This window comes from Pituophis catenifer, unplaced genomic scaffold, assembly GCF_029215685.1.
Source record: "Pituophis catenifer annectens isolate HBS135680 unplaced genomic scaffold, rPitCat1.0.hap2 SCAF_1, whole genome shotgun sequence".
NCBI lineage: Eukaryota > Metazoa > Chordata > Lepidosauria > Squamata > Colubridae > Pituophis > Pituophis catenifer.
In genome coordinates, this window is record NW_027256881.1 from 333,942,278 (window position 1) to 334,054,738 (window position 112,461).

General features: G+C 42.9%; 3 protein-coding genes across 3 annotated transcripts; 2 read left to right on the forward strand and 1 right to left on the reverse strand.

Moving 5' to 3' along the window:
* Positions 1 to 3,972: 3,972 nt before the first annotated feature.
* FZR1 (fizzy and cell division cycle 20 related 1) lies at positions 3,973 to 26,454 on the forward strand. The gene is made up of 14 exons (XM_070931784.1): positions 3,973 to 4,030; positions 7,159 to 7,326; positions 9,623 to 9,748; positions 10,958 to 11,021; positions 11,707 to 11,834; positions 13,056 to 13,138; positions 14,893 to 15,076; positions 15,884 to 15,949; positions 16,851 to 16,953; positions 18,495 to 18,679; positions 20,492 to 20,725; positions 22,660 to 22,764; positions 24,287 to 24,379; positions 26,342 to 26,454. The coding sequence occupies exons 2-14, from the start codon at positions 7,258 to 7,260 to the stop codon at positions 26,381 to 26,383; spliced, it is 1,482 nt and encodes a 493-aa protein (XP_070787885.1). The 5' UTR covers positions 3,973 to 4,030; positions 7,159 to 7,257; the 3' UTR covers positions 26,384 to 26,454.
* Positions 26,455 to 34,104: 7,650 nt separating this feature from the next.
* On the forward strand, positions 34,105 to 47,211 carry TEKTIP1 (tektin bundle interacting protein 1). Its single transcript, XM_070931785.1, has 4 exons — positions 34,105 to 34,202; positions 41,379 to 41,608; positions 44,595 to 44,720; positions 47,066 to 47,211. The coding sequence occupies exons 1-4, from the start codon at positions 34,105 to 34,107 to the stop codon at positions 47,209 to 47,211; spliced, it is 600 nt and encodes a 199-aa protein (XP_070787886.1).
* Positions 47,212 to 49,804: 2,593 nt separating this feature from the next.
* On the reverse strand, positions 49,805 to 95,233 carry LOC139311900 (GRAM domain-containing protein 2A-like). The gene is made up of 14 exons (XM_070936425.1): positions 95,114 to 95,233; positions 93,017 to 93,294; positions 84,086 to 84,214; positions 79,035 to 79,116; positions 76,170 to 76,239; positions 72,629 to 72,732; positions 70,811 to 70,909; positions 70,226 to 70,297; positions 69,281 to 69,349; positions 67,772 to 67,817; positions 65,479 to 65,550; positions 62,837 to 62,921; positions 61,727 to 61,834; positions 49,805 to 50,289 (listed from the first exon to the last, which is right to left on the reverse strand). The coding sequence occupies exons 1-14, from the start codon at positions 95,231 to 95,233 to the stop codon at positions 50,274 to 50,276; spliced, it is 1,350 nt and encodes a 449-aa protein (XP_070792526.1). The 3' UTR covers positions 49,805 to 50,273.
* Positions 95,234 to 112,461: the final 17,228 nt, after the last annotated feature.

Here is a 112,461-nt window from a genome sequence, read left to right on the forward strand (position 1 = left end):
GCTGTAAGTGGCATATGAGCAAGACTTTTAGTAAAGTGTTAGTATTTATAATTTTTTCCTTATAAGAATGTTCTTCACAAATCTTTTTCTTTAGAGGCATTTTAGACTCCAGATTGGATTGCCCTTTTTTCCTCCAATTTTAACACGCTCTTTTTGCAACATGTAGTGCCCAGTGTTGTCTAAGCATTGTCTATAGAGCTTCTAGACCTTAGCTACAAAAATCCAGCAAGATGGCAGCAAAAAGAGAAACTCCTTTTTTATGCTGCCATCTTACAGTCATCTAGATTTCTGCAGCCCATATAAGACAGGCCTTCTGTGTGCAGGATTCCAAGTATGATGGTTGTTGTCTATAAAGGCATAATGTGTTAATGGTAGAGGAGAATGACTTTGGGAGACAGGAAGGAAAGCTGCACACAGGACAATCAGTAGATGTCCCAGCCCACAGAAAGTGTGGGAAATGTTTAAGAAGGGATTTTTCCTAAATTCCTACCTCCTATTCTCCCCACAACAATTATGCTGTAAGATAGGTTGCGCTGAGAGAATGACTGGTGCAAAGTCACTCAGCTAGTTTTTGTGCCTAAAGGAGGACTAGAATTCCTGGTTTGTAGGCCAGCACCTTAACCACTACACAAAACTGGTTCTCTTTATGTTGCTTAGAATGGTCGCTATTTCCCACTTTTAAAACTTTTATTTTCAACAAAGGAAATGACATTTGGAGGGTTTTTTGCATTCCAAATCGCTTATAAATAAGTTGAAAGCACTGATTCCATGGAATGCCACTGTTCATAGCTCTACTAAATTGTCAAAATACTTCCTATTGTCATCTGTTATCCCATGATTACAAAAGTTTCCGCTGGATCCTAGATCGGCTTTTGCTTCTACGTCTTATCAAATCACTTTTGGCCATTCTCAAAAGAATACTGGAAATAAGTGCAACTGGCCTTACATTTCCTGAAACTGAATTCTGTTCAAACCAGACTTGCTCTTCTACATATTTCCTGTGATAACTTGCATCTAGATGACAAGAAAACTGGATGTAGAAAAGAGGCGAAAAACAAATTAGTGATTTTATTATTTCTATTTCTAGCCACTGACCTCTACCAACTACTTTGGGCAAAGAATGGTTGATAGGGAGGAATAATCTTAATTCAGATGGTGGATTCACAGTGTCATAGCCCAGTGCCTGCTGAAACAGTTATGAACCTGGGTGAGGGGGGATTCAAGTTCAAGTTCAAAGCCTTTATTGTCATTGTACATCATGTATACAACAAAATTGGTTTAGCCTCTACTGGTGCAGTCCATACAAGAATACAAGACAGCATGAATAATATAAAGAATAATCCTTATACAAGTAGTTAGGGAAAAAACTAATCATATGTTTCCATATGTACGTCGTATTCTGTGCAACATCTATGTTACTCTGGTGTATGATCTTATATCATGGTATATACATATTACACACTACACTGGCACCAGTGAAATTCATCATATTAATCTGTTTGTGGTGCTATATTGTGTTTAGGAGTCTGACAGCCCATGGGTAGAAGCTATTTTTAAACCTGTTTGTCCAGCTGGCTATACCTCTGTGTTCTACCAGATGGTAAAAGTGAAAAGAGACACTGGCCAGGGTGTGAATCATCCCTAAGTGTCTTCCTTACTCTGCTGAAACAGCGATACCTGGCGATGTCATCCAGTGGTGTTAGGGGACAACCAGTTGTTTTTTGTGCCGAATTAATCATTCTGTTCCAAAGCACAGGAATAATGATGGAAAAGGCATGTCTCCTAAGTTCATTAAGACGAATTACCTGAATTGCACCTGGAAGACCATTAGTATAGAACTCACATAGCAGAAGTATTTCAGGGGCATATCAAGGCCATTTACTTTAACAATAGTTAACTGATCCCAGAACAATTATTAATCTAACCAATTTATAATTTATCTAGATAACCTCAATTTCTTCTCTCCCCCTCTCCCCTCCCCATCTTTCTCCTCTCGTCTCCTGGCATTATGTGGGTCACTTTCCAGTTCAAACTGAAACAACTAAGATGAAAAATATGCGACCAACTTCAACAAGAATAGTTTTGCCTGTGCCTTCTAGTGGATTTATTCAGAAATAAATATTTTAGTGTTCAGTGGGATTTATTCCCAGATTAATGTTGCAATAGCTTGGTTGCAAAACAGTACAATGTACACCAAGAGAGTACACTAAAAAGAAATATGTAATAAGCAAATATGCCTACTTATACACAATTCAAATAAACATTCTTGTTGTTTACTCTGTCTCAACTCTTCCCTTCACTGTTATCTCCTTATTGATTGCTTTTGTACAATCAAGTACAGAACGTTTTCAACTCCTAGTGACATCAATAGATTTCCTCCATGATGGGCAGTCCCTAACCCACTCTTTTAGGCCTCCCAACAGTGCTCCCACCACCATTGTAACTAAGCCATTCCCCATGTTGCTGGTCATCCTCTTCATTTTTCTTTCCACTTTTCTCAACACTGCAGCCTTTTCCAGAGAGTGGGATCTGTCCAAAGTAGAATATTTGAGCCTGGCCATTTCTGCCTGAAAATGAGATCTCTATAGATTGATTTATTCAATGATCCATCAGATTGTTTCTTAGTTGTACACATTCAGGGTCTCCTGCAACATTAATGATCAAAAGCATCAATATTCTTTATATCCGGCATTTTAAAGTCCAACTTTCCCTTCTATAAAGCATCACAGGGAATTATAGTTTGCACAATTCTGATTTTTTGTAGATATACACACATCCAGCATCTTGTTACCTGGAATTTTAAACTGATTATCCTTTTCAAGACTTTCATGGCTGTTCTACCCAGTGTTAGCCTGTTTCCTTATGGCAGGATATTATACTGTATTACCGTAGTTGTTATGTTCTTTATAGCAGGGGTGAAATCCAGCAGGTTCTGACAGGTTCTGGAGAACCGGTAGCGGAAATTTTGAGCAGTTCAGAGAACCGGTAGCGGAAATTTTGAGTAGTTTGGAGAACCGGCAAATACCACCTCTGGCTGGCCCCAGAGTAGGCTGGGAATGGGGATTTTGCAGTATCCTTCCCTGCCACGCCCACCATGCCACGCCCACAGAATCGGTAGTAAAACAATTTGAATTTCACCACTGCTTTATAGTAGTTATTGTTTTTAATCTTATCCTTTCTGTAGTGAACTACACGTTTGTAAATCCCATCCATTATACAGGTCATGCCTTATTAATAAACTTGTCAATGGCTGAGCCTGCATCTATCTAGAGGCTTAATGGTCAACATTAAAAATCTTTTCGTACCTGTACCTCAAAAAGTGTTATTATAAACCCCCGTCATCCTCCCCCAATTTCCCCTTCTCAATTTTCTCCTCCCAGTCTTTGCGGTAAAATTAGACTGAGAAACAGGCAAACACCCAGAGGTTTTACAAAAGGACATTTAAAGCCCTGATATTTACTGCAACATCAGATTCTCTCCAATTTCGTTCTATTTTTATTTGATGATTTTTTCAGTGCAACATACAAATGAACAAACTGTTCGGTAATCGGACACTTTTTCAGAGCCGCTCGTCCCTCCCCATTTCCTTTAAAAACCATCCCAATGTTAGAAACCCCCCTCCTTTCTCCCCTCCATTTTTTTTTTTTTTTTGGTTATTCCTCGGCTTTCTATATGGAGGAAGAAGGGCAAAAGCCAGTTCCGTGATCCAATTTGCTACTCCCCCCGCCCGCCTTTCCTCCCGTACTTCTGTGCTTCGGTTACCTCACGCAAAGCAGGCTCGCTGGGTCTCAGCTAGGCCTCGGGACCGTTGCTAGGGCTACGCTCCCCTCTGCGTTGTATTGATTCGAACGGGACGAATCAGCGAGCGAGGCCGAGAAGGAGGCGGTGGATTGGAGGGTGGGGGGGGGGAGAGAGGGCTTCTCTTCCCGTGATGCCTTGCGCGCCTGTGATGAGGGAAGAGTGGGCGGGGAAAAGGGGAGGGCAAGAGAGTCGGATCGGCGCCATATTGGATGGCTCTCGCTGAGGGCAGGTGAGAGGGAGGAGGGTTTATATTTTCCTTACCTGAGGGTCCAATTCTTTTCTCTTTTTGCGCCCAGGTGAAAGTGGGCGCGGGGCTTCTGGAGACAGGCTCTGTTGCATCCCCCGTGTGATGTTGGGACGGGGCTGCCTGGGCTTGGATGCGGTGGGCGGGCTGTCTTGTTACGGGAGCGTTCAGGCTGACAGGCATTTAAGGCGGAGGATGAATATGGAGGAGAGGGAGGCAGCTCGGGGGACACTCCCCCCCCCCACTTACAGGCCTCTTCTGCAGCCTCTCTTGTTCTCTAATAAAAGCGATTTGCAGCGCGGAGGGTTCCTCATGGGAGGCTGGAGGTGAATTCCCAAATGCTGGTTATCTCCATCCTTAGTCCGCTGATAGATGCTAAGCGCAGCTCCTCCCCCCCCAACCTATGTATAGCATAGACTAGTATATATATCTATATCTATATCTATCTATCTATCTATCTATCTATCTATCTATCTATCTATATATATATATATATATATATATATATATATATTTGATTATTCGGGTTTTCTCCCGCGTAAAATTGGAAGTGTCTTGGTGACATTTCAATGAAGTCTCATTCGTCATCTTCAGGCTGGTGTTTTCGGCTTCGTGCTTCTAGGAGCAATGTGTGATCGCAGCTGTTTCTTCCTATTCCTATAGACTAGACTATAGTAGTCTAGACTGAACAAAGTCTAGACTAGACTAGACTATAGTCTAGTCTAGTCTAGATATATATATCTAGACTAGAGTAGACTAGACTAGACTAGACTAAAGGAAACCTGGGAGAGGAAATCATATTTACCTGTATTTGTTTAAACACTGCCCACTTGTGCATTGCATTTTGTTTATTTGTTTTTTTAAAAAAAACATTTTGTGTTAAAATGTGGAAATGTCTTAATTTCATCTGAAATGGGTTTGAACCCGATCAGCTGGCTAAGGGGATGGGGAGGCATTGGGGTCCACTGAAGAAGTTGGGAATTGGGGTGCTGTAAAGGAAGCTTGAGGGCTTTAAGCAAGGGTGTATTTGTTGGATGATAATTAGGGTTGTGATTTTTTATTTATTTATGTATTTATTTATTTATTGGGAGTTTTTGAAGCCATAGGAGAAAAATACCCATTTTTCCCCTTTTCTTTTTTCATCAGGAAAAATTATAGAGAAGATGCCCAGCGTGCATTTTTTTTTTCGGGGGGGGGGGGGGTCAGTTCACTGCTGTGGTAATGTAAAATATACTGCTCAAAAAAATAAAGGGAACACAAGCAGAAGACATCCGAGATCTGAATAAATGAAATAGCCTTATTAAATACTTTGTTCTTTACATACAGTAGTTTGTACACTGCTCAAACACCTAAAGGGAACACAAAACTACTGTATGTAACGAACAAAGTATTTACTAAGGCTATTTCATTCATTCAGATCTCGGATGTCTTCTGCTTGTGTTCCCTTTATTTTTTTGAGCAGTGTATATAGTTGTAATTTATTTTGGCTTTTTGTATTATCGTTGCCTAGAACTAATACTATTAGGCAAATATTACCTGTTAGGAATGTTAGAGCAACACCCTTTGAGGACAACAGATGTTGCTAATTTAAATGTCAGGTAATAGAATAATAATTATTACAGTGCTTGTTGGCAGCACTTACAAAATCTCTGCATTGACAACATTTCCATCTTCCAATCATTTCCATCTTTCAATCACAAAAGGGCACTTTTTTTGGAACTGCACATACACTTTGATAATACATTACATCCTGGGTTCTATTTTGGGAGGAACTGTTTATGAAGGCCAACACCAACTAAAGAACTAGCAACTATGATTTCACACTGTTATGTATATAATATTTTTATCCCACTTTTTAGTCAGTTCAGGGTGACAAACATACTTGATACTCCTGCGTCCCATTTTCCCCATAACAAATCTGTGTGGTGGGTTGGTTTGAGAGACAGTGACCCAAAGTCACCCAGGTGGCTTTCATGCCTAAGGAAGGCCCAGAATTGGCACATTTGTAGAATTTAGAGAAAGTCTTGAATAAATTTTCTCAGAAGCCACTTGCTGGTTGATGGAGCTGATAGATAACTTCAAGCTGTGTGTCAGATAAACCAGACAGGAGAGACAGATTGAAATGAAAATTTAATAAAAGTTAATCAGCATACAAATGATCATAGCTCATTCAGAGGGGCAAGGAAGACCTTGTGTTGCAACTCTCTGAGGTGCAGAAATATATTTTAAGGAGTACATATTTTGAATGGAAAATAAAAATTAAGAGTATTTTCTATGACTTTCACAAATGTTTAGTATTTTAGGTGAGGAAAGAAGAGAATATGACTTTTCACATTTCTACACATAAATGAGATTTATGCTTCATTTTCTTATGCCATAAGTATTGGATTAATGTTTTTGCAAACAAAATGTTGGTTATGCGTTCCTCAGAGTCAAAACTGACTTCGGGTAATGTAAGGTTTCATTGATAGGTAGGTATGCACAGGCATTGAAGGATCTTGAGTGTATCTGCCACTGCTTTGTAGAGAAACATTGCAGAATTTGGTAAAAACTTTGTAAACTTTAGTTCTCAAGGTTTTTTAAGACCCAGCTTTCAAATTTAAATAGCAGTAAGGAAATTTTGAATTGTTTGTGTTTCTGTAGTACTGTCACTACCCATAATGCTTTATCACATGTAAACAGGTGAGCACTGAGGAGTTTACTGTCTATAATAGATCATGAGAATGGAGATCTCACAGAAGAAATGTATGATTGTTTAAATTACAAGTTGATAAGTTTAATTGTATGGTGAACAATGAATTCTTAGTCCCAGCCAATCCCCTCAGTTAATAAAAGAATGATGTCAATCATTCTGATTTTAACACATAAGACTTTGTCTACACAACTTTTTTGCTTGTAGGCTGGAGAAAACATTTCTAATTTCTACATAGGATGGTCTGGGCTTGATCATATCTATAAATGAACAATTTGCCCAGTGTGTAAATCCATTGTAATTAAGTGAAAATAGGTGTCATCTCATACTAAAAGAGGAATTAGAACTCACAATTATAACATTTGATGGTTTTAACATTTCAACTGCTTGGAGTTTGATGGTCCTGCCTTTTTCTTTGCAGCCTATTGGTCACTCCCTGGTCTCCATGCACAAAAAAATTGTGTGAGACTATTATAAGACACCTTGGCTCTTTCCCTCCCCTGTCCTGCACCTGTCCATCATGGATCAAGACTATGAAAGGCGCCTTCTCCGTCAGATCAACATCCAGAATGAAAACATGATGCCTTCTGTAAATATTATTAAGCATTTAAAATTTTCCTGCATATGGTACAAAAAATAAAATCCTTCTATTGTGGCATACATCTCTAAAAACGATTCATGTTGTGCAAGAGCTATTGAGCAAACAGATGCTGGGTTGTTTACATGATTAAGTTACAAATGATTACCTAGTTTTGCATTGTTGTATTTGTAATCATAAAGTGTATCTTAGAGAGGAAGGTACTTCAAAAAGAGGGAATGGTAGAAAAATGCATTTAATTTAAACTTAATTAAAATTGAAACGACCTTTCAATTTTAATTTAACCCTAACTGTAAAGTAATAATTTGGTGGCAACTTCTTAAGAGTTAGGAAACTTCAGGATCTCTCAGGGTTGCATCCCTGTTTTGAGAGACTATGTATGGTACCTAAGGAAAGTGATGAAAGAGGCAACAGAAGCAATTTGAACTCATATTAGAAGAAACTTGTGAATTTTCAAATGTTCAATTTGTCAGATTCAGAACGTTCCTATTGCTTTGGAGAAATATAAAAGATCTCATTAAAATTATATAATGCATATTTATATGTAATGTTAGTAGCCGAATATTGTAATTGCCCATTGATATTCGCCACAGAAGAGTGAAAATGAAATGAATGGGGAAGCATTCCAATTCATATATTTTTAGTGGTTTTTTTCAGTAATTCAGTATTATTATTATTATTTTGTTTTAAAAAATTGAGTGATAACAGGCAATTGAAATTTAGTGCTCATTTTTTATCTTTCTGCAATATGATGAAAATATAAAAATATAGATACACGCTAAATATAACAAGACAATTTTGCAAGATTATGTATCGTTAGTGTGGTCATAAGTAAACTTGCATTAAACTCTGCACCGAATGCCCTGTCCCAAATAAACTGTTCCAAGCCATTCAGAATACTCTGTAAGTGGTTCTAAATGTCCAGAAAGGATTCAGCCATGATTTACAAAACTCTCAGAATGACAGTTCTGGAAGTGACAGGTTGAATCCTATTTGGAGTATTCAGAGTGGGCCTTCCTAAATTGGAATGGGTGATTATTTAAAGACAGAACATTCTGTACTCCCCTGCTTAATACACTGACTGTACTTATTCATTAATAAATTTTGGCTCTGAAAATTTAAAAAAGCAAAACAGCCCAAACAGATAAAAATAAGGTTTTTGTGCCATTGAAATAGCTTTTAAATGTGAAGATTTTGTTGTCCTTTCCTGCAATTCTGTGGGTAGATTGCATTAGCCTAGCAAATGCTACAAATGAGGTACCCTTATTTCACTCTTATAATGTTAGAATGCTAGAAATGTTAAATGGTTTCTAATGGAAAAAGTAGTATTATATTAAAAAGTGATTGGTAGGCACTGAATGATACACAACTAAAATATATATATCAGCAATATTCATACAGTAAAAAATGTTGATAAACAGGTTAATTAATGGACACAATCAGTATGTCTAGAAATCATATTTGGACTTTTGGTTTGACATGTTGGAGAGTTACTGTTTTATCTCTTCTAATGATGTTCAGATTATAATATATTACTCAAATGTTGCTCAGTTGTACTTGCTGAAATATAATTCCCTCTTGGGTTGGTTGGTTTGTTTATTGATCAATGGTCTTTACTTCTAATTAGGTATATGTAAGGTTATTTCTTTGCACAGAAAGACTTTGTGTTGGTAGTGGTCCTAAATTAACTTAGTTTGGAATCAAATGTTAAAAAAATATAAACATAACAGTGCAAAATGAGGTAAACTATACAAAGGTGCCAAGCTCATATAATATACAGGTAGTCCTTGACGTATGACCACAATTGAGCCCAAAATTTCTATTAGATAAGATAAGTGTTAGGTGAATTTTGCCCCATTTTATGACTTTTCTTGCCACAGATGTTAGTGAATCTGGTTTTCCCATTGACTTTGCTTGTAAGAAGTTCGCAAAAGGTGATCACATGACCCCGGGATACTTCAACTGTCATAAATATGAGTCAACTGCCAGGCATCCAAATTTTGATCACCTGATCATGGAGATGCTGCAACATTCGTAAATGTAGAAAACAGTCATAAATCACTTTTTTCAGTATCATCATAACTTTGAACGGTCACTAAATGAACTGTTGTAAGTCAAGGACAACCTGTATAAAAATTCTGAAATCTTGTTTTTCTGTAATAGCTGAATTTCATTTTTAATGCAGTTGTATTCTGTTTTGTCACTGGTCTTTGTTGTGGATTTCCAATGGCTGCTTTCCTGACCTTTCCTTTCCTTCCCTCCCATTCTCGTTCTTTCAAAATTCCAGGTTACAGATATGAGGAGGACCTTGACACCTTCTAATTCACCCGTTTCCTCCCCTAGTAAACATGGTGACCGATTCATTCCTTCCCGAGCTGGAGCAAATTGGAGCATCAGCTTTCATAGAATAAATGTGAGCTTTGCAGAAAGGCCATTTAGTTGGTTGACTGGTTGTGGGTGACCAGATGTTCCCAAATACTTGACATGATGTTTTCTTTCTTCCTGTTGGTCATTCCATTTGTGTGTTTTGTTTTGTTTTGTTTTGTTTTAAATATATATTTTACAGTCATGGTTTCCCTTAAACATTTGATGGTATCCAAAAGAAAATAACATGTTCAGTGATGGAAATTGTGATCTTAAACCATATGGAGGGTACCATATGACCAAGATTGTCAGGAATCAGGTCATCCAGCCTACCATGTCTAGTTAGGCTAGCAATCCTCTCCAGGTATTTAGAAAGAAATCTGATAATCTGAGCTACTTACCTGGAGTTGGAGGTTTTCGTCAAATTTGGGGATTTTTTTATGTGTGAAGCAGGAGTTTGTCCAGATGTTCTGAGTGTCAGAAGTTATGATGCAAGACTTTTGGGTCTTAAAAATGCTGAGGAACTTCAAGCGACTGCTTGAAGATGGGTTTAGTTATTTAAAAATATCCAGTTTACACAAGAAAGATTTTTTTTCTTAAAATTGGTTATAAATATATACCAGCAAGACAAACTCTAAAATCAATGGAAAACAATAGATGCAAAGATTGTTTGATAGGTATGGAAAGACTAAATTTTAAAAAAAGCTGGTTTGAATGAAAAAGGGATGGGGGCCGGTTGATCACAGCTTTTAGAATAACTGAATAGTCTCCTCCCTGATGCAGCCTATTTAACCTTTGAAAGCAGAGGGGGGGGCTGCAGAAGTGGAACTGCAAAGCAAATTGTAAAACTCCCAAGCTGAGTGAATGGATAGCAATGTTTATTGAAGAGGTATTTTGAAAACCTTTGGCATTTAAAAAAATACCAGAATTTCTGGGTGAAAAGATCAGCTGTAATAGATAATGTTCCTTGAACTCCATATTCCTCTAAAATGTCTTAAGCACTGAAGAGGAGAAGATAAGATTCTGGAACAGTTTTTAAATTTAGGGAAATAAGGGAGTATAAATAGTGCCAAATTTGGCAAGCAGTCGAAGTAGAGCCTCTGATATGTGACTCAGAATCTTCTGCAGTGAGGCTGCTTAGAAAGCTTTACAACAATTATATTGCCTTTTGAAAGCAAAAAAAAAAAAAAAAGATCCACTATGACGTTTGGAAATTGTCAAAATGGGTGCATGCTAATTGTTTTATCTGCATTTTTAGGAAAATGAAAAGTCTCCAAGTCAAAATAGAAAAGCAAAAGATGCCACTTCAGACAATGGCAAAGGTAGAGACCAAATCTTGCCTATTGCTTGCATGCCTTAGGCCCTCTGAAGAGATTGGGGTAGGCTGGTTTATGCTAGACTGCAGTACCCTGGTTTGCTGTTTGTCTTTGCCATCTTGACCTGGATGACTGAGAGTCCCCATAGACATTGGGGGAGAACAGTACATAATAGCCATGTGGAAGGTATTTAGCAGAGTCGTAAGCTTTTGCCAAAATGAATGTAAGTTTTATGGAAGAATAAGGGATCCTTAACTAATATTAGTAAGATCTCAGCATTACTTATACTCATCTTTCATGTTTGTAACTAAGTATATTAGTGCTTTGTAATAAGCAGATTTAACTAATTTTGAAATGTAATCTCCAACCACTTGGTTACTAATATCTTGTGGAAATAATATTTTTTAAAAATTCTATGTCCTTTTTTCTGTTAGTTAATTAAATATAATAATAGTAACTGTTTGTTAATTTTAGTACATTGCCAATAAGACAGATTTGGCTGACTTTGAAATTCAGTCTCCAACTTTCTGATTACTAATTAATATCTTTGGTAAAATGTCTCTTATTTTTCAAAAAAAATGTTTTGAAAAAATATTTTTTGTATTTTTTTCTTGTAAGTTGCTACATGCTTCCAGTTAACCTATTTTTTAAGAAATGGCCAATCAGTTTGACAAGGTTTTTGTTTGTGCAGATGGCCTTGCCTACTCCGCCTTGCTAAAAAATGAACTCCTTGGAGCTGGGATTGAGAAAGTCCAAGATCCACAGACTGAGGACAGGAGGCTGCAGCCCTCCACGCCTGAGAAGAAGAGCCTTTTCACGGTATTCTTCTCTGAAAATGATATTGCCTTTTTGTAAAATAGTCAGGTGGTGACCTACAATAAAAAGGAGGTAGTATTATTCATTTAGGAGTTAGGAATTAAATTATTCATTTAGGAATCAGTATTCATTTAAACTCAGGGTGTGAATCTATTTAGCTGAGCATCCTGTTTTCTAAAGTGGTCAATTTAATAGCTGAAATTTAGACTGTTTCTGGATTTGGAAATCCCAGTTAAGACATTGTGGGTAAAAAACCCTTGATCTGTTATATTTCATTAACTATTTAAAAACAAAGAACTTACGATTGTTAGATCACATGGTGGCATGGTACAGCTATTAATTTAAATGCAAATTCATTAAAAAACCAAAGTTTTGTGTATCAGGCGAAAGTGGAATCTAATTCAGCTTCCTGTTCTCAAATTAATCTGATGGTTATTGGAATACCAATAGTGCAGTAATATTCTCCCACATTTTTAGAAATGCGTATTCAGATATCGTGTCTTAAGTATGCAAAACATTTGAAAAGGATACCTCACGAAGCAACTTAGCCAGAGCAAAACAGCTGTCCTTGAACAGAGTCGTGATACATTCCCCAACATGTTTATAAAGTAGTTATTTTGAATTCTTTGCATAGTTCTAATATCTGACCCTTTTTAAAGTTGCTGAGTCGCCTCCCACTAAAATTTAAAAAGAACTTTAAAGTACAACAAAAGAAGCATTGGGATAATGGTAAAAAAACATTGAAACAAATTGAAAAGAATTACATCATAAAATAATGTGAAGTTATTTATTGTCTTTCTAATATGTTGCTTGTCAGAAAGCAAGCAAGCATAAGCCATTCTGGGGAGGCTATTTCAGGTTTATTTTTTTTAATTACAGCTGAAAAGGATGTGGTTGGAGCAGACTCTTGAGACACTCTCTGTTTCTTATCTTGTTGGCTGTTGAAGGAAAGCTGTAGACAAAGAAAACTAAACAGGCTGTTTGTAAGCATTTGGCAGATAGGAAGGCAAGACTGACTATACATACATTGCACTAAGCTAGGTTCTTGTTGAATAGTCACAATGACTGGGGTTCAGAGAGCATGTTAAGCCAAAATTAAACAAATATGATAGCTTAGTGCAATATGGGAAGTCTGAATGGATTGTGAAATCAAGTGCTTGTTCTTTGGCAGAAAACTCAAGTTTGCTAATTTGGGGGTAATTGTTTTTTCCTTGTTAAATGTAGTATTCCCTCACCACAAAACGTTCCAGTCCTGATGATGGCAACGAGGTTTCTCCATACTCCCTCTCCCCTGTCAGCAACAAAAGGTTGGCTACCATTTGAAATGGGATGGTGGTTATCCATGCAGAATAATAATCCTGGAACTAATGCCACCTTGTGATTTGGGAACTAGAAGTTGCATTGAAATTCGTTGTGGTTTCTATTATTAAAAGAGCCATAGTGGCGCAGTGGTCAGAATGAAGTACTGCAGGCTAACTCACTGCTTACTCCAGGAGTTCGATTCTGAGCAGCTCAAGGTTGACTCAGCCTTCCATCCTTCTGAGGTTGGTAAAATGAGGACCCAGATTGTTGGGGGCAGTAGGCTGACTCTGTAAAACCACTTAGAGAGGGCTGTAAAGCACTATGAAGCGGCATTATGTCTTATTGCTATTATGGGTGGAATACAGTGGGGGGGGGAGGGTGTTAGGATAAAGCTCCCTTAAAATAAGCTGCAAATCCCCTTTCCTCATGGTTCAGCTTTTCTCTTGCACTGATTTTAGAAACGGGAAGGGGAAATTGTCTTGAATTGTGTTGGATTTGGGGTGGGTAGGAGTTTCCATATGTCTTGAAATGACACTGAAATGGTATAGGGTTTCCTGCCTGAGCAGGGGCTTGGACTAGAAGACCTCCAAGGTCCCTTCCAACTCTTGTTCTGTTCTATTTGATTTGATTCGATTCGATTCTATAGGCATCTGAATCACATAAACTGTGTGGTGCATTTGATAGAATAGCTTAATCTGATCTAGCCTTCTCTTCTTTTTAATGTTGCTTCCTGGACCATTAATCAATGAATATATTATTTCTAGGAATTTTACAGGGCAACCCTCTACAGCAGTGTTTCTCAACCATATCAACATAAAAATGTGTGGACTTTAACTCCCAGAATTCCCCAGCCAGCCAGCCATGGAACAATGTCAGTGTGTGAATAAACAAGGAGGAAATGTGGTGTGGAATTTAGAACATTCGGTCTCCGCCATTGCTCAAAACACAACTCTCAGTGAAAGCATCCCCAGCACTTGAATAACCAGCCCCTGCTTGATCCCTAGCTGTTTATAATATAGAGAAAGAATATAAAAATATATATTTTTCAGAACACAAGAAGAGCAGTGCTGGATTAAACAAAAATTAATTTGTCTAGCACTCATTTCTCAAAATGTGAAAAGCCTTAAATAGGTGAAGAAGGGCAATGCCATCACCCAACTTGCATGCTGTTTCCAGTTCTGCCAGAAGAATGTAACTCTAATAGCTGCTGATGGTTATTTATATGGCTGTCCAGCTCCCATACAGGTGACCCCAGGCATTAAAAAGTCTACAACATAAAAACCCATACCTTCTCCCCATGATAGCAGCAACATAATCAAATCAACCATTCTCCATTCATGGTCCCCAGGCACACTGACAAAACCACGTCTTCAGGGCCTTTCAGAAAAGCAACACAGTGGAGGGTTAATCATACCTTGGGGGGGAATGACATTCCAGGTCCCACCACCACTCCCTTTTCATGGTTCCACTAAATATACATCCCTAGCAGACGGGATTTGCAACGTGCCCTGCCTTCCCATCCTGGTAGGCTGGGTGGATGTAATAGGAGAGAGGTTGTCCTTTAAATGGTCTGGAATTCCTGAAATGACTTCATGAAATAATAGAACAGCCAGATTCTTTTGACATTTTAAAAATATTTTATTTTTTGTGTGTATTTGTAGGAGGTAGGTCACCAAACTAGGGTGTATCTGGGGAGAATGGCTATTCCTTCTCTTTGGTACTTTCCGCAACTTTTTTTTTTTCTTCCTCCTTCCAATAGTCAAAAATTACTTCGATCACCTCGAAAACCCACAAGGAAGATATCCAAGATTCCATTCAAGGTTTTGGATGCTCCAGAACTTCAGGATGACTTCTACTTGAACCTAGTTGATTGGTCATCCCTCAACGTCCTTAGTGTTGGTCTTGGGACGTGTGTCTACCTTTGGAGTGCTTGCACTAGCCAGGTAAAGCCTGTTGTTTGGGACAAGAGTTTACATCCTGCCCTTGGACATCTCCCCCAATAGAGAGTCAGAATATTATTTGCCCCTTGAAGAAGTCTTTAGAGATTTTCAGTCATCCAGGTCATGGTTGTCCCAAAGGTGCTTTTTCAGGAGACAACTGGACTTTCTTGTTTTTTTCTTTTGAAGACGTTTTGCTTCTCATCCAAGAAGCTTCTTCAGCTCTGACAGGATGGTGAGGAATGGAAGGATTTATATTCCTTGCAGACAGCTGGTAATCTGCATCCTTTTAGTGGGTTGTTGAAGCACTTAGAGGTTTATCTGTGTCCTCAAGGTCACCTGAGTAGTGCTCCTGGTTCTTGTAGTCTGCAATTTTTTTCTCTGGAAATCCATTCTTACTCCCACACCATTCAAAGGGTGTTCAATCCAAATTGTATAGCTAAAAGTCTGTAGAGATTCTCAGTCATCCAGGTCATGGTTGTCCCAAAGGTGCTTTTTTATCCAGTTTCCTCCTGAAAAAGCACCTTTGGCGCCCCTTGAAGAAGTGTCTCTTTTGACTAGGTTTGTGGTTTTCTGCTCTGGTAGCCTGCTCTGAACATGCACCACATTTAAATTTGAAAAACAGTATCTTTCAGATGCTGCGAGTTTGAAAATCCCTGGCTTGAAATTTTTGTTGAGGACAGGATTTTCCTACTGCTTGGATTTCTGAAGCCAAAAGTACAAGAGAGGTTTCTGAAACCCAAGTTTATGAATTCCCTTTTTCCCCCATTGCCTTTACAGAGATTTCTGATTCTTGACTTTTTCCCCCTCAAGGTGACGCGGCTGTGTGATCTATCTGTGGAAGGCGATTCTGTTACCTCTGTAGGATGGTCAGAACGGGTCAGTATGTGGTCACTGCAGGTCTGAGACAAAGATTGAGAGCCAGTTTGCTATAGTGGCTAAGGTGCTGGCCTAGAAATCAGAGTGTGGGTTCTAGGCCTCCATTGGGCCTGAAAGCTGGCCGGGTAACTTTGGGTCAGTCACTTTCTCTCAGTCAATCCACCTCAAAGGGTGAGAAAAATTGGAGGAGGCACAAGTATTAAATGTGTTCACCAACTTGAGTTAGTTATATATAAAAAAGGTGGGATAAAATAAAGAGGAGGAGACCAGAAAAATGGATAATGCAGTGAAAGCTTTAGAATTAAAACTCCTTAAACTGAAACTGTATAACAGGGCTAAAGGGCTAAAAACCAAGTCAGATGCGCTACTGTTTAAACCTTTATACTATGTTGCCACCAGCCGTAGCTCAGCAGTGCTTTGTAAACAGAAGATTCTTGATTATATCTCTGAAATAGCCTGTTAAAGGATGTTAATTGATGGAGAAATTTTGCAGAGATGTCCCTACCATAGAGCATACTGTGGGCGATTCCAGATCAGGTGATCCAGTAATTGCCTATACTGATACAAAATCATGACTTTCATCTACTTATACATATTACATGTTTGCACAACCACATGTTATCCTACACAACTTTATTTTGCAAAACCAAACAAAGCCCCTTTACCATAAAAAGTGCAATTCAGCGTCCTGCAGAAATGTTGTGCGAGTGAATCTGCATACATATGCCTGCGAAATAAATAACAGCAGATGTTTAGGTGTTCAGTTGCTAACGAGAGAGAGAAAGAATACATTCTTCAACATTGCTCTAAAACTGGGACCGTATTTGGAGCAGGGTTTTCCCTGGAGAGTGATAGTTCCTGCAGCCGTATGTTTGATGTCTTTTTTTTTTTTCCTGCTTAGGGCAATTTGGTGGCAGTTGGGACCCACAAAGGTTTTGTACAGATCTGGGATGCTGCAGCAGGGAAGAAACTCTCAATGTTGGAAGGTCACACGGCCAGAGTGGGTAAGGAAAGCTGACTGATGTCGCCTATAGGGACATCCCATCCCATCTTGAATGTTAATTTTTCCTTGCTCAGTAATGAATTCGTGTTATACTTAGCATTGTAGACAACTCTTGGTTATTGTGAGAACATTCCAGTGGATGATATAGCCCCATTCTTCCATAATCCTAGGTTAAATTATCTGGGACTTGAATCGGGGGTGGGTTCTACTTACCTTTACTACCGGTTCGCAACGGGATCACGCGCACGCACTCGCTTCGCTCTCACACGCGCCTTGCTTCTGCGCATGTGCAGATCGCTGATGGCGACATCCGGGGTGGTGGGTGGGGTCTCCCACCGGTTTTACTACTGGTTCCTTGCGAACCGGTCCGAACCGGGGGCAACCCACCAGTGACTTGAATGCTTCACAAACCATCTTCTACCTGTCTGTGAACCTATCCATGTGCTGAGATCCTCTTTGGTAACCCTACTTCATGTTCTGTTGGAAAGCTAGAATATTGTAACCTGACAAGGGACATCGCTGGTTGCTGCAAGTTTTTGGATGTATTTGCCATGTGTTCTCCCTTAATTTTCAAATGCTAAGTGAAAATGGTTTTGTTCCAAAGAGGTTAGGATTTGAAAGTCCTTTGTATTTAGCTGCTTTCTGTGGAGAGACTCATGCTTTGACTGTGGCTGTTTTTATTGTTAAGATGCTTTTTAATTTGATAAACAGGGTAGATGCTCTTTACTTTTTAGGAGAAATGTTAAAATTTCAAGGATTTAGATAATTTTTAATCTGGATGTTGAGCATGCAGAAGATTGTTTATAATTTTGTGTTATTTTGGTTAGCCATAATTCTTTTTTACAAAAGAGAAATAATATATCGTACTGCATAGCGATCTGGTTTTATTCTCCATGAGCAATTAGCTAATGTTGTATCTAATCCAGTGGCTAGAAACACACCTAGTAACTAAATGGAAAAGGGCTCCTCATGCAGCAATTGGGGGGAAAAACCTTCCTGAGACCTGTAGAGTTGCTGTTGCTAATCAAAACAAGTATTGGAATAGGTGAGCAATAGCTTTCTAGATAACTAGTTATCTAGAAAGCACTAGTTATTGGAAGATGCTTCAGAAGAGGTGACCTATACAAAATTTAATCACTTCTTAGCTTTAAACTACAGGGATATTCAGTTTTCTTTCAAGACTAATTCCTTCATCATTTCAGGGCAGTTCTGTTTTTCAGCTTTCTTTCATTATTAAAGATGAAATTATGAAATCTGGCATCCTATGCTGGATGTTGCACTGGAAGAGAATTGCTTTAGAAAACCCAAACGTAGTTCTTATCTTAAAAATAGTATTAATTCCAACCATTTCTGACATTACTTTCCTCTGGCAACTGGCTGGTTTTTTCGGTGATTAGAATGGCTCTGAGCGTGACATTTCACAGGCGCTCCCCCAACAGGGGCAGGAGTGCTCTAGAAGTGATACACAGAATTTCTTTTCATAAAGGATTTTTTCCCAACTACACCATTTTTCGTGGTTTTCACAACACTCCTCTGTTCTAGGTGCTCTGGCATGGAATGCAGACCAGCTATCTTCTGGCAGTCGGGACCGGATGATCCTCCAGAGAGACATCCGGACGCCTCCCTTGCAGTCCGAACGGCGCCTTCAGGGCCATAGGCAGGAAGTGTGTGGGCTGAAATGGTCCACAGATCACCAGCTCCTAGCATCTGGTGGGAATGACAACAAGGTGAGGTGACCAGCTTGGCCTTAACCTCTGCTGATCCAGGGTGGCCGAGGTTACACAATCTGTGATTGCTGCAGTTCTGTGATACTCTGTAACAGAGCAGAAGATGGACCTTGAATTAAGAGATTGCTAGAAGCACACGAGAGAAGTTGACCTTGACACAGAATATGTCAACTGTTTTTTATTTTGAATTTAAATAGGCCTGAACAGTATGTTCATAATATGGTATCTGAGATGACAAAGAGATTGTCGAGCCCGAATTTGACATATGTCTAGCCATTTTATCTAGCTCTCTATTATACTCATTTATTTCTTTTCTTTCTCTTTACTATGTAAGGGGGGTTTTGGGGCTCTCCACATTCTTAAGGTGGGGGGAAGGAGCGAATAGATAGGATTGTTTTGGCTAGGTGACTTTCTTTCCCGTGGGAACAGAGGCTGCTCCTGGTGAGAATGGAAGATGGAGTTTGAAGACACCGGGAAAAGGGGATTGAGTGTTCATTGGAGAATGTGACTTTTGAGGGATGTTTCTAACTTACAATATTATGTGGTGTAATTCCGGTTTGTGTCAGATCCGGAATTAACAACAGACTTTGCCAATTTGATGCCTTCGTAAATAAAAGAAATTTGTTTTGGAAGATAGACTTTGCCTATTTCTTTTTGAATGGGTTTCATCATTTGGAAACCTGACATTATTCCAGATCTAACACAATTCCCTAAAACACCACATAAGATTTTAAATTTCATCTGTTCTCTTACTGAGACTGGGGAGACATTTTAGCCCTCAGCCTCTCACTGGCTGGTACATTAGTAGGAAGATCCATCTGGTTCCATTTTAACTTGATAAAGGTGTGCTTTTCTATATAGGTTGGCATTGATTCTAATTTAATCTTTTCCCATTCCTTTCTGAAAATAATGTGCAGTTTTTAATGTTTATTTCTAGTTTATCTTTATTATTGGATATTGCTTTGATGACCCTTTTGAGGGATGCAATATAACATACACTTAAGCTTAGCTGCCGTTTGAAGTTCTGAGGGACCTTCCCAGAGCCATTTACAACCCATTTTTAAGGTTCTGATGGACACACACCACTTACATGATGGCATTTTGGGTGCTTTGCAAGCGGCTCGTACTTACAACTGTTTGTAGTGCCCCATGATCACGTGTCCATGATTTTCAGCTTATTTTTGCCAGCTTCTGACAAAAACCTCCCATTGGTGAAAATGGGTTTTCTTAACGACTGCTGTAAAAAAGCTTGTAAAATCAGGCAGAGTGAAGAGGTGACACAATCAAGAGGCAATTAACGACTGTCACGCCCATAATTCCAGGCTCAATTACAATCATAAGACGAGGACTACCTGTACATGGTTTAATTTTAAAAAAATAAAAATAAACAGCTATGGAAAATGTAAAAAATGTGGAAAGGCAAGAATAGAAATGTTCAAATTCAAAACAAAGTCTATAGAAATAGCAAATTTCTCTTAAGCCTGAGGCCTAATTCCAAATATGTCACTGTATTCTAATAGTGAGTAGAACAGTTCAATCCACAAACCAGTTAAAGCTGTTTGATTATTGATGGTATTGATTTTTCCATTTAAAAATACAGTCTAGAACTCAGTGGACTGCTATAATCAAAACTGGGCAATGAAAGAAAGTCCTTTTTTCCAGTTGCTATTCCTCCTCCCTCCCATTGTGCAAAACATAGTCTTGGAGGCAAGAATACAAGTGGTAACTCCTTTGAGCCTCTGCCTCAAGTGTTAGCAGAGTCCCTCTGCTCTGAAAGCACGATACTCATGAACTTCTTTCCTTCCTTTCCAGCTCCTTGTCTGGAACCATTCCAGCCTCAGCCCCGTCCAGCAGTATACAGAGCACCTCGCGGCAGTCAAAGCTATTGCTTGGTCCCCTCATCAGCATGGGCTCCTCGCTTCAGGAGGTGGGACTGCTGACCGCTGTATACGTTTCTGGAATACCTTAACTGGACAGCCTTTGCAGTGCATTGACACAGGGTCACAAGTGTGCAACCTTGCTTGGTCCAAGCATGCCAACGAACTGGTAAGGACCACGGGATGGGATGGGAATGGCAAAGTGGCATCCCTTCCTTGGTTGAGGCATAGGAGAAGGATTCCCAGTTTGGCTACTGGTTTTATTTTAACAGAATTCAATGTGACACAGGGAATATCATGTTGAACTTGGAAGCTTTGAGAAATAATTCTCTTCAGGTGGGCTTTATGTCTACTGTGTTTCCCCAAAAATAAGATCCAACTGGAAAATAAGACCTAGCATGATTTTTCAGGATGCTCATAATATAAGCCCGACCCCAAAAATAAGCCCCAGTTAAGATTGTCAGCAAGATGGACACACTTATTTATTTATTTATTTATTTACTTACTTACTTACTTACTTACTTACTTACTTACTTACTTACTTACTTACTAAATTTTTATACCGCCCTTCTCCTGAAGGACTCAGGGCGGTGTACAGCCATATTAAAACAACATATACCCATTTAGTACCGTATTTCGTACCGTATTTCTCTGAAAATAAGATATAACCCATGGGTGTCAAACTTGCCATGTCACATTGGCGTCACGTGAAGTATCACAATGTTTTTTTGTGGAGCTGGGGTGGGTGTGGCCTGCACGTGACCCATCTAGCCCGTAGGCCGCCAGTTTAACCCTCTTGATCTAACCAGAAAATAAGCCCTAATGCGTCTTTTGGAGCAAAAATTGGGGGGGGAAACACGGTATGAATATTTAACCATGTAGTATGAATGTAGCATCACTATATCCTTATTATTATCTTCTTTACTACCCCCTTTTATTGGGATGATGATGATGATTCTGTTGCTTTGCACATACACTAAGAGCTTCTACATCGGAAGTTAGACATTGTGTGTCTAATCACTCTTGGCCAAATAACGTATTCCATGTTTTTCTTTAGCTGTCACCAGTGCAGAAGATACTGGATGCTAGAATAGCAATCATTCTGCTAGAGTAGGGCTGTTCCTCTCTTCAAAAGCAGTCAGGGGCCCTTAGCTGCTGTTAGTGGGCTTAGGGCAGAGTGTACGTATTTTAATAAAAGCCTGCCTATGTTCTGCTATGCCCCTTAATAATTTGAACACTGTCCTCTCATTCCAAGCTACCTTGCAGGGCTATTGTGAATAATGCATCAGTTTATGGGAGTAGTGACATAGTTAGAGGGAATCTGAACTAAAAATGGAACTGAATGAAAACATCGTTTTTTGCTTTTATTTTGGGTCTTCAAAGTTCCCACTTTTATAAACTTTTCCTTCAGCAGCTTTTTTTTTTTTTTTTAACTTGATTTATATGCCGCCCTTCTCCGGAGACTCAGGGCGGCTTACAATGCGTTAAGCAATAGCCTTCATACTTTTGTATATACTTTTGTATATACTTTTGTATATTTATACAAAGTCAGCTTATTGCCCCCACAAACTGGGTCCTCATTTAACCTACCTTAGAAAGGATGGAAGGCTGAGTCAACCTTGAGCCTGGTAAGATTCGAACCTGCAGAAATTGCAGGCAGCTGTGTTAATAACAGGGTGCATTAAACCACTGTACTACCAAGGCTCTGGTATGAGGAATGTTTTCTATCTCTTGATCTCGCTCCCATCATGAAACAGACCAAATCATTCCGTGGCTGAAACAATTGAAGGCAAAAGGAGGAGGGGATAGCATAGAATGGAAATAGTTAGATAGGGTCATTGGCATGGTGAACATGGGTTTGGGGAGACAGTGAAGGACGGGGGGTCCATATGGTCACAGAGAGTCGAGCATGACTTGGCAACCAAACAACGAGTCAATTCATACTTCTTAACCACCTTAACTGAAAAGGATTTCTATGGAAAACCTATTTAGAGGCTACCATCAACACCCTCAAAAGTCCGATTATAATTGGGATCCCTTCCTCGGCCTTTGTGCTTGCTTTTTGTTTATAGCTAAGACCTGAAGATTGTGTTCTTTCTGTAGGTGAGCACCCATGGATACTCACAGAACCAGATCCTAGTTTGGAAGTACCCATCCTTGACTCAGGTTGCAAAGCTAACTGGGCATTCCTACAGAGTCCTTTACTTGGTGAGTATGGGGGTAGTGCAGTCATCCTTGCTCTTCCTGACCTTTTGATTGCCTTCAGTATCATCAACCATGATATCTTCTGCTCTGGTTCCAGAAGTTGGTGTTGACGGTGTCTTGTGCTGGTACCCCTGGAGGACCACACTGTCTTGTGTTGATTCTCCTCCTTCTTCTGGAGTCAGTTCCAGTCTATGTTGATAAGGAGCATGTGATCCCCCCACCTCCTCAGTCCCTGCTTTGTGAAGTTCTGAAGGATTTGATATTCTCCCCACTCTCATTTAATATCTACACAAAACTGCTGCATGAGGTCATCTACTGGAGATATCATCACTGTGTTTATGATTCCCAGTGGAGATACCCAGATATCTTTCCACCCTTGGCAAATTAAGTGATGTTGTTCTCTGAAATCTGGAACAATAAGTCTGAATGGGAACAATAGGCTTTGGCTCCACTAGCAAGACTGAATGGCACTGGATTTCGCTGGTTCCAAGAACCTACAACCTTTGGGTCTGGATGGGGTTGACCCTGCTCCAAACAGACCTACTGTGCAATCTGAGGCTTCTCCTGGACTCATGGTCCTGCTTGAAGAGCAGGTGATAGCTGTGGCCAACTCCTTGTTATTTGCCAGTTGTGCCCATTCCTGGACCAGGAGGCTCTGCTCACAGTTACTCATGCCCTGGTCATCTCTCGACTGGATTACTATCATGTGCTCTACATGGGGCTGCCCTTGAAGAACATCCAGAAGCTGCAACTGGTACAGAACGTAGCAGCGTGTGCAATTAGGTGCACCTCAATCAGCACATCATTATACTCTGCTCTGTTGGTTCAGCTGCACTGGTTCCCCATGTGCTTCTGAGTTCAATTCAGAGTGCTTGTTGTGACATACAAAGTCCTATATAGCATAGGACCAGGTTATTTGAACACCTCTCTCCAGTTACATCTACCCATTCCATCATGAGAGGCATGTTACGAGTCCTGTCTGCAAAAGAATTTCATCTGGTGAGACCCAGAAAGAGAGCCTTTATTTCCATGGCAGCCACCCCATGGAAGATCATCCCTTCTGACTTAAATTTTATTTATTTATTTATTTATTTTTCATATTTGTATACCGCCCTACTCCCGAAGGACTCAGGGCGGTGAACAGCCATAATAAATACAAATACATATAGAAGTTAAAAACTATTAAGAAACAGATTAAGTAATTTAGGCTCATTGGCCCTCATCTTTCTGCCTTTCAGGAAGGCCCTGAAAACATGGCACTGCCACCATGCCTATGGGTCAGTAATGGTGCTGAGCTCTTACGGTGACAGCGTTGAACTGATGTAGGATGAATTCTGCTGCTGATCATGATTTTCTGAGTTTTTTTTTAATTGATTATGAATACTTTTTATATGTGCATCTATTGTTTTTAACCTGTTTTTATTGAATTATTGTTGTGAGCTGCCCGAAGTCACATAAATGAGATGGGTTGCCATATAAATGGAATAAACAGTAACAATCATTTTCCTCAACTCTCTTTTTATAGGCAATGTCACCAGATGGAGAAGCCATTGTGACAGGAGCCGGGGATGAGACACTGAGGTTTTGGAATGTTTTCAGCAAAACTCGCTCTACCAAGGTAAAATCTTTTTCATGTACTTGAGCAATCATCTTGGAAGCTAATGCTGAGTTCCAGTGGTACATAATAAGATGAGGCTTACAAGCAATGTGCCATCTTAATGAATGAAGACAAAGCCTCAACCTAAGCCTTCAGCCTCAAACTGAGTTGCTGTCTGTCTTTAAAAAATCTTCTATCTTCTGCCATGTAAGTGGCTAGATATGTATCTCTGGGGATTTATGAATTCCATTCCAATGTAGTGTCAGTTCAGAAGTTCGAATAAGTGACTCATCCTCACTGTTGTATTCTGCACATAATTGAAGGCTGTCTTAGAAGAACTCACACATTTTGAAAAGTAGGCTGTGAAGAAATCATGCTTCTCTTCCAAGAAGAACAGTGAGTGGATTGTACTGGAGAATTTCCTCCTTAATGTCTGATGCCTCTGTCAGAAGGGTGCTAGAGACTTCTCATAGGCGTATAGCTAGTTCTCAAGGGCGGGTGGGAACCATAGAGTGAGATGTCCCCTATGACCCAAGACAGCTATTTTTCTGTTTTGATTTTAACTGGCAGCTTCTGTGGAGTTAAGACATGAAAGGCAGAGCTGAGCAGTCAGTAACTTGTTCATTTGTTTTAAAGATTATGTAGCTGCCCATCTTATGCAGCATAACCTCGGGTGGCTCACAAGTGACAGTAAAAACAATGATTTTTTTAAAAAAAAAACATAAAATCCTACACAGAAATTACCAGTGCCCTGAAACATTCCCACACATCCATAAAGAACTTTATTAGGCTCCAGCCTTTGTTGTTGTTGTTAGTTGCGAAGTCGTGTCTGACCCATCGCAACCCCGTGGACAATGTTCCTCCAGGCCTTCCTGTCCTCTACCATCTTCTGGAGTCCATTTAAGCTCACGCCGACTGCTTCAGTGACTCCAGCCAGCCACCTCATTCTCTCTCGTCCCCTTCTCCTTTTGCCCTCCATCTTTCCCAGCATTAGGTTCTTCTCCAGTGAGTCCATCCTTCTCATTTGGTGGCCAAAGTATTAGCGTTTCATCTTCAGGATCTGGCCTTCTAAAGAGCAGTCAGGGTTGATCTCCTCTAGGACTGACCCAATGCTTGTGGGAAAAGCCAGGCCTTCAAGGCCATTCAGAAGGCTATGGGAATAGAGCCCTGGAAGGATATTCCAAAGGGCAGGGGACCACCACTGAGAAGACATGCTGCCTATCTCCCACTCTATGGCAACATTTAGGGAAGGGACCTGGAGCATGCCCATCCTTTCAGATCTAGTGGCACAGTCAGATACCCTGAGAAAGAGGATACTATTACTATTAGTCCTGATGGCTAGGTAGAGGCTTCAGGTTCAAATTCAGGATACCTCTGGATACTAAAATTTGGGACTGGTAGTAGACAAGGGCTGATTTTCCCATCGTTTGCTGTCTGGCTTCTTGGAGACTTCCAGACACCAATGTTAGAAATTCAGTGCTGGATTGTTCTGGATTAGGAGAGAGATTGTTGTTGTGTTACAGCTCTTTGTGCCTGCATGAATCAGCTGATGGGAATACAGGTAGCCCTTGCTTGATGTTGCTAATTGGGACCAGAGACTTGTCATTAAGCGAGGTGGTCGTAAGTTGAAAAACCGCATGAAGTGTGCTGCTGAACGGTAGCAATTTCAACAGTTCTGGTTGCCATAATTAAGGGGGAACTGTGCAAGTCATTAAGCAAGGACCTCACGTGACTGCAACTTCCTGCCAGCTTCCGCTTTGACTTTGCTTGTGGGAAGCTGGTAAGGAAGGTCACGAATGACTAATGACTGCAGGGTGGTTGTGATATCCCATATTCTTTATTTCATTTTATTTTACTGCTTTTCTCAGTGTTAGAATATGTTTACATTTCTAGGTGATATTACATCCCATTTGGAGATCTTCTGTTAAAACATTTCTAAGTAATGCAATGCTAATGGTTCCTTCTCTTTCCCTTCAATCCTAGGAGTCTGTTTCAGTTCTTAACCTCTTCACCAGGATACGGTAAAATCAACCCACGGACTATATTTTGGGGTCAAGACCACTAACCGGCGTGCATGGAGCCAGAAGCCTGGATTTGGGGAGAGGGGGTGGGTGGGAACCGGGGGGCAAGGTGTCAATCTGTTTAGAGGGGACTCAGAGATGCTTATTAAATACCTGAGTATGAATGCTATTGAGCATTATTTAGGGGGGAGGGATGGGTGGGAAGGGAAGGGAAGCTGGCAAAAAAAAGAAGAAGAAATATTTTCTTGTCCTCCAGGACAGGGGACAAGTGGGAGAAGGGCTTCAGAGAGAGGAGAATCTTGAAGTGTGTGTCTGTGTGTAGTGTATGTGAGTGAGAGAAAAAGAGAGCAAGTGCCCAAGTGTGCCTGCCTGTTGGATGAATTTAAAAAAAAAAGGAAAAGGAGCAGGGGTCATTTTAGGTCCTGGCCATGAAGATGAATAAAAGAAAACAAATTTTGTGTATCTGTAGAAAGTAAGCCAGCTCTGATGGAAGTCTCGCCAATGTGGTAAGTGGCAAAAGAGGAAAGACAAGTTTGCAGGATTTATTTCCCAAGACGTACAGAGTTTGGCGATGTCCGTTCAGTGGCATTTGGATGGACCCCTGAGTGCATGGTGGCTTGGTTTGTGGGAGCGGTACTGAAAAGGGGAAGAGAAGAGTACTTTTATTTAAGCCTTAATCCTTCTGTCCTCTAGTTGTGCTGAGCGCAAACATGTTGTCAGTCTCAGCACGGCTGGGATAGGGCCTGAAAAACAGGAGGCCAAACTGGCTGCTCAGACAGCAGGGATGAGTGTTATTCTTTGGGTGTATTCAACTTAGGGAAGGCAGTATTTTTGCAGGCCACATACGGCCCCCTGCATCCTTTTTTATTGCCCTCAGAACACCTCCGCAGTGGGCAAAGCCAAATTTTTAGCCCATTATTTGTGCTTTTTTTTTTTTTAAACAGTTGGAGAAACAATCGTTGAATATACTTAAGGAACAAAATGGAGGTGGGGGAAATTTTGCCATCTTGCTTTCTAAAGCTGGGGTCTCCAACCTTGGCAACTTTACAATATGTGGACTTCAACTCCCAGAATTCCTCAGCCAGCGCATGGGAGTTGACGTCCACAAGTCGTAAAGTTGCCAAGGTTGGAGACCCCTGTCCTAAAGGGCTGCTTTTCCCCTTCTGCTGATGGGAAAACAAGGCTTATAAGAGCCATCCAATGCCTCAACTCCTCCTCCCCTTTTCCAGGCAGAAAAAAGGGGCTAAACGTGTTGAGTTCACCTTCTTAGCGATGGCATTTCACCAGCCATAACCCCACAGTCCCTGGACCAAACATCTCTTTTAGAAGAAAGAACAGTCGTTGGCTGAAAAAAAATTACTCATCCCTGCCTTAGGTACACCAAAATAAAGCGACTTGTCCCCAAAAAGCACAGCAATGTTTTTATGCTGAACATTTCATAGGCTCAGAATGAAGAGTTGATTTTGAAGAGTTTCCAATGAGCAAATAAGCACAAGTTGCCCGGCAAGAGCCGAGAGAACAGAAGTGTTGGCTTTTAAGCTTGACTTGGGAGCAAATGTAAAGAGATTCCAGAGATTTGAAAGCTAAGGCTCGGCAGCTTCTGTTTTGGTGTGTTGGGGGGGAAAAATGTTGCTTTTCAAAAGGAGAAAAACATACAAGTTGAGTTCATCCTGTACTTAAAAAAGACAATTTGTAATTTCGGCTCTTAGGATTGAATGTTAGACCGATGCACTCCTTTCTTTGTCTCCCAATATTAAAAATCGGATAACTTATGGCTCGTCCAGAATGAAAAATAAGAGACCAAATTGAGAATGCAAGAAGGGAATCAAGAGTTTAGATCTAATAAGTCATGATTCACCCTGAAGGAGCCATAGGTTTGATGGATTTATGTTTAGTGTTAGGAAGAAGTAAATAAATGGAACGTTTTTGGTTATATGAAGTCCTGTAATTCAGTCCAAAGTGAATTTTTAATTTTAATTTTTAAATTTGGTTGAGTAGGACAGAATGATGTTGTTTATTTGAAGCCCAGTCAGAAATGCCATGAAGGTCTGAGATATGAAGACTACAGCACTTGAGTTCTACGTGTTGCTTTTAAAATCAGTGTATTTTGTATTTTAGCAGCCCTTACTCCTCTTTGTGAAGAACTACCCCAGCTGTACAAACTGTTGCTTGTTTGAGGTGTCTTTGCACTTAATAGAATATTTGCAGAAGTCCAGTTCTCTTTGTGAGCATGTAGGAATCAACCTGTGGCCCTTCATGCATCGTGTGTATGTTCTGGTCTTGCTCCAGCTTTGTGTTCTGTTGATGTGGGAACTCCAGTTGCTATCATCTTTGAGCCCTTTTGACCAAGAGGGTTTAGGATTACACTGATTGTAGTCACATAGCACCAGACTGGGGGAAATACTGGAGTTGAGGCAAAATGTTCTGCTTCTTAGACTATGCAAGAAGTGCTATGTACAAATATCACATAACCAACTGGAGTATTCTTGAAAGGAAGTACTGAATAGAGCTCTCCTGTTTCCACACAGAAGGCAGAGCGTTCTCCTGGGTGGCTAAGAATGCGAATCTTGGAAAGATTCTTTCGAGTCCCTGCCACCTTTTTGATGCCCACCTGGTCTATACGGTGGCACCCCTTTTGTTTTGGTGTTTGAACAACCGGTTTTGCCTCCGTGTAGTATCTAACATGACAAACCCAGCAGTTATTTTTTTTTTAGAAAAGAAAATGCCCATGGACTGCCAGCATCTGAAGGAGGGTCCCTCTTGTTTACTTCCATTCACAACGTGCCATCTTGAAATCATGTTCCTAGAGAAGAGAATGATTTGAATCTCCCAACTCTTGCTTTCCATCTGGAGCAGATGCTGCAAATGGGGAGTTTGTGGTGGGTTTAGCTGCCTCCAAATAAGTATTTTGTGTGTGTGTGTGTGTTGTCTCAGTTCTCATATGGGTTGCAAGAGTTGATTATACTGATGCATGTTGACTAGTCATGTGTAAGAAAAACAAAAATCCACGCAAGAGGATTAAAAAAAATACAAGTTCCACGATTTGTATTTCTCTATGTATTATTTTTTGGCCAGAAGTATCTGAAAATTCTTTTTGGAATGGGGTGTTTCTGTTTTCTGTTTTGTATGAATGTCTGGCATTCTTATGTATGCAGTGCGTCACATAAGGGGCCATAGGATGTGTGGGGTATGGTACAAAAAAAAAAAAAAGCATATAGCTTCATATGTAAAGTTAATGTATCTGGCATTAAAGACTTATGAATGGAACAATTTACTTTGTCAAGTGTCTGGTATTTTTCAAAACCGGGTTACATTTTAAAATGCAGTGTCCTTCATTGGGTCGTACATTTATATTAATGATAAGCAAAATGGCATAAAAGTGGGGAAGTTTTTAAATTCTCCAGAATTGATTTGGTATCAGACCTGGAAGCCATCGTTTACATTTGGGCCTTCAGGCCTGCCACATTTTCTACTGTGGGAAAATGGGAGGGGGGATTGCATAAGAGTATGGGTGATATATAGTCAAAATAACATTCTTTTCTCAGAAAGTCAAGGCCACCTTGCCCTGCAGCTGTGATGAGGTGACTGGGAGGCATCTCCAGTGTTGGATGGTGCCTGATTAGATCATGTGATGGACATGTGGGTGCTGGGCAGGGATTTGAACTTCCTTGGCAACTTGCAGGTTTTTCCGGATGTGCCAATATGACATACTAATAAATATGATGTGCTAATAAAATGGAACTTTGAGGAAACTCAAGCCTCAGAGTCTTCTTTTGTTGAGGGTTTTGTTGGAACCCTGATATCTGGCAGATGATACCAAAAATCAGGCATGCTAAAATCCAAGGGCAACTGATACGGGAGTCTCTTCCAGTAGGAAGGAACCATGACAAATGCTGAAAATTTTGAAAAAGCATTTTTGGGATAACCATGACCTACCTGGACAATGACAATAGACACTTGCTATACAATAAAAAGAAACAAGGTAGAAAGAAGAAGTCTGGTATTTCATTCCATTCATATCCTGAAATTTGCATGCTTGTCGTTACTTAGAGAAGAGTCACTTTTCTGCCTTTATCATGATGGATAGTGTTCAACTAGTGTAGTGTTTCTCAATCTTGGCCCTTGGGAAGATCACAAATGGCAATCACATAACCCCCAGGATACTGTAACCATCATAAATATATATGCCAATTGTCAAGTACCTGAATTTTGATCATGTGACGGGGGATGCTGTGATGGTTGTAGCTGCAGGGACCCATCAGTCACTTTTTTCGGTGCTATTGTAACTTTGAATGGTCACTAAATGAAAGGTAAGTCAAGGGCTGCCTGTATTACAATTTCATTTTCAATTTCACTTCACTGTTTAGATTTCTCGCCAAGTGATATGATTCACAACTGCTGGGACATTTCTAGGGTTTAGCCTTAAGCTGATTAATGAATGTGTGACATGGAAGTGTTTTCATTGAATTCCCCCCTCCCATTTCTTATTAGGGAACTGGAGACTAAAACACATGCAGAAGAGTTTCAGGAATTGGGTATGTCTAGTTTAATGAAGAGAAGGACTAGGGGAGACATGATAGCAGTCTTCCAATATCTTGGGGGCTGCCACAAAGAAGAAGGGATCAACCTATTCTCCAAAGCACCTGAGGGCAGGACAAGAAGCAAAGGATGGAAACTAATCAAGTAGAGACCCAACCTAGAACTAAGGAGAAATTTCCTGATAGTAAGAGCAATTAATCAGTGGAAGGACTTGATTCTAGAAGTTGTGGGTGCTCCATCACTGAAGGTTTCTAAGAAGAGATCTAACAACCATTTGTCTGGAATTGTGTAGGGTTTCCTGCTTGAACAGGGTTGGACTAGAAGGCCTCTAAGGACCTTCCAACAAAATAATAACATTCTTTTATTCTGTCCTTGGTGCTGAGGAGCATAATCCCAAAGAATTTCCTTTTTTAAAAGACACCCTACAGTTTTAGATTTAGGTCAGGCTTTCTGATCTTTAGTTATGGTGCCTCTGTTCACACAAAACATGTTTAAGCCCAAGCCAAACTCTGCTATATCCTCATACAATATCTCTGCCTTTGAACAGTAGCTTACAATCCATAGTTTAAGGCTTACTGTATTGTGAGTATTCAGCCATTGAGATTTAGCAAATTATAGTTTTAAAAAATAATTTAAAATTGACAAAAACGCGGTTGAAAATAATCGATGGAATAATAATGACAGATGATTCTATTAAACTTAACGTGGAAAATGAAAAATTCTTCATCTGTTGTAATCATCCCAAAATGTTAAAGGTACAGCAGATTGCTTTTAGTTGCTATAGGAACCATTTCCAGCTTCCATTAATAGAAGCAAGCAATCTGTCATTGAATCTTTGGCTAGCCTGAGACACTGATTTCACACGTTGCATTCATACCATAATATCATCTGTTTGCTGCTGGTTTTTCATGCTGTATTTGACTTTAGCATTGTTGTTTAATCATAGTTAACTCATTTAGCTCAATGTGTTAACCAGGCTGGATATCAAAACATCCACAAATGCTTAAACCATAAGTTGTTGAACAAACTTTAAAATATCTGGGTTTCTCCTACAATAAATCATAAACCATAGCATGCATGCAGCTATGACCAGGCTCATAACATATTATGCAAAACATGTAGATGTATTGCTAATCATCATCAATTGTTGGTTTTCAGCCACCACATAAGATAGATTTCCTCCAGAAACATGTGTCCCCAACCAATGCTTCAATCTTCCAATGATGTATCCATTGCCACTGTTAACTATCCCAAAATTAAAACTCTATTAGAATTTAGGATGATCTGTGTACTAACTTCAAGTGTGCATCTCAGTGTTACTTCATGCTCAAACTTCTTTCACCAAGCAATTTTGGTTGTCTGCAGCAAAAGTGCTTAAATCTTTCTTGGTTTGTTTTTGATGCCTTGGAGTCCCGGGAACTTTGAGTTCCTGGGAACTAATCTCTGCAGTTTTCTTGATAGGAACATAGGATTGTATGTTAATTTAAAAACAAGGATTGTTTTTAAATTGTGGAAAATTGCAAAATCTGCAGTATTGCTAAAATAACAAATGGAGTCACAAGGGAAGGATATGCTGTTAATTGCTTACCTGTGGCTTACTGCATAAGCCACAATTATCTATACTTGCACAACACAGAAAGCTAGATGCCATGGTTTATAAACTGCACATTGGGATTCAGAGATCTGTCAAGCCCAATGGATCTGAGCAACATCAAAGAAGCAAGAACAAAACAGATTGCAGTAAGTACTTTTAATGTTTGGGGTAAATGCAAAATCTTGAAAAATGTAAGGCAACTTCAAGCTTTTGGGCAACTTTTTTTAGATGTTTTGTGGACTTGAATCCCGTGCTAAAGAATTCCCTTCTTTAAAAAGTTGGAAAGCTTCGGAATCCACTGGGGTTAGATGGCCAATAAATTTAAATAATTTAATGAGGGGTTCTTGGTGCTCTCTGAGCTTGCTTGCTTTCTTGAAGACATTTTGTTACCCTAACCAGGTAACATCATCAGTGCTAGTAAAGAGTGCTGTTTGCTGTCAGTTTATATTCTGGTGTCTTGCCTGTTTGTGTGTGGATGGGAGCGGTCTTAGGCAGGGGTGAAATCTACTTACCTTCCCTACAGGTTCGGAAGTGCGCACGCCGTGCCATCTTCATGTCTGATTTTGGACCCTCTGCGCATGCGCAAAGCCTTCTGGTTAAAACCAGAGAAGTGACGTCTGGGCAGATGGGTGGAGCCTTGTGCTGCCACCACTACCAGTTTGCCGAACCATACTCCGCCACCGCTACCAATTTGCCCGAACCAGAGCGAACCGGTAGCATTTCACCCCTGGTCTTAGGGATTCTTTGGTTGGGCTGTTTACTAATGGCTCTTTGGCAGTTTTTTGATTGGGGTGTTGCTTACTTGATTCTTGGTCTGAAGTTGACCTTGGATTTAATCTATGCTGATCTGAGAGCTGATTACTGGTGAAGGGATGCTGCAGTCTTTAATTTAATTTGATAATTTAATTTTGAGCAACATTTGTTTCATTGGCAGAGAATGGGATTGGAAAGGGATCCTCCCTCCATTTGAACCCCTTGACCAGTGTTTCTCAATCTTGGCAACCTTTTTAAGATATGTAGACCAACTTCCAGAATTGCCCAGCCAGCCTTCTGGCTGGGGAATTCTGGGAGATGAATTCCTTGTATCTTAAAAGTGCCAAAGTTAAAAAAAAACACTGATGTAAGAGGAATTTCCGTCCCATATTGATGGGTGGTTAATTGAGCAGAGTCTCTTAGAATGATTCCATGTTTCTTGGTACCTGTGCTCTCTACCCTTCCTTTCCCAGTTTCCACCATTTCTCATAATATCACTCCAAGACCCCAAAAGATGTATGAATACAGCCAACCCAATTGCAAGCAACGCCAGGAGGGAGAAAGGGAGGGGGGGAAGGACACTGTCCCTTCTTCTCTTCTGTAAAAATTGGGGATTTTTCCTGATCAGGACCTTCTTTTACTCCCCCTTCCGCTCCTTTGGACCTAACACACTCCATCGTTCATTGTCTCCCTGTTGCTGCATTGGTTGCTAAGGGGATGGTTGCCAGGAGGTGTGTAAGTCAAACAATGACTGACTCATCTTGCTCTTCCCCTCCCCAGCCAAAGGAAAACTCTCTTAAGCTGGCCTGGGCTGCAGGAGGGAACATCACAGGCTTGCAATGGATTTCCGTGACCTGTCATACCGGGATTTGGTACTAAATCGTCCATATGTCCCTCTTAACACCTTAGAAACTAACTTCCCCACTCCGCTCTACAGGTGAGTGCCTTCAAAAGAGTGCAAGCTACTATCACATCCTGGGCTTTATTTGACAGGAAGAAGCGGCTTCCTTACTGTACATGGTTTATGGCAATGTTTTCCAACTTTGGCAACTTGAAGATATGTAGACGTCAATTCCCAGAATCCATCCTTCCTTCCTTCCTTCCTTCCTTCCTTCCTTCCTTCCTTCCTTCCTTCCTTCCTTCCTTCCTGTCAAAATGGTGGCGGCAAAAGCGATCAAAACTCCACCTCTTTATTATGTGCATCCAGCAAAGATTCGATCCAACTGGGGCAGCCACCATTTCTGACCACGCCCTTTAGAGTGACGCTCCTGATTCCTACAGTTTGGTCTTTGGATCTTGCAAATTTTACAAACAATCTACTGTGCCTTTGCCCTCTGCCCAATGCTTTCCCTCCTACTTTCAAAAAGGTGGTTTCGACTTTGGGGTACAGCTTCCTACAGACATATTCCCCTCCTCCAGAGGGATCTTGGAGTCCTAGTGGACAACCATTCAAATATTAGCCAGCAGTGGGCAGTAGCTGCCAAAAAAGCTAACACAGCTCTAGGCTGCATAAACAGAGGGATAGAATCAAGATCATGTGAAGTGTTAATACCACTTTATAATGCCTTGGTAAGGCCACACTTGGAATACTGCATCCAGTTTTTGGTCGCCACAATGTAAAAAAAATGTGGAGACTCTAGAAAGAATGCAGAGAACTAAGATGATTAGGGGACTGGAGGCTAAAACATATGAAGAACTGTTTCAGGAACTGGGTATGAAAAGAAGGACTAGGGGAGACATGATAGCAGTGTTCCAATATCTCAGGGGTTGCCACAAAGAAGAAGGAGTCAAGCTATTCTCCAAAGCACCTGAGGGTAGGACAAGAAGCAATGGGTGGAAACTAATCAAGGAGAGAAGCAACTTAGAACTAAGAAGAAATTTCCTGACAGTTAGAACAATTAATCCATGGAACTACTTGCCTCCAGAAGTTGTGAATGTTCCAACACTGGACGTTTTCAAGAAAACATTGGATAACCATTTGTCTGAAGTGGTGTAGGGTTTCCTGCCTAAGCAGGGGGTTGGACTAGAAGACCTCCAAGGTCCCTTCCAACTCTGTTATTCTATTTTAGGGCAGGGGTGTCAAACTCAAAGGCGGGGTCAACTCAAGAGTGTCAAATTCAAGGCGGGGTGCTTAGATCTGGCCCATGGGGCTGCCCAGGAAACAGCAAAGGACCAGCCCACGGTACCTCTGCCAGTGAAAATAGATCTCAGGAGCCCATTTTCGCTGGCAGAGTGCTTGGGCCAACACAGGCACCCCCAACACGAGTGATGTCAAGATGGTCATGCCTCCTGGCCACATCCACCCCGGCCCCTGAGGTCAAACACACCCCTGATGCAGTCCTCAATGAAATCAATGAGACAGCCCTGTTTTAAGGGCTCAGATAGTGTGTCAGGTCAGTAAAGTCATGTGCAAATCTCTTACCAGATGCAGAACAACATTTTAATTCCAGATAGTGGATTAAATGAGCTCATTTCCCCTTCCAAAGTCCCATCCTTTGAAATAAGCGGGCCTGGAGACGTGTAGGAGATGAATGGGGATCTATAAATTTATTTCATTTTTGTCACAATTATTGCTCAGAACTGTTGATTTGGCTATTCAGATTTGAAAAGGCCAGATGAATCATTATTTTCAAAGAATAAATAACAGGTGGAACAAAAAGGAAAAAAAGTTGGCTCATTCACTTTTCAGCACAATTTTTTTCTCTTTTATGCAACTCTTTAGAGAATTCTGGATTATAAACCATTCACTCCAGGGGTGAAATCAAGCAGGTTCTGACAGGTTCTGGAGAACCGGTAGTGGAAATTTTGAGTAGTTCGGAGAACCGGCAAATACCACCTCTGGCTGGCCCCAAAATGAGGTGGGAATGGGGATTTTGCAGTATCCATCCTCTGCCACGCCCACCAAGCCACACTCACCAAGCCACATCATATCCACCAAGCCACGCCCACATAACCGCTAGTAAAAAAAATTGAATTTCACCACTGATTCACTCGTGCTCATGACGGAAGCACCTATCATGCTTTTGGGTTGAAAGTCTTAGCTGATGACATCCCCATCGCCCTGGGAACATCTGGTTGGGGGCTCCTTTCATGTCCCTGTTAATGTACCCACCAAAGTGGTAACTATTTATCTACTTGTGATCGCTCATTTGTACTACTATGTTAGCAGGAGCTGGAGCAAATGACGGGAACTCACTCTTCCACATAGCAGCGCTCGGGTCTCAAACGCCGGCTTGCTAATCATCAACCCAGCGTCCTAAACTTGTGAGCTTACCATGGTCCCATTATAAGCCATTAAATTACTCCCACAACAAGCTTGAGGAGAGAAGCTAAGAGAAGCCCTTCTGAGTCAGAGTAGCCCTTTTGGTGCTTGGTGTCCCACAGTGGCCAACTAGATGCCTTTGGGATGCTCACAGGAGATGGAAACCTCTCCCTCTCCTAACATTATTTTCCTTCAGAGACTGCTGTCCTGAAACCCAGAAGGAAGACTAGCTAACTACTGCAATGCTTTCTACCTAGGGTAAGGTGACCAGATTTTAACATTGATAAAGAGGGACATTGTGGGCGTGGCTTATTTTGTGGGCGTGGCTAGCTGGTCATGTGACTGGGTGGGCGTGGCTAGCTGGTCATGTGACCGGGTGGCCATGGCTATGTCTATAGGGTAAGGTGAACAGATTTTAACATTGGTAAGAAGGACACCATTGTGGGCGTGGCTTATTGTGTGGGCGTGGCTTGGAGGCCATGTGACTGGGTGGGCGTGGCTACCTGGTCATGTGACCGGGTGGCCATGGCTATGTGTATAGGGACTACTCAGAGGGCTGAAAAGTCATTTCTGACAGGTCCTCACACTTTTGACTGGTCCTCACACTTATGACCATCCTCACATTTATGCCCGTGCAGCATTCTTAACAACCATGTCACTCATTTCACAACTGCTTCTCTTCAACAAGGTGACAAGATAGGGCAAAAATGTAAAATGTGAGGACAGTCGTAAGTTCGAGGACTGGTCAAAAGTGTGAGGACCAGTCAAAAATAACTTTTTCAGCCCTCTGAGTAGTCCATATGCACAAAAGGACTAACCAGAGAGCTGAAAAAAGTCATTTCTGACAGGTCCTCACACTTTTGACTGGTCCTCACACTTATGACCATCCTCACATTTATGCCCGTGCAGCATTCTTAACAACCATGTCACTCATTTCACAACTGCTTCTCTTCACCATGATGACAAGATAGGGCAAAAATGTAAAATGTGAGGACAGTCGTAAGTTCGAGGACTGGTCAAAAGTGTGAGGACCAGTCAAAAATAACTTTTTCAGCCCTCTGAGTAGTCCATATGCATTAAAGGATTACAGCAATAGAGAGGGATGAAGGAATGGAAATTAGAGTAGGAGTGAGGGTAAGAGAGGGAGGAAGAGAGGAGGAGAAGGAGAAAGAAAGAGGAAGTAGGGAGGAGAAAAAGAGGGTGGGGGGAAGAGAAAGTAAGAAGGAAATAAAAGAGAGAGGTGGTAGGTTTGAGGAGAAAGATTGCTGTACAATAAAAAAGATGAAAGGGAAGAAAGCCAACCCCAAGCAAATATAAAGATATTAAGATAAAGAATGAATTGTTAAACTTTAAAGAATAAAAGAGAACAAATATGAATAAATAGCAATAATTAGAAACACACATACAAACATACAATGTATTTTCTTTGAACAGAATATTTGGCTGGTTCACAAATTTAAACAGCGTTTAGTCATTTCAATTAAATTTACAATTTCTATATTTCCTTTTTGCCATATTTATTCCTCATCTATTTTTTAAAAAAACCAATATTACCCTTCATCCTCATCTCTAATCTTAATCAAATTCAATTTTTCCCTTCTATTCTATATTATACCCCTTCCCATTGTCATCTATTTTTATATCCATCCTCACATTGTTTAATTATGTAATTATGTAATACAGTTGTTTAATACAAATTCAACATTTTAATATAAATCAATTAGTTATAAAACTATCTTTTTTGTATATTAATCAATATGAACATGAATATTCCAATTATTTCCATGCAATCCAATTTCTTACAAATCAATTAATTATATTTACCAATAATAATAAACCAAATAATTTCTCCCATATATTCCTCCGAACCACAACTTAACCATTTCTGCTTTCAACACAATATACAATTAATAGTATCTCAATTATTACAATTCCCTAGTTAAATACAGCTTTTTTTCCTTTGTGTTTTAAAATCTTGAACTCTCCTCCTAAATTTCCCATTGTTTGCAGTTTTTCACCTACCTTTTTTGGGGAGGAAAAATAAAAATAAAAATAAATCTCTCTCTGCCTCATTTTGTCACGCTGCACCAAAGACCCTGGTTTCGGTTTCGTTTCTGAAGCTTAGCTAGGGGGAAAAAAAACTGCTTTACACTGATTGCCTGTAGGGCGGCCCTTTGAAGCCCCGGGCAAGAGTTTAAACAGTTTTTTTTTCTTCTAGCCATCAGCTGGGGCTCAAGAAAAATCGGGACTTTTTTGAAACACCGCGGGACGCGGGACCAATTGCTCAAAAGCGGGACTGTCCCGCCAAAAGCGGGACGTCTGGTCACCTTAACCTAGGCCTTCCCTTGAGAGCCTTGGTAGTACAGTGGTCTAAAGCACCCTGTTATTAAGACCAGCTGCCTGCAATTACTGCAGGTTCGAATCTCGCCAGGCTCAAGGTTGACTCAGCCTTCCATCCTTTCTAAGGTAGGTAAATTGAGGACCCAGTTGTGGGGCAATAAGCTGACTTTGTATAAATATACAAAAGGATGAAGGCTATTGCTTAGCACATTGTAAGCCGCCCTGAGTCTCCGGAGAAGGGCGGCATATAAATCAAATTAAAAAAAAACCACTCGAAGGCTTCAGCTGGTGCAGAATGCGGCCTCGCGGGTTGTGATGGGAGCGTCCCGACACTCCCATGTTACACCCCTCCTGCGCAACTTGCATTGGTTACCGGTTGCCCTTCGGGTGAGGTTCAAGGTGCTGGTTATCACCTACAAAGCCCTTCATGGCCTAGGCCTGGGATATTTGTCGGACCCCCTGCAGCCAGCGACAATCCCCAATTGCCTGGTATGTTCCCACAGACAGGGCCTCCTCAGGGTGCCGTCGGCCAGACAGTGTCAGCTGGCGACCCCCAGGGGGAGAGCTTTCTCTGTGGGCGCTCCCACCCTCTGGAACCAACTTCCTTTGGAACTCTGAATGGCCCCTGACCTTCGCTCGTTCTGCCGCGATTTGAAGACCTGGTTGTTCTGCAGTGGGGGGGGGGTTAATGAATTTTAAATTTTAAATTGTTTTAAATTGGAACTTTAATTTTATATCGCTTTTAATGAGGAATTATGCATTTTTACTGTTGTGAGCCGCCCTGAGTCCTCGGAGATAGGGCGGCATATAAATTGCATAAAATAAATAAACAAATAAATAAATAATTCTCAATAGACCTGTTATTTGTGGATTCATAAATCACTTTAGTTTTTGCCCATCTCAGCATCTTTTGGTGCTGAATTTCATAGATGTCATCGTGGGAAAGGTTTTATTTTGTCTGTTTTACCTCTTGCTGTCGCATTCAGGAACTGACCCCTGGTTTTAAGAGAATGAGGAAAACTTCCTATTCAGGGGATCAGGGGAAGTCAAAAAAGGCAAGATGGCAACCCCAACCAAGTTGTGACCAAAGTCATAAAAAGGGGTGGATCTTCAATTGCATGGTCGTGGCATCCACCTTGACTTTTGGGGACCTGTTTCCTATGGAACCCCCCTTTCTTTATGCCATAAATGATTGTGTATGTCTCAATTATGAACCTTTTTTTTTAGTTTAAAGCACGTTCAGTGAAAGGAAGCCACTGAAGTGCCCTGAACTTCTTAATTCATGATAATTTAATTGATTATGCACTTACGCACTTTTCCAATTTAATTTATTTAATTTAATTTAATTTAATTTAATTTAATTATTTATTTATATCACACTTGTATGCTGCCCATCTCACTGAAAGTGACTGTAGGTGGCTTTTCTAAATGTTTGTCTAAATTTTTCTAAATGTTTTGATCAGAACAGTTTGCAGTATTCCTGATATCAACATAGTATAGTATAGATTTGTCTAGGTGAGCAGTGTGTTGGCCCAGAGGTGGAGCTCTCACATCACTATCAGGAGGATGTGAGTTCAGTCCTGGGTAGGGCAGATATTTCTCTCTCTGGGCATAATGAGCAATTGTCTGCTGTGAACTTTGTATAGGTGTCAGGAAGGGCATCCAGCCAGTAAACTTTAGCTCTGTTCAGTCACCCTGATTCTATCTCCATGTAGGGGATTATTACCAGGTTGTTAAAAGAAAAAAAAATTATCTAGGTGATGGTGATGGTGAACCTATGGCATAAGTGTCAGAAGTGGCACACAGAGCCCTCTCTGCTGGCACGCGTGTCGTCGCCCCAGGTCAGATCACTGTGGTGTTTCTTTCATGAGCTTTTGTTTCCCTGCAAACGACGAAACAGAAGCTCATGAAAGAAAAAGATCTTATCTCTTGCTGTGTTGCCGGTGTTGGGATGCCCCGCCTTCCACCGGCCAGCTGGTCTTCGGGTCTCTGCTGCGTATGTGAGCATGTCCACGTATGTGCGTGCACATGTTGCCGCATGCATGCATTCGCACGCACACACATCTTTCTGTTTGGGCATGCGTGCGCACACAGTTTTGGCACTCGGTGTCTAAAAGGTTCGCCATCACTGTTCTAGCCTTTTCCAATTCAACAAATCCACTCCTTTCTCCACTCTATCTGAACATTTCCAATCTAATTATGTATTGATAGTTCTGACCCCATCAACATGTATGGAAAGTCAAGATCTCTTTATATTTACTTCATCTGAATCACAGTTTGGTTCAACCACTGCTCCAATTTGATTGGCAATTTGATTACAGTGATAATAATTTAATAGAGATCCTTTCTTCTGAGAGCGCATTTAATGTAAGTTTAAACTAAACTGAACTTGATATTTCAATTTACTCCTGGGCATGCTGGTCACTCCAAATTCATATCCCTCTCTGTGTTTTCTTGGCCAGCCATGATGGCATTTGAGTAATAGGGTTTTTTTTCTTCCCCCTTTGACAGTGATCAATACCTTTCTCTGAGAGGACCCCGGAATGCCCCTGTTATAAAAGAGAGCGTCCGCTGGAAATTCACCCCTATGGGGTGGGATGCCATCCCTCAAACCTGGTATACCGGTCTGACAAACAGCCACAACCGCGATGCCTGGTACACCATCACTGAGCCCCTGGGCCGAGAGACCTACCATCGCTGGCAGAAGTCCAGTGCCAAACAGGAGAAGGCTCTACCGCCTGGTAAGTGTTTGAGGCCGGAGTGGGCAACTATGGCAATTTTAGGAGCTGTTGGACTTCAACTCCCAGAATTCCTGAGTCAGCATGGCCGGCTCTGGAATTCTGGGAGTTGAAATCCACAGGTCGTAAAGTTGCCATAGTTACTCACTCCTGCCCCCCCCCAATCTTTTACTTCACTCTGACCAAATTGTATTATTTATTTTATTTTTTATTTTTTTTAAATTTGATTTATATGCCGCCCTTCTCCGGAGACTCAGGGCGGCTTACAATGCATTAAGCAATAGCCTTCATACTTTTGTATATTTTATACAAAGTCAGCTTATTGCCCCCACAAACTGGATCCTCATTTCACCTACCTTAGAAAGATGGAAGGCTGAGTCAACCTTGAGCCTGGCGAGATTTGAACTTACAGTAATTGCAGACAGTTGGTATTAATCACAATGCTTTTTTAGTCTGCTGAGCCACCAGGCCCGTATTGTTAGAATTGTTATATATTATTTTTATTTTACTACATCTGCAAATAACTCAAGGCGGCAAACATACCCAACACACCTTCCTCCTCCTTTTTTCCCCCACAACAACAACAAGGTGGGTTGTGAGGTGTGTTGAGCTAAGAGAGAGTGATTGGCCCAAAGGCTCCCAGCTGTATTTCATGGCTGAAATGGGACTTGAACTCACGCTCTACTGCTTTCTAACTTTAGCCGTAGCCTTAAGCACTAGACCAAACCGGCTATTACTTAATTAATAATAGTAATTAGTTAAATATTAATTAATATTTTCTGATCATCATAAATTATTATTTAATTAATAGTTGCTTACAGTATATTTAGCAGGAGCCCTGGTGGCACAGTGGTTAGAATGCAATATTCTAAGCAAACTCTGCCCGCAGCTGGGAGTTCGATTCTGACCAGCTCAAAGTTGACTCAGCCTTCCATCCTTCTGAGGACCCAGATTGTTGGGGGCAATATGCTGACTCTGTAAACCACTTAGAGGGGGCTATAAAGCAGAGTTCCCCAACCTTTCTGGGTTGTCGGCCCGGGGGTGGTGGTGGAGGAGCAGGTGCCTTTATGCACAAACGGGATCACACACATGCCGTAAATGGGTCCATGAGTGCCTGTGTGACTCACGCAGTAAAGCCAGCACCCGCGTGATGCTCAAGGTGACACTAGCGCTCATGCGATGCTTGTGCACACGCACACACGCATGCGCACTGGCCAGCCACTCACACAGCCCGGTGGCCAAAGGCCACAGTCCAGTAGTGGCCCACGGGTTGGGGACCCCTGGTGTAGGGTCTCCTGCTTGAGCAGGGAGTTGGACTAGAACAAAGTTTACATGCACATGTGCACACATGAATGGGCCTGTGCGCAAGTGCCCCACACAAATGAGGCCACATGCGCAAATCAGGATGTGAGTACCCGTGCGACACTCGTGGTGACACTAACGACCGTGTGATGCTCGTGGTGATGGTAGCGCAAGTGGGGGTGCATGCACACACACACTGGCCAGCCACTCATGCGGCCCGGTGGCCAAGAGGCCACAGCCCAATAGTGGACCCCAGCCTACAGGTTGGGGACCCATGCTGTAAAAGGCTATGAAGTGGTATATAAGTCTAAGTGCTATTATATCGCTAATTAAGAGTAGTGCAATATCTATTTTTGCCCATAATAACCCCTGGGGACAATTCGCCCAAAAGCTCCCAGGCAGCTTCCTTAGCTGAAGGATTAGAACCAGAGTCTCTCTATCCAGAGAACTCCTGTGGTCGATGACCAGAAGTTGCACCCTCTTCTCCTCCTTCTCCTCCTCCTCCAGCACCTTCACCCTTACACCAAAGGGTCTTTCATCCAGACCATACAAGTTGACCCCACAGTTATTTTGTGCTGCCTGCTAACCAGGGGTGAAATGCTCCCAGTTTGGACCGGATCCCCTGATCCGGTAGTGATGGAGCCGGGTGGTTCGGAGAACCAGTAGCAAAAATCCCTGCCCCCCCCTCACATGCCCAGCTGAGCCGCACAATCATCAGAGGCTTTTTTTTTTACTTTTAAAAGCATTTTTTCTACAACCTCTTCGGCTGAAAAAATGCTTTTAAAAGTAAAAAAAAAGCCTCTGATGATCACGCGGCTCAGCTGGGATCATCAAAGGCTTTTAATTGAAAAAAAACCCTTTTTTCCTTTTAAATGCCTCTGATGATCCAAGCTGAGTTTTTTAAAAAGCCTCTGACGATCAGGCAACTCAGCTGGGATCATCAGAGCCTTTTGAAAGCATTTTTTTACAACCTCTTCGCCGAAGAGATTGTAGAAAAAATGGTTTTAAAAGTAAAAAAAAGAAAATGGCCATGCCCACCTAGTCACATTACCCACCACCACCAAGCCACACCCACAGAACCGGTAGTAACAAATTTTAGATTTCACCACTGAGCTAAACAAACTGACATAACCAATTAAAGTAGGGGTGGGGAGCCATGGCCCTTTTTTGAGTTGTGGACTTCAACTCCCAGAATTCCTGAGTCAGCCATGCTGTGAGTTTAAGTCCACAAGTCATAAAAGGGCCATGGTTCCCCACCAATAGTGGGATTCAGCTGGTTCAGGCCGGTTCGGGCGAACCAGTAGTTAAATTGCAAGATGGCTCTGCCCCTTCCCATCCCGCCCCTTCCAGGCGTGCTGGGAGGCCTCCTAGGCCCAAAATGGGCTGCGGGGGTGCAGTACGCCCCCCCCCACGGCCTGTTTTCGCTCCCAGGAGGCTTCAGGGAGGCCTCCTAGGCCCAAAATGGGCCACGGAGGGGTGGCGCCTTCCCTCCTGCAGCCCGTTTTTGCTCCTAGGTGTGTGCAGGAGGCCAAGTGCTGTGCCCAGCCAGCCGGTCATTAGGGCAGAGAACCGGTTGTTAAAATTATTTGAATCCCACCACTGTTCCCCACCTCTGAAATAAAATATTTTCAGCTGTAGCAACACAATGCGAGCTCATGTCTGTCCTTCTGCACTCTTTTATCCTCAGGTTACGCCCAGCGTTTGCGAGAGAGCAGCTGGTACGATCCAATCATCCCTCCTCAGTATTCGGATCCTAACACACGATGGGGTGCTTTCCTATGGAAGGATAAGAGTATTCCTGGCAAAGAATATGGTAAGAAGCAGGATGGGGACAAAGGAGTGTGGGGAAAAACTCAGGCAGGTGTGGTTTCATCAGAGAACATGTAATCTAGTTCTTTTTTTTTTTTGAAAAAAGTTTTTTATTTTTATTTCTTATACACATATTGTAAATGTACATTCTCTTATCCATAATTGATCATATATATATATATACATATTTTTTCTAACAAAAGCATAAAAATAAGACATTTTAATCACATTTGGGGTTGCTCTTCTACCCTCTCTTTTCCTTTTTTTCACAACAAACCACTTTCTCCTTCTTTCTTTCCCCTCCCTCCCTCCCTCCTCTCCTCTTCTACTTTCTTCCTCCTCCTCTCCTCCCCTACTTCCCCTTCCTCTCCCCCACTCCTCCCCTTTTCCCCCTTCCTCCCCTTCTCTCCTGCTCTTCTCCTCTATCCTTTCTTCCTCTCCTTCCCCTTTTTTCCATTCCTCTCTCTCCCTCTCCTCCTCTATCCCACTAATCCTCTCTCCTTTTTTTCTCCTTTGTTGTGCAATATTTCCCCCGCTCCCCCATCCCCCTTTTCCATTTACTCTGGTGTCATCTGAGTTTCTATTTCTTTTCTATTTTCTTTTCTATTTCTAGTGTAATCTAGTTCTAGAGTGTACAAGGGGAGATCTCAATCGCCCCATCCTACATGCCTTTTTCCCAATTCTAGAAAAATGGATCATCCAGTGAAATTGATCTGGATTAAAAAAAAAATTATCACACTACAGATAGGCCTTGATGTACGACCACAATGGAGTCCAAAACTTCTGTAAGTCGAGGACGACCTAATACCTTCACAGGTTAAGAATGGCCCCTTTTCCTATCACCTGCCATCTTGATGGTTTTTCTTTGAATTGCTGGTCTTGAACCTTGCGTGCAATAGGTGGGCGCCTTCCAGTGGTGAAATCCTCAGCGGAAAGCCACCAGTTTGCTGCCTGCACATGCGTGCCAAATGCGCACTCTGTGTGCACATGTGCAGTGCACACCAAAAGCACACTGCGGACAAATGTGCAGTACCCATCAAATGCGCGCTTTGTGCCGAAAAAGGACGCTTGGAAAGAACAGCGAGGGAGGGAACAGCTGTGCTGCGCAATTTAACTTTGTTATAAAGCAGGATTTCCTGCTTTCTAGTGAATATAAACTGTGCGCAGGGGTGGGTTCTACTTACCTTTACTACCGGTTCGCAGCGGGGCTGCACATGCGCAGAAGCGTTTTGATGACGTCGGGGTCGGTGGGTGGAGCCTCCTGCCGGTTTTACTACCAGTTCTATAGAACCGGTGCGAACCGGGGGCAACCCACCACTGACCATGCGGCACAGCTTATCATCAGAAATATGAACCGGTAGCTTTTTTAAACTACCAGTTCACCCGAACCAGTAGCTTCTTTTTTACTATTGGTTCACCCAAACCGGTAGCTTTTTTTTACTACTGGTTCGCCCGAACTGGTAGTTTTTATCACTACCAGTTCACCCGAAGCAGTGTGAATCATAGCATTTCACCCCTGGTGCTTTCTTTGACTCCCCCAAGAGACACTTCCAGGTGTCTCTTGGATGCTTTGAGATAACAGCTCCAATTCCCAGGCCTTGAAGAGGTGTATGCAGAATATAGAATAACAGAGTTGGAAGGGACTGTTGGAGGTCTTCTAGCCCAACCCCCTGCTCAAGCAGGAGACCATATACCAGTGAGGCTAACCTTTTTTGATTGGAGTGCCCAATGTGTGTGCCCAAAACCCCAAAATGCAATGTGGACATCCACCCGCGTATGTACTCTGACCCCTCCATGTGCCCCGAGCCTGCACACACGACCCCCCACATGCACCCCACCCCCTGCACAAGCACGTGGAATACCCCCCCATATTCTCCCGTGCCCCCCACATGCATGCAGGACCCCACATATACGCCCCACGCATGCACATACGACCCCCCACACAATTCCCACCCCGTGCATGCATGCGTGGCCCCCCGCACATGCCCTACCCCCATGCATGCGCACGCACCCTGCCTCCCTGTGCATGCGTGTGTAACCCCCACCCCACCCCTATCCTGCGCATGTGTGGCAGAGATCTAAAGACCACCTGGTCAGCAGGAGGCACACACGCATGTGTGGCGGAGCTGAACTGGGGTGATGTCTCACATGCCATCAGAGAGGGCACTGCATGCCACCTCTGGTACGCGTGCCATAGGTTCGCCATCACGGCCATATACCATTCCAGACAAATGGCTGTCCAACTTCTTCTTAAAAACCTCCAGTGATGCACATGAAAACAAGGAAATCCACCTTAATTTTTCCCGGGCTTCTTTTTAATCACAACCTCCATTCTTCTTTTTTTCCCAGTCGTCAACCGCAATCGCTGTGCTGAGGAGCTGAAGGGAAAACCAGGCTACGTACCCCGCCTTTCTCTCCACACGCCGGTCTTCACAGCAAAGGACTATCGCACCTGGAGGATGTTCGGCCACCAGCCTTCGACCAACAACCAGTAAAGCTTCTTCAGCTGCTTGACGCGATGTGATAATCCTCCTTCGTGGTGCAAGGTGGGGATAGCATCTCCCCTTTGTGCTCAGGGCCCATATGTCCTAGGCCCAGAGCCTTGGAGTGATGTGGCATGGCAGCGTAACCCCGCAGCCTGGAACACGTGGACGTGGCCAATTTGTTGCGACAGTGCTGTAAAAGGAGGGAGCCGAGAATGCTTCGCCCTTTTACCTATGTGTTTTGTTTTCTAATGAAATTGTTGGGCAGACAATTCTTCATGTACTTCTTTATACAGTGCAGAAACAACCGGTGGGACTCCCTGCCGTGGAATAGCAATAGCAGTAGCATTTAGATTTAATATACAGCTTCGCGGTGCTTTACAGCCATCTCTAAAAACAGTTTACAGAGTCAGCTTATTGCCCCCAACAACCTGGGTTCTCATTTTACTGACCTTGGAAGGATGGAAGGCTGAATCAACCTTGAAACGGTGAGAGTCAAACTGCTGGCAGTCAGCAGAATTAGCCTACAATACTGCATTCTAACCACTGTGCCACCATGGCCCTTTAGGATAACCCCCTACTTCAATGTTTTTTTTAAAAAAGAAAGAACTAAGGAAAGATAGAAGAAATGAAGGCAAATGACACCTGATAATTGTGGTCGAAAAATGCCAAATAGAAGGCCTTTACAACTCCCTTTTGAGAAAATCATGGGAAGTAAGCCTGTGCATAAAATGAATGCAGGTTGGGATAATTAAGATATTTTCAATAACTCACCTTAACTGGTAGTGTTCTTAATGACGGCCTGGGAGCCATATGTTGGGGAAGCGTTAATTAATATTCTTGTGCGGAGCGTGGGCTGGCAGTTGGACTTTCTAGGACATCAACTCTATGATTCAGTGACTCTTGGCTACATTCCCTTACCTTTTAGAGAAGAGCTCAACATACTGTACAATGCCAAGAGAGATAATTATGCACCTTCCCCCACACTAATAGACATATAAAATAGCTAAAATCTCAGTCAACGCTCATAATGTTTGCATTGGGATCCCCAGAGAATGCCGAACTCTGTGTCCGGTGACAGCTTAAAATCTAGTAATAGTTTGGTATTAGTAATTGGTATGAAAATAATGCAAAGTTGGTGACCCATTTTAAGGCTGGTTTGGTGTTTTGAATGGATTGAGATGGGTTTTACCAACCTTTCCATCCCATTGTGGTTCTTTTAAGCATCTTAATCTACCCATTTTACCAATCCTAATATTCCCAATGGAACTGATTTTTTTCCACTTTTGGCAGTTTTTAGGAGGAAAATAGTTTGACACCATTTATATTTTTTTGGTTGTTTAAGGGTTCTTTAAAACTTAAGCAAGAATGAGGGCTGAAAATCACTAGCAAGAATCATGGTATTTACAGTTTGCAGTAGATTCGCAAAGGAAGCCGTGGTCTGCTCTAAACCTTTTAATGCTCGCTAATTAATATTACACTTTTCACACATCTGACTCGACTTTCTTCAGCAAGTTTTTTTCAGATTAAGGATTGCAATCCTGATTAAAACTGTACCAAGAGCTATTCTTTGTTAAGTGGATGGAGCCAGATAAAGAAGGACAAAATAAGAAATGGATAATGATCAACACTAAAATGATCACTCCTCTTTTGTCGTGGTCCTTACTACAAGGTTATATGCACACTTCCACTTGATCTATAACAGGGTTTTTCAAATTTGGTAACTTAAGATGTGTGGACTTCAACTCCCAGAATTCTCCAGCCAAGCTGGGGAATTCTGGGAGTTGGAAGTCCACACACTTTAAAGTTACAAAAGTTTAAAAAATACTGATCCATTCGTATTTCATATTTATTATTTTATATGTTAAAATGATTGGCACTTTATCTCTCTGCCTGAAAATGTATGTGTCTTAAGAGTAATTCTAAGCCACATTGAGATTTAAAGGGGAAAAAAAAAAAAGAAATATACCAGTATTGACTTCGGCTGCACAATATAGACATTGATGTAAAATGAAAGAAATAACATGCATTAAGGGTGTCGATCTAGTTTGTTTAACATAATGCTATTCACACAATGTATTCCAGCAAGTTTAATAAAAGAGAAATGCTACTTTGCATTATAAATAACTGGATTTAATTTATGCCCAAACGGCTGATATTTTAAAAATAAGATATATGTCATGAGTCAAAGTCCAATTTGTCCCTGAAAATGCTGGTTTTGGGTGTGGGGGAAGGGCAGACAGAGAAGGGGAGAGGGGATAATCCTTGATATTTTAAAACAATCTTTAACAGATTTTCAACTGAACGTAGAACTCAAGAGGGCCACATGAGGAACACAGCCATTCTTCTCCATCTGAAATGCCAGCGGGTTACCTCAAGCAGGATTTGAAGGGCCAGCCCTTTCCCTGCTCAGCTCTTAACAGTTTCTACTTTGTGGTAGATCATGTTTGAACATAGAGACTTCACAGTTGCTTTCTTTAAACATTAATAACACCCCAACATTCTGAACTTTGGAGGTAGAGTCAACAGTAAAGGTGTCGGTGAAAGCATAAGCCTCTTAAACCACCCACTTATGCTAAATTACAAAAATATTACGTGGGTGCAAGATGGTAAAACATACCTTCCCTGGCCTTTAAAAAAGAGAGGAAGGGGGAAAGGTAGAGTTTTTTTCCACACAAAAACTAAAAGAGAGGTGCTTCACTTTCCCCATCGTCTTTTACATGGAAATGTTAGGAGTAAAAAAGTTACTAAATTTTGACTTCTCAAGGCACACGATAGATCCATGGCGAGTCAGTCTCCAAATTTTGCATGGTGCACAGGCACCCTTTAAAAGTTATCTTTCTATATTCTCTACTTCTTGGGGGAGACCTCCCCCCTCTACGTCCAGAGAAGCTGGGGGGAAAAATAACCTCGGACAAATTCAATGTTGTAAGATCTTGCGTGGTTGATCTTGACGATTGAGGACTGAGGAAAATTCTGTTTCTCCTTTAAGTTGTGATCAGCAAAAAAACAACCGTCACAGAAATGTCAGTTTCAGCATCACCTAGCATAAATGCCTGGAACAGGATTATTCCTCAGCTTTGCTTATATCTAAATGGAAGAAAAAAATAAAAATATAAGAAGAGCAGATACTAAAGGCCAGCTCAAGAGGTGTGATGAGATCTTTTAGACCAAGGGTAACATATTGCGTCAAGTGATAAGACTTTTTAAAAATTCTTATTTTCGTAGGACAGACATCCAGGATAGGACGGCGATATCAAATATTATGCATGGAAAAATATTACATAGGTGGAAGCAGTGATGGGATTCAGCCAGTTCGCACCACTTCGGGAGAACCGGTTATTAACTTTCTGAGCAGTTTGGTGAACTGGTTGTTGGAAGAAATCATTAGGGCAGAGAACCGGTTGTTAAATTATTTGAACCCCACCACTGGGTGGAAGGTGATAAAAAGAAGTCCCTGGCCTTTAAAAAGAAGTCAAAGGAAGAAGAAAAGCTAGGTGTCCTCCCCACCACAATCTCCTTTCGCTTTTATCGTCATCTTTTACAGGGAAATGTTGGGAGTAAAAATGCATGGAAAAAAAGAGAAAGCTCTTTTTTGGCATACATTTTTTAAAAAACATTTCAGACTTAGCATCTTTTTGTCTGGCTGTATATCAGGATGGGATTCAAGCAACGGGAAAAGGCAGCTACTCTACAGCCTGCCTGTGTGTGTTTGTGTGTACAGGTAATCCTCAACTTACAACAGTTCATTTAAGGACCTTTCAAAGTTTCAACGGCACTGAAAAATGTGACTTATGATCGTTTTTCACATTTATGACCTTTGCAGCGTTCTCATGATCATTTGTTCATAATTCAGATGGTTGGCAACTGGTTCATACTTATGACCGTTGCGATGTCCCGGGGTCAAGTGATCCCCTTTTGCAACCTTCGGACAAGCAAAAGTCAACAGGGAAGCCAGATTCACTTAACAACCGGGTTACTGACTTAGTGATTCACTTAACAACTGTGGCAAGAAAAATCGTAAAATGGGGCAAAACTCACTTAACAAAGGTTTCACTGAACAACAGAAATTTTGGGCTCAATTATCATTGTAAGATGAGGTCCGCCTGTATATCTGAAATTTTTGTTTGCTGAGCTCAAATAGTTTAGTCCCAGATATTTGGGTCTAAATGAAGCTATCTCAGACTAGTTGCCAAGGTTAATTAACTGGGTTAGGAGATTTGCGCAATGCAATAATCACATTTGACTCATTTAAATATATTGTGTAAATAAATTCAGGTCAGTTCTAACACAGGTAAGCACAGAATGAAATGAACTCTCAGTCATTAAATGCATAATGCAAGCCATTTTTCCCACTGTCCAAAACCAGATTGAAGTTACGCTTTTAGCCCTCCATCGCAAACCATCATCAACGGCACTAAATGAATCTTCACACTTTGTTGTTGTTGTTTTTTATTTTGGGGGTATGTGATTAAGGGAGGAAAAGAAGTAGCCGCATCCTTTGAATATTGCAATTATTGCCCCAAGGAACCAGGAGAGCGTGTCTAGACACACTCGGGCATCGGGCATTAAGGAAAGAAACACAGCTACTGAGTCACTGAGAGATTGAGCCAACAGTTGGCACTGTTCAACTTGAAGCAAGAGCAACAGCATTCAAACAACCAGAAGCAACATGGAGTTTGTAAGCTCTTTGTTTACCAACCCTAATATATATAAATAAATATTTTCCCCCCCTTCTAAGCCACTATGTGAAATCGACTTCCCCAAGAAGCAGCAAGACATTTCTACATGGAAAGGTTCTTCCTTGTGGTGCCACTCAAAAGTCACCGTTGGATGTATTTGCTACATCTGCTTCGTAGAAGTGCCCATAGATTATTCCATTGGTCCTTTTTCACCTCTCTGAAGATTTCATCAACTCCATCCAACCACAAGTTACTCGATGTTCTCCCTTGTCCCTACCCACATTCCTTTTCTTCATGTAATTGGTTTGCAACCTAATTATCATTCATTATCTCTAGATGACCTAACCCTCTCAACATATTTCTTTAATGCTGGTCATTCCCTTTGGTATATAGTCTATATTAATTGAGCAGCCACTTATTCTTATCTCTTGTTTTCATCTCATATGTACTTAACCTCTTTATTTCCACAGCATTCAACTTCCTCCCTGCCACCCAAACATAAACAGTACTCAAAAGTGAATTATGGAGTCCTTAAATGTCTATGGAGATTCTCAGTCATCCAGGTCATGGTTGTCCCAAAGGTGCTTTTTTCAGGACGCAATTGGACTTTCTGTTTTTTCTTTGAAGACGTTTCACTTCTCATCCAAGAAGCTTCTTCAGCTCTGACTGGATGGTGGGGAATGGAAGGATTTATACTCCTTGCAGACAGCTCTAACGACATTTAACCACTCGCTAAAAGAATGCAAATGTCCAGCTGTCTGCAAGGAGTATAAATCCTTCCATTCCCCACCATCCAGTCAGAGTTTAACTAGGTAACTTGATCAATGCCCTGCAAGCAAAACAACCAAGCTCCGAGAGCACCAAGAACTCCATGGTTCAACCCTGAGCTACAAATATTCTCTGCTAAAATGAGCTTCAGGTAGTCCTCGACTTACAAACATTGGTTTAGTGACTATTCGAAGTTACAATGCACTGAAAAAAGTCACTCATGACTGCTTTTCACACTTATATCCATTGCAACATCCCCATGGTCACGTGATCAAAATTTGGGCCCTTGACAACTGCATGTATTTATGATGGTGACAGTATCTTGGGGTCACTTGATCACTTTTTGCGACCTTCTGACAAGTAAAGTCAATGGGGGAAACCAGATTCACTTAACAACCGTGTTAGTAACTTAACACCTGCAGTGATACACTTAACAACTGTGGAAAGAAAGTGGGTATGACCAGTGGTGGGATTCAACCAGTTCACACCTATTCGGGCGAACCGGTTGTTAACTTTCTAAGCAGTTCGGAGAACCAGTTGTTGGAAGAAATCTTATTTTGTTTTTTTCCACTTTACAGGGCTAATCCTGTAGGGAAGGCAGGAAGGAAACATTCTGGTGGTGTTTCTAACCTAATCTTTATTGCCCTGCTTACAGAAACTGCCTCTCTGGTTTATTTATTTATTTATTGCTTCAATTTATATGCTGCCCTTCTCTGGAGACTCAGGGCAGCTTACAATGCGTTAAGCAATAGCCTTCATACTTTTGTATATACCTGCTTAGTAGGGCTTTCGGGCCCCCCCCCCAAGCGGTGTTCTTTTTTATACAAAGTCAGCTTATTGCCCCCACAAACCGGGTCCTCATTTTACCTACCTCGAAAGGATGGAAGGCTGAGTCAACCTTGAGCCTGGTGAGATTTAAACTTGCAGTAATTGCAGGCAGCTGGTGTTACTTAACAGCACTTTAGTCTGCTGCGCCACCAAGGCTCTTTTGGTTAATCCTTATTACATTGTAACAGCTAAGGCGAAGCACCCATCGACTTGAGTGATGTTGAGTTGGCCACGCCCACACGGTCACATGACCACCGAGCTACACCCACCCAGCTGGTCTTTAAGGCAGAGACCCGGTTGTTAAATTATTTGAATCCCACCAGTGGGTATGACCCATACAAATGGGTCAAAACTCACTTAACAACTGTCTTGCTAAGCAATGAAAATTGGGGGTTTAATTATGGTCGTAAGCCAAGGACTACCTGTATATAACTGTTCTCCCTCCTCAGTCTCAGTACCCATCCCACCCTGCCCCTAGCCCAGTGTTTTATTATTTCTGCAAGACAGACTGCGGTAGAAAAGGGAGGCTCTTCTACATTCAGGAGAGAAGCCTCTACACGACCAGGTAAGCTCACTTCCCAAGAAGGGTGGATTGGCTACAGGTTTTGCCAAACATCTTTGGTGCACTCTATTATCTTTTAATCTTCCCACCATCTACCTGTTAATGCTTGCAAAACTGTAGACGTTGCCTGAAGGCACCTGACCTACACATAGGCACTCAAGAGTCTTACATGGATTTTGAACTTTCCTATTTAAGTCAAGCCCAACAGCGGGGATTTAAAGAACTGAGATGCTTTAGCAAGCTAGGTGAAGTAGAATAAAACTTGGGCTCATTTCCTGAAACAGCCAAACTCTTGCAGGTTGGATGTTCTTCCCAGATAACTAGTGCGGCTGCCGACTGGGAGAAGGTGGCATGAGTTCAAGCAAAACCAGCAAGTGGTACGGGCGCATTCTTTCTCTCTGATGCAATTCTGCCTTCAGGTAGTTGGTGAAGATGGTAACCTAAGCCTTTGATGTTCCAGATTTTCTCAGATTTTCTATTTTTGCCGTGCAGGTTGAGGAAAGCACCTTTTCAAACCTACCCGTATTGCCGAAAAAAGCCGCAATACAGTGATGGCTGTTGGTATTTGTATTCTGATATTGTAGAGCGGTATTTCTCAGCTTTAATAACTTTAAGACAGGGGTGTCAAACTCAAGGCTAAGGGGCCGGATCTGGCCCGCGGGGCCACCCTGGAAACAGTGAAGGCAAGAGCAGCTAAAGCAAAACAGATGACTCGGGAGTAAGGCCAGGACATGATTGGCCCCTCCCATAAGGCTTAAAAGAGAAACAAAGGCACTTGGGCCTTTTGCAGGAAAGCAAAGTTGCTAACTCTGTTTCCAGTCGGCATCTCTTGTCTGTTTCTGAACTTCATGGGGCTTTACCAAGTAAGGCCTTTGGCAAGGTGTCAAAGAAGAGAAAGGTTGGTGATTATCCCGAAGGACTTCTTCCGAAGGACTTGTTTTGCAACTAATTGGGACTCAGCTGGGAATGAATGTAATTCTCAGCTGTTACAATAAAATAGGTTTTTGGGGGGGACTAATTGTGTATTGTAATGACTCAGTAAGCCAAGGTCACAACAGTAAGGAGGATGACCAGATAGAGATATGTAGGCTCTGTTGCCTAGGCAAAGGGGCCCAAAAGAGTCCTTTTGTAATGTTCAGAAGTGGCTCAGATAAACAACACCCTAATTCACTGAACTATAAGAGGAACAGATATGGCATCATCAGACTTTCGAGATGCTATTATAGCGCTACTCAATAAAAGTAGGCTTATCCATCCTGTGGAGTTGACTTCATGGTTTGGTTTATCTAGTGAGGCCAACAGATAAATATTCTCCTAAACATTTACATGTTAGCTGTCATTTGGGTATAAACTCTTTAAATCACTTGCAAAAACTCCAGCCACATAATCCTGCCACACGCACACATCCGAATTGCTCCCAAGGTTTTAGGCTGATTTAAAGCACAGAAAAGTCCATGGGATAATCCATGGGATCTAATTAACCATTCACTAATAATGTGACTTCATTTAAGAAACATTTAAATGTACGTAACGTTTTTTGTTAGTCTGGTCCTTGATCACAAAACAGTTGTATACTTCTCGGGCATCCAAGAGAGAGGAGGCTGAAAAAAATTTGAGATAGCGACCGCAACTACACAATCAAAGGCCTCCTCCTTTTTGCATGTATCATACAAAAGCATTAGTCAGGCAGTCACAGCTGCCATCTTAACTTTTTTGAACCCCACCTACTCCCTTATGGATACATCTGATGCCCTTTTTTGACAGAATTAATGTTGTAATAGCATTGCTAAGTATTGGAGTGCAGACCCATTTCTGATGCGGCCAGGGGTGGGTTCTACTTACCTTTACTACCGGTTCGCAACGGGATAGCGCACGTGCCTTGCTTCTGTGCATGCGCAGATTGCTGATGACAACATCCGGGGCAGTGGGTGGGTCCTCCCACCGGTTTTACTACCGGTTCTTGCGAACCCGTCCGAACCGGGGGCAACCCACCAGTGGATGCGGCCCTCTAGATGTTGTTAAAAACCACTTTCCAAGAACTTAAACTGGCATCTTTAGTGCTGAGGAATGTTAAGAGTTGAAGTTTAGAATTACACCTACATTCAGCACTGGGAAAAAGTTGAGGGCTTCAATGGGACTTACTTCTGTGTATACAAGGTAGTCCTCGACTTACAACTGGAATGGGATAACTTGCCACAGGACAAGTTGCTGTGGCCAACTTGCTATGGGACAATTCAACGAATACAAAAATTAAGTTATCGTATTTTTCAGCGTATAAGACGCACTGGACTATAAGACGCACTTACCTTTTTTGGTGAGGAAAACAAAAGAAATCTGCCTCTGCCTCCCAGCAATTTTGCCTCGTTGCAGCAAACAGCAAACAGCCTGCTTTACTTTCATTTTTGTTTTCAGCATAGCTTGATTAAAAAAAAACCTGCTCCAGCAGTTTACCTCTTTGCAGCAAGCAGCAGAGCCCTGCACAAAACAGCTGAGAGCAAAACAGCTGAGAGTCGGGAGTCTGATCCAATCAACTTGGGCTAATTAGGCTGTGCTGAAGCTGAAAGGAGCTGTTTCTTCTTGCTGTTTGCTGCAAGGAGGTAATTGCTGGGAGGCAGAGGCCAAAGGGTGGGGGCCAGTGGGTGGGCGGGGATACACTCAGTGTATAAGACACACCTAAATTTTCACCCCCTTTTAGGGGGGAAAAGATGCGTCTTATACGCCGAAAAATACAGTAATTTTGATGGAACCATAACGTCAATCTGGAAATACCAGTTACAATAATTTTGATGAAAACGTGGTCACCAATAACAAAAGTAATTGAATTGTCCCATGGTGAGTTGGCTTGCGGCAACGTGGCCATGGTAAGTTGGCCGTGGCCAGTTGGGTATGGCCAGTTGCCTTAGGCCCCTTACAACCACAATTGAGATCAGAGTTTCCACTGCTAAGCCAGGAGGTTGTTAAGTGAGTGATACCTGATTTTACAACCTTTTTTGTTCATTGTTGTTAATTGAATAACTGCAACTGCTAAGTGAATCTGGCTATTGATAAATCTGGATTCCCCCATTGACTTTACTTGTCAGAAGCCAGCTGGGAGGGTCACAAATGGCGATCAGATGACCCGAGGGATGCTGCCAGCTGTGGTAAATACAGGCTGGGTGCCAAGTGTCTGAAATTTAATCACACGATCCTGGGGATGCTGCCATGGTCGTAAGTGCAAGGACCGGTCGTAACTATTTTTTTTTATGTGTAAAAAAAGTTTTAATTTTGAACGGTTGCTAAACAAATGATTTCAAATTTAGGGTTGCCTGTAATTGCCTCAGATTTGAATTTTTGAAGTTTTTTTATTTTTATATTTAAACAAACAATACATCATAATTGCCTCAGATTTGAAGAAGGAATTGGAGTAGGAACCCAGTGGAGAAGAAACTTTAACAAGATGGCTGACTTAAGGATAAAGATTGTTCTTATGTGGCAGATGGAGGTTGTTAGAGAGAGGCATATTTCAAAATGAGAGAGGATGGTTTTGCTCTCCTGTGCCAAGTTTATGAAATACGGAGACTGTCTTCATGCCAGGCTATCTTAATCTCTCGTCACACAAACCAGAGGAGAAAACGCCTCTCTGTCAATAGTTATATAACAAGACAGAGCGAGCTGAAGGTGACAGAAACTACGTTGAAGGTGGCTAAGAGAAGGTATTACCACCCACACCACTCATGGGGATCCAATTTCTTTAAAGGAAGAATTAAGACAGTGAATTCTTCCTTCAAGGAAATAAGAAATTTTTCCTTGAGGTAACCATTCAACAATTAGAAGAATGGATAGCAAGCAGTAGCAGCGTCTTTCTGTTAACACAAAAGAGCAATTTCAGAACGGCTTCTGGGATCGTAGACAATACAGGTAGTCCTCGACTTACAATCATTGGTTTAGTGACCGTTTGAAATTACAAGTTTTACAAAGTGACTTATGATTGTTTTTGTTTTTTTTTACACTTAGAACTCTTGCAGCATCTCCTGCGGTCATGTGATTAAAATTCAAATGCTCGGCAACTGGCATTTTTTTTTTATGAAGGCTGCAGTGTCCCTGGTTATGTGATCACCTTTTGCAACCTTCTGACAAGCGAAGTCAATGGGGAATGCAGATTCACCTAACAACCATGCTGCTAACATTAACAACTGCAGGGATTCACTAAACAACTGTGGCGAGAATGGTTGTAAAATGAGGCAAAACTCACTTAACAACCATCTCGCTTAGCAACAGAGATGTTGGGCTCAATAGTGACTGTAAGTCAAGGACTACCTGCACACACAAATTCAGACACTCAGACTCATTGAGTATATTGTTCTGTCCCCAACCCCACGCACACACACTAACAGACGTTCAGGAGTTAAAGACCAAACCAGCCGGCAAAATCCTTTTCCTTATGATAACGGAACTTGGCATCAACCTAGTGGCTGCCTGCCAAGAGTTTATTATTTACAAAGAGGAGAGATAACTTCTCCCCACTTCTGATACATCAAAGGAAAGCAGCTCAATAATTACGGAATTAATCAAGTCCAGAGATACTCCAGCAAAGTCTTAAAGCAAAAGTCCGGCAATGCAGAATGGCGTGGAAGCTTTCAGCTTTGTTCGTCACAAGGTTTGACTGGCCACCACGCTCCCTTTTATATCCTGTGGGGTGTGATCCAGTGACTCAACCTAATCTCGGGCACGCCCTTTCTTCTGTTGCGCGCGCTTATCTCTGCGATGCTGGCGTGGGTCCAGCCAAGACTCATTACCCTCATCACTGTCCATCTGTGGCTGCATGGACGTGCTTGGCCCTGGCCCTATCTCTTGCCCTTCGGCGGACACCGAAGGCATTGCCAGAGAGGAGGGTCCTGGAGAGGGAGGCCTTGCCAACTCCTCCCCTTCACTTTCGGAGTCCTCTCCTGACGATGACACAGGCTCCGGTAACGGAGCCACAACATATATAAACAAACATTATCTAGGCGGGTCTTGAAGGATCTGTGTGATGACCCAGGGCAAGGCATGAAAGCCACACAGCCAAGTAAGAGTTCAAACTTTTCCCAAATGCTCCCACGTTCATGGCAAGTCCCAGAGCAAAATGCTCACACCTACACACAGCAGCCTCTGGCTGTGAGCAGCCCAGCAAAGCAAAGGAACAGGGAAATGAATCCATGAAGCAAGGAACAAGGCACTGAGTCCACGAAGCAGAGAAGAAGCAATGAATCCACGAAGCAAGGAAGAAGGCAAGCAGTCCTGCAAACACCAGACGTTTGCAACGTCACATAAAACTCCACTAATTGAACATTGTTCCCGACAAATATCCCTCCCTACAGCATCTCCTTAAATCTCGGTCCACAGTTGTGCCTTGTGAAGAGGGGCGGGGCGCTCTCCACTCAAGTCCTCAGGTCAGCCTGCGCTGTTCCCGCCTTCTCTCCACTCTCCGTGCTCGGGAAACAGGAGGGAGCGGTCCTTGCTCATCGCAAGGAGCTCCGTAGCTCCTCATTTCCACTGCTTGCCTTCTCTCAGTCATCCTGCCCCCATTTCCTCCCTGCTAACAAGCCGTCGCAATTCTGAGGGGCCCTTAGCTGCCTTGTCCTGCTCCTCCCCACATTCCTCCGAAGCCAAGGATGGGAGCATGACAATCTGTTGAAGGTAATCACTGATCTGGCAGCTGTAAATTTACCAGAGGAGCACAAATGTTATTCCTGGCTTGAAACTAGAGACAATTTGGCAAATTATAAACCAGTAGATTGGACGTCTACACTAGATGACGTGACATCTAGACACTAGATGTCTACACAGATAAATATCTGTGAACATTTGTAAAGGAGCTCAGCAATTAACAAGGGCCAGCATGGGTTTGTCACAAACAAGTTATGCCAGACTAAATTTATCTCCCTTTTTGAAATAGTATTAGCTTAATAGGGAGAATGCTTGATTTCAGCAAAGCATTTAACAAAGTGTCTCGTGATGCTTTGATGAATAAAATGGTAAAATATAGGCTAGAGGCTCCTACTGATTCATAACTGGCTAATGACCACACCCAGAGAGTCGGTACAAATGCTTCCACATCAGATTGGAAACCAGTTAAGAAAGATGCCACAGGACTCTGTCTTAGCTTCCAACATATTTGCTAATGATCTGAATAATGGGATTAAGAGGATGATTATTTAGAGATGACACAAAACTAGGAGTGGCTGCCATTTTAGAAGGCCCAGAAAGATCTAGACGGGATTGAACCGTGGGACAAAATGAACAGGATGAAATTTAATTGGGAGAAATGTTGGAAAGTTATATTTTACGATTTATGATGAATATATTTATGAATATGATCATGATTTGTAATTTGTTGCTTGTATGTACAGTGAGAATTTATGCACCGGAGACAAATCCCTGGTGTGTCCAATCACATTTGATCAATAAATAATTCTATTCTATTCTAAAAAGTAAAGGTCATGTAAAAGGTCAAGTAAACTAATCAAGGAGAGAAGCAACCGAGCTCTAAGGTGAAATTATCTAATCAAGGAGAGAAGCAACCTAGATGTCAACCCTGGAGCCATCTTTGAGCGTCTTCGGGTTGCCACAGTGAGGCTGGATGGAGTTGTGGGAAAGGGAGGGGGGAATAGAGATAGCTGGGGGAATATGTAGCCAAAATAACATTCTTTCTTCTAGGAACCAAGGACACTCTCGCCAGCACCTGGAGGGGCATTGATGGGAGGTATCCGGGATGGAGAGAAAGGCCTGATCGGGGTATATGATAGTTGTGTGTGATGGGGGGAAGAATTCTGGATTTTGAACTGGATGGGGAAAACCCGGGGAACTTCAGATTTGGGTTTTCACCAGCTGTGCCAATATGACATGAGGAACCCTGCCTTGGAGTTTTGATTTCATATGGGCTTGATTTCATATTACTTGGAACCCTGACGCTAGATTTAAGGAGATCTAAGGAGAACAGTGAGAACTATTAACCAATGGGACAACTTGCCTCCAGAAGTTGTGGGAGCTCCATCGCTGGAGTTTTTAAAGAGATTGGACAGCCATATGCCTGAAATGGTATAGGGCCGTGATGGCGAACCTATGCCACGTGTGCCACAGGTGGCACCAGAGCCGTATCGGTGGGCACGCAAACTCAGCTGATTTTGGGGCCTTCTGGGCCCACCAGAAGTAGGGAAACAGGCTGTTTCCTGCCTCCGTAGGGCCTGGGCTGGGTGGGGAAGGCCCATTTTTTTGCTCTCCCCAGGCTCCAGAGCCTCTCTAGGAGCCTGGGGAGGGCAAAAACAGCCTTCCCCAACCCCCTGGAGGCCTTCCGGAGGTCGGAAATGGCCCGTTTGCCGACTTCCAGTCCCTTCTGGAGCCTGGGGAGAGCAAAAAACGGGTCTACTGGGCCCAGCGTGCCAAAAGCGGAGGGGGGGTTATGCACTCATGCGCGGGGGTGGGGCGCATAGAACGTGCACGTGCTCCCCCCGCTTTTGGCACGCAATGGCAAAAAGGTTAGCCATCACTGGTATAGGGTCTCCTGCTTGAACAGGAGGCTGATCTAGAAAACCTCCAAGATCCCTTCCAGCTCTATTCTGATTCTGTCGCCATCATCTCTACTGACGGTCCGTAGACCAGGAAGATTGGGGAGCTGCTGCTGTATACAACATTGTCTAACCCTGTTCAAATTAAGAAACAAAAGACTCACTGATGCTGAAGGTCCAGTTCAGGCCAAGCCCCCATGGAAATCAACTGTTCTTCCAGCTGGATGATACGCAGACCAATGTAGCCCGAAGAACAAAGTAGGAGAACGACCCTACAGGAGATGCAGATAAAGCTTGTTTAAAAGTCAGCATTGAGAAAAGAAGTAACATCTGAGACAATTCCTAGTTTAGCCCTGAAAGCTGTAGTACTAAAGAGGTATAAGATCCAGACTTTAAAATAGGTTGAGTAACAGTGACTAAAGCAAATTGGTTTTAGCCTTTTATTTAATTATCTTCATTTTAATCACATATTCCTTTTTTAAGCTTTTTTATTATATTGTTAGCTGTCCACAGTGAGCCACAGTGGTGCAGTGGTTAGAGTGCAGTACTGCGGGCTACTTCTGCTGACTGCCGGCTGCCTGCAACTTGGCAGTTCAAATCTCACCAGGCTCAAGGTTGACTCAGCCTTCCATCCTTTCAAGGTGGGTAAAATGAAGACCCAAATTGTTGGGGGCAATATGCTGACTCTGTAAACCGCTTAGAGAGGGCTGTAATGCACTGTGGTATATAAGTAAGTGCTATTGCTATTGTCCAGTCACTGCAACAGTGAAAAGGGTGGCATAAAACAAATTTTAAAAAATTGAACTATTTTCCTTCATTCCTTTACCCCCAATTCTGATTTAAAAAAATAAAAATCGGATTGTCAGGGAATCTGTTCCTACCGTGTTTCCCCGAAAATAAGACCGTGTATTATATTTTTTTGAACCCTGAAATAAACACTTGGCTTTATTGCCATGCGCTCAAAAGCCCGATTGGGCTTATTATCAGGGGATGTCTTATTTTGGGGAAAACAGGGTACTGCATTCCAGAGACCAGTTGTAAACAGCAGAGAAACAGATTCCATCTAAATGTTACAAAGTGCTTCCTAGTTGTATAACAGTTCAACAGTTGAACCAATTAAGCCATAAGGCAGAGAGGAGCCTTTCTTTGCTGGATGTTCAGAAAGAGGTTAGGCAGTTTTCTATCTGAAAATTTGGATTTCTCCACCAAGAAGATGGTTGGACTAGATGGCCCCGATAGTCTTTTCAAACAGCAGGGTTTTAAGGTTGACTCACAAAAAGAGGTAGATGGTTATAACTGTGTTGAAACGGCACAGTGAAGTCCTCTGGTTGGCGACTGACTTTGTTGTCTGCCCTGCCTCTGCCAAAGGAAAGTTCATCACAGTTCATTACAAGATGGTGACAAAGATAACCAGATCCTTGTTTGCTACACAATAGGAGGATTGGGAAGATTGGGAAATTTTACTTATGGAAGACAACAACACCCAGCAAATGGGTTGCAAAGAGCATCTCAAGGAACAGTGCTAAATACCACAAGATGAATTAATTTACCAAAGGACCTAAGTGTCAGCGTGCCAGAAAAAAAACCCAACTCTAAGTAAAAACTCTGAAGCAAGCATTTTTTCAAAGTTCTATTTACTAGAATAGGTAAACTGGCACATCTGGGAAAACCCGAATCTCCGGGTTTTCCCTCAGTAAATCAAACCCCCCAAAACCATCCCCTCACTCCTCAGTCAATCACATGCTCCAATCACCATCCGTCCCATCTCGAGACAGCACTCCGACTACTCCTTCTCCAGATGCAGGATCGGCCTGACCTTGACCGACAGGAAGAATGCTATTATGTCTACAGACAACCCCTCTACTAAATCCCCCCTCCTACTTTCCCACACGTGAGAAGGTGGCAGCATGGAAGCTTCTGGCCTAATATGGCTTCCAAAGCTGACAATAGGCAGTCCTCAACTAATAATCATTTGTTTAGCCGCCATTTGAAGTTACAACAGCTCTGAAAAAAGTGACTTATTTATTTATTTATTCATTCAATTTATATGCCGCCCCTCTCCGAAGACCCAGGGCGGCTCACAATACACTCAAAAAATCACTACAAAAACACTTAAAAATTAAAAACAATTAAAACCCATTCACACCATTCATGACCGGATCACATCAGATCGCAAAGCGAGATCAACGGCCCCAGGCCTGCCAGAAAAGCCAGGTCTTCACTGCTTTTCGGAAGGCCAATAGGGTGTGGATGGTCCGGACCTCAGGAGGTAACTGGTTCCAGAGAGCTGGGGCAGCCACAGAGAAGGTCCTCCCCGCAGGCCCGCCAGCCAGCATTGTTTAGCTGACGGGACCAAGAGGAGACCAACTCTGTGGGATCTTACCGGTCGCTGGGAGCTATGCAGTAGAAGGCGGTCTCGAAGATAACCTGGCCCTGAGCCATGTAGGGCTTTATGACCAGTCCTTGCACTTACAACCATGGTCGTGTTCCCACGGTCATGCGGACAAAATTTGTGTGCTTGGCAACCAGCATGTGTTTTACAATGGTTGCAGCCTCCTGGGCCATGTGATCCTTACTTGCGACTTCCCAGCCAGTTCTGACAAAGTCAACGAGAGAAGCCAGATTCACTTAGTGACCTCATGATTCCCTTAACAATTGCACTATAACTTTTGTCACGTAACTGTAACAAAAAGGTTGTAAAATCAAGTGTGGCTCCTTTAACAACCACCTTGCTTAGCAATGGAAATTCTGGTCTCAATTCTGGTCATAAGTCAAGGACTACCTGTTATCTACAGAATTACTCCAGTTTGCAGATCTTCTGCTATTACTATGGTGATCTAAAGGCAGTCAGTATTTTTCTTCCATTGTTGTTATTGTTCAATTGGGGAGAAACGTGTTCACTTGATGGCAGCTGAGATCCATTTTTTACAGCGCTGCATCTGCCAAGATCTGTGGCTGTAATTCTACCTTGTTTTCCCAAACATTATCTGATAATAAGCCCAATCGGGCTTTTGAGCACATGCACTAAAATAAGCCTCCCCCTGAAAATAAGCCCCCCCAAAAAAATATTTAAACGCAGAGCTGGAAATCAGGTAAGATGGTAAGAGGAGCCCCATCTTGCTCCATGCGCCCCAAAATAATAAGACCTCCCCGAAAATAAGGCCAAGTGCTTATTTTGGGCGTTCAAAAAAATATAAGACAGGGTCTTATTTTTGGGGAAACACGGTATAGCAAACCACTGATTTTCAGTGGGCCAATGTTTTTGTTTTAAAATACAATCTAAAATTTGCATCTCCCATCTTTATTAGTTCCATGCAACCTGATTTACTAGAACTGTGATGACGAACCTATGGCACGCATGCCACAGGTGGCACGTAGAGCCATATCAATGGGCATGAGAGCTCAGCTCTGGCGCACATGCGCGTGCTGGCCAGCTGATTTTCGGGCCTTCTGGGCCCACTGGAAGTCAGCAAACAGGCCGTTTCCGGCCTCCGGAGGGCCTCTAGGGGGTGGGGAAGGCCGTTTTCACCCTCCCCAGGCTCCTAGAAAGGCTCTATAGTCTGGGGAGGGCGAAAAATGGGCCTACCGGGCCCACCGTGCCATCACGTGCCAAAAACGGGGGAAGCGCAGGGGGGTCGCACACACATGCACTGGGGCGGGGCACATAGAGTTATGGGTGTAGGCACACGTGCGCAAAAAGATTAGCCATCACTGTACTAGAATTTCTTTTGCCTTTGCCCCCAATTTAACCCACCCCTATCATTTAGCCGTGATTATACCCTGTGCGGCTCTTGAAGGCAGATTTTTTTTAAAAGGAACGTTCTCCCTACTTCCCAAATATTGTCCACTGTACTGAGAACTCCAGATCCGTTTTGCCCACCCACAATTCTCAAAACTGAAAGGATCGGTTACTTACTTTGCTGTTTTGTCACCTGCTGTTGCTGCTCGCAAGACGCTTCATAAGGTATCTGGATCCTGTCTTCCACGTCTGTTAAATAAGAAACAAACCCAAGTCCCAGTCAGCACGCAGCCTGACAATTGGCAATGAAAGTGGTGGGCAATTTGCGTTTTTTTAGAATCGCTGATCAGCAGTAAAGGAACCAACTCTCAAGAAATTTGCCGCAGACTAGATTTGGTAGGGTAGCCATGAAAGGCTTGGAAAAGATCAGTCAGATGCTATGATATGTCTACAAAGATTGCAATTATGCGGTTTTCCCTGTGATAGTCTATGGAAGCAAAAGTTGGACGCTGAAGAAGCAGAATAGAGAGTGCATTGATGCATTTGAACTTTAGTGTTTATGGCGATTCATGGTTATCCCAAAGGTGTTTTTTCAAAAGGCAACTGGACTTTAATTTTCCTTGAAGATGTTTCGCTTCTCATCCAAGAAGCTTCTTCAGTTCTGCCTGAATGGTGAAGGATGAAAGGATTTATATTCCTTGCAGCCAACTGGTCGTTAGCGCTCTTTCTGAGAATCATTGAGGCCACTTTGAGGTTTATCCGTGACCTCAACGTCACCTGAGTAGTGCAAATGGGGGTTCTGACCTATGTGTTCCCAACATTGGTGAAATGTAAAATTTGTTACTACCGGTTCTGTGGGTGTGACTTGTTGGAGGGGGGGGTGGGGAATGTGACTGGGTGGGCGTGGCCAACTTTTTTTTTTTTTTTTACTTTTAAAACCATTTTTTCTACAACCTCTTCGGCGGAAGAGGTTGTTAAAAAAAATGCTTTTAAAAGCCTCTGACGATCCCAGCTGAGATGCCTAATCGTCAGAGGGGTTTTTTTTTCTTTTAAAAGCCTCTGACGATCACAGCTGAGCCGCGTGATCATCAAAGGCTTTTTTTTTACTTTTAAAAGCATTTTTTCAGCCGAAGAGGTTGTAGAAAAGATGCTTTTAAATTTTTTTAAAAAAAGACTGTGATGATTGCGCGGTTCAGCTGGGCATGGGGGGGGGGCAGGAATTTTTGCTACCGGTTCTCCGAACCACCCGCCGCCATCGCTACCGGATCAGGTGATCTGGTCCCAACTGGGAGCATTTCACCCCGATTCCCAAACCACGAAGCAGGCTCCTTATCCCGACCAAACATCCCTTTTTATTAAGTTACTGTGAATTTCTCTCATTCACACTCAGCAAAGTCTTTCGAGGGAGAATTGAAATTGAGACCTTATCATGCTTGGAGAGCTGCCAGACTGATATCTTCAAAACTTGGCAAGGAGTCTCGGAGAGTCACAAACCAATAAGGCGAACTAATTGTCTCCTGCAAACTCCACTCCCCTTTTGCTCCTCTTTTATCCCCTCTGGGAGGGGCCATTCATCGTCCACCTGTGGCCTTACTCCCAAGTTGACCCTTGTTCTTTAGCTGTTTCCTTCGTCTTGCAACTCTGTGCATACGCACACTGGGAATAGGCTCCATCTGTTCGTCTTCCTCACTGATGTCTGACTTTGAAGGTAGCTGACAATCGTCAGACGGCCCTGGCCCCCTCTCTGCCTCTGACACAGAGCTCTCATCAGAGCCTTCCTCAGACTCCAGGACTGGCCTATATTCCTCCCCAACCTCCTCACTGTCCGAATTTGGTGCCAGCTCCTCTGGCCGCTGGCGGGCCACAACAATGGGTATGGAACCTTCTTGGAACCGCTGAAAGCACTGAACTTTAGTGTTGGAGAAGGCTCCTGAACATACTGTGATAACCTGGGAAGGTGGGGTGGGTGGGTGGAGAAACGAATGGAGCACAGAGAAAATCAATCCAGAGTTCTTGTCCAAGCGACATATGACCAAATTCAAATATTATATTTTGGACACATTATCCTAAGACCTACTGTAAATCTTTTAGCATAATATGAACTCCCAGGAGGCGATAATGCTGGGAAAGGTGGAAAGAAAAAGAAATAGAGGACAACCAGTAGTAAAGTGGACGGACTTAGTTGCAGCAGAGATGGGAGCACTGTTGGGTGACCTGAAGATCAGGTTAGCCAAAGATCATCACAGAGAAAATCTATATGTGTTGATGACAATTTGATGGCACAGTCAACCAATTGGATGGGGGCAGACTTGGGTTTTGGCATACCCTGAGTAGCTCCAACAGAGCTACTCAGATGAGCTTTGAAAGGTGACCTGGCCTTTAGATGGAAGCACTTTGCCATTCCTTCCCATATATTTATTCATTTTGAAAACATGGCAAAACAAAAATAAATAAAAAACTCCAATCTCACCTGTTTTCTCTGGAACGTTGTAATTTGCATCTGATTCCTTAGAGTTCTACAAACAAAGAAGAATGAAGATTGGTTGGGGGAAGACTTTTTAGATCGTTCAGAATAATCCAGCAGCTTTTCGCTTAAAGATTGGACTGTACTAGGAATATCTAATCCTCAATTTACGGGTCACTTAGCAACCATTCAAAGTTACAATGAATTTCCTTGGGGATACCCCAAAGGTGCTTTTTCAAGAGGCAACTGGACTTTCTGGTTTTTCTTTGAAGACGTTTTGCTCCTCATCCAAGAAGCTTCTTCAGCTCTTTAGGGGTATTTATAACCTGATAGAGTTAGTGGAGATGGCCAAATTGACTGCTTTGATTAAAGAAAAGAACACAACTAATTTTGTTTCTACTTGGAAACCACTTTTGGACTTTGTGCTTGTGGTAGAAAAAAATGAAACTTTGATTTTGGGTTTTGTTGATTAGATAGGTTTAATGTTATAGAAATGGCTAGTTTATATTATTATATAAAAGTAAAAAATTGAGATCTTGTTGCTACCATATTCTTTATCTTATTTAAGCATTTACCATATTTTTCGGAGTATAAGACGCTCTGGACTATAAGATGTACCTACCTTTTTTGGTGAGGAAAACAAGAAAAAGAAATCTGCCTCTGCCTCCCAGCAATTTTTCCTCATTGCAGCAAACAGCAAATAGCCTGCTTTACTTTCATTTTCGTTTTCAGCATAGCTTGATTAGCACAAGAAAAAAAATATATGCTCCCAGCAATTTACCTCCTTGCAGCATGCAGCAGAGGCCAGCACAGCAATAGGCAATGGCAATCCCTGCAGCCTGAAACAGCTGAGAGTTGGGAGGCCTATCCAATGGACAATCAATTTGTGCTAATTAGACTGTGCTGAAGCTGAAATGGGCTGTTTCTTCTTGCTGCTTGCCGCAAGGAGGTAAATTGCTGGGAGGCAGAGGCCAAAGGGTGGGGGCCAGTTGGTGGGCAGGGCTATATTTGGTGTATAAGACGCACCTAAATTTTCACCCCCTTTTAGGGGAGGAAAAAGGTGCGTCTTATACTCCGAAAAATATGGTACTTAACAACTGCCACAAACAAGGTCATAAAATCAAGTCAGTCACATTTTGTGACCATCACGACTTACAACCTTGATGGGCAGGCTCCATTACAGTGGTACGTTGAGGACTACCTGTACTATAATTGAGCCAGTTTGATTGCGGGGTTATATCAAATATGGGCTGCAAGAACTGAGACAACTAGAGGGAAGCAAAGATGTAGAAAAAAAAAAATCTCTGAACACTTTGCTGCCACCCCATGGCCACCTAGATTTTTGCAGCCCAGACAAGCTTTTCAAGATAATTTGGAAGCAATGTGGCGCTTGAAAGAATGATGATTCCCCATCCCTGATTTACACAAAGTATAACGAGTCTAACCATTTATTCCCTAATAATATAAATGTGTGAAAGAGGATGTTTATATTATTTGTGACTCGAACATACACACCAGGGGTACCTTCAGATGATGGTCTGAGCTGATGGAAGGTGCAGTTGGACTGTTATTCTGACTGCTGTCCTGGAAGCAACACAAAGAGAAAGAGGATTATTTCCTGACAGTTAGAACAATTAACCAGTGGAACAACTTGCCTCCAGAAGTTGTGAATGCTCCAACACTGGAAGTTTTTAAGAAAAGATTGGACAGCCATTTGTCTGAAGTGGCATAGGGTTTCCTGCCTAAGAAGGGGGTTGGACTAGAAGACCTCCAAGGATCCTTCCAACTCGATCCTAACCTTGTTGTTTGTATCTTTATGATTTATATTGTTTTATTTAGTTTCCTAGTATGATTTGATTGCTTATTGAGTATCCTATGAATGTTGTATCTTATGATTCCTGAGGAATGCATTTTTTATATACACTGAGACAGGGGTGAAATCCAGCAGGTTCAGTAGCGGACACTTTGAGCAGTTCGGAGAACTGGCAAATACCACCTCTGGATGGCTCCAGAGTGGGGTGGGAATGGAGATTTTGCAATATCCTTCCCCTGGAGTGGGGTGGGAATGGAGATTTTGCACTATCCTTTTCCTGCCATGCCCACCAAACCACGCCCACCAAGCCACACCACACCCACCAAGCCACACCCACAGAACCGGTAGTAAAAAAAAAATGGATTTCACCACTGCACTGAGAGCTTATGCACCGAAGACAAATTCCTTGTGTGTCCAATCACACTTGGCCAATAAAGAATTCAATTCAATTCAATTCTAATCTACTTCTGATTTTGATTCTAACATCTTGTGATGTGCAGGAAGTCAATTAAGCCACACTTGACAGCCTTGAGCCTATTGAGATTAGATGGGTGGGGATGGATGGATGGATGGATGGATGGGGGAGGATTGCAAAAATAATCTGGGACAGCTATGCAGCAACATTTCCAGTCTGGAGCTTTAATTACCTCGAGATGTTTACAAACGGAGCGCAGGAGCTGGTAGGCATTTTCCCGTGACCGGATGGAGCTAAACAGAAACTGCAATAGAGAGTAGAGGACAAACAGGACGTTGCAGCACAAAGCAAATTCAGCCAGAGAGAACACACTTTGCTTCCTGAAGGGGAGGGAGGGAACATCTGTTTTATACAGCAGACCCTGATGGAAATAGTCAGGAGAAAGAGTCCGAACTGGGATAAAACCATTTTCGGGGTCTCAGCAACTTTTAGTCCAAGACTAGACAACATTGAATTTTCTCTTCCAAAGAAGGCCTGGCCCACAACCATTGCTTAGTTTGTCTGGTCTTTAGCTTTACCATTCAGATCAGGGGTCGGTCCCATTTACCTTCGCTACCATTTCGCAACGGGAGCACGCGTGTTGTGCTTGTTTCGCTCGCGGCGCTTCTGCGCATGCGCAGAGTGTCCGTGATGACGTCCGGGGCAGGTGGACGGAGCTTCCCGCCGCCGTTACTACCGGTTCGCAAGATCCAGACCGAACCAATAGCAACCCACTTCTGATTCAGACAAGGTAATCTTGCGACGAAAGGTCTCCTACCTTCTCTCCTTCAGTCGTACGGATGCAAATGGCATTGGGTACCAACAGGGCTGTGTTGGCTTTCTTTAGGACACTGATATTTGGCACCGGAATGATAACCTGCCCGGAGAAAATGGTGGGAAAGAGAGAGTCAGAGGCATAGATCGACTTTTCATTGTTCCTGATGAGACATTGGGGGAAATGACTATGATTGGGTTTACAGATAAACTTATTCAACTCCTCAACTTACCAGTGTAAACCATTCATTTAGTGACCGTTCAACATTATAATGGCACTGAAAAAAGTGGCTTATGATCATTTTTCACATTTACAACCTTGGCAGCATCCCTCATGGTCATGTGATCAAAATTCAGATGCTTGGCAACTGGTTCATATTTATGACGGTTGCAGTGTCCCTGCGTCATTTGATCCCCTTTTGCAACCTTCTGACAAGCAAAGTCAACAGGGAAGGTGATTCACTTAACAACCGGGTTACTAATTTAATAACTGTAGTGATTCACTTAACAGCTGTGGCAAGAAAAGTCGGAATAACGGGGCAAACCCCACTTAACAACGGTCTTGCTTAACAACAAACATTTGGGGCTCAGTTATACCCTTTATACACTGCAGAAAGCCATCGTGACTAAGCAGAGAGCCTGCATCAGTGGTGAAATCTAAAATTTGTTACTATTGGTTCTGTGGGCAGAACCTCTGAAGAGGTTGTAGAAAAAATGTTTTTTAAAGCCTTTGATGATCCCAGCTGAGCCGCGTGATCATCAGAGGCTTTTTTTTTACTTTTAAAAGCAGTTTTCCAGCCGAAGAAGTTGTAGAAAAAATGCTTTTAAAAATTAGAAAAAAAGCCTCTGATGATTGTGCGGCTCAGCTGGGCATGGGGGGGCAGGGATTTTTGCTACCGGTTCTCCGAACCACCTGCCTCCATCGCTACCGGATCGGGCGATCCAGTCCAAACCGGGAGCATTTCACCCCTGGCCTGCATAGTACAGAGGTGAAAGGGTTGGAGTGGTTGCTAGGATCAAATCTCTCCCTCAAGCCTGTCTGAGGCTGGATAAATCTTTAACAAGATAACTTCGCTTGCCAATAATTGGCTGGGAAGGTTGCAAATGGTAATTGTATGACCTCAGGATGCTGGAACAGTCATAAAGACAGGTAGTCCTCAACTTATGACCCTAATTGAGCCACAAATTTCTGTTGTTATAACGTAAGACGTTTATTTTGCCCCATTTTACGATTTTTCTTGCCACAGTTGTTAAGTGAATCACTAAGTCAGTAACCCGGTTGTTAAGTGAGTCTGGCTTCCCTGCTGACTTTTGTTAAGTGAGACATTTATTTTGCCCCATTTTACGATCTTTTTTGCCACTGCAGCAAGAATCAATGTGGTCATTAATTTAGTCACACAGTTGTTAAGTGAATCTGGCTTCCCCCTTGATTTTGCTTGTCCGAAAGTTCGCAAAAGGGGATCATATGACCCCAGGACACTGCAACCGTCATAAATACATGCCAGTTGCCAAGCATCCAGATTTTGATCACTTGCAAACATGGAAATGCTGCAATGGTTGTAAATCACTTTTTTCAGTGCCGTCGTAACTTTGAATGGTCACTAAATGAACTGTTGTAAGTTGAGGATTACTTGTACATGCGGGTTGCCCAGAGCCTGAATTTGGATAATAATGTGGTCACGAGGATGCTTCGATGGTTGTAAGGGTGAGGTCTGGTTGCAAGTCACTTTTTTCAGTGCCATTGTAAATTCGAATCAAGGACTACTTAAAATTTTGAAGCAGTGCTACTATTGTTAATCTGCTAAAGGCCAAAAAGACCTACCTTAACTTCCCGTCGAAGCACGCTGCAGTAGAAGCAGATATGATTATTAGTGACGTAAAGGCGGCCATAATAAGGCATCTCTCGTTGCCAGGAACACGAAAATGCTGTGAAACAAGATGAGGAATTCGGGATTAATGAGGATCGCAGGCGATTCAGGAATTTAAGAAGCTGTTCTGAGCTGAGGAGGGATCTAATAGGACATTATATTCCATCAGTGTGATGACTGCTCCACTCATAAAATCCATGACACAGGCTCCATCCTGTACTCCTAACTCAAATTTCCATTCTCTTCCCTAGCTGCTTTCTTAAAATTAATTGTGTCTTTCCATGTGCTGTAATGTACAACATGTTTTACTTTTGGGACACAAACAATGAGCCAACAGAAGGAAAGGCACCATTTCCTTCAATGGGCTGGTAGCTAGGATTAAAAAAAATATTGATTTTAAAAATCCCACATCAGGAGCGAAAGAGCAATGAGACACCTTCCATCGTTCTGATGTGGGAAGCCTATGAGAACTATTACGAGAGAATTGGCAGTGTGGTACACCTGCCACATCACTAAATTCAGGGGTGGGCTCCAAAAATTTTAGCAAGGGATTCTCTGCTCAGTTGCTGGGTGGGCGTGGCCCTGGTGAGCGTGGCCTAGACGGCCTCCTGCACCACGGTGTGTGGGCGGCGTTTTTGACCTCCCTGGCCTCCGGAGATTTTCCTCGAGCCTCTGGGAGGGCGAAAACAGCCTCCCCAGGCACTGGAGGCCCTCTGGAGGCCGGAACTTCTGGTAGGCCTGTTTCCGGCCTTCCCGAACTTCCGGTAGGCCCGTTTTTCGCCCTCCCCGAGCACTCTGCACTTACCTGCATCCAAAATGGGCTGCGTGGGGGCTCCTGGGAGGGGAGGGGTGCGTGGGACCAGCCAGGAGTGGGATTTGGGGATTCTCCGAACTGCACAGAATCTTAGCTAGAGGTTCTCCCGAACCCCTGTGAACCCCCAGCAGCCCACCCCTGACTAAATTCCATCTGTTTATTTCCAAAGGCAAATATAGCATAGCATTTAGCATAGCAATGCCACTTAAACTTACAGTATATACCTCCCCATAGCGTTTACAGCACTCTCTGAGAGGTTTACAGAGTCAGCTTATTGCCCCCAACAATCTGGGCCCTCATTTTACCCACCTCAGAAGAATGGAAGATTGAGTCAACCTTGATCCAGTCAGGATCGAATTCCTGAGAGTGGGCAGAATTAGTCAGCAATACTTCATTCTAACCACTGTGCCACCACGGCTCATTTTTTAATCCTTTTTTTTAAAGTGTTATCTCTTTAAAACTTATAAAAGTAAAAAAAAAAAAGGCTGAAAATTTATGGGAGAGCCGTGTTCTAAAGTGAGATCTCAAGCGATGCATTTTTTTTTTAAAGTAGTTTATACGATTTTTTTTAGTGCCTACAAAACGGTATCCACTACCTTGTTGCAGGAAAAGATTTAATCTGGATTAATGTAAAAAACAAAACAAAACAGAAAAGAGACTCAGAGTTCCCACTAATAATAAGCAGCCTAATAAAAAACAGCAAATGCAGACTTTATTTATTTATTATTTATTTATTTATTATTTAATTTTGTATACCGCCCTTCTCCCGAAGGACTCAGGGCAGTGAACAGCCAAAATTTGAAACACATACAGTATAAAAATTAAAAAGAATTAAAACAGAATTAAATCAGTTTGGGTTCCCTAAATTTTAAAACCCTTTCCCCATAAAATAATCCATTAAAATTTTAAGCCAGCCCGGCTTGCTGGAATAAAAAGGTCTTTAACGCTCGGCGGAAAGTACGGAGGTCCGGGATCAGTCGTATTCCTGGGGGTAGCTCGTTCCAGAGGGCGGGTGCCCCCACAGAGAATGCTCTCCCCCTGGGGGTCGTCAGTCGACATTGCTTGACCAACGGCACCCTGAGGAGACCCTCTCTGTGGGAGCGAATTGGCCAGTGGGAGGTTATCGGTGGCAGAAGGTGGTCTCGTAAGTACCCGGGCCCTAAGCCATGGAGCGCTTTAAAGATGAGATCCAATACCTTGAAGCGCACCCGGAAGACCACCGGGAGCCAGTGCAGCTCGCGCAAGAGAGGTGTTACATGGGAGCGCCATGTCGCCCCCATAATTACCCACGCGGCCACATTCTGGACCAGCTGGAGCCTCTGGGTGCTCCTCAAGGGGAGCCCCATGTACAGAGCATTGCAGTAGTCCAGGCGAGAAGTGACGAGGGCGTGAGTGACCGTGCATAAGGAGTCCTGATCCAGAAAGGGCCGCAACTGGCGTATCAGGCAAACCTGATAAAAAGCCCCCCTGACCACGGCCGTCATATGCTTTTCTAAAGACAGCCATGCATTCAGGAGGACGCCCAAGTTACGAGCCCTCTCCGTGGGGGCCAATGACTCGCCCCCAATAGCCAGCAATGGCACCAGCTGGCTATATCGGGACGCCAGCAACCACAGCCACTCGGTCTTGGAGGGGTTGAGTCGGAGCCTGTTCCTCCCCATCCAGACCTGCACGGCCTCCAGGCACCGGGACATCACTTCAAGGGCATCGTTGGGGTGGACTTGGAAAAGAGACCCTCCCATGTCTTCCTTTTAACATCCAGGGGTCTCCAACCTTGGCAATTTTACGACTTGTGGACTTCAACTCCCAGAATTCAGCATGCAGAAGCGCATGCTGGCTGAGGAATTCTGGGAGTTGAAGTCCACAAGTTGTAAAATTGCCAAGGTTGGAGACCTCTGTTCTATGAAGATCCCTGAAGAGTGGATGAAACAGTTCTTGAAGAAGTCAGTCCATCATGAGTTACAGGTAGTCCTTCACTTACAATCATTTGTTTAGTGACCGTTCAAAATGACAACGGCACTGAAAAAAGTGATTTATGACCTGTCATGTACTTATAATAGTCATAGCCTCCCCATAGTCACATGACCAAAATTTGGGCACTTGGCAACCAGAATTTATTGCAGTGTCCAGGAATCATGCGATCACCATTTGCAAGCTTCTCAATCAGCATCCGACGAGCAAAGTCAATGAAGGAAGTCCACAAAACTTCCCTCGCTTAATGACCGTGTGATTCGCTTAACAACATGGCAAAAAAAAAAAATTGGTCATAATCTCAGACACGATTTCCTTAGCCTGGTTTAGCATTGGGAAACCTGGTCCCAATTGTAGTCATAAGTCGAGGACTACCAGTATAGCATGTAGGAGCCGAGGTGGCGCAGTGGTTAGAGTGCTGTACTGCAACTCTTCAGCTGATTGCTAGCTCAGCAGATCAGCGGATCAAATCTCACCGGCTCAAGGTTGACTCAGCCTTCCGTCCTTCCAAGGTGGGTAAAATGAGGACCCAGATTGTTGGGGGCAATATGCTATTTAGTATACTGTTGATTGTTGTAAGCCACTCAGAGTCCTCGGAAAGTGGCCGGCATAGAAATATGATTAATAAATAAATAAATAAATAAAAGTTTCCCGATGTAAGAGGCTTAAGAGACACAGAGATGGGATGGCAACCTGCAGGAATCACTTACTTCCCAGGAGGTCCCTGTCTTCAGAGAGATCTTTGAAGACACGGTGGAAATTCACGGCATGCTTCACCAGCTTGAGAGGGGAAAACCAATTACATTTTCAGAGCTTAAGTTTAAAAAAAAAAAAACCCAAACCAACACAAATACCATCTGCCAAGCCATTTTTCAATTTTGCAAAATTCAACAGTAGCAAAGGAAGGCTTGGATCAAGCATCGATGTTTTTGCTGATATTTTGGATTCAGCAAATTACCTTAACAATATTGCTAACCCACTTCTGAGTCCCTTCCACTCATTCCAATGTACTCCACACCCTCTGCAGAATTGACAAATCTTGCCAATTATTCAATATATGTTCTATTCCTTTTAAAGGAATGTGTCTGTCTGGGGAAAATGTATGAGCAAAACCAACATAATTTTTTATTCTTTAAATTTGGTCTCAGCATGTACTAATGGAAGTATGATTTGAGAATTGTGCATATCATGGATCACTCAGCCCCAATCAGTTGTCCTCCCTCTAGATGTAATTGGGATTACACAATCCAAAGCTAATCAAATAATTTTGGTCAAAAGACAGGTTCAGTGCTAGGTTTTCACTCTATGGGTTAAGGGTTGTCAAACATTTTCAAACGTTGGAACCTCTACCATAGAACGTAGTTTGAAAAGACTGACTTCCAGTTTGGCGTCGCAGCGAAAGAGTCGGGGAAATAGCGGGCTCTGATGAGCGCTGCGAAAACCCCGACTGCTGAACCGCTGCCGATAGGTCTTCAGACCGGAACCGTCCTGCAGGGACAGGGAAGAAAGAGAGGTGCCTCGGATAACCAAGAGGAACAGGCAAGCTCTTTGGAGGTCAGAGGGAACTCTCTATGAATCAGCAGCGGGGGCAGCAGCCACAAAGCTGGGACAACCGGACTAAGTGTAGAGCTGAAGGAAGAGAGGAACGGAAGAGAGGGTTTTTTTGAAGCCAGGTGAGTGACAGCCAAAGCAGTGTTTCTTGAATTTGAAAACTTTAGACGTATGGACTTCAACTCCCAGAATTCTCCAGCCAACTAGAGAATTCTGGGGGTTGAAATTCACACATCTTAAAGTTGCCAAGTTTGAGAAACACTGGGTTAAAGCTACTGTAAAACTACACTAAACAGTGAGTTTGCAACAGCTTTTGGAAATGTTTTTCACCACAAGCAATCTGCAAAGTACAGTAATTCTACTAAAATAATCACGAGGACGACAAGATTTCATGATAGCCAGCAAAATCTAAAATGCCCACTAAGTGGCAGCATAGAGTTGGGTGTATTTTCATAGCCCTCTACTGGTCATCAGGATTTGTGCGGTCCAGATTTAAATGTATTTCTACCCCCAAGCACCTTCTTTCATATAGCAAGAAAGATTTAAGCCAACTTCACTGAAAATTTTAAGGCGCTGACAAAGTTATAAATGTTCAGAAAAAAAGGGGGTCGAAGGAAAAGATTAAAATTCCATGACCATGAAAATCTCCAGCGAAATAAGTTTACTCTAGCACAGATAACAAATCTAAGAATAGTTCCTGCTAGGTTTATGTAGGTTAGTCTTAGGTAGAAGGTAGGTTCTTCCAAATACAGGTAGTCCTCGCTTATTGTCCAATCATTTAATGATCATTCAAAGTTATGATGGACTCAAAAAAAAAAGTCATTTTTGACGTGTCCTTGAAGTTATGACTGCCACACCCATCCATAATCACATGATCGCACTTTGGATGCATGACAACTGACCTGCATTTACAACTGGTTGCAGCATCCCGTGGTCATAGTATGACCATGGTTTGCAACATTTATTTTTCTGGTTTCTGGCAGTTTCAGGCAAAAACTTAATGACCATGTGGTTCGGTTAACAATTGTTTGCTTAATGACTACGATGATTCACTTTATGACAGTTGTAAAATTGAATCAGGTCTCACGGTGACCCACTTAATGATTGCGATAACTTACAACCAAAATTCCAGGCTCAGTTGTGGTTCTTAAGTGAGAACTACGTAAAGGCAAACCAGAAATAATTCAATGGTGAGCCAGGGCTGCCTCCAAATGGCAATAGATAAGGCAGCCCAGGGGTGAAATGCTCCCAGTTCAGACCAGATCGCCCGATCCGGTAGTGATGGTGGCGGGTGGTTCGGAGAACGAGTAGCAAAAATCCCTGCGCCCCCCCCCACCATGCCCAGCTGAGCCACACGATCATCAGAGGCTTTTTTATTTTTTTTTACTTTTAAAAGCATTTTTTCTACAACCTCTTCCGATGAAAAAATGCTTTTAAAAGTAAAAAAAAAAAAAAAAACTCTGATGATCGCGCATCTCAGCTGGGATCATCAGAGGCTTTTCAAAGCATTTTTTTCTGAAACCTCTTGGCCAAAGAGGTGGTAAAAAAAATGCTTTGAAAAGTCTCTGACGATCCCAGCTGAGTTGCCTGATTGGCAGAGAGGCATTTTTTAAAAAGCCTGTCTGACGATACCAGCTGAGTTGCCTGATCAACAGAGGCTTTTCAAAGCATTAGAAAAAATGCTTTGAAAAGTTAAAAAAAAAAAAGGTGGCCACGCCCACCCAGTCACATTCCCCCCCACCAAGCCACGCCCACAGAACCAGTAGCAACAAATTTTACATTTCACCCCTGCTTAAATGTGCACATCTTGAATGCCATCAATCTCAGGGTCACCTGAAAAAGTAGCTAGGGAGACAGGACACCTCCAAATCCAGCCTTGATTCTCTATTCCAGATGTGCAAAACTGGCCCTTGTGGATTGGAAAATCTAAGCAGGGAAATCAACGTCTTTAAGCAAAGGTAGAATCAGGACAATTACATCATCATTGGGGTGGCCCTAGGAAACTTCACCTACCCCAAACTTACATCAGAGACAGAAGTCCTTCTCTGGAGAGAAACTGTTTCCTTCTCAACGTCTTTGGAGACAGACGCATCGTATGTTTTGGATCTAAAAGCAGACGTAGAAACCAAATGGATCAATTGATATTTATTTACTTATCAAATCCCTAATTCTTCAGAACAATCTTAAAAGCAGAAAGTTTCAAGCAAATTTCGGCAAACCAGCTTTGTTCACACAATATCTTTCGACAGATCCAGTGGTTACACTCACATAACACACTAAGTGTCAGCACTCCAACCTGCATTCACTCCAGTGCTGACATAAGAAGGAGAAGGTGGGGACATCTGGCAAGAGGACGCTTGACTTTTCACCTACTTATTTTCCCTGGAGATACTATGACGTAGGAGATGGGTTGGGAGGGGGAAAATTCCTTTGAGCTGAAGTAGTAGATAACGGCAGAGTGACTTGGAAGATGGCCAATGAGAAGCAGAGCAGTGGGGAAAGGAAAGGGTGGGTTTGGACCAGGAAGTCAGTGTTGGCTGCAACTGAGTCGGAGTTTCGATTGTTGTGCCTAATAAATGAAAGATTTTCATCAAGGACTATTGGTTTGAAATGCAGTTTATTTGAGACGACACCGAATCCTGACACTAAGTGTGGTTGATTTTTTAACAGAATAACAGAGTAGGAAGGGACCTTGGAGGTTTTCTAATCCAACCCCCTGCTCAAGCAGGAGCACCTCTACAATTCTGGACAAATGGATGTCCAACCTCTTCTTTAAAAACTCAAGCGGTGGATATCCCAAAAGTGCTTTTTCAAAGGGCAACTGGACTTTTTATCTTGAAGACATTTTGCTTCTCATCCAAGAAGCTTCTTCAGTTCTGAAGCTTCTTGGATAAGAAGGAAGCATCTTCAAGGAAAAACAAAGCCCAGTTGGTTTTTGAAAAGCCAACCTTTGGGACAACCATGACTTGGATGACTGAAAATCTCCATAGACTTCCAGTGATGGATTACCCACAACTTCTGAAGGCAAGCCTTCCACTGATAGTTGTTCTGTCAGGAAATTTCTCCCTATTTCTAGGTAAGTTTTCCTGTGGGTTATCTAGATTGCGAACTCTGTCCTTTCGATTAGTATATTTTCTGTATCTCCTGTAAATCCAGCAAGGATTAATCTAATAACTGGATTAAGTTATCACTTGGATTTCTCCAAGTTGGACTAGAGCAGCGGTTCTCAACCTGGGGGTCGCGACCCCTTTGGGGGTCGAACGGCCATTTCCCAGGGGTCGCCAAAGCCCTCTCTCGCCCCCCCCCCGCCTTCACTCACCCTCTGCCTCTGCTGGATCGCCCGGTCGCTGTTCGCTTACCCCGCCCACTCCCAATCTATTGCTGCCTCCGGAGTCCCAGCTGATGGCTAGAGGGAAAAAAACTTTAAATTCTTGCCGCGGGGCTTCAAAGAGCTAGCTGCAAAGAGGTAAATTCCTGGAGCAAGTTTTTTTCCCCCTAGCTATACTGAAAAGAGAAAGCGAAAGCAGGGTCTTAGCTGCAATGTGACAAAATGAGGCAGAGAGGTTTCTTTTTCTTTTTCCTCACCAAAAAAGGTAGGTACAAAACTGCAAACAATGGGAAATTTAGGGCAAGAGGAGGTTCAAGATTTTAAAACACAAAAGAAAAAAAGCTCTATTTAACTAGGGAATTGTAATAATTGAGATACTATTAATTGTATATTGTGTTGAAAGCAGAAATGGTTAAGTTGTGGTTTGGAGGAATATATGGGGGAAATTATTTGGTTTATTATTATTGGTAAATATAATTAATTGATTTGTAAGAAATTGGATTGCATGGAAATAATTGGAATATTCATGTTCATATTGATAAATATACAAAAAAGATAGTTATATAACTAATTGATTTATATTAAAATGTTGAATTTGTATTAAACAACTGTATTACATAATTAACCAATGTGAGGATGGATATAAAAATAGATGACAATGCGAAGGGGTATAATATAGAATAGAAGGGAAAAATTGAATTTGATTAAGATTAGAGATGAGGATGAAGGGTAATATTGGTTTTTAAAAAAAAAAATAGATGAGGAATAAATATGATAAAAAGGAAATATAGAAATTGTAAATTTAATTGAAATGACTAAATACTGTGTTGGAAGAAATATCCTTCTGGGTTCTGCTCCAAGTGGGGAAAAAGACACTGGAAACATGGAGACTGTTTGGAAAGATGTTTTAATAGTGGACAGGATCACATGGCTTGATGGGGCCCATTGTGTTAGTTTCTGTTGCTATTGTGTTGCAAATGTCCTTTGACAAAGGATTGACTTTCTGCCTCTGGCCCATTAACAAAGGGTGGGGGGCAGGAAGGTGGGAGCTGCTTTGTCTGTAAAATATGCTTCTCCATTTCTCATCCAGGTAGGGAAATATAATATTCTGCCTTTTTAATATTTCCCAAAATATTTCATTCTTCTAGGAAAGGGGTGGGTGCTAACCTCCTACAACTGTTTAAATTTGTGGACCGGCCAAATACTCTGTTCAAAGAAAATATGTTGTATGTTTGTATGTGTGTTTCTAATTATTGCTATTTATTCCTATTTGTTCTCTTTTATTCTTTAAAGTTTAACAATTCATTCTTTATCTTAATATCTTTATATTTGTTTGGGGTTGGCTTTCTTCCCTTTCATCTTTTTTATTGTACAGCAATCTTTCTCCTCAAACCTACCACCTCTGTCTTTTCTTTCTTACTTACTTTCTCTTCCCCCCTCTTCTTCTTCTCCCTACTTCCTCTTTCTCCTTCTCCTCTCTTCCTCCCTCTCTTACCTTCACTCCTATTCTAATTTCCCTTCCCTTCCTTCATCCCTCTCTATTGCTGTATCCTTTTATGCATATGGACTACTCAGAGGGCTGAAAAAGTTATTTTTGACTGGTCCTCGCACTTTTGACCAGTCCTCGAACTTACGACTGTCCTCACAATTTATGTTTTTGCCCTATCTTGCCACCATGGTGAAGAGAAGCAGTTGTGAAATGAGTGACACGGTTGTTAAGAATGGTACAATGGGCATAAATGATGACCAGTCATAACTGCGAAGACCGGTCAAAAGTGTGAGGACCTGTCAGAAATCACATTTTTCAGCCCTCTGGGTAGTCCTTTTGTGCACAGGGACTACTCAGAGGGCTGAAAAAGTTATTTTTGACTGGTCCTCGCACTTTTGACCAGTCCTCGAACTTACGACTGTCCTCACATTTTACGTTTTTGCCCTATCTTGTCACCATGGTGAAGAGAAGCAGTTGTGAAATGAGTGACATGGTTGTTAAGAATGCTACAATGGGCATAAATGATGACCAGTCATAACTGCGAAGACCGGTCAAAAGTGCGAGGACCTGTCAGAAATCACATTTTTCAGCCCTCTGGGTAGTCCTTTTGTGCACAGGGACTACTCAGAGGGCTGAAAAAGTTATTTTTGACTGGTCCTCGCACTTTTGACCAGTCCTCGAATTTACGATTGTCCTCACATTTTACATTTTTTGCCCTATCTTATACCATGTTGAAGAGAAGCAGTTGTGAAATGAGTGACATGGTTGTTAAGAATGCTGCACAGGCATAAATGTGAAGATGGTCATAAGTGTGAGGACTAGTCAAAAGTGCGAGGACCTGTCAGAAATGACTTTTTTTCAGCCCTCTGAGTAGTCCCTATACACATAGCCATGGCCACCCGGTCACATGACCAGCTAGCCACGCCCACCCAGTCACATGACCTCCAAGCCACGCCCACAAAATAAGCCACACCCACAGAACCGGTAGTAAAAGAAATTTAGAACCCACCCCTGGTTGGGGGTCACCACAACATGAGGAACTGTATTAATGGGTCGCGGCATTAGGAAGGTTGAGAACCACTGGACTAGAGAAAGGCTCAAGGCCTGCAGGGTTGCATCTGGCCTGCGGGTTGCTTAGATCTGCCCTGCAGGGCCAGCCTGGAAACAGCAAAGGACCCGCCCACAATGCCGCTGCCAACAAAAACAGAACCCGTGGGGGGGGGCAGCTGGCAGAGGAGGCCATCATGGCTGAAAACAGGCAGGAGGGGCCTCATGCAGCCCCCCCCCCGGGGCCTTGTTTTTGCTGGCAGAGGACTATCAAAACAAACTAAAAACAAAACAAAAGAAGAAATGTTTCCCCTTTTGCATTTGAGCATGCAAGAAGGGGAGGGAGGGAGGGAGGGGGGAGGGAGGAAATAATGAGGGAGGGAGGATCTCAGGGAAGTCCTGCCTTAGTACTTGGCCATCACAGATGCCCCCGCCACGAGTCTCGTGTCACGCCCACCCCCGCCACCCCCATGCCCTCCCTCCAGCCCTCCGAGGTCAAATACAACCCTGATGCGGCCCTCAATGAAATCGAGTTTGACACCCCTGGACTAGAGAGATCATCCACCCTACTCATCCACCCTGGTTATCTACGGGACCGCCTGCTACCACCAATAGCCTCCCACCGGCCAGTACGCTCCCATAGAGAGGGGCTCCTCCGGGTGCCATCGGCCAAACAATGTCGACTGGCGGCCCCCAGGGGGAGAGCCTTCTCTGTGGGGGCACCTATGATCTGGAACAAGCTCCCCCCCGAGATACGGAGGATCCCGGATCTGCGCACCTTCCGTCGCGCACTTAAGACTTTTTTATTTCATCAAGCTGGCCTGGCCTAAATCCTCTCCCCTTTTTAATTGTAAATTTTAATTTGTTTTAAATTATGGGATATTTTAAATTCAGCCAAATTATTTAATTCATTTTTATTTGATTTTAAATTTTTGTATTTATGTGTTTTTATCTTGTGGCTGTTCACCGCCCTGAGTCCTTCGGGAGAAGGGCGGTATAGAAATTTAAATAAATAAATAAATAAATAAATAAATAAATAAATAAATAAATAAATAAATAAATAAATACTCATCCTATCTTTCCTCCCCACAGTGCAATAACCCACTGCTGGACTACAGTGCCTAGCCAGAATGGAGTAGCTGGCATTAAATGGGTCTTATAATCTGATTCAATCAGCAGGGATCTTCTTTGGAAGGGCTACCCAGACTCACCGAGTCAAAAGTGCATTGTGTTCATTTCGGAACCCCTCAGCAACAAACTCTTCCAGGCTGTAGGATTTTTTCTGCTCTGACATCCTCCTTTTGCTCTTTCGGTTTTTTCCGGACATATCAGGGATGCAGCTGGGAGAAGAACAAGATTCGGTCAGTTGTGTCATTCGGTCCTCCCTCACCTCCAGCCACAGGTGGATACCGGCATTCCTCATCCGGAATCATCCTGGTGAGTAACTGCCCGTCACCATCATCCCAAACAGAGCCGCTTCCACTGCGCCCATTACACAGATGATCCCCCTAAGGCTCAGATGTTATTGTGTACAAGAGCCTTCAAGAAAGGGGGAAGGGCCGTAGAAATAGGATAAAACGAGTTAAATAAGGAGAGAGCAGAATTCCTAACCGAGTCTTAAAAGCCCGTCAACTGGATAGCTATAAAAAAAAACAACAATCCCGAATTGAACGGTGCTGCCGAAATAGCGAAGCGAAAAGTTTTACGGCGGTGAAAAAGAGAAGCACCTTCTTTCTGCCCTCGTTCGGTTTTGTTTTGCTTGGCTTTTGATTCTCTGCATCAAGCAGTTTCTCATCGGGCTGTCATTAACCCAAAGCAATTATCTTTCCATCAATTAAGTGTGCATTCATAAGTAGCCCTGCCCCAATACAAGCCCTGAGATCTTGGCTGCCGAGCAGATGACAAGAACGGAAAACTACTGCCGGGTGCAACTTGGCATGGCCTTTAACTCTCAACGAAGTATAAAACAGCAATTAGCTTAGGGAACTTCCATGCTCCGGAATAGTCTACCTCTGAATACTAGTTGTTTGGGATTAAACACAGAAGGAATGACTCTTCCCTTTGGTCTTGCTTTTAATCAGGTTTAGATGAATTTTTCATCTGGCCTGTTGAACACCACCGGATATGACTGGACAGGGGAAACTTTTATCTTTATTAAATTACATATTCTTATAAAGGCCAAATCTGCTGATATTGTCAAAGTCAACAGACCATACGAAGCAAAAATGTCGTTATTGTTGTTTTATGTTAGCTGAATAACTGTAGTAGCCAACTGGAATCTCAATGCATGGAGCAGTCTACCTTGTAAAAGGCAAGCAACAAAGAAGGACTGTAAGGGGAGATTCTGCTCTGCAGGTATAACGTTCACTATGGGTAGTCCTCGGCTTACGACCACAATTGAAACCAGAATTTCTGTTGATAAGCAAGTGGCTGTTAAGTGAGTTGTGGCCGATTTTACAATCTTTTTTGCCATATCTGTTAAGCAAATCACTGCATTTGTTTAAGTGAATCACGCCTTTTAAACAAATCCAGTTTCCGCCATTGATTTTTGCTTGTCGGAAACCAGCTGGGAAAATCACAAATGCCAATCAGATGACCCCAGGATGGATGTTGCAACTATTGTAAATACATACCGGTTGCCAACAGCACAATATTTGATGAAGTGACTGTGGGAATGGTCTGGTAGTCATAAGTGCACGGTCTGGTTAACAGAATAACAGAGTTGGAAGGGATCCTTGAAGGTCTTCTAGTCCAACCCCCTGCTCGAGCAGGAAACCAGGGTGGATAAAAATCAATGATTTTTTTAAAAAAATTAAAAAAAAATCAGATTTTTTTGATTTAAATCGGATTTTTTGATTTAAATTCAATTTTTTTGATTTTTATCAAATTTATTTTAATAAAAAACTTTTGGGGTAAAAATCTATCGTAAGATAGTTTTCTATTTAAGATACATAAATAATTTAGTTTATTCAGCATGAAATGGAGCTTAGTTATGCAGCATGAGGCTGTATATTCTGCAACACTGGGACTATCGGTGAGTCAAAGGTGGGTCAAAGGAGTAGCAGAGATGACAGTTGCTCTTTAAAAATTATGATTTAAATCGAGTTGATTTAAATCAAGCCTTTTTACTAGTGATTTAAATCATGATTTAAATTGTGATTTAGATCAATTCGATTTAAATCAAATCCACCCTGCAGGAAACCCTACACCACTTCAGACAAATGGTTATCCAACATCTGTACAATAGCAGCAAACCCTGTAAGTTGTTTGTAAGTCACTTTTTCAATACAGTTGTAACTTTCAACGGTGGCTAAAGGAATGGTTGTTAAGGGCAACCTGTGCAGGAACTTCCCAATTAGATATTCATGGTGCAAATATACAACTTAAGAAAGAGCAATATGAAATATTAAAAAGTTGTCTTTCAAAAAACAAAAAGACCGCGTCATGCTTACAGGCATAAATATATCAACAATGCCACACAAATAAAGGGGATAAAAGAAATCCGGCCTCTGAATAATTTGGAAGATGGAATACTTATTAACTGGAAATGGTTAAGTGTTGGATGAGGGCTTGAGATGCTTTGCAAAACAGGATCTGAAACACAAATCTACCCAGTCGGATGGCTTCCACATTCCTGAGATTCTCCGGCAAGCCCCAAGGGATCTGTTCCCAAAGGAAGTTTGGCTGCGGTGTGGAGGCGCAGTTCTGCCAACTGGCTCGCTTGGCAATTAAGAAGCACACTAGTATCCTCCTAGAGCAGTCATGCTGGCTGGGGAATTCTGGGAGTTGAAGTCCACCCATCTTAAAGTCCCCAAGGTTGAGAAACATTGTCCTAAAGCAGGGGTATCAAACTCAAGGCCCGAGGGGCCGTATCTGGCCCGCAGGGTGCTTAGATCTGGCACACAGGGCCGCACTGGAAACAGCAAAGGACCAGCCCGTGGTGCCTCTGCCAGCGAAAATGGAGCTTGAGAGGGCCTCCTGCAGCCCTCCCGGGCTCTGTGTTCGGCCATAATGGCCTCCTGAAGCCCTCTGCCACCAAAAACTGCCCAGAGCTCTGTTTTCGCTGGCAAAGGCTGCAGGAAGCTATCGCGGCTGAAAACAGGGCTCAGGGGCTGTACATGGCCTCCCTGAGCTCCCTTTTCACTGGCAGAGGGCTAGTAAAACAAACTACAAGCAAAGCAAAAGGAGAAATGTTTCCCCTTTTTTCATTTGAGCACGCAAGAAAGGACAGGAAAGGAGAAAGGGAAAGAAGAAAGGGAAAGAAGGAAGGATGGGAAGAGAGCAAGGAAGGAAAAATAAGGAAAGAGAGGAAAGAAGAAGATAGGAGAATGAAGAGGGAAGGAAAAAGAAGAGAAGGAAGGAAGGAAGGAAGGAAGGAAGGAAGGAAGGAAGGAAGATTATGAGAATGAGGGATGGTCTGAGGCAGTGGTAAAATCCTACCGGTTCGCAGCAGTTCAGGTGAACCGGTAGTGATAAAAGCTACCGGTTCGGCGAACTGGTATTAAAAAGAAGCTACCGGCTGGTCCAAACCGGTATTTCCAACGATCAGCTGTGCCGCGTGATTTAAATTGCGCGGCACAGCTGTTCCCCCCTCGCTGTTCTACTTTACCTTCCCAAGCCTCCTTTTTCTGTGCGCAGCATGCGTTTGGCACATACTGGGTATGCGCACATGCAGTGTGCATTTGGTGTGCACTGCGTATGCATGCACAGCATGCGTTTGGCATGTACTGTGCATGCGTGTGCACGCAGCGTGCATTTGGCATGCATTGCGCATGCGCAGGCAGCAAACGGGTGGCAAACCGGGGAAGATTTCACCACTGAGGGAAGTCTTGCTTTAGCACTTGGCCACCACAGGTGCCCCTGACCCGAGTGACATTGTGCTGGCCATGCCCATCCCAGCCCCCCGAGGTCAAACACAGCCCTGATGCGGCCCTCAATGAAATCCAGTTTGACACCCCTGTCCTAGAGTGTAACTATTAACTAACTCCTAATGGGAGTTAAAGTCCAGCTAGTCCAGAGCCGGATTTAAATCAGCCTCAACACATCCTGGCAATCTTGGTTTAGCTGTGTTTTTCCATCACAGGATCAAAATAAGCAGGAAGAATTAGAACCTTCCATTACTGACAGCAGCCAAAGTGAGTAACTCAAATATAAATAATGCATCTACTTCCTTTCTCCTGAACTTAGGACAACAGTGGTCGTAAATCGAGGACTATCTGTATTTTAAATCACGTTAAACAAGCTTCTTCTTTCTGTCAGCATGGCATTTCTTTCCTGGTGAGATAGAATTCTGTAAGCTGAATTTCCTGCAGAGCAATTGTGCTGAAGAAATAATAACTCCTCTGAGTAAAAAGTACTGAAACAACAGAGTTATGAGTAATTTTCTTTAGTGAAAGCCGAAACCTCTGGGAGTTGGGATTCAATACCTGCCATCATTTTTATTGTCTGGGGTTGTGTGTGGGGATACAGGCTCTGACTTGTCAGGACTCCTCAATTTTTTGCAAGCTCCAAGCATCCCACACTGGGAAACCAATAAAAAGTTAGATTTTATATGCCGATACACATTGCCTCTAGGTATCTCTGCAAGCTTGCATGTAAAATCGTAAAACGATTGTGATCTAAAATTAAACCACACCTAGCAAGAAGTGGTTTGTGGTTGAATGGGCTCAAACCTTAATGCAATGTCTCTCACCTTTAAGATACGTGGTCTTCAATTCCCAGAAATCTCTCAGCGAGCATGAAAGAATTCTGGGAATGGAAGTCCATCTATTTTAAAGTTGCAAAGACAGAGAAACACTGTTCTAATGGTTTAAACTAAAATATGATCTAATCCAGTGAGAGTGTGTGAATGTGGTGGGCTAAAAGCAGGTGGAGTGGCTTGGGTTCGAGTCCCCCTCAGCCACAGAAGCATCCTGGGTGACTTTGGGCCAGCCAGTTCCTCTCAGCCCCACAGGAAAGGTGGTCCAGGGATAAAGCTACTGGACAAGGAACAGGGAGACCCATCTGAATCCTCCTTTAACCAGAGGAGCTTCCTGGAGGACTCAGGGACTAGTCCCTCTCATTTAATCCAACCTAGCTCGCAGATTTCTTGTGGGGAGGGAGTGCTATATAGATTGCATTCTCTACAGCAGTTAAAATAAATCAATCACCCCATTTCTAAATGTTGACAACAACATGGCTTCAAGAAGCCCAGAAGGAACGAATTAAGAGCCTTCTCCTGCGGTATATCTCTCAAACAGCATTTCTTAATCTTGGCAACTTTAAGATGTCTGGACTTCAAGCTGGCTGTAGAATTCTGGGAGTTGAAGTCCAATCATGTTAAAGTTGAGAAACGTTGCTCTACAACAGTGGTTCTCAACCTTTTTTTCACCGTGGACCCCTTTAAATACCTTTTATGGCCACAGGCCATGGACCAGGGGCGGGGTTCAAAACCCGTCACTACCAATTTATTTATTTATTTATTTGTTTATTTATTTATTGGTTCGATTTATATGCCGCCCTTCTCCGGAGACTCAGGGCGGCTTACAATGTGTTAAGCAATAGCCTTCATACTTTTGTATATACCTGCTTAGTAGGGCTTTCGGGCCCCCCTAAGCGGTGTTCTTTTTTATACAAAGTCAGCTTATTGCCCCCACAATCCAGGTCCTCATTTTACCTACCTTGGAAGGATGGAAGGCTGAGTCAACCTTGAGCCTGGTGAGATTTGAACTCGCAGTAATTGCAGGCAGCTGGCAGCTAAGTACTACTTAACAGCACTTTAGTCTGCTGCACCACCAAGGCTCTTTGCTTTTTGCTCATGGGCACTCACATGTGCACAATGCTTTTGCGCAGAAGCATCCGGGCGGGCAGGTGGAGCCTCCCACCACTACCGGTTTGCCCAATCCGGGGCGAACCGGTAGCAACCTACCACTGCCACGGACCCCCAAGACTTAATTCAAGATTTAAAGCACTAGACTGCATCAAATATTTATGTGATGACATTGTTTCCCCTCAGGGGTCCATGGACCACAGATTGAAAACCACTGTTCTAGAATGTGAGATTCAGAGGAAGATTGCCTCTTCACGTAGAGGGTCTATTTAGGTTCCAGATTTCAGCTCAGAAAGAATACAGACAACCAGTAAACGATCAGAGTTTCTAGGGTCAGGTTCTGCCTTCTCCACATCATCTGGTATCTTCCAGCAGGATTGGGCCTCCAATTCTTAGGATTTCCAATCAGAGCAACCAAAGATCTTGTCTTGCAATGACCAAGAGGGTTGACCTAACTCCAATACATTAAAATACTATGTGCTATCCTTGAAATTTTTAACGAAAATTCTAAGTACAACACAAACATACATATACATACATACATACATACATATATGTTTTTCTTTCTTTTTCGTAGGTTTTATCTGTATGTCTCTTTAGCCAGGTTCTACCTACGTAAACCAAGATATTATGCAGCCCTAGTTCAGTGAAATCACAATTCACTAGTTTCTGGGCTTTTTTTCTTTTTCTGGCAGCCAGCAGACCCTTTGCTGCCCATTGGGAGACTAAGATAGATCTATTTCTAGGGCTGCATAATATATTGGTTTACGTAGGTAGAACCTGGCTAAAGACACACACACACACACACACACACACACACACACACACACACACACACACACACAGTTTTTAATTCATAGGTTCAAATGTATAATACTTTTTAGTCAGGGTTTTTTCCTATGTAACTCAAGATGTTTATGTAGCCATAGTGGGGTGATATCTCAAATCACCACTTTCAGGCTTTATCAGACATTTTGTGTTGTCTGTTCTGAGACTTATGGGAGACTGGGATAGTACTATTTCTGTCTTATGAGACTTCTTCATGCCACTATGGCTACATAAACATCTTGAGTTACATAGGAAAAAACCCTGACTAAAAAAGTATTATACATTTGAACCTATGAATTAAAAAGAACAAAATAAAAATAAATATTTGACCTTTACAGGGAGGAGTCATAAAATATGGGTGTGGCTGGCTGAAGAAGTCTCATAAGACAGAAATAGTACTATCCCAGTCTCCCATAAGTCTCAGAACAGACAACACAAAATGTCTGATAAAGCCATTTTTTCATTTTGTTTGCCTTTTCCCTCAGGCCATGAGGCCAACCAAGAAGCACAATTTAGAAATTATTCTTTAAAATGGAAGAGATATGTTTGGTCTAATGGTTAAGGCAACAGGCTACAAACCAGGAGACTGTGAGTTCTAGTTCTGCCTTAGGCATGAAAACCGGCTGAGTGACTTTAGACTAGTCACTCTCTCTCAGCCCAGCCCACATCACAGGGTTGTTGTTGTTGTGGGGAAAATAGGAGGACGGTGTGTTGGATATGTTCACTACCTTGAGTTATTTGTAAAAATAATAAAGGCAGGATACAAACAAACAAACAAATAACTATGAACTTCAAAATTCCACCTGGTTTGTTATTGTCTCATCTCTATTCTTTTTTTGTTGGTTGTTATTTTTATTGTCTTTATGTTTTAAATCATTTGTACACCACCTAAAATCTTTGGGAGTCAGGAGGTCTATACATTTAATAATTATTAATTATCTCACTTACTTTGCTTATACCATATGTGGAAAATTCACTGGAGTTAAATCCCATAATTGGGAATTCCAATTATGTTTGGAAGAGTTAGCGGTAAAGGGAAACCAGGCCATCAAAAAACATGATGGCTAGACACTATCAAAGCTGACACCAGATAGAGCAGGGGTCAGCAACCTGAGGCTCTGGAGCCGCATGTGGCTCTTTCATCCCTCTGCTGCAGCTCCCTGTTGCCAGTCAGCTCCACAATTGGTAGGGCTTTCGGTGAGGATAGGTAGAGGAAAAAGGACGCTGTGCTAAGAGGAGACTCTGGTGGGGTGGGGAACGGACTCTCTGGTTGGCTCCAGAATTGAACGGGGGGCTTCCAGTTAGGGCCTTTGTGGCTCTTTGAGTATTTAAGATTGCCGACCCCTGAGATGGAGCATAGAAAAACTCAAAGAAATAGTGCAAGATCGGAAGATGGGAATAGACCTGGCCCATAGAATTGCCAAGAATCGGATTTGACTGAATGGATAACACCATCATCAATCATTATAAAGATTGAGGGTAACCATAATACTGTGATAACTGAAGGGGTAGCACAACACAAAACATTGCCATATTAGGCTTAGCTAATACCTGGATGGGATATCAGGAAATCCCAGGTCTCAAGACTGGGAAATTTTAAAAAAAGAAAAAATCCAGAAGATTGCAATTGCAAACCTCTGCTTCCTTCCTACCCCTTTTGTTTCTTGTGGCTTCTATTGTCTTGTTTATATATTTTATGTCATTTATAAACCAACCAGAGTCGCTGAGAGTCAGGAGGCATATACATTTTATATTTATATTCTGCTTATAAATCCAGGAAGCAGCAATTACACAATTTTCCAAGAGAGCTACATGGCTATCTCCACGTAGGCATCAGGCTTCCATCTCCACTAGAGGGAGCTAGATCAGACTACTCCTGAAAGTCATGTTAAAAAAAAAAAATACAAAACAGAAAATGAAACCATCACTTAGCAAAGTAAAAAGAAACTTACTTATAAGCTCAAAACATACCCCCCACCCAAGAAAAAACAAGCATGCTGGGTCAAAAAAAAAAAGAATACTCTTAAAAGGAAATATTGTAATTGTGAGGCCATCTATAATAAGCAGCGGGATGAAACAAACAAGGGATTTTTCCTTTACTACTCATGTCTGAGTGCCAAAAAAAAAAGAAAAAAAGAATGGAATAAATTTGCCGGGATGAGTGGATCGGACCACAGGGAGGTTCATCTGGAAGTAGAAACAGGGTTTCTTTAGTTGGGGGAGTTTAAATTAGAGGGCGCTCCTCCGAAGTCTATAGCGAAAGGGTCGCAAGAGATCCTATTTAGATTGAAACCACAGGGGAGCAAAAATAAACCTGGTTAGCTTGCTGGGGGGCATCAGGAGGTCAGGAAATTTAAACTTGGCTTAATGTCTCAGGGTTGGATTGGCTTAAAATTGGGGAAGGGGTTGAGGGTTGATCCTTAGCCAGGGCAGCCACGCGGTCTCCGGGGAAGACTGGGAGCGCTGCCTCGCCTCTAAGGGCGCAGACCCGGGATGCGGCGGGTACCTGATTTCGGGTAAGGTCAGGCTGTTGCTGCGCAGGGCCACCCCCAGCTTCTCCATCCTGGATGCGGGAGACGGGCAGGTCGGATAGGCAGCCCCTGGCTTTGCTCCGGACCGTGCGATCTTCTCCTCCCCTTTGCTTTCCTCCGCGGTTACCGCCGTGGGAAAACTTCTTGAACTCCGGCAAAATTCAAGAGAGGATCTTGCGCCCCTCGTAGCTGGCGGGAGGAGGACGGATTCCTTCTCTCGGCTGCGTCTCGCCCGAAAAAAATCGAGGTCAGCCTTCGGGAAGCCGGAGAGCGATTCGGAATCTCTAAAAACTCAACCGGAGTGACTCCGGATTGGCCGAAATGAAATTGCTGCTGCTAAGGGCAATGGCGCCCCCTGGTGGTTTAAAAGAACTTTAAAGGAAGGCTAGCTTCTCCCTGAACGCGGATCCCAGTCGGGCATCTGATTTATTACTTGGTTAGATTTATAGCATAGATGTCATATATTTCTTTTGGAGGCTCACAGTGGCGTATATGGCGCTTCTTCTTCCCATTCTCATTCCCCCCCTCCCCAAACTAGAACAACAATCCTGCAGGGTAGGCTAGCTAGGCGGAATGAGTGTGACTACCAGCTTCATTAAAGTAGAAGAGGAAGCGGACTATTCAAAAAAAAAAAAAAAAGGGAATCTGGTATTTGGTGAAGAGCTTTGCTTCCATAGATCCTGGGAATCAGCAGAGAAAATTATTTTAGGTAGAGACCAAGGACTTTAGCAGCTAGAGTGGGTTCGAGTGATGAGTTTTCTATTGAGCTGTGAAATGTTGGTACTGTGAAAATGAAAGGATGAAGTATTCTTTTTTTATGTATTTATTATTTATTCATTTTATTTAATTTCTAATAGCCAGCCATCTTAAGCAAGTGACTCTGCGCAGCGTAAAAGCATTAAAAATGATTTAAAACAATTATAACATAGTAGAAAAATAAATATATATACGACTGCCGAGGAGAAGTATCTTTGTAGGTGTCAATATAACCAGTGTTTCTTAAACTTTTTCCTTCAGAATTCTTTCCCACTTTTATATTTATCAATATTATTTATTGTTTGTTTGTTTATTTGGTTCAATTTATATGCCGCCCTTCTCCGGAGACTCAGGGCGGCTTACAATGCATTAAGCATTAATTCATACTTTTGTATATACCTGCTCAGTAGGGCTTTCGGGGGCCCCTAAGCAGTGTTCTTTTTTATACAAAGTCAGCTTATTGCCCCCACAAACCGGGTCCTCATTTTACCTACCTCGAAAAGATGGAAGGCTGAGTCAACCTTGAGCCTGGTGAGATTTGAACTTGCAGTAATTGCAGGCAGCTGGTGCTATTTAACAGCACTTTAGTCTGCTGCACCACCAAGGCTCAATATTTGCTGAATTACTAATTCAAATTAACACATTTGCTGCTATCATGTCTTACAATTGTTTGATGGGATTTTAATATTATTTCTTATTTTTCAACATAGGCTGGCAAATAAATTTGATTTCCTGAACCCCTGAGAGCCCCTTGGAAGGTTCGAAGGATCCTAAAACCACATTTTAAGAAACTCTTGTCTGGGGCAGTGTTTCTCAACCTTGGCAACTTTAAGACATTATGGACTTCAACTCCCATGATTTCCACAATTCCCCAACCAGCTATGTGTCATCTTAAAATTGCCACAGTTGAGAAACTCTGATCTAGAACGATGTTTCTCAACCGTCACAACTTAAAGATGGCTGGCTGAGGAGTTCTGGGAATTGAAGTCCATATATTTTAAAGTTGCCAAGGCCAAGAAACACTGGACTAGAGTAAGTAACAGAATAAAGAGCTGAGCTTGCTGTATATTAATATAGCCCTCACTAGGACTTGTATGAATGTTATTACTTTGAGTTGGGATTAGTTTATTTGTTTGTTTGTTTGTATCCCACTTGTATTATTTTTTGCAAAGAACTCGACGCGATCAACCTACCCAACACATCTTCCTCCTCCAATTTTTCCCCACAACAGGAGCCCCATGAGGTGGATTGGGCTGAAACCCAGCAGGCTTACATGGCTAAGGCAGGACTAGAACTCACGGTTTTCCGGTTTCTACCTGGTGCCTTAACCGCTGGACCAAACTGGCTCTGAAATTGGCTTCTGGATTTGAGGAGGCATTGCAAGAATCTGCACTCCAGACCACAATCATTAAGCTCTGCAGCCAAACGCCGCCCATTGCAACAAAATTTCAGAGATACCTCACTGGAGCAAAGCATCCCTCTTCTGCGGCTCCCTGTCACCGGTCAGCTCCACAATTGTTAGGGCTTTTGGTTAAGACAGGTAAGAGGAAAAAGGATGCCACTCTAGGAGGAGACTCTATGGTGGGGGGAACCAGACTTCCGGTCGGCTCCAGGATTGAACGAGGGGCTTCCGGTTAGGACCTTTGCGGCTCTTGGAGTGTTTAAGGTTGCCAACCTTTGTCCTAGACCCGTGATGGCGAACCTATGGCACGCGTGCCACAAGTGGCACATGGAGCCATTTCTGTGGACACATGAGCGTTGCCCTAGCTCAGCTCCAGTACGCATGCGTGCGCCGGCCAGCTGATTTTCGGGCCTTCTGGGCCCACCGGAAGTCAGGAAATGGGCTGTTTCCGGTCTCCGGAGGGCCTCCGGGGGGGTTGGGGAGGCCGTTTTCACCCTCCCCAGGCTCCAAGAAAGCCTCTGGAGCCTGAGGAGGGCAAAAATCAGGCCTACTGGGCCCACCGTGCCATCGCATGCCAAAAGCGGGGGTTACACGGGGGAGGGTTGCGCGTGCATGCGCGGCGGGTAGGGCGCATTGAATTATGGGTATGGACACACTGGCGTGCAACCCCCCTGCGCTCCCCCCGCTTTTGGCATGCGAGGGCAAAAAGGTTAGCTATCACTGTCCTAGACCAAGCCACGTCCAAAGACGCTAAAGAATTCCTGGAAGGCTGGCACTCTCATAAATCAGAACGGCCTATTCGCAACCAGGCTGTGTGTGTGACAGGGCAAGCCATTGGTATATAAACATAGAGCAAACCCCACTCCCTCCTAGCTCTGATGATGTTACCTAGTTGGGTAATGAAACATCTGGAAAAAAGCAACCAAGATGAGCACCAGATGAGAATCCAGACCAGCGGTGGGTTGCCCCCTGTTCGCACCAGTTCTATAGAACCGGAAGTAAAACCCGCGGGAGGCTCCACCCACCGACCCTGATGTCATCAAAACGCTTCTGCACATGCTCCGTTGCAAACCAGTAGTAAAGGTAATTAGAACTCACCCCTGATCCAGACCTCTATAAACGTTTCTGATACTGAGAGTGACTAAGAAGAATCTCAATTTAGCTGGAATTTTGCACCTCTTCTTACTTTTGTTTCAGAAAGCTGCTTTTACAATGCATGTCAGATTTCTCTGAACTTGAAATCTTTCGGGATTCATATGTTTACTCCAAGGTTTCAAAGACAGAAATTGGTGAACGTGTGGCTCCACCTTATTTTCTAAGCAGGCTGGTAGGTGATGTGCACACAGATAAGAGCATCACATAACGTGCAACTGATATTATGACATATTGTAGGACAGCTTCATGTAAAGGCAGTCCTCAGCTTATGAATACAATTGGAATCAGAATCCCATTGCTAAGCAAGGCAGTTGTTAAGTGAGCCACGACCAATTTTACAACCTTTATGCACAGTTGTTAAGCAAATCCGACTCCCCCCATTGACTTTGCTTGGTGGAAGCCAGATGGGAAAATGGCAAATGTTGATCACATGATCTGGGATGCTGCAATAAACACATGCTGGTTGCCAAGCACCCAAATTTTGATCACATGGCTGTGGGGATACTCCAATTGTCATAAGTGTGAGGACTGGTCATTTGTAAATTTTTTTCCCCAGTGCCATTGTAACTTCAAATGATCACTAGATGAATGGTTGTAAGTCAAGGACTATCTGTATTCTAGTGCTCTTGGGATATACCGTATTTTTGGGAGTATAAGACGCTCCGGACTATAAGATGCACCTACCTTTTTTGGTGAGGAAAACAAGAAAAAGAAATCTGCCTCTGCCTCCCAGCAATTTTGCCGCGTTGCAGCAAACAGCAAATAGCCCGCTTTACTTTCATTTTCGTTTTCAGCATAGCTTGATTAGCACAAGAAAAAAAAAATCTGCTCCCAGCAATTTACCTCCTTGCAGCAAGCAGCAGAGGCCTGCGCAAAACAGCTGAGAGTCAGGAGGCCGATCCAAGGGACAATCAGCTTGTGCTAATTAGGTTGTGCTGAAGCTGAAATGGGCTGTTTCTTCTTGCTGCTTGCCTCAAGGAGGTAAATTGCTGGGAGGCAGAGGCCAAAGGGTGGGGGCCAGTGGGTGGGCGGGGCTACATTCGGTATATAAGAAGCATCTAAATTTTCACCCCCTTTTAGGGGGGAAAAAGGTGCGTCTTGTATTCTGAAAAATACGGTAATGCCATCATAGACATAATAATGCCTCTTGCCTGAAATACAAGTTGCAATCCAGGCTGCAGAAGTGTGGCTTGGCTAATCTATTTTTAAGCATACAGCCTCACACATCCTCTTTGCTTTAAAATCAGGGTTGACAACGGATGGGCAGAGCATGGATTTAGCAACCATGTAATGAAGGCATCTCAGATGCCCTTGGCATGGGCTTAATGTTATACTTAAAGGGGAAAAAAATAAGTTAGTTCTTTTTTTTTTTTTTACATGTTGCCACAATAACTAGGCATCAAAGCTCATTGCAGGAGACGTGGCAGAGAAGCCGATTGTTCCTGAATCACAATTTCCTGCTTGTTGGCAGCTTTTGTGCCTTTTTCTTCACAGTAGCCATTAGTATTTTGGCTCCCAGCCTTTTCTGGCAGAACTTCTATTTTGAGAACTGTAGGGGAGGGTGTGGAAGTGCAGGGCAGGGAATAATTTGAGCTAAACGTCACACAGGGAACGGTGACAATCACCTTGGTGACAGAAACCTCAGAGAACCAGTTTAAAGTAGTGGTTAAGGAAGGAAACCGGGAAACAGCTAGTCCTAGGCCTGCCTTAATGGCACGAAGCCAGTTGCATGACCTTGAGCTAATCCTTTCCCTCAGGAGTGGGATTTGGGGGTTCTCCGAACTGCACAGAATCTTAGCTAGAGGTTCTCCTGAACCCCTGCAAATCCCCTGCTTCAGGGCCTTATGACAGGGTGCCTAAGTAGGAGCCAATCTTACCCCCACAGAGTTATGTTCCACAGGTTAGAATGAAGTATTGCAGACTTAATTCTGCTGCCTGCCAGCAGTTCGATTCTCACTGGCTGAAGGTGGACTCGGCCTTCCATCCTTCCGAGGTTGGTAAAATGAGGACCCTGATTGTTGGAGGCAATACGCTGACTCTGTAAACTGCTTAGAGAGGGCTATAAAGCACTGTGCTGCGGTATATAAGTCTAAGTGCCATTGGTATCATGCTCAAAATTGTGATTTTGGGGACTGATAAGGGAACTAGGTGTGTGTCCTATGTCTATATGGGTAACATGATACAATTTGGGAAGTCCACTTTCTTCTTTGCTCTTTAAAATGCTGTATTGGTTTTTATGCTGTTTCAGTCGATTTCCTAGTTTCCAAAATTCAGTCTGATTTTACTTTACAATTGTGGAAACCTTTTGGGAAAAGTATATTTTTGAGGTTTGATGGCTAATAACACCCCTTTTTTGGGGGGGGAGTTTCAAGATAATCATATTCCACTGCTGGAATGGCCTGGGAATAGCCCAGACCTTAACCCAATTGAAAATCTATGGAGCTGACTAAAGAAACCTGTTAGTCAGAAGCGACCCAGCAATAAAACCCAGTTAATACAAGCAATCATTCAATTTTGGTTTCACATAACAGCTGCAAAACTAAAAGACTTGGTTCACTCCATGGGAAGACGTTGTAAGGGTGTCATTTATGCTAAAGGTTACCCAACTAATAACTGACATGGTGATAATTTTTGTATATCTCATTTTTTCTATGGTGATAATTTTTGTATATCTAGTTTTTTCTACGTGTTTCATTTTTCTTCTTTATACTGTAATTGCTATTCTAATAGCAAATCCTTCATAAAAGTTATTGCATTACATTCTTGATTAAAATTATCTTTCCATTGATATATAAGTTTATGGTACTACTCCCCCCCCCCAAAAAAATGGTGTTACTAGCTAGTTTTAGAAAATACACTTTCCCCAAAAGGTTTCCACAATTTTGGCCACTACTGTAAACGTTTTCATACTTTTGCCTTGATCTCTGGACCGTTGGAGCTCAGGATTTGCTTCCAACTGTTATAAAACAGCATTTATAGCTCCAAAGAACCTTGATTCTTGAGACAGTCATAGATTATAACACCTATCCCAAAGTCAACCTGCAAATTCTTTGAGTGAACAGAGAGTAGGATTAATTATTAGCACTACTTCATTTATCTGTTCTGTTGCTATTTCATTTATTCTGCTGTATGGCATTTCTGGTAGCAGCTTAGACTCTTACCCTTCTGAGTAGAAGAGTTATGTCTGTGCATACATAGACCCAAGAATGGTGAGCTCAGCACACTTTTTTGTCTGATTCAGCAACTTGTTCTTACAGCAGATACCAAGAAAATAGATTCTCTCTACCTACTGAGAGGTAGCCCCAAGGCTCATCCCCTCTGTCGGTGCTAGGCTGCATCTCTTCTGCACAATTCTTCAGCCATTCTCATCTTTTTGGGTGGAGAAGAAATCGTTTGCACTTTTTATCCAAAGGAAAACAAGATTTTTACAAGATGTTCGTGCATTTAGGGTGCCAAGCCCACATCCCCAGGGACAAGATCCTGCCTTTCTTTCCAGAGATGTTCAACTTTCCTGACTTGCAAACACCTGTGCTACTCTAGAGCAAGGCTCCGTAAAAGAATTCCTTCCAAAGGCATTTTCAGAGGCTGCAGATTGTAAGCAAACCAAAGCACACCAATCGCAACTTTTATTTCCTCACAGTTGTTGAGTACCGTGTTTTCCCAAAAATAAGACCCGGTCTTATATTCTTTTGAACCCTGAAATAAGTGCTTGGCTTTATTTTCAGGGAGGTCTTATTATTTTGGGGCACGTGGAGGAAACCAGAGGAAATGGCAGGGACTGGTTGCTCATGCATTTAAATATTTTCGGGGAGGGCTTATTTTCAGGGGAGGCTTATTTTAGTGCATGCGCTCAAAAGCTCGATTGGGCTTATTATCAGGGGATGTCTTATTTTAGGGGAAACAGTGTAACTGCAGAGTCATCATGAAATAAAGAAATTTGAAAGCCATCCAAAGAATGAGGTGAACAAATAGAAGCCTCTGAAACTACAGGTAGTCCTCTACTTATGACAATCGAGCCCAAAATTTCTATTGCTAAGTGAGACAGTTAAATGAATTTTGCCCCGTTTTTCTTGTCACAGTTGTTAAGTGAATCACTACAATTGTTAAGTTAGCAAGATGGTTGTTAAGTGAATCTGGCTTCTCCATTGACTTTGCTTGTCAGAAGGTCACAAAAGGTGATCACATGACACACACACACACACACACACACAAGGACTGCAACCGTCCTAAATATGACTCAGTTGTCAAGGGTCTGAATTTTGATCATATGACTATGGAGATTCTGCAACGGTCATAAGTGTGAAAAATCATGATAAGTCATTTTTTTCAGTGTTGTTGTAGCCATTTGAATCAGTGGTGGGTTCCTCCTGGTTCTGCCGAGCCGGTAGCGGTGATGATATGACATCACCGAACCGGTTCTCTTTGTTCGGGAGCTGCCCGCCACCGCGTTATTCTTGCCCCGCCCCCAATCTATTTGCTGCCTCCCGAGCCCCAGCTGATCAGCTAGAAGGAAAAACAACTGTTTAAACTCTTGCCCCGGGGCTTCAAAGGGCCGCCCTACAGCTGATCAGTGTTAAAAGGCAGTGTGGTGGTAGACCAGTGTCTCCAAAAACAAATGAGTAGACCGCTGCCTCCAAAAACAAATGAGTAGACCGGTGCCTCTAAAAACAAATGAGTAGACCAGTACAGCTCTGCAAGCAGTTAAAAGCCTGGTAGACCAGTACCACTGCTAAATCCTAAAGAATTGTCACATGACCATCAAGTCACACCCACAAAATAAGCCACGCCCACAGAACCAGTAGTAAAAAATTTTAGAACCCACCCCTGATTTGAATGGTCACTAAATGAACTGTTGTAAGTCGAGGACTACCTGTACTCAGATCAGCAGGCCATATCTAGAAACTTTTCAAAGCCTTAACTGTAAATGCACACATCAGACTTGATTTCCCAGCCAGGATGTGAATTCTCCTGTCCTACCATAAGGTAGGACTTTGCTAATTTTGCTTCCAAGAAAGGTATAATTTTGTGTAAAAGCCCTCCACTTTTAATTGTATTAACACCATTATAATATTACATGGATACAGCCATTTCTTGTGTAAGATAATAGCTTGGGGAGGAATCATCTATTGTTATGACTATGCTAGAGGAATTTCTGACATCACCATGAGAATAATGTTGTTTACCTGAGATGTCAAAGAGCTGCTATGAAAGAGAGTTAAAATCACTCCCCCAAAATTATTGTTTAGAAGCTTTGGTCATTGATCAAATAGGTTCATTAGTCCATAGCAGAGACACCATGCCCAGCATTCCGAAGTTCATGAATGAAGGCAGATACTCTGTTTCCATGAAAATAGGACATACCCCAAAAATAAGCCCTAGCCCAAGTTTCATTGGCTGTGTGCGGACTGATGGTGTCTGGCAGCAGCCACAGCCTGCACAACACAGGTGAGTTGAGTACCTGTGCAAGCAGCTGTTGTGGTCCGCCAGCAGCTTATGGAGCTGGCAGCGGAGTCGGACAGCGATGAGGCTGAGGAAGAACATGGGCCAGTCCTGGAGGCTGGGGAAGGCCCGGATGAGGGCTGTGCGTCGGAGGCAGAGATGGGGCCAGGGCCATCGGGGAATGATGTGCAGACTTCGGAGCCTCCAGAGGCTGACAGTAGAGAGGCAGAGGAACAGGAGGAGCCTGTTCCTAGTGCGTGTATGAGAAGAGCTGCCAGAAGGCAGGAGCAGCTAAAGCAGAGAGGACGACTCAGGAGTAAGGCCAAGAGATGATTGGCCCCTCCCATAAGGTTTAAAAGTCACGTGTGACTCCCCGCACATGCCCTACCTCCCACGCATGCGCACGCACCCTGCTTCCCCGTACATGCGCGCATGACCCCCCACCCACCCCGTATCCCGCGCATGTGCATATGCGGCGGAGCTGAACTGGGGTGACGGCTCACTTGCCATCAGAGAGGGCACAGCGTGCCACCTCTGGCACACATGCCATAGATTTGCCATCACGGTCCTATGCTATTCTAAGTACTCTTGTCCTTGGCTTCTCTAATTCTGCTTAATCAATTAGCTCCCCTGTGATTTAGCCATTTCTCACTTTCAATCACAATGAAAACCCACCCTTCCATCCAGTGTGATATCTGACTCCCTACTCTCCCATACAAAGGAGTACAATAAGAAATCCTGTCCAATTTAATAAAATGTGATTGCAAGAAATCCTGCCCAACAGAGGTGGTATTCAGCAGGGTCTGACCGGTTCTGGAGAACCGGTAGCGGAAATTTTGAGTAGTTTGGAGAACCGGTAAATACCACCTCTGACTGGCCCCGCCCCCATCTATTCTCTACCTCCCCAATCCCAGTTGATCGGGAGGAAATGGGGATTTTGCAGTAACCTTCCCCTGGAGTGGGATGGGAATGGAGATTTTACAGTATCCTTCCTCTGCCACGCCCACCAAGCCATGTCCACCAGGCCATGCCATGCCATGTCATGCCACGCCCACCAAGCCACACCCACAGAACCGGTAGTAAAACATTTTGAAACCCACTGCTGCTGCCCAATCAAGACACTTACAGCTCCAAGGCTGGATCGTCAGCCAGCTGTCCATCCTTCATTTCTCTCCCTTTTACTTTGGCCTCCTGTATCTGCTGGCAGCTGTTTTAAATCACAGGTAGAGAAAAGTCCAAAGCTTATTCCTGGCAGGTTTTTACCTGCTTCAGACACTCCAGGAAGTTGGTGTTGATTGGAGAACAAAAAGGTTGAGGCCTCTCTTGTAACACAAATTACCAGGAAACGTATCCTTCAAAGGGTGTCCTTGCCATGACAGGTGATTTCCCCTAATTTCAAGGAAATTGCACCTCAGTGTTGCCAAAGGTAACCAATGTACTTGGCAACACACCTGGGAATGTGAGCTATAGTGACACGCTTATGTTTTATTCATGGCAGGTAGTAAAAAAAATCTCCTGCTTGCTTTTCTGGTAGTTTTCATTTAATTTTATGAAAGAGTCTCTGAAAAGCCTTTCAGTAAAATTCTCAAGAGTGGGTCTATTTGAGGGAGAAATGGAAGGCAAAATCCATCAGTGAATACCCTATTCCTTTAATGTGTAATGATCCCTCCATTCTTAAATCTTAACTTAATTTAAATCTAATAATTTAAAACATTTACATCTCAAGGGGAAATATCTGGAAGAAATTTACCCACAAAACTGTCTCTGCCCTTGAAAATTGTTGCTTAATTTCTCCTCTTCTTGGTGATATTCAGGGGAAAAAATACACTCGGTTTTTAACCCTCCACTTACAATTTCAGAAAGGCATTTGTAAGTAGTTATTACAGCAATTCTTGCCTTTCTTCAGCAGTATTTAAACATGATTGTCTGAATGCAAGAAAAATACCCGGTAGGGAATCTATTAAAAGGATTTCTAATTTTATATCAGATTGCTTCATCTGTTTGCAGTTTTCCACAGCCAGGAAAAAATGTTGCATAAAGTTTGGTTATATTTGCAAAACACACTGAACCAGCAACATCTGAATCTGGTGTGTTTCTGCCAACCCATCCCACATGGTGATTTTACAGCTCCATCTGTTATGCAAATACAAAACCTTTAATTCAGGGGTCCCCAAGCCGCAGATCAGAACCGGTCAGAAATTGGACCACGCAAACAAGCAAAGCCCCATCACCGCATGCCCCATCAACCACCCTGCAGGCTGCGCATGAGACCATGTCACCCCTCCCCAGTCATGGGATTCAGCCGGTTCGAGCTGGTTTGGGCGAACTAACTGTTAAATTGCTAGCTGGCCCCTCCCCTCCCCTTCCAGGAGTCCCTATGCGCCCCATTTTAGCTCCCGGGGAGGCCTACTAGGCCCAAAACGGGGCATGGGGGATGCAGCGCAGCCCCCCTGCAGTCCGTTTTGCTCCCAGGAGGCTGTAGGGAGGCCTATTAGGCTCAAAACGGGACAGCCCGTTTTTGCTTCCGGGGGGGCGGGGTTGCAGGAGGCCAAGTGCTGCCTGCCACACACCCTGGCCACGCCCACCAAGCCAATCATTAGGGCAGAGAACTGGTTGCTAAATTATTTGAATCCCGCCACTGCCCCTCCCCCACGGTCCACAGAAAAACTTCTCTCTGCAGAACACCGCCCCCCCCCGTGCCCAAAAGGTTGGGGGCAATTGCTTTAATTGATTCAGGAACACAAGATTAAGTGTCACACAAACAAAATGCAGCATTGCCTAAATCTTGATTTTAAAAAGTCAGACAATCTTTTTGAGGTCAGGATGGCATAGTTTTAGCGATGGCACAGATTCAAATGGTGCACAATTAATTTCCTTAAGGAAAACTGGGTTGGTTATAAAAATACACACACATAGAATTTTTATTTCTGCAGGTGGTGGTTCAGCTTATTATTTCACAATGATATATTCTACATTTTTATCTAACCTTCCAAATATTAACATACTTTAATAACCACCGTAACAATTCTACAGGCTATCTTTGTCAGGGGCAACTGCCAGTGGTGGGTCATTCGGTCTGGTTCACGGTAGTAATGGTGGTGGGAGGCTCCGCCCACCCTGCAGGATGTCATCATGGAAGATCTGCGCATGCGCAGAAGCGTGCGTGCATGCTTCCGTTGCGAAGTGGTAGCGGAAGTAATGTTCTGCCCCAGCTACAGACCCCAAAGAACGCAGCACACACAAAGTCTGTACAAACCTTAGTTTACTAAATTAAATCAGTCTTTTTCAAACAAAGGCTGTTAATTAACTTTCTTAACAGCCTACAAGAATCCAAAGAATAAATAACCGTAATCTTACTATGGTTGGCAAAAAGCCCAGAAGCAATTTGCAGAGAACTAAGATCAGGACACAAAGGAGAGTGAACGAAGTTGTTCCCTACAAATTGCCTCAGTCTTCGTTCTTCCTTAAATAGGCTAAGGGAGTGGCCAATTAGCCCCAAGCCTTACTCTCGGGGAGACCTCCTCCTGAGGAGCCACTCCTGCCTTTTGGCAGCTCTGTGTGCCCATGCATCGAGAAGAGGCTTCTTCTCTTCTTCCTCTTCACTTATGGGAGCTTCTGGAGGTTCTGAAGGCCCTGGCTGAGTCCCGGCCTCTAGCACCACATCTTCTCCAGCCTCCTCATTGTCTGATTCGAGTGCCAGCTGCACAGGCTGCAGGTGCGCAGCACCACACCAGCCTCCTCGCTGTCGGAATCAGCTACTAGCTGCACAGGCCGCTGATGGGCCACAACAGGTAAGTAGAACCCACCCCTGGCAACTACATCTATCATTTCCCACCTTTTTTATTTTTATAAATAACTCAAGGCAGTGAACATATCTAACCATTCTTCCTCCTCCTCTTGTTTTGTCCACAACAGCAACAACAGCCCTGTGAGATGAGCTGGACTGAGAGTCACTGCCCAAAGTCACCCAGTCAGCTTTCAAAGTGGGACTAGAACTCACAGTCTCCTGGTGGTTGGCCCAAAGTCACCCAGCCGACTTTCATCCTAACGCAGGACTAGAACTCACAGTCACTTGCAATTCAACCACAGAATGTCCTCTTGAATCCCTAAAGTGTGAGAGATTGTTGATCAGACACTAATGAGTTTTTTTAAAAATACATATTATTTCCGTGTGCCATGGCACGCACCCTACTGTTTCCGTATATATAGAAAATTTAAAAAGATTAGCTGCGGATGATTTGCAAGACCTACCCTCAGAAACTATGTATTCAAAGCACAGTGAATCATCTGTGAATATTGTACACATCTGCATAGCTGGCATTTTTTAACATCTGATTTCTCATTTTAGAAAACTCAGCCATTGAAATTTGCAGATTGAATATTTCAAGGCAAAGTATGTTTTTAAACAAATTCTTCACAGGAACATGTACCATCTGTAAAATTTATTTAGATACGCCTGGGAGAAAAAAATGTGTAATAACAACATGCATTGGGTCAAACCGCAAACATAAATGTATTATGACTGGATAAAAAGCTATATGGCGTTTTAAAAAATGCCAGCAAGTTAGTCTTGGCCTTTTCAAAAAGAAAAAAAAAAGGAGAGAAACTAACAGGTAGCAATTCACAAAAATCAGAAATTGCAATGGATATATTTGCTCAGATGGATTTTATTTCATCAAGAGATAGCCCAGTTTCATTGCTGGCCTTTTTCATAATCTGAAGATTTGACTTCAGATCAAGGAGCATTTTGCTTAGCTGGGAAAACTGATGGCTCTTAATGACATATTAGAATGACGTGGCTACCAGAGCAGACCAAAGGTCTAGTTGTTTCTGGAAAAAATAGGAAGATAATGTGTTACCACACTGCAACTACAAGCAGTCCTCGGCTTATGATCACAATTATTTAAGTGAGACATTTGTTAAGTAAATTTTGTCCCATTTTATGACCTTTCTTGCCTCAGTTGTTAAGTGAGTCATTGCAGTTGATATGTTAGTAACCTGGCTGTTAAGTGAATCTGGCTTTCCCATTGACTTTGCTTGTCAGAAGGCTGCAAAAGGTGATCACATATCCCTAGGACAGTGATGGCTAACCTTTTTGCCATCATGTGCCAAAAGCGGGGAGACTGTGGGTGGGGAGTCATGCACATGCGTGCCCACACGTATAATTTGGTCCATTTCCGGCCTCTGGAGAGCCTCCGGGGGGGGGGAGGCAGTTTTTGCCCTTCCCAGGATCCTAGAAAGGCTCTGGAGCCTGGGGAGAGCAAAAAATGGACCTTCCGGTCCCACCGGAAGTCAGCAAATGGGACGTTTCCGGCCTCTGGAGGGCCTCTGGGGGGTGGGGTGGGGAAGACCATGCGAAAAACAGGCATTCCCCACCCCCCCAGGCCCTCTGGAGGCAGGAAACAGCCTGTTTCCCTACGTCCGGTGGGCCCAGAAGGCCTGAAAATCAGCCAGCTGATCAGCTGAGCTTGCGTGCCCGCCAATATGGCTCTGCGTACCACCTATGGCACGCGTGCCATAGGTTTGCCATCATGCCCCAAGGACATAGCAACAGTCATAAATATGAACCAGTTGCCAAGCATCTGAATTTTGATCACATGATCATGTCGCATGATCATAACTGTGAAAAATGGTCATAAGTCACTTTTTTCAGTGCCGTTGTAACGTTGGTCACCAAGTGAACAGTTGTAAATCGAGGATTACCTGTATTGTTCTACAGAGCAGAGGCATCCAAAGGATGAGGGGGTGCCAAGACAGTCAACATGGTAACCACAACCATCAACCTGTCTCCCCTCCCCAGTCCTATGGACATCCTCCTTCAGAACTGATACACTGAAACATCTTTATAGCCTGTGAGAGGACAGGCTGCCTGCAAAATGGCGAGCACCTGGATTGTTGGTGCCCTGTCCCTTTAAGACAGACCTGGGCATTTTACGGCTCATGGGCCATATCCAGCCTGCAGGCAGTCCCAGTCAGGGGCTTGGGCATCAGCAGCATTGGCATCAGGGCAGTGGTTGGTTTCCAAATTTTTTTACTACCAGTTCTGTGGATGTGGCTTTGATGGGCATGGCTTGGTGGGCGTGGCAGGGGAAGGATACTGTAAAATCTCCATTCCTACCCCACTCCAGGGGAAGGTTACTGCAAAATCCCCATTTCTTCCTGAACAGCTAGGACTTGGGAGGCAGAGAATAGATGGGGGCGGGGCCAGTCAGAATTTTTACTCCTGGTTCTCCGAACTACTCAAAATTTCTGCTACTGATTCTCCGGAACTGGTCAGAACTTGCTGAAACCCACCTCTGTATCGGAGCGGAGCACCTGTGCATCATCAGTGCAGGTGGTGTGGTACATTGGTGGTGGACAGGCTCTTGGTGCAGCAGTGGCGTTGGGGGATGGGGAGGCAGGTGATGGCTGGGTGTTGGGGGCAGGGCTTAAGTGTGATATTGGCGAAGGGAGTGGTGGGGTGTCAAAAAAAGGGCAGGCAACTGTGTAATGGCAGCTGGAGTGGGGCAGCAGTGGCTGAGGGCGGGGCAGCTGCCCTCCACCATGGTGCCAATTTTTTATTTATTTATTTATTTATTTATTTATTTATTTATTTATTTATTCATTTATTCATTTATTTTTCAAACTTCTATACCGCCCTTCTCCTTTCGGATTCAGGGCGGTGAACAGCCAAGATAAAAAACATTTATACACAAAAGTTAAAAATAGATTTAAAATAATTAAATAAATTTGGCCCATAATTTAAAACTTTTCAATTAAAATCCATATCAAATTTTAAAACCAGCCGTAAAATCAGGACAGCCCGGCTAACTGAAAAAAATAGGTTTTTAGGGCCCGACGAAAAGTCCGGAGGTCGGAGATCACTCGTATCTCTGGGGGTAGATTGTTCCAGAGGGCAGGTGCCACCACAGAGAAGGCTCTCCCCCTGGGGGTCGCCAGCCGACATTGTCTGGCCGACGGCACCCTGAGGAGGCCCTCTCTGTGGGAGCGAACTGGCCGGTGGGAGGCAATTGGTGGCAGAAGGCGGTCCCGCCTATGTGGTCTCTTTGGGAAAATTAATTGCTCATCCCTAGCTAGCCCAGCAACTGGTGGCTATAAAAGCTGAGCAGAGAGATAGCTGGGTGGTGGTGGTGTGTTGTAGTGCGTGGGGAGATGGGTTGTGTGTTTATTTGGGAAACTAAAACAGCCTGTGTTAGACTGCTGCATCACTGCAGGAAGTCAGATCAACCATTCTACTTGGAAACCACTTCTGGACTTCATGCTTGAGGTGGAAAAAAATGAAACGTTGATTTTGGGTTTTACTGATTAGATAGATGTGTTGTTATAGAAATGGCTAGTTTATACGATCATGTAAAAGTAAAAAAGTTGAGATTTGATGCGGTTATCTTATTCTAGCGCACCAACGGGAGTCAGAAGTCAACGCCTTTTTTTCTTTTTCCCCTTTTCCCTACATTTTTCCATTCCCTTCTCCCTCCCTTATTTCCCCACTATTTTCATTTGCATTTTATATTATAAACTAATTTTAAAAATCAGAAAAAAAGGAAGCCAGATCAAACCAATCAGCATGAAGGATGTGTATCTCTGCACAGTGCATAGTTGAGATTTTGAGATCTGGAAACTATGCTTACCCCTCAATCTCTAAGCAGCAGAGGCAGTGGTGGGATTCAGCCAGTTTGGGAGAACCGGTTGTTAACTTTCTGAACAGTTTGGTGAACTGGTTGTTGGGAGAAATCATTAGGACAGAGAACCGATTGTTAAATTATTTGAATCCCACCACTGAGCAGAGGTATGTGTTAACATCCATTTGCAGTTGTGGACAAATCTAAATCAAGCTTAAGGCAAAAAGAGGAGTTATTGTTCTCACAAAGAGCAGTAGTAGAGGAACGGGAGTTATAGTAGAATTGGGGAAGAGTATTACAGTAAACAGTGAGTACTAGACTTTGAGTGCTTGTGTGTATGTTGCCTAGAGGCCAGGTGTGCTTGTGTTGGCTTCCTGGAATTTTGGAGCCCACTGAGCTGGGTATACATAAAAGAACCCATCATGGCATAGCCATTGACGTCAGTCCAAGCAAGTTCCAAGCGTATGGCAATGATTGCCCTCTAAGAATATCTGAAGGATTATGTTACTCCAGAAATGCCAATTTCCCATTATGACTCTTGTTCTAAGCAACTATTTGACAAGAAAGAACAGGCTATCCAAATAAGGCTAACAAATAAGAACATGAAAGGTAGTTAAGGAAACAAATCAAACAAAATCAAAGCTCTACCACCCATCCCACCCTGCCCTCTTCTTATAAATTGTAGTCATGTGATTGTGGGATGCTGCAAAGGATTGAAAATGTGGGTCTGTTGCCGAACATCAAAAATGCGATCACATGACTGTGGAACTTGGAATTGGTATCGTAAAAATACTTTTTTTGAGGTCTGTCATAATTTTGAATTACAGGTAGTCCTCGCCTTACAACAATTCATTTAGTGACTGTTCGAAGTTACAGCAGCACTCGAAACAGTGACTTATGATCATTTTTCACACTTACGATCAGGGGTGAAATGCTTCCGGTTCAGACTGGATCGCCCGATCCGATAGCAAAAATCCCTGCCCCCCCCATTGCCCAGCTGATCCACACAATCATCAAAGGCTTCTTTTTTTACTTTTAAAAGCATTTTTTCTACAACCTCTTCGGCCAAAAAATGCTTTTAAAAGTAAAAAAAAAAGCCTCTGATGATCGCGTGGCTCAGCTGGGATCGTCAAAGGCTTTTAAAAGAAAAAAACCTTTTTTTTTCTTTTAAATGCCTCTGACGATCCAAGCTGAGTTGCCTGATCGGCAGAGGCTTTTTTTTTTTTACAATCTTTTTACAACCAAAGAGGTTATAGAAAAAAAGGTTTTAATAGTAAAAAAAAAAAAAATTGGCCACGCCCACCCAGTCACATTACCCCCACCACCAAGCCATACCAGTAGTAACAAATTTTAGATTTCACCACTGCTTACGACCATTGCAGGATCCCTGAGGTCATGTGATCAAAATTCAGAGGCTTGGCAACTGACTCATATTGATGATGGTTGCAGAGTCCCAGGGTCATGTGATCCCCTTTTGCGACCTGCTGAAAAGCCAAATCAATGGGGAAGCCAGATTCACTTAACAACCGTGTGACTAACTTAACAACTGCAGAAATTCACTTAAACAACCATGACAAGAAAGGTCATAAGATGAGACAAAAATCACTTAACAAACGTCTCACTTAGCAACAGAAATTTTGGGCTCAATTATGGTCGTAAGTAGAGGATTACCTGTAATTGTAAGCTGATACATTTCTTCCCCAATGCCAGTTCCAGATGAGTTTCAGGTCAAGCAACTTATCCTTTCTACTTTCTCAAAATTACAAATATTTCCCGATTCGCTCTATGCCCTCTGCTAGACTAGGCTGAATTGGAGCTATGTGATTTGCTTGACTCTGTGATATAAAAAACAAGACAGCACCTTAGCATGTTGTGGGGAACCGTAGAAAGCCACAATACACAATGGATTATTGATTGGAGTGTACAGTAGTAAATTATGCAGAGTAGTTGTGTATGTTAACCAGATTTCAGATTAAGCTGTTGTTTGATTCCATTTTCTATTGCTTCTCTTCACTTATCAATGAAATTGAAATTCACCTACCAATTTTAATTTGGGTAGCTTCTGTAGAATGGAAACTACACAGAATCGGAAGGAAGGAAAGGAGGAAAGGAGGGAGGCAGAGGTGGGTTTCAGCAGGTTCTGTCCAGTTCTGGAGAACCGGTAGCGGAAATTTTGAGTAGTTTGGAGAACCCGTAGTAAAAATTCTGACTGGCCCCGCCCCCATCTATTTTCTGCTTCCCAAGTCCCAGCTGATTAGGAGGAAATGGAGATTTTACAGTATCCTTCCCCTGCCATGCCCACCAAGCCACACCCACCAAGCCATGCCACGCCCACCAAGCCATACCCACAGAACCGGCAGTAAAAAAATTAGAAACCCAACACTGGTTACAACAGTCCCTGCCATTCTGTTCAAATAAGTACAGTATTAAAGGGGTCTAGCTAGCATCAAAGAGTCTAGCATCAATATGTCTCAAATCAGAATATGCCTGCTCATTTTACCAACCTTGATTTAAAAGGTAAATGGTCTGCTTTTATACATTATGGGGGAAAGAAAGCAGAAGCCTTGCATTTCTGATTCTTGCTCTGCTTTAATTCTTGATCCTTTTGGTTCAAATCGTTTCAAATCAATTCAAATGGTTTTGATGTTGAACTGGCGAAATCACAAGTATTACAAGTGGCACAAACTCAGCAGCTTTCTAAAGAACCTGACAGCCCTTGATTTCCACACACATATCACCTTTTATCCCTCTGCGTGCATGGGTTTGGGATTACCACAAATGCACCAATGAATTCCACACAAATAGAAATCGATTAGAGGCTGTTCTGTGGTTTGGATTATATAGCAATAGCGCTTACACTTATACACCGCTTCACAGTGCTTTACAGCCCCCTCTAAGCAGTTTACAGAGTCAGCCTGTTGCCCCCAACAATCTGGGTCCTCATTTTACTGACTTCAGAAGGATGGAAGGCTGAGTCAGCCTTGAGCCCGTCAGGATCAAACGCCAGGCTGCAGGCAGAGTTAGCCTGCAGTACATTCTAACCACTGCG

What these genes read in the sequence shown, in the direction of transcription:
- LOC139311900 (XM_070936425.1), bottom strand. Translation starts at nt 95,233, where the DNA reads ATGGGCGGCGTTTGGCTGCAGAGCTTAATGATTGTGGTCTGGAGTGCA. An exon ending in AGACAGGGACCTCCTGGGAA is followed by an intron (nt 72,733 to 76,169) that starts GTAAGTGATTCC and finishes CTTGTTTCACAG; the next exon opens with CATTTTCGTGTTCCTGGCAA. An exon ending in GTACGACTGAAGGAGAGAAG is followed by an intron (nt 70,298 to 70,810) that starts GTAGGAGACCTT and finishes TCTCTATTGCAG; the next exon opens with TTTCTGTTTAGCTCCATCCG.
- FZR1 (XM_070931784.1), top strand. Translation starts at nt 7,258, where the DNA reads ATGGATCAAGACTATGAAAGGCGCCTTCTCCGTCAGATCAACATCCAG. An exon ending in TCAGCTTTCATAGAATAAAT is followed by an intron (nt 9,749 to 10,957) that starts GTGAGCTTTGCA and finishes CTGCATTTTTAG; the next exon opens with GAAAATGAAAAGTCTCCAAG. An exon ending in GCAAAACTCGCTCTACCAAG is followed by an intron (nt 24,380 to 26,341) that starts GTAAAATCTTTT and finishes CTTCAATCCTAG; the next exon opens with GAGTCTGTTTCAGTTCTTAA.
- TEKTIP1 (XM_070931785.1), top strand. Translation starts at nt 34,105, where the DNA reads ATGGATTTCCGTGACCTGTCATACCGGGATTTGGTACTAAATCGTCCA. An exon ending in TTCCCCACTCCGCTCTACAG is followed by an intron (nt 34,203 to 41,378) that starts GTGAGTGCCTTC and finishes CCCCTTTGACAG; the next exon opens with TGATCAATACCTTTCTCTGA. An exon ending in TATTCCTGGCAAAGAATATG is followed by an intron (nt 44,721 to 47,065) that starts GTAAGAAGCAGG and finishes TTTTTTTCCCAG; the next exon opens with TCGTCAACCGCAATCGCTGT.